General features: G+C 42.6%; 2 protein-coding genes and 2 pseudogenes across 12 annotated transcripts; 2 read left to right on the top strand and 2 right to left on the bottom strand.

The window, feature by feature from the left end:
* Positions 1 to 7,385: 7,385 nt before the first annotated feature.
* LOC147423900 (uncharacterized) lies at positions 7,386 to 7,979 on the bottom strand (annotated as a pseudogene).
* Positions 7,980 to 56,501: 48,522 nt separating this feature from the next.
* LOC147423898 (uncharacterized) lies at positions 56,502 to 124,181 on the top strand. Of its 11 annotated transcripts, none has more exons than XM_086501197.1 (8): positions 56,504 to 56,642; positions 92,139 to 92,305; positions 92,475 to 92,558; positions 122,089 to 122,157; positions 122,258 to 122,365; positions 122,432 to 122,494; positions 122,582 to 122,656; positions 122,795 to 124,181. In XM_086501197.1, the coding sequence occupies exons 2-8, from the start codon at positions 92,174 to 92,176 to the stop codon at positions 123,857 to 123,859; spliced, it is 1,596 nt and encodes a 531-aa protein (XP_086357323.1). In that variant the 5' UTR covers positions 56,504 to 56,642; positions 92,139 to 92,173; the 3' UTR covers positions 123,860 to 124,181. The 11 variants fall into 11 exon arrangements, with proteins under 11 accessions (XP_086357325.1, XP_086357323.1, XP_086357320.1 ...); XM_086501194.1 differs by lacking the exon at positions 122,089 to 122,157 and adding an exon at positions 93,088 to 93,154 and having other exon boundaries at positions 122,220 to 122,365; XM_086501195.1 differs by lacking the exon at positions 122,089 to 122,157 and adding an exon at positions 93,088 to 93,154 and having other exon boundaries at positions 56,526 to 56,642; positions 92,131 to 92,305; positions 122,220 to 122,365.
* Positions 110,335 to 111,333, top strand: LOC147423899 (uncharacterized; annotated as a pseudogene).
* A 967-nt stretch (positions 124,182 to 125,148) lies between the features above and the next one.
* CYP703A2 (cytochrome P450, family 703, subfamily A, polypeptide 2) lies at positions 125,149 to 127,665 on the bottom strand. The gene is made up of 4 exons (XM_086501205.1): positions 127,529 to 127,665; positions 126,880 to 127,429; positions 126,201 to 126,635; positions 125,149 to 126,057 (listed from the first exon to the last, which is right to left on the bottom strand). Exons 2-4 carry the CDS (start codon positions 127,405 to 127,407, stop codon positions 125,428 to 125,430), a joined length of 1,593 nt encoding a protein of 530 aa, XP_086357331.1. The 5' UTR covers positions 127,408 to 127,429; positions 127,529 to 127,665; the 3' UTR covers positions 125,149 to 125,427.
* Positions 127,666 to 144,179: the final 16,514 nt, after the last annotated feature.

Below are 144,179 nucleotides of genomic sequence, written 5' to 3'. Positions count from 1 at the left end.
ACCGAGTTATGCTAGCTAACATACCCAGCATTAGGAAGAGAATGGGTCTAGAAGGGCCTCGTTATCTGATAGTTTAAGGAAGTCAAACCTTTAGTATTAAGAAAGTAATCAAAGGAGAGCTTTTGAATTCAAACATGCAAAACAGCTACTTTATTTGAATTCAAAATTTTCCCCCAAAATGGAATTTGAAATCTAGTGAGTAAAACCATATCATGTAGCATATCTATGGAAAGATCTTGACGCATGGATTACAGATCTATGATCTACGCTCAAATCGAAGATCATGTGTGGGAGTTATGGAAGGCCAAAAATCATAAAATTGACCACCTCCTTTCTGGGGGGGGAAAAGTGCATCCTTTGACCACTGTTACACAACACTTACACACCCACCATTCTTGCACACATGGCATATTCATCAAAATTTTAATCACCTCCATAAGCTGATGGAAAATAAAGAGGCCCTACTAGACCCCATCCTCTTCCTAATGGTAGTGCATCCTTTGACCACTCTTACACAACACTTACACACCCACCATTCTTGCACACATGGCATATTCGTCAAAATTTTAATCACCTCCATAAGCTCATGGCAAATAAAGAGGCCCTCCTAGACCCCATCCTCTACCTAATGGTTATGCTTGTTAGCATACATGGTATTGTGTATGCTAATTCACAAAACCAATTATGCTACTTAGCATACATGATACTTCGTATGCTAGTTAGCATACTTGGTTATGTTAGTCATCAGACATGCTTCTATGTATGCTAGTAAGCATACATGATAATTAGGCTATGTATGCTAGTTGGCATAGGGGTTATGGTGGCTAGCATACTGTGTTTATGGTAGTTAGCATACATGGTAATCTGTATGCTAGCTAGCACACCCAGTTCTGCTAGTTAGCATACATGCTACTGTGTATGGTAGTTAGCATAGTCTCTATGCTTGTTAGTATACCCAGTTATGTTGGTTAGCATCTATTCTAATGTGTATGCTAGTCAGCATACATAGCATTCAACATACATGCTTATTATGCTATGTATGCTAGTCAACATAGTGCGTATGCTACAACCTTGCACCAATACATGTGGGATAATTCCACCTTTTCTCTCCTTGAATCTTACTCTAGTACTCTAGGACACATCTCACACTTTACAATCCTCCCTTTGAGGTTTGGACTAGGAAGAAACTGACATCTCTGGCACACTCCAATCCAGGAGCAAAAGAACATCTCCAATCCAGGAGACAAACTATCTCTAATCCAAGAGATACTCAACACTTCCCCTCAAACAAATGTATAAAACTGAGACCAAGCTAGTCCAAGCTATCTCCAAACAAATAAAATTGAAGGGAAAAGACCAAAACAAAAAAAATCTAGAGGATGTTGTCGTAGACTAGAAGGCTAATGCCGCATTCTTCTTCTTCTTCAACTTCATCTTCATCTTTGTCTTCTTCTACCAAATAGACTTTGGGCCTAGATTTTTGTTGGTGCTGTCTCTATCCTTTTAGAAACATTTGGAAGGAAGGTGAACCTTCTTCCTAAAAATACTGCAAGTCTTTGATGCTAGGCAGTCCTTTGCTATGCATCCTTATTTGCCACACTTGAGACAAGTTTTACTACTAGAGCTAACTACAAAATCTCCTCCCCCTAAAGTAGCATTCCTCCGTTGCTTCTTCTCCTTGAACATTAAAGAGTTGATTACATCTTGGAAATCTGGTGTTGGATTCTTCTCCCCAATGATGGTCATTATCTAGTCAAAGCTAGGTGGAAATGCTGCTAGAAGAACAACAATTTTGTTCTCCTCTAGTACTGCACTATTTACATAACCTAGTTGTGTGGTCATGCTTTTGAGGATATTGACCAAGCTTGCAATATCTTTGTTATGTTACATTTGTAATTTGTAAAGATCCTTCTTTAATCTCACTTTACTCTTCTTTTTTCTAGCTCCAAAGTTTTTTTCTAGTGCTTCCCATGCAGCTAATGAGGTTTCACAATAATCACTAAAGTGTATATAATTGTCATGTAGTGTAGTGATTATGATTCCTAATACTTTCTCGTCCTTGGCTTGATTTTGTGTGCTCATAGCTCGTGTCTGTACGTGTGATCCATCAATGGATGACGGATCTGTGATTGTTCTCTTGACTACTCCCCACAAGTATTTTTTAATTAAGTAGCCTTACAACTTGGTTTTCTAAGTGTGAAATCCCTCACCATTAAATTTCCTAAGCCCTTTCTCTTCCATTGTGCTAATAGAGGGGTCTTAGCTTAGGAGACTCTCCCAGCCAGTGTCTACCTCTTTACACCAGCACAACTAAAAAGTCATCCACATAAATGTAGATAATGATATTCATTACATATGGAGTTTAATTGCAGGAGAGAGAGAGAGAGAGAGAGAGAGAATTTCTTTCAAACTTTGTGAATCTCCTCTTCACAAAGAGTTAGTTCTCTCTTCTTTAACGAAGTCATTGATGGTCAAGAGACCCGAAGAAAATTTTGCTATAAATGCTTGTTGAAAAAAGCTTAATGACTTGCCTTTGAATGCCTTGGTGAAACCATGAGACACTTTGAATGCTTGGTAAGAGTATGAGCTTGAAAGTCTTAGTCCAATAAAAAATACTTGATCTCGAGGCCCTTTTAAACTCGGAAGGTATGATAGGCCAAAAATATGCAATAGGTGGGAACACCCTCAAAGCTTGAGAGATTTACCCTGTGTGATTGGCTGCCTGGAGATCTCGTGGAAACTAGTCCTAACAGACTTGAAACAAGCTTTTAAACTTTGAGGTAGCACTTTGCGTGAAGATTGTCCCTTATGGACCCGCCAGTTGTATAGGGCGCTTGTGAATTAGAACCTTGCATCTGTTCAACGGGTGATGACTAGCTTGCAGACCCAAAAGCAGCTTCTCAACCCGTTTGAATGGCTCTTAGGCTCCACCCAATTTGCTACCTAAAAGCAGGGTGAGGATTTGACCTTCAACCTCTCAAGGCACTCAATTATAGCGTGTTTTCCTTAGACCACACCACCAAAAGTCGGCTCCTTGTTGAGGGAGGAAGAGCTTGTAAATGTTAAGCTTTCTATAGCAGTTCGGTCAAAAGCAAGGCTGATAAAAAAGTATCCCAAAATGATCATGGGTTGGCTCATTTGACAGCTATTCTTGAGGGGCTCAACACACACACACACTAGTGGCAAAGAGTTAGGGCTACGAGGACCTCAAATATGAAGTATAAAGCAAGGTTCAAATCTCTCTCTCTCTCTCTCTCTCTCTCTCTCTCTCTCTCTCTCTCTCTCTCTCTCTCTCTCTCTCTCTCTCTCTCTCTCTCTCTCTCTCTCTCTCTCTCTCTCTCTCTCTCTCTCTCTCTCTCTCACACACACACACACACACACACATGCATGCATGCACACAGACACACATTTCGTCATAGCATATAATGTTTGATAGCATCTGGAGGGGTTTTTATTATGCCTTGCAAGAATCACTGTATCTGGCTAGAAAATATGACATCCAACCATTTACACTCAAACTAGGTTTGAGGTGTTGGCTTATGGGAGTTGTTGAGGTGTTGTACCTTATGCTTTACATAATGATCACTGCTATAGTTTGCTATGGAGAACACAATGGCTAAGGAAGCTATCCACTATACTGGCTTGATAGCATGGTACCTCTAAAAAACTAACCCTATGGGAATAGTCCCTTGTGGAAATAACCCTCCTCTATATGGCGTCTGTATGGTGTCTCCTAGCTTAAACCACTGCAATGTATTCTATGCAGTATCACCACCGATCCCATTCCCCTTCTGATGATGATTGGCGGCCCGACGTGGCTTGTAGCTCTGCCTTTTTCATAAAATCTCCTCCTCTTCAAGGCCCGCTCACGATCCCGAGGAGGATTGCGCATTGTGAATGGCTTGCAGGGTGTGGCCTTACCTAGCATGCTGCGACAACTACTGTCATGCTCCGATGACTACTGTCATGCTTCTTTGACCTCTATATTAAGGTGAGGGGCTCTTCCCTTCAATTAGACTTGGTCTCCCTAGGCGCTTTGGAGAGAATCTAGGGATTACTTCTGCTCATAGGTTATCTAATTTTGTACTCACAGCCTCAATGCTTAAATAAACCCTTGCTCTATTGGGTGATTATAACTGGTTTTTTTTACCTTGAGAATATTGAAAGAACTGTACATTTGGATTTTTCTTTAGCTAAGGAATATGGTATGATAACCTTGGTACTGATATTTGCACATCAATAGAGCGTTTTTTGTTTCTTGCCTAGTACTGATTACATGCATACTTACTCTAGTTTTTGCTACTGTGCTAAAAAGTGGCATCAATTCTGACAGAACTATGGTTACCAATGGGGTTTTTTTACTACTTGAATGTGTTATAGTATGGTGATATGGGGGAAAATGTTCTGACTGTGCTGATCACTTGTTGATGTTCTGGAATGTTATGTGATGGTTCATATTCCTTCAGTAAGTATGCTGGTGGGTTATGAGGTGGTTCATAATCCGATAGCAAGTTACATTGAGATTTTTTTGAGAAATTTTTTTGGATCACAAGTTTTTACAAAACCATAAGAATTGTTCTATTGAGGGAATCTAAGCTTGGAAATTGCAGGTTCTTAACTAGTTATGATACATACACTTTGCAAAAAAACCATGATTATCTATTGTTGTCTGGCTTAATCTCTCTACTGAGGAGGATATGCTTGTTTGCTTTGACTTACTTACATCCTGGTGCTGATTATGTTGGCCTTTTCAGATCTTGGATATTAGCTTAGTCCTAATTTTTTTTCCAACTACAACTAGCTGTTGGAGGGTACTACCATAAATTTTATGTAAACTTATACATACATGCATATTCTAGGTTTGATTCTTGGCATAAAATCTATGGATACTGATATGATTTTTGGTGCTTTACTACCTAAATATGTCCTGGTCTCTGGATTAGATCTTACTCTCGTAAACTGGCTATATTTGGGTATGGTTGGAGATGGCTGGATCTGGCTATTACATCTTTTGCTCTAGATCTGGCTCTTGCTCTGGCTATTACATCTTTTGCTCTGGCTATTACATCTTTTTCTCTGGCTATTACTTCTCTGGGTTGTTTTTAGCAAGATCTTTTTTTCTTTGCTGACATTGCTGGACTTTGTCATGCTGACCTTGACTTGCAAAAAATCTGACATACAACATGCTGCTAAGAACTAGGATTAAGGTTTAGCTTTTGGCTCTTGGATAAAAATGTGGTCCAAATTTGAAATCTATACTTCAAAAACAGATGTCTTCTGGATATGGCTAGTCATCTCTAGACTCGATCCAACTCACACAATGGATATATCTAGGAATGGTTTGAGATGGCCTGTTTTATGGTCGGTTTGGCTCTAGCTAACACTTCTCTGACCCTGCAAAATACTTCTCTGGGCTAATTCAGCTAGTACTCTGAATTCAATCCTTTATGGTGTAATGCTGATGAGTGTGCTTACCTATTGCAAAGTATTGGAAAATTTAGAGACTTTTGGCCTTTATCTGGCCTTTATCTGGTCTCGTGATATTCCTAGTTGATTTGGCTTTTGATCACTATCTTGCTTACCCAGTAGGATTTTTTACTTCAAGGATCTCATCCGATAAAACTTCTGGTCTCTTTTTTAGTTGCTAAAACCAAAAGTATCTTCTGCTCTGATGGTTAAAACTTTGGATTTTGTATAATTTCCTGACATAGGATGGAAAAATGGATCATCTTTTGATAGATCTTGTATAGGACTAACATAACCTGATTAAAGTATTTTAAGAGCTTGCTTTTGTATTAAGAGAATTTGGGTACAAAGGAATTTCTAGCCATTATGTTTTACTATGGGTAGTTGGTTTGTTCAATGTGAAAGACTCGACCTCGGAGCATATTTTAAAACGAAGTTACAAGACTTTACATTGCATGCAAGTGTTGTTCCATACATTTTAAGCAGTACATAGAATAGTATGGATTAGTCAACATTTGTTACACTAAATGGTTATTTGAAAACCAAATGGTGCAACTTGGCAAGAATATGATGTTAAAAATCCTTGAGATTTTAATATGTAGGACAATAGCTAGTCTAATAATTTTTAAGTTTGACATGGATAACAATTGATAGGTTCTTTGAAGCCTACCATACGTAGCCAATTCTAACATATTTGTTGTCTTGACTATATGGATGCAGGTGACAATTCAATCTTGGCTCAAAAAGGTTTAGCTTGCTGCAGTTCGACTTTGAAAACACTTGATGATTCAACTGGGATAGTTTTGATACCTTTGTATAAACTCATTTGGAATAATACTTCATTCTTATTATGTTGTACAGTTATGAATCAAAGACTGAGTTGTTTCTGTACTAATCTTTGCCTAGAAATCTTTAGCCAGTTGTCTTTTGAACGTCTTTTTCCTTGGTGTGTATTTATTAAAATTAAAACAGCTACACACACACACACACACACTCACACCTATTTTAGGAAAATAAATTGGATGAGCCCAAATGATGACTTGTACAAGGAGTAGTTGGAGAATTAAAACATGTAAATCTTACCCAATTAATTTAGCATTGAAATGATGCACACTAAATGGAAAATCGCACACACAACCAAAGCTAAATGTAAATTCCACCTCACTTAATCACCAAAGGGTAGTGGAGCATGCTCTTGCCCAAGTGGTGATTAGTGATAGGGGTTATTAAGATAATGAAAATAGGGATTAGAGAATGTCAATTGAAAAATGCTAATTACTAACACACAAAAGCATAACAACAAACCTAGCTAGCATAACCTAATGCTTTGACACCACTTGATGGGAAGGGTGGATGAAAGAAAAACATCATGCACACAAGTGCTAGTGTGTGTATGCTAGATTATCACTCAAGCAAATTAGGTTACAAGATCAATTTACTTGGACTCATAAACACAATCTTGAGTAGTTAATAAGCCATCACAAGCTCACCATAAACAAGAGAGAGGTGTAATGTAAAATGGAATGGATTTGTTTGTTCATGAAATGAGCTTTAAGTAGATCTACAACCTTGCACCAATACATGTGGGATAATTTCACCTTTTCCCTTTTTCAGTCATACTCTGGTACTCTAGGAGAAAGCTCACACTTTACAATTAACATACCCAATTATTCTAGTTAGCATACTTAGTTATGGTAGTTAGCATACCCAGTAATGCTAGTTAGCATACCAATTTATTTGTTGTTAGAACACCAAAGCCATGTATACATAGTGCACACAAGATTAAAAAAACCAACTTTATGATAAAATTGCATTATTTGGAGTAAGAAGTATATTGAAAATACAATGGTTACAACTTAATAGCTGAAGGGCATGCAATTATGGATTGCTTCATGGATTTCTAGGGTGATTGTGTACACCTAACTTCTCCTTGGAATGTGCTCCATAGGCATTTTGATACATCGTACTAGATGAGAAAGTAGGCGGACAATGGGCTACTTGTGAACTAGCTTGACGGTGTATCATCCAATTTATTGCAATTTAGTCCTTGCAAAACATATGAGATGTTGTCAATTACATTTCTACATTCATCAATGTACCCCTTCTCCACCTTCTCCTTTGTTGCTCCAACACACTTGACCAGGTAGAAATCCACATCCTAGGCATTGGTTTAAGCATCTCAATTTACAACAAAAGTGTCACCAAAACATAAAGTGCTACTCAACACATCATGATGACCTTTGTATGTGAAGTCATCATAGCCAACAACTTCCTCTGTCGTAACTTCATCTGTTGGCTCAAAATTTGCAACAACCTCATCAGGTAATGGCAACAGAATATGATAATCCCAAGCCTGCACGCAACAACCTCGTCAGGTAATGGCAACAGAATATGATAATCCCAAGCCTACATGCAAGCTTTATTGATGTAGCGATTCCACCTTCCATGCTTGCATGCATCATAGAATCATGCCAAGTTTCTTGTTACAAGGGCAGCTGGATCATGCAGATTGTGACCAGGAAAAGCATGCAGAGAGAGAGAGATTTTTCCATAGTAGCACAATTCCACTTGACTTGCCTATTCACATTCCCCTATTTAATCTCCCAAAACATATGGACACACTCCCTTTATTTTGAAGGATGTGATGTAGGTGCTCCCTATGACAGGTTGGGTTGCCAAAATGCAACCATACCTGCTGCACACCGCAAAATAGCTCCATGTCAGTTTAGCTGTTCATGGTTCAAGGTTCTTTTCACAACTGCTCTAGAAACATCATGCTTGCCCTTGCCATGTCCTCATCCAAAGAAGAACGAGCTCATCTTAATACCTGTGAGTCCACCATATCTTGCAACAAAATAGAAAGGCCTGGCTCCCTTGAACTACAAGGCCGCACCATCAGAACACACCCAATGTTGCTTAGGAGTGACACCCTCTTGTTTTAACCAATCACGGTGTAGCATGAAGGAATGTTTCACAAAAAATGTGTCATGCACCTTGTCATCTGATATTTAGAAGTGGATTGTTTTGACTACCTCTCCTACCTTACGGTAGTATGTTATGTGTACAAAAATGGTTACCTAACTAGAGTGCCAATGAATTGAAGAAGTGGATTGTTTTTACTATCTCCCTTTCCTTATGGTATTAAGTTATGTGTACAAAAATGGTTACCTGACTAGAGTGCCAATGCATTGATTGAATCTCATTTTGCTCCTTCAAGGCATAATTCTTGGCAAAATCAACAATTGAGACAACGACATCATCAAGGAAAACCAAAGTAGACAATCCTTGAATTGTTGTCCTTGCCATCAAGGTACATATTTATGAGTGATAAAGAGCTTCAACTTGGTATTCAAGAGTTGAAAAAGCTCCCAACACTGCATTTATTTATTTAAAAGATCTTTTCATTTTTTATTGTTTCCTGGCTTTGCTGTCTCCAAGTAGCATAATTCTAACCTCTTGACTCCACATATCTTACAATGTCCCATCAGACATTCTCTTCTATGGAAAACTGCAGTTGCTGGGGGTCTGATGGCTTTGGATAGAGAACAGACTCCCACATTCGTGTGACACATTTAAATGTGTACATGGAAATTTTCAACCCACATCATGCAGCGAAAAGGCACGAGAGTGCATGTGGTTCAATGTGTCCTAAAAGGACACCTTCACATGGTATTCGCAACAACATGTGTGTCTATCCTTCAGCTACCCACAAAAGAAATGCGTCAACATCTCAAACATTCTCATGCCAATCTTGCAATTTGGATGTTTTTCTTTGAATCTATAAAAGAGCTCAACCTGCAATATTCAGATTTGATCAGTATGTTTACTAGGATAAATGAATCCAAACAAGATTATACAAATTGTTACCTAGAACATCTGCATGTCCATAAAAACAAATCGGAGTGTTAAATAGAACATCCAACATCCTAACATGCATGTATTAGGGTGTGTTGACTACCATATATAGTGTTTTCATTAGCATAATAGGTATGCTAACTAGCGTACTCAGTGTGCCAACAAGCATATGTGAATAGCATAGCATGTGTGCTAACTAGCATACATGGCTTGCTAGCTAGCATGTAAGGTATGCTAACTAGATCCTTAGGTATGCTAACCAGCATAGCATGTATGCTAAATAGCACGAAAAATGTAGCATACATGGCTTTCTAGCTAGCATGTAAGGTATGCTAACTAGCTCCTTAGGTATGCTAACCAGCATAGCATGTATGCTAACTAGCACGAAAAATGTTTTGATCAGCATACCCAAGATGCTAACTAGCATACTAGCTATGCTAACAAGCATAATTAGTGTGTAGTTTAGCATATGAGGTATGCTAAACTATATAGAATGTGTGCTAAAAAGAATAGAAGGTATTCTAACTAGCATGTATTAGGTTCTAATAAACATACCCTGAATGCTAACAACAATAATAGGTGTGCTAATTAGCATACCAGTATGGTAATTAACATACTAGGTATGCTAACAAACATAGAAAGTGCTAACAAGCATACCCATTATGCTAGTTAGCATACTAGGAAAGGAAGCTAGCTTACTCATTATGTCAAACAGCATACTTAGCATGCTAGTTTTCATGCTAGGAACACTAACTAGCATAAACATTGTGCTAAATATCATATGCAACATGCTGATGAGCATCCTATGTATGTTAACTACCATAAATAGTGTCAATTAGCATACATATTGTGTTAACTAGCATACTTTGTATGCTAGATAGATTACTAGGCATGCTAACTAGCATACTCATTTATTTAAACAACGTACCCAACATACTAGGAATGCTAACTAGCATAAACCTTGTGCTAAACAACATACTCAACATGCTAGTGAGTATACTAGGTACACTAACTAGCATAAAGGGTGTTAACTAGCATACATATTGTGTTAGCTAGCATACTTTAGATGTTAGGTATGCTAACTAGCATACTCATTATGCTAAACACCATATCCAGCCTACTAGGAATGCTAACTAGCATAAACCTTGTGTTAAATAGCATACTAAGCATGCTAGTGAGCATACTATGTATGCTATCTAGAATAAAGGGTGTTAATTAGCATACATATCTTGTTAACCAACATACTCTATAAGATTACTAGGCATCCTAACTAGCATACTCATTATGCTAAACAACACACCCAACATACTAGGAATGCTAACTAGCATTAACCTTGTGTTGAACAACATAATAAGAATTCTACTGAGCATACTAGGTATATTAACTAGCATAAAGGGTGTTAATTGGCATACATATTGTGCTAACTAGCATACTCTGTATGCTAGGTGGATTACTAGGCATGCTAACAATCATACTCATTATGTTAAACAACATAGCCAACATACTAGGAATGCCAACTAGTATAAATATTGTGTTTGATCATGGATTACTCAAGCAAGTGGATGTTGACCGACAAGATTCAATGTTTCCCACTTTTCTTTTGTACTAAAACCTTTAGTCCTACTCTTGAAACTTCTCACAATCCCAGAGCAGATTTTCTTTTTCTCCTCATTGTCGATGGCATGATGTCTGCTCAACTTTCCTCTGTTTGTGCTCCCACTGTTTACTCTTTCTTTCTCTCTCATATTTCCTAATAAGTGAAAGAGATGGATCCTGGGAGTTGTAATTCATTTCTTGTAATGGTTCCCTTCTTCTTTCTACTGGGGACTATAAACGTGCATAATATACTTTAAATCACTTAAACGAATAGCTGTCAACACTTGATGCTATTCCAAACATGCAATGATGTGACCAACTAAACCAATGACTTTATTTGAAGTGAGTGGGCTACCCACAAGATTTTCTTACCATCATATTTCAACATGCCTCCATTTCTAGCATTGGAGCTTGTGGAAATAATGTTGTCTACAAGCTCTCCATACTGGCGGTCTGTGTCGGAGCAAGGGAGAGAGCTCAACTTTGACAACTTAATTTTAAAGTAAAATTTCCAACACAAGGAAAGAGAGAGAGAGAGAGACTCCAATACCTCACATCGTCTTCAATAATTGAAAAACCAAGCCACACCCCAAATGGGAGGGAATGAAGAATATTTTTTATGGACATTTTAAATTCAAACTTCACTTGCTCTTTGGTTTTCAATATATTTGTCACAAGTACAAGTAACTAGCATTGTTCGGGACAACATTTTCAATGACATGTTAACATGCTTATACCTTAATATATGGATTGGATTTTATTTTCTATCTTGGTGTTTCTAAAAACCACACTCTTTTTAGTTTCCTTCAATTATAAAATTTGTTTTGGAATATTTTGTGTACCCACACATAGATGGTAGCTCAATATTTTGTGTGCCCGGCACACATAGATGGTAGATTGCTTGGCTTTGTTACATCGCCTTGATGAGGTAGGATGATGTTGTTGCAAATGCCACACAACACTCTTTGGTCAAAACACGTTATGAGAGGAACTAGGAGTTCACATAGAGATATGATGGGAGCTACAAGGTTGTCAACATATTGAATTGCATGTGCTCTAAGAAGAAACATGAAAATTTCAAAGATTAAGAATTTGTTTTTTAGTTTTCATTTTATTGTAGGATTATGGCTTTTAGATCTACACGTAAATGCCTTCAATGAAAAGAAAATGGGAAATGGAACATAGATTCATGTGTCGATATATTTTTGGCTTTATTTATATTAATTATGAGGTCCCCAACCCCGGAAGATTGAGGCCACTAGCAAAGATATGAGCAACAAAAGAGAGAAAGTCCTTTATCCATCATGATCGTGGTTGTAAGGGTCATACGCCACAAGCCAGGTCAACGATCAAGGGATTTCAATGGGAGGTAACTCCTATATCACAACGATAAAATCCCATTGACATATTTAGAATCTATAACAAAGTCTTTTTCCCCACCCTTGGAGCTTTGAGTCACTGGCTTTGGAGCCATCGTATTGAGATAGAGAAGAGGGAAGGCTTCGATGTGAAAAGTAGAGTTATGGCTTCCTTGCTTGCCGAGAAGATGGTAAGAGAGAAAGAAAGAAAACTCAACAATTTGAGGGACAACACGAGTTGGAGATGGAGATGGAGATGTGTTGAGAGGTTGAGGGAGAGAAGGTAACTCCCGGCGTCAAGGCAAGAGAGATTTCGCTTCTGAGTGTGTTGTGCAAGAACACCATCTCCTTTCCCAAGCTTGAGAAGTGAAGAGCCTACACCAACAACTCTTGGCTATGGAATACAAATCCAACCAAGAGCGATGATCCAAAGTGCATGCTTGCCATCTCCTTCATCTCCATTAATATGCTATTATGCTATGCTAAGCAACAAGAGTAATATCAAGTGAGTAGTCTATGTATTTCTCGTATGTTACTTCTTCTTCCTCTTCCTACCCTCATTCCTTGATAGCTCTGTCCACCTTTGAAGGTGTTTAAGGTCTTGGGACTGAGGCCGGGGACAAGTTAAAGCTTTGGTAAGATAGTTAAGGGCATAATCTTGGTGCGTGAAGCTTTCCATGCACCAACGAGGTCTCAAGAAACACAAGTCTTGTATTGTACCAAGTCTTGCTAATGGGAGAATCTATAAAACAAAAGACTTTTGGAGGGGGGACCGGATCCAAGTAAATTTGGTCCTCAACTGTTGTCAATTTCTCTAATCCTTTCTCTCTTTATTTTACAAGTATTGTTCATGCGAAGCTTATTAGGTGTAATGTTCATTCTGTTACTTTTAATTAAGTACTCTTTTTATGCTCATTAAGGAACCCTCTTAAATGAAATTTTCACTATGGTTATTCAAATTCCGCTACTATCCATGTCATAGTCATATTCCATTACAGTGGCATCGGAGCTATTGGTTTCTCTTTTCTTGCTTAAGAAGAGAGGTACTTAAGTTGTCCATGAAAGGTTGGACCTGTTCATTACAAGAGGGTAAGTGGGACATGGATCTACTAAGTTGGTTGAAAAGGACTTAGTTCGAGTACATCGTTGGGAACTATAGACTTAATAATGGAGTCTCTCGGGTCTTGCATTTGTCTTAACCATTATTGAGCTACTAGCAAGCTCAACATGAACCATAATCAATTGGGCAATGTTAGACCCTCTCCACTACTCTTTGCAATCAACAATCTCTAAAGCACAAGTGTGAGAGAGATATTTTCAAAGTTAAAGAAGAGTAGCAACTAAGGTTTTTGAGGGTACCAAAGCACAAAGTACCATATACATAAGTTTAGTTAGCATGGATGACAATAATAAAGAGAGTAGAATGGATATTGACAACCTTGATTTTGCACATGTAGGTGCTACTGATGATGCCCCAATGTTTGTGAACTATCTTATTACTAGGTTGCAACAAGCTATGGGCAACCCTGCCTTGCAAGCCAAAATTACCACCAAAAACTTTGTGCTCATGGGATTTCCCTACCTCTCCAAGAAGAGAGAGATCTTAGGAAGCCTCTTGTTAAGACTTTCAAAAGAAGATGCTCTTCAATAAGAGAAGAGGAGGAATCCAATGAACGAGAAAGAAATGAATCTCCGAATTCCTTTGAAGATGTGGCTCCACAAAGACGGTGATCTCAACGATCCCCAACTCCTCCCAAGAGGAAAAGATCATCCTATAGTCCTTCTCCTCATCACTCCAAAAGGGAAGAGAGAAAACAAAGGAAGAAAAAGGTCACCCTCTTCTCCTTATTCTTCATCTTCCACCTCTTTTGACAAAATCAGTGGCTATTCCCCTAGAGAATACAAGAGGAGAGGACATCACAAATCCTACCCTGCTTGAAAAAGGTCCCAAAAGCTTAAAAAGTTCAAAGAGGGAGGAAAAAGTATCTCTTTTCTCACCTATGATGGCACCTTTGCAGCTACTGACAAAGTATTGACCTTATCTAGCATCTCGATGTAGCCTTTGGAGACGAGGGCTTCATAGAGTCGTCCAAGTTACACTGCCAATGTCTCCATAGGAATGGCAAAGCCCCAAGGACATGGAAAACTCTACGAGTTTCCATAATGAAGCAATTCCTTGCAACAAGCGATGCCAAGGACAAAGTGCTTGCTGAATGGAGAAGCTTGAAGCTACTCTCCCACGAGTCTATCCACAAATATGTAGACAAGTTTTTGGATTTACATCTCAAAGCTACAGTCTTTCCAAAGATAGAGACTTTGCCAAGAAAAATCAACAATCTTGTGCGGGATTACCTGAAGAAGTGGCCAAGTATGTCAACTCAAAATGGCTTGGTTCTATCATCGAAGTCATCCACCACACTATGGTAAATGCTCTAGCCACGTTCAACCACCTAATGGAGAAAATATTTAGACCCTATTGCAAGTTCACTAAAGTGTTGTTTGAAGACATTATCAACTACTCCAAATCTTTGGAGGAGCATAAACAACATCTCTAGGTAGTTTTTCAAGCTATGAGGGAGAATAAACTTTTCATTAACAAAAAGAAGACTGAATTTTTCCTCCAAGAGATTCAATACTTAGGTCATATTATCTCTCAAGAGGGTATCTGTATGGATCTAGCCAAGCTTGAGGTAATAAAAGGATGGCAGGTTCCTGACAAAGAAAGAAGATTGAAATATGAGAAAGCACTCCATGCACTTAAAGACCACCTCGCCGGCTGTCAACCCAAAGATAACTTCAGCCCATAAAGTTGTGTAAAGGGACGACACGCGCGAGGAGGGGGGGAATGTTAGCAGCAAGCTAACTTGGATACCATTTTTCGGAGCTTTCATTGTTAAAACATTTATTATTTTGATGAATCGGGAATATTGTAACTCCTATTTTTTTGGATAAACTTTGTACTCGATGAGCCGGGGCTACAAGCTTCCAGATTGTATCAACCTGTCTTTAGTTAGAGCTCCCAAATTATTAGTTTTAACCACCAAAAACCTTGGCTAAGGTATAAAAGCCATTTTTGTAAATTTTTCATAAGTTTTGGATAATAGAAACACAGCGTGAGCAAACAGTGCTCACTTCTCTCCCTCCCTAGTTGTCACATTGCAGTCGCGTCTGTTGCGTTGCAACCGCAGGTAAGAGCTCTACGCATTGATGTAAGCATTTCATGATAATTCGTAGCTTTTGGCATCGCTGACCCACGGTCTAATTTCAACCTAAGTAGTAATATACACTTCAAAATCAAAAACTAAGTATAGGGGGTATCGGGGCATCATTACTAAGCATTTAGGTGCATTCCTGGTTGAAAACGACTACGTCAAAAACTCATTGCTGTTAATAATCGTGATTTTTGCACTTGACTTAAAGTGAGATTTGAGACCATAAGCATGTGTGCTTAGGTCTTATAAACATTTCCTAGAAGTTTCATTACATTTGGATGTCGTTTGATGCTATAATGGATGTGATTTGTTTGCCGAGGAGTGATTGGCTTTTGGTGATTTCTGCCATATGAGTGTAGCGTGAGTTAGATGCAAGTTGTTTGTTGTTTTCCAAGAGATTGACAACCTCTTGTAGCCTCTATGCACTAGTCGAGTCAATTTCATCCCATGGATTGACAATTTATTCGTGGTTCTCGCTATGTCTGCAAAATAAGATAGGAGTGAGGTTAGACGCCCATCCCTTAGTATCCTTTCACTAGTTCAACAATAGTTGGTCTCATTACTATTTGTTTCAAAGTTGTCATGATGCCAAAATCCATGGTGGTTCGACATCAATGTGGCGTGTACAAAAGTGTTGACCCTTTGACCACATAAAGTTAAAGGAAAGACACTATAGAATAGAAAAAAAGTATACAATCAATTTCAAAGATAAAATCAAGTAAAATTATACAATATGGATTATGCATATGAGTACTCTATCTTTGGTATGCAACCTTGTACATACTACCATTCTTTGGTACAGAACCTCGTGCATACTCCCATTTTTTGTCAGTGATGTCCTCTTCATGTGCCTTTGCTTTTGTCATTCTCTCATGGATCCACTTGGAACTAATGAGATCTAGAAATCATGCAAGTTGTTGAGAAATTGGGGGTGCCCTCCTACCTCCATGGGCCTGCTTCCATGATTCCCTCTCTTGTAAATGCATTGTCTTTGCCATTCTCCACAAGTCCACCCACTTGATCATAATGTAACATTTAATGGCCTAAAAACTTGTGTGTAGCGGAAATTAGCATGAACATAGTGGGCATTTCATTAGAATAGATTCCTAATGAGAATTACAAGAGTGCTTGGGTGGAGAGAGCAACAAAAATCATAACACCTAGTTAGATAGCATGAACAATACTTTCAAAAGAGAGAGAAATTAAGCTATTGACAACAGTTGAGGACCGGATTTGCATGGAGCCAGTCAGCCCTCCAAAAGGCTTTGTATTATGGTTTCTCCCATCAAGAGAGACATTGTACAATACAATTCTTTGTGTTCCTTCAAGACTAGCTAGTGCAATGAATATGAAAGCTTCATGCACTAAGCAAAAAACTTAACAAACACAACATCAATTATCCCCGGTCTCAGACCCAAGACCTCACACACCTTCAAAGATGGTGAGAGCTAGCAGGGTATGAGAGTAGATTGAGAGGAAGAAGGAGTATCTTACGAGAAAGATGTAAATCTCCTCACATAATCACTCATATTAGCATAGCTTAGCTTAGTAATTAGCATGGTAGAGGAGATGAGCATGCATTGAAGCTTGGCTCTTGGTTGGATTTGCATCCACATGCCAAGAGTGTGTCGATGTAGGCTTCTATCTCACAAGCTTGGAGTAGGTGATGAGCTCTCCATTAAAGCTTGGGAAGAGATAGTCTTTTTCTTGCTTCTCACATAGACTGTGTGAGAGTGTGTGTGTGTGACAATTCCTTGAAAAATCAGCCCCCTCTCTCTCTTGGGCGAGCCCTCTTGCTAATTGCTCTTGCTATCCTCCCATTGGACCTCCCCCGGGCTAGCCAATGACTATTAAGCAGCATAAGTGATAGCCTTCTGACATGTGTCCCCCTTTCCCCTTTTGTGAGAGCTTTAGGTATTTTAATAATTCAACTAAACTCTCATTGGACCCCTTTGCCTCTTGGCCAATAGGAATCAGGCAAGCCATCGGGCTGCTGAATGCTCATTGGACCCCTTGGGAGACTGTCCAATAGTCATCTAGGAGAATTATTTTTCATTGGTTCTTTTTATTAAGTGTTTTTAAATTAATTAAACTAGATTTACTCTAGCCTAATTCTCATTGGTCCACCTCCAAAGCCATCCAATAGGAATTGGGTACACCTTGTGGGCATCTGGGCTAGGGAGCTGACATGTGTCCCTCATTCCCTTTGTGTAAAGGGAGCTTGTGTGTGTGTGTGTGGCTTTCTCTCTCATCCCCTACATGCAAGGCTCGTCCCCTCCCAAGTAGGGATTGCAAAGACTTTTTTGTAGTCACACAAAGCATCCAATTCCCTTGAGGTTGACCTTTGGACACAATCTTTGAATTTTGGAACCTTACCATTTTGGAAGTCTTAATGGGCTAAACCTTAGGGTCTTTTTAGCCCATTGTTTCACATGGCTCTTTTGCAAATGGGCCCCCCTTTGGATCCCTATTTTCCCTCCTTTGGATCCCTACTGTAGCCGGTCTGCTAGCTTAACCAATATTCTAGCTTTTTCTCCCCTGGCACTTCCCCATATTAAATGATCAGTTTAACATGAGAAAATCATTTAGGAGAATTAGATATTGATTATTATGACATTACCTCTCTCTTGAAATCATAGTCGTCCTCAACTATGGTGTAGAGAAGATAAAGCATATTCATGAGTCCTTTTCTTAGCGGGTAGAGGATCCCTATGTTACCCTACGACATCATTCCACAATGGATGACTAGTCCATTTGGCACTTGAGAGCCTGAGGCTGCCGCAAGCATGTCTGCACATTAGTCCTATCAATCTTCCACAGTAGAGTGACAAGCTCTACTTGGTGTTTGGGAGATGTCGTCTCCGCAAACTTGATCTAAGCATGCATACTACTTCATTTTTGTGCACAATAAAGAAAAAGAGAGTCTTATAAGACAAAAACTTTGTTCATTTTTAACATTTTGTACATTTGCTTACTCTTGAGAAGCATTGTAAGCATTGACAAGGTTTAGGTTATCCTTTAATTGCATGCCTTGCATCCATCTAGCATCTTCAAAAGGATAATTCTTAAACTTAATAAGATATCGTCGGATAGTCTTACCGCCTCTTAGTACCTTGTCTTCATGTCGGAGAATGGACTCAGGCTGCAGCACCTCCTCTTGGTCCTTGATCTCCGGTGGGTCTTCAGTAGTTGGTTCTTGAGGTGGCTCTCCTTTGTAAGGCTTTAATAGGCTCACATGGAAAGCATTGTGTATGAGCCAATGATTGGGCAACTTGAGTTGATAGGCCATCTCATTGATTGGCCTAAGAATCTGGAAGGGACCATAGTACCTTTTTGCTAGTTTAGCATAGTACTTTTGGTGGCCCGTAGGATTCTTGCCCGTCGTGTGCCTTAATCGAGCCTTGGGAAACTTTCATAAGACCCAATCATTTTCTTTAAAGGCTTGGGCTCTTCTGTGCTTGTCAACAACAGTAGCCTTTTGCCTTTGCTGTGAGATAGCGATAGCATCTTTAATATTTTGAAAAGATTCTTGTAGGTCTCGGCTATACTCATCTGCAGCGGAGACCTTCCCATGTACCTTAAGTAGAAAGGGACTTTTTTATCTTCCCTCAATTACCTCGAAAGGTGCTTTTCCGGTGGAAGTATGTACAGCGTTATTGTAAGCATACTCCACTAAGGGTAAGTACTTCTCCCATTGGGATCTTTGATCTACTTCCGTTACATAGGCTTTTAGTAGATCGAGAATGGTTAGGTTAGCTATTTCACTTTGGCCATCCGTTTGTGGATGATAGGCCGAAGAGAATTTTAGCCTTGTCCCTAAATTCTCAAAGAGACCCTTCCAGAAATTACTGGTCATTCTAGGATCTCTATCAGACACTATGGACATTGGCAAGCCATGGTACTTGAAAATTTGTGAAATGAAGAGGGTTGCCATTTGATGGGCTTTGATAGTTTTTTTGGCAGGTATAAAATGAGCTTGTTTACTGAGCCTGTCTACTATCATCCATATTCCCGTATTCCCATGGATAGACTTAGGCAATGCAAAGATAAAATCCATGGATATGCTCTCCCATGGTGAATTAGGGATTGGCAAGGGTTGAAGCAATCCAAGTTGCTTCCCTCTATCAAATTTTGTCTTTTGGCATACCACACATTTAGAAACATACTCTTGTATGTTCACTTTCATGGTAGGCCAATAGAAATATGTTTCAATTCCCTTTAAGGTAGACTGAATCCCCCTATGCCCCGCATAAGGTGGAGCATGAGATTCATACATTACTTTCTCACGTAGTGAGTTAGTAACACATAGTCTATTGCCGTAGAGAAGATAACGATGTTGTAAAGTAAATGGTTCTTGTTTCTTCCCTACTGCAAGGGCTGAAATCACATCTCTAGAATCAGGATCAATAGCGTACTCATCTATCATTGAAGATAGATCATTGTGAGTTGCTATGGAAACCGCATTCACTCTCGGTCGTCTTGAGAGTGCATCAGCTACTTGATTATGCTTTCCAGCAATGTGAGCAATATGAAAATGAAATTGCGAAAGGAAATTTGCCCACCTCATTTGTTTGTCGGAGAGCTTGGTCTGCGTCATGAAGTACTTAAGACTTTGGTGATCCGTTCGCAGAATGAAAGGAGTCCCCAATAAATAGTGTTTCCATGAGTCTAAGGCATGTAGAACTGCAAGGAGTTGTTTTTCATATATGCCTAGAGCTTGCTCAACAGGGTCGAGCCTTCGACTCTCATAGCCTATGGTGTGCCCTTCTTGAAGCAAAACAGCTCCAAGGCAATCACCACAAGCATCACATTGGACCTCAAATGGTTTTGAGAGGTCCGGTAGTGTAAGCACAGGTTGAGAGATAAGCTTTTCTTTAAGCTTTTCGAAAGCATTGTTCTCCTTAGTAGACCATGTATACCTAACTCTTTTCTTTGTTAGGTCATGTAATGGTCCTGCAATTTTTGAGAACTTTTCTATGAAGCGTCTATAGTATGCACACATACCTATAAAATTCACTTTTCTTTAGATTAACATAAAGTTTATTCTCTCTTAAAACTTGAAATATTACCTGGAGGTGTTTCTTGTGTTTGTCTAATGAATTAGAGTAGATGATAATATCATCAAAGAACACTCCAGTGAAGGTTCGATGAAGTCAGAACAGCTTCTCCATCAAGCGGTTGAATGTGGCTAGTGCATTGGTCAAGCCAAAAGGCATGACAATGTATTCGTAAAGACCAAATGTGGTGCAAAATGCGGTCTTTACAATGTCTTGATCAACTATCCTTATTTGATGATAGCCACTTTTTAGGTCAATCCTAGTGAAGTAGGTCGATCCTTGTAGCTTATCAAATAGGTCTTCTACCCGTGGAACGGGAAACCTATTCTTGATAGTGATCCTATTTAGTGCTCTATAGTCGACACACATACGATATGTGCCGTCTTTCTTTTGCACTAATGGCACAGGTGAGAAAAATGGAGATGAGCTAGGCCTAACCATGCCCTTCTCAACTAACTCATGCACTTGTCGCATAATCTCCTCTTGTTGAGCTTGAGAAACTCTACAAGGAGGTTTGTTAGGCGGTGAACTTCCTGGAAGAAGTTCAATTGCATGGTCATCATTACCTCGTTTAGGAGGTAGCTCACAAGGGATGTCGTCAATAAAAACATCTTGAAACCCCTTGAGAAAATTGGATAACTCTAATTCCTTTTGGTTGCTTTTATTTTCTTTTGCTAAAGCATTAGGTTCATTTTGAGAATCTTTAACAAAAATCATGTACACGGAAATAGAACTCTTTATTGACTTGTTGAAAGCTGGTGTATGTACAATGGGGATAGTGTTACCCATTTCCTTAGCATCTATATACATGTCTTTTTCCCTGAACTTAAAGGAGATTCTCCTTTCAGGAAATTGAACATTGGCAGCCATGCAGTCAAACCATGGTGCCCCTAGGATTACATCCTCATGCTTGAGAGGAGAGATAAAGAAGTCCTCTTTGTCCACATAGCCTTGGACATGAAGCCTCAATTTCTCGATTAATAGAGTGACTGAAGCCTCTTGCCCCTTGAAGGCACTGTCTGCGGGTAGGACATCTCCCATCTCGTAAGCTTGTATGCCTAGCTTGGTGCCCAACTCTATAGATATAAAATTGTGAGTAGAACCAGGGTCAAAGAGAATAAAAGCATTGTGTTCTCTTACCTTTCCCCAAGCATGGCATAGAGGAGATCCTTTGTGATGAGTTTGGTGAGTCTCCTCCTCTTGGATTTCAACCAAGGAAGCTCTAGGAGGATCTTGGCAGTTGTTCTTTTGGGGACAAGCGCGGTACGCATGCCCTTGTTCGCCGCACTTGAAACACTGGTTATCCTTGCAATAACGCTCAAGCTCTTCAGGAGAGAGTTTGTTTTTACCTTTGTAAACTCCCTTCTCTTTAGCTTTGTTGGAGTTGCCCTTAGGAGACTTTTGGACATTGTCCTTCCCCTTAGGCTCGTTGGAACCCTTGTTTGCCGTGGGCTTATTATTTCTTTTAGCCCCCGTTTGGAAATTGATTCGAGAGGCCACCATAGTATGGTGTATTACCGCCGATATGGTACATAGCCTTTGGGAGTTGACATACTCCGCCATTTCTTCGGCGGTTAAGCCCGCACAAAATTGTTTCTTTTGCTCTCCAAAATCCAACTTTTTGAAGACAGTGGCTTTGAGTTGTAGGTCCCAAAACTTGTCTACATATTTGTGGATGGATTCATAGGGAGAGAGCTTTAAGCTTCGCCATTCGGTGAGTACTTTGTCTTTGGCATCGGTGGCCAAAAACTGCTTCATAATGGAAGCTCTTAAAGCTTTCCATGTTCGTCGAGCTTCATCGTTGGCTCGTAGGCTAGACCACCATTGCCTGGCGGACTTTTGAAAGTGCATAGCTACATGGCGTAGCTTAGAGGACTCCATGAAGCCCTCATCTCCAAACGCCACATCAAATTGCTGGATAAAGGCCAAGACTTTGTCCGTAGCACCAAAGGTTCCATCATAGGTAAGGAAAGAGATGCTCTTCCCTCCCTCTTTGAACTTCTTCACCTTGGACAACCTCTTCCATGCGGCATAGGATTTCCTATGGCCTCTTCTTTTTTATGGTTCAAAAGTTGCACCATCACTTTCTTCAGAAGGTGAAGAATTTGAAGAAGGTGGAGAAGAGGGTGACCTCTTTCTTGCCTTTTTCTTGTCTTGATCTTTGTCATCTTCGCCATCACTTTCATAAGAGGAAGAGGATGAAGAAGATGGAGAAGAGGGTGTCCTCTTTCTCGCCTTTTTCTTCTCTTTCTTTTTATCATCCCTCTTTGAATTATGGTGTGGAGAAAAGTGTGATGGTCTTCTCCACTTTGGTGGTGATGGAGAGCGTTTAGCCTGCCGTCTTCGTGGAGCCATCTCCACCGAGGTGGCAGGAGACTCACTTCTTTCTCGTTCCTTCGGTAGAGGCTCTTGAGTTCTCCTTTGGGAAGGAGATGCATCATCAAGAAGTAAATTCTCGAGCCCTTCGTATGGATTCTCTTCTTCTTCCCGAATCGGAGAGAGACCTCTTTTGGAAGTCTCACAAGGAGGCTTCCTAGGTGTTCTCTCGTCATGGAGGTGATCTTGGAGAATCCCATGAGCACGGAGCTGTCATTGCACTTCACTTTGGAGAGATGGATTGCCCATGGCTTGTTGAAGCCTAGAAACAAGATAGTTAACAAGCATCGGAGCATCATTAGTAGCTTGCTCATTAGCAAAATCAAAGTTATCAACATTGATTTCACTCTCTTTACTATTGTCAGCCATTCTTACAACTTTTAGGTGTAAAATTTTTAGGTGTACTTTGGCACTTCAAGCCCTAGTTGCTACTCCTCTTTACCCCTTTAGAAAAAGCACTCATGCTACTATACCCATGGCTCGAATACCATTAATTGCAAGGAATAGAAGAGAGGGTCTTTCAACACCAAAATAGCACCGGCTCCTGTCAAGCTTCTAATAGCTCAATAGTGGTTAAGCCGTAGGCAAGCCCCGTAGGACTCCACTATTAAGACCATAGCTCTCGACGGTGATTCCCCGTTAACTTCACGAAGGCACGTGCACTGCAAGGCTGAAAAATCCCTATTCTACTGACTCACATGCAATTAATAATACCAACCATTTATAGCTAGCTTGAGGACCACCCTTCTTGACCAAGAAAAGAGAAACCTTGTGCTCTGATACCAATGTAACATTTAATGTCCTAAAAACTTGTGTGTAGCGGAAAGTAGCATGAACATAGTGGGCATTTCATTCGAATAGATTCCTAATGAGAATTACAAGAGTGCTTGGGTGGAGAGAGCAACAAAAAGCATAACACCTAGTTAGATAGCATGAACAATACTTTCAAAAGAGAGAGAAATTAAGCTATTGACAACAGTTGAGGACCGGATTTGCATGGAGCCGGTCCCTCCTCCAAAAGGCATTGTATTATGGTTTCTCCCATCAAGAGAGACATTGTACAATACAATTCTTTGTGTTCCTTCAAGACTAGCTAGTGCAATGAAGATGAAAGCTTCATGCACTAAGCAAAACACTTAACAAACACAACATCAATTATCCCAGGTCTCAGACCCAAGACCTCACACACCTTCAAAGATGGTGAGAGCTAGCAGGGTATGAGAGTAGATTGAGAGGAAGAAGGAGTATCTTACGAGAAAGATGTACATCTCCTCACATAATCACTCATATTAGCATAGCTTAGCTTAGTAATTAGCATGGTAGAGGAGATGAGCATGCATTGAAGCTTGGTTCTTGGTTGGATTTGCATCCACATGCCAAGAGTGTGTCGATGTAGGCTTCTATCTCACAAGCTTGGAGTAGGTGATGAGCTCTGCATTAAAGCTTGGGAAGAGATAGTCTTTTTCTTGCTTCTCACATAGACTGTGTGAGAGTGTGTGTGTGATAATGCCTTGCAAAAATCAGCCCCCTCTCTCTCTTGGGTGAGCCCTCTTGCTAATTGCTCTTGTTATCCTCCCATTGGACCTCCCCCGAGCTAGCCAATGACTATTAAGCAGCATAAGTGATAGCCTTCTGACATGTGTCCCCCTTTTCCCTTTTGTGAGAGCTTTAGGTATTTTAATAATTCAACTAAACTCTCATTGGACCCCTTTGCCTCCTGGCCAATAGGAATCAGGCAAGCCATTGGGCTGTTGAATGCTCATTGGACCCCTTGGGAGACTGTCCAATAGTCATCTAGGAGACTTAATTTTCATTGGTTCTTTTTATTAAGTGTTTTTAAATTAATTAAACTAGATTTACTCTATCCTAATTCTCATTGGTCCACTTCCAAGGCCATCCAATAGGAATTGGGTACACCTTGTGGGCATCTGGGCTAGGGAGCTGACATGTGTCCCTCATTCCCTTTGTGTAAAGGGAGCTTGTGTGTGTGTGTTTGTGGCTTTCTCTCTCATCCCCTACATGTAAAGCTCGCCCCCTCCCAAGTAGGGATTGCAAAGACTTTTTTGTAGTCACACAAAGCATCCAATTCCCTTAAGGTTGACCTTTGGACACAATCTTTGAATTTTGGAAGTATTAATGGGCTGAACCTTAGGGTATTTTTAGCCCATTGTTTCACATGGCTCTTTTGCAGATGGCCCCCCCTTTGGATCCCTATTTTCCCTCCTTTGGATCCCGATTGTGGTCGGTCTGCTAGCTTAACCAATATTCTAGCTTTTTCTCCCCTGGCACTTCCCCATATTAAATGATCAGTTTAACATGAGAAAATCATTTAGGAGAATTAGATATTGATTATTATGACACATAACCTTTGCATTGTGGATGCAGAAGTTATTGGCCACTTGGCATAGATCCATATCCATATTAATAAATTTTCCTTTCAGTTGACAAGAGCAAATTTATCCTTGCATCCCCATCATCTAACCACATGCTAGGCATAGAGTGATCAATGGAAGCAAAATTCTCTGAAATATATACAAATTCCTCCTGCACGATATATCTTTTGGCCATGCATGCCTTTGACTGAGCTCATAGTCGCACAAATCTTTGAGAGTCTTTAAAAACCTTTCTAAAAGGAACATCCATCATGCACGCACTACTCCACATATAGATATATCCTCAACCACATGAACCAGGAGGTGGACTTGACTAAAAATAATAGATGGAGGAAATGTATCATCAATGGCACACACTATTTCCACAACAAGCATTTGAGTAGCAAGATGGCATTTATTTTAATTCTTTAGAGCTTACAAATCTACAAGATAACATGCAAGAGTACACAAAGTGCATGTTGATGATTTAATCTAAATAGAAAAGTTTAGTGGAATAGAGATATGATATGCCTTACTAACTTTTCGAGTTTGAAAATACCTTCCCTCACTTTCTTGTCCCCGTATGTGCACATACTCATGGGAAAAATGAACTAAAATGTCAAAAGAAGATTAAAACAATATATTTTTAAAGTCATACATAGAATTCAATATCTAAACTAAATGAGTGTCCACATAAAAAATGAATAATCACAAGTAACATCTTGTGTCAAGCATGAGACTTCAACCCATATGATTGAACGATTCCACATTTCTTTGCCTTTGTGAAGGCTCCCTTTAGTGATCTCATGTATCCTCTTGGTGTGTGAATAGAGGCAATGGAACCCTTCATGCAATCAAGCTCATCTTTGGTTAGAATTCATGGGGTTTTAGGAAGCACAATCTTTCCATTGGGGCCTCAACGTAGAATGGTGGATGGGGGGAGACGTTTCAAGGCCCTCAAATCCTCTCTCACCCCCAATGAATCACTTTTTCCTATAATGTGGTCCCGAAGGGTGTGAGAAACATTCTTGAATATGTGCAATTGGATTCAAGAGGTGTATTTTTAAGTCCTTCTAGTATGAAATCCTTAAAAATATGGAGTACCTATACATACCTTTTGGTGGAGTAGTCGAGGGTGGATCACTATTGTAGTGCTCTTTCTAAATGCTTGCCAAATCTAACATTGTGCACTTTAGAGGAGTCTTCCCATTTGTTAGAGTCTTGTATTTGCTTTGACTTTGAGATAGGAAATGATGGTTTTTTGGATCGATTACCTTGTACAAGGCATCTGGCCGCTCCGTCAACAATGATGGCTCGCAAGTAGGATAGGCATTGTGGCTTGATGTGGACAACCCTGCACTCATATTATTAGAGAAAATCTTGAATATTTAAATAAATAAAGAGCAAGAAGAATGAACATAATATTCCAAAAATTTCTCCAAGTCCTGGATAGTCGTGCATAGTCCACATAAGGATACCCCTCACAATAGCCTCTCTCCTCGCCTTTAAAAGTGAAACATTGACAATAGAGATACCCTTCTAAATCAATATTTACCACTTTGTACTTCCCTATCACAAGCAAAGAAAGAAGCATATTGTGCTTTCTTAGTTGTTTCCCATGGTGGAATATTGTAGCTGATGATCACCACCACTGGCCAAGTGCTCCATGATGTAGACTTGGTACCAGAGGATTGACACCATCACTTGCCAACCATAGCCTAAGTGTTGAGGGTCTAGAATAAACTGTAGATACTGAGTCTTGATTTGTCTCCATGTAGGTGAATTGGCAGAGACATGCATCATTTCATCATTTGAGTGGTGGTTGGCATGCCATTAGAGAAGCTCCTCCGTATACTTGCTTTTAAACATGTTTGAATCCAAGAGATAAGTGGAAAATACCTCAATACCTTATGAGGTAAGTGAAACTTGGTCATGTAGATCTTGTAGCGCTTTTCTAAATACAAGATAGTAGGTGGTATGTGCATGTTGATTGTGGTAAGGTATGCAATCATTGGCGCATGCATGGATGCGCTCATAGTCCATGCCAAGTGTAGTGACATATGATCTCGCCTGTCAATGATTCGAAGGCATGTGGTGATCTGTAGGAAGCATTTTTCCCAACAATATACAATCAAATAGATAATCAATACAAATCTATGGAGTAGCCAAGAAGAAATTGAGAAAAAAAAAAGTGGAAATAGAATTTACTTGAGGAGTGCATCTACTAGATCATTGCTCCAACCAATTTTTTCTTTCAAGTTGAGGACTTCAGTGATCGGAGCATCAAGTATTGTGCACCATTATAAAGAAGTGTTTAAAAATTTGATAACAACCTCTCCTCCATTGCTTGTGCCCATTTAGTGTATGGCTTACAATCCTCTTTGTACATGTTGGCTTCATCTGCAAACATCTCATCAACCATATCAAGCATGTGCTCATGCTCAAATTCAAATTGTCCTTGAGAGGTGTGTGGAGGAGATGTCGAAGAAGATCTTGTGCCACAATCACTAAGCACCATGCCTTTGCTCACCCACTCTTGCCATTGTCTTTCAATATTGCATGCCCTCCCATCTCCATCAATAACAAACCAATACGGAGCATCTCTAGGCAAGGGAGGGATGGTGCTCTCATCAACTCGAGTGCTTTTTTAAGGGATCAAATCCTCTCCTTCTCTACATGCTCCAAGGCAATGCACCACAAACAAAGAATGGTTCCTTTGCACTCGGTGCAAGGGCAACAGAATTTGTCCTTGAGCCATCTGTTGTGCTGTGGGAGATTTGAAGAGCCACAATCATCCCGATTGCCAAGCAAACATGTGAAAGACAGTTATGTTAATTCAAAAATCTATGAAAATCCACATGTGTCCTACAAAATGGATAGTTAGTAGATAAGACTAAAGCTACATTTTGAATACTGCAAGAAAAGAAAAGACTAAAGAAATAATTTGCAAAATATAATAAGTACGAAAAGAGAGAAAAATAAAAAAAAATTAGTACTAAAGTTCGTGTGTATTAGAGAGGTGGTTGAAATGTCCATAGCCCTACAACCACGAATTCTTTTTTGAACATTTTTAAAATTCAACACGTGATAATACTAGCGATAGCATGCGTGGCAATATCTGTGGTAATGTCTAGTGCTCTTAGAAAAGAAACATATCAAGGTATGCCATGGTTTTTGGCATCCTTGCCAAAAACCATCTCCTTGCCATCGCCTTCCCAAATCCGAGCCCTCTCCCATCTCTCCCTCTCAAGCCCCCCCCCCCCCCCCCCCCCCCCCTCCCCCCTCTCCCCTTCAAATTCACATGCACACACATATACAAACACAAGTTTGGAGGAGAACCATAAATCAACATTCATTGGAGCTCGGTCGCAAAGAAGCAAAGAGGCTCTACCATAGTGGAAGCTCAAAGGCTTGAGAAAAGGAAGCAAAGAGGTAAGCTTTTTCACACCCCTCTTGCTTACCCATTGTTTTAAATACACACACACACACACACACACACACACAAGATAGAAGCAGAGATTTTTTACCTCTTACATGATTATTCCTCTCTTGCTTGCTTGCAAGTTGTTTGCTTTCTTGCTTGCTTGCTTGCTTGCTTCTGATCCATGTGTATGAGTGTATATTAATGTGTTTGTGTGTGTGTGTGTGTGTGTGTGTGAAATAGAGAGAGAGAGAGAGAGAGAGAGAGAGGAAAAGAGAGGGACGAAAAGATTGCTTGATTAATCTAGATTAATGTTTAATGATAACTTGATTAATATAAATTAATGTTTAATTGAGTGAAAAACTACATTAAAAATGTTAATGTTAAGTATAAAAATAACTAAATGAGTAGAAAAATAGACAAAGTGTAAAATTATCATGCATCAAACATTAAAAAGAAAAAAAAATAAAGAAAGAATGGATTAAAAAAAGGGGATTTTTGAGTTGATTAAAAAGGGGAAAGATAGAGTGGAAAAGTGTTAATTAGAGAGAGAAATGAGAGGAAAAGTGTTAATTAGAGAGAGGAAATGAGAGGAAAAGTGTAGGTTACATTAAAAAGAGAAAATGAGATAAAGAGGGTAGAGAGAGATAATACAGAGAGAGATTATTATAGAGATTTAGGTTTATGTGTAGTTAGTCAAAGGCGAGATTGAGTGTAGCTATGTTTTTGTTATTGTTATGCATGGCTCTCTCATGATTATGGTGGGGTTGGTCCATCTACTCAGGTTTCTTAGCTAGTGGTAGATTCGGGCTTACAGTGCACATTTGCTTTATGGTCAAAGCTATATAAAGAACAAAATTGTTTGCACCATTGTAAATTGGCATATGAGCAAGAGTTCACATCATCTCACCTTCCTCATCATCGCTCATGTCGTCGACATGGATGAGATGATTGGGGTTGAGAGGTAGTGTTGTTTTGAATGTTTTCTACACCTTGGTTTTACAATGTGAGAGTGCAAAAAGCCCTAACGAGAGGAGCAAAACCTACAAAAACAACAAACAAACACTTTGTTATGCACACACACAAACATACTTTAGTCTAGCATAAACTAAAAAAACACATACCTTTCTTCTCCAAGAGCATGAGTGATCGTCAATAGAAGGTTGTATGAAGCCAACTCTATCATATATGCAAGTATGGAGCCAGTGGGATTCGGTGCGAGAGAAGCGTAGAAGGAAGAAATGAGAGGCAAAACATGGGAATGAGCACGCAAATTATGATTTATAGCAAGGCCTTGGTATGGGCATCGATAGATGCATCAATATAGGCATCGGTATTGCCATCAAAATTTAAAATTTTGATTTTTATTCAAATTGATACTCCCTCCAATCTCACCAAAGTGTATATACCAACATTCGCTAGCGACATCAGTAATTTGGCATCGGTAATTAATTGATCTCCTATAGTAATGATTCTCCTTTTTTTTTGCAAACTCACAATTGTGAGTGGATGTATTATATTTACCCAGAAATAATTGTGTAATAATCCTCAAGGATGTTAGGTGCTTTGAGGGATCACAACATACACTTCGGAGCACAAAACCCCAAACTGCTATAAGCCACTTCTTCAATAGTTACATTTTGTGTTGCAAACTACTTGCTTCCATTTCCATTATGGATATAATTTCTTATTTCCATGCCCTAGAATTCTTGAAGTTTCCAATAGATATGATCACTTTTGTACTTTCTTGGATAATTTCTTTGAAGCTGACCATTAAGAGGAAATTTTCAAAAACTTGTAGGTTCCTAGACTTCCAGACTTGCCTGAAGTAGCAAAAAGCAGACAATTTGCACGCAGATTAGGAGAGCTTAATTCTTCAAAATCTTTCCTCCCAAGAGTAGATTTTTCTTGAAGAACAAGATCTTTTAGGTCTTTTGTATCCATTTGCAAATTTTTCCTATAAGGCCTCTCATAGCTAGATAGTCCTTGAATAAGTGAAGGAAATCTTCACTTACTACTTTGCACCATGAGCATGTATCTGAGCCTATCTCTTTGGTTAGTATCTTAACTTTGGTTGAAATAGCCCTGCATAACTTAGAAATGATGCTTCTCCTTCATCAGATGCTGAGAAATTTGAGATGGCCAAGATTTTGTATTCATCAATTATGGGTGGTCTCACATATGCTATGGTGGCTACGAGGCCAGACATTGCATTTGCAATGGGAGTGGTGAGTCGTGACATGGCTAAACCTAGGAACAAACAGTGGGATGGAGTGAAGCATATCCTCGGATATTTGAAAGGTACAACAAGTAGGTGCCTATACCTTCCTTGTATGGTCATCAATGAAGCTCACATTGTACCTACATCCACCCATAGATATAGTCTTTATCAGACCCCATACATTTGTATATGTACTGATTCCAATGCAATCCAGCTTACATGCTTGTCATGAGGAAATGATGACTTTGCTTGCTTCCCAAACTAACAAGCTTCACAAATTCTTTCATTTAAAAGATGACAAACATGTAACCATCTCTTTAGTTTGCATAATCTTCAACCTATGCAGATTTACATGACCAATACATTTGTGCTAGATCTCAATATTCAACAACTCATACACCTTGTGTAAACATGGAAGCATTTACCTCGGGCACATTTACATCCATTTTGACCATTTTGTTTCCCTATGCAAACAACCTTCCATTCTTCTAATGCTCTCCCACAAAGAGACCATCCGAATTAAACCGCACATGCATCTGTCCAACAAAAACCAAGTTCTTTGTAATGTTTGGTATATGCAATACGTCAGACAAATACTTTACTTTTCCATCTACTATGACAATGGTACATTTCTTGGATGCATAATGGGATATCCAGTATCATCCTCAGTCTCTACATAACCAAGTATCTTTAAAGTTAGCATTTCCTCATACCACTCGCCATGACTGATCATGAGATTTGATGCACCTAAATCCACATATTACAGAGACATTTGCAGACATGTATCTAATATGTGTTACACCACAAATAGCCTCTCATGCTCATCTTCTTGCTAGTGGTTGCATAATTATTTTTATGTCTCCTATCTAGAAAGTCACATTCAAAGTTACCATTTCTCCCACAACTCCACCATACACCGTTCCCATGTTGACCTATATTGTATAGTCACTGATACACAAGTTTTTCTTCTACACTATATTCAACTCGGTCTTCAATTGCAGCTTTCTTGCTATTATGTTGATCACCTCCAACAATAGTAGGGTGTCTCAAGATTCCTTAAAGGTGTGAGAATCATGGATGTGCTTAATCATAGTATCTTGCACACTCACAAAAATCCAATACATGACATTTTGAGCTCCCTAGTTTCAATCTATAAAGTCTTTTATCTACTTCAAGGTTGCACCTTGCTCTAGTAATGTTGGTGTTCTCTCATGCTCTCATCAATGTACTCCCAATAACCTTTACCCATAAGGAAATTGGTCATTCTAAGTTTCCAAGCATGGAAGTTGTTCTTTTCCAGCTTCTTGCTAAAAATTTGGTAGTCCCCATCATTGCTTGATGACATACTTACAAAATGCTAGCACTCATCCCTATCTTTGGGTAACCTACTAAAAATAGTAGGTTACTGCTTGTAACCATAGTATGCATACTTAAACCTATTCTATAGTACTAAACAATATACGTGAGCAATGTAGCCAAAATACAACTTTATGCATCACCAAATTCCTGATCTATAGATCCCGAACCTTAGCATTTCTCAAGGCAAACACACTCTAACTCCAAAATGGGATCAAAATGCTTCCAAAATGGAAACCTGGCTACAAAATTTCAGTCCAAAGGACTCTACTTAAACCTATAATGGAAAATCTCCAAAAAGAAACATCTCGATTGGAGATGGCTCCTGAGAATCCCAAGATCGCTTCTCCTATTGCTCCTACTTGCTGCTCCAAGCTTCTTAGACACAACCATGATATGATACTAACTTAAGAGATAGATAGGGAGAGAGCTTGAGCTCTTGCAAGTGCGTGCACATACACACACACACACACACACACACACACACATAGATGGAGACAAAACCTTCTTCTTCTTTCTTCTTCATTAACTCAAGATAAGAAGTCTACAATGCATAAAAGAGAAAGTACAACATAAAGGGAAACCAATACAATGGTCTAGTGTGAATCATTAGTGAGTGAGCTAGATGGATGAGTGTGAATCATTAGTGAGTGAGCTAGATGGATGAGTGTGCCATCACTTTGGTAGGTAGAACAAATCAATGTAGTCCAATTGTAGTATCACTGGTGAAGATATGTGTATCCACCAAGGCATGCTAGTGATGATGGCTATCGATGATAGTCATCCAAGAGTAGTACACGTATGAGCTTGACATCTCAACATATCAATCTGTTAAATTGTAGTGAGTTAATTGACCTTGGGTTTTGTTTTCATTATGAATCTCTCAGTGTGTAGTGTGTTGTATAGCAATAACATAAGATGAGTACCATCTCAAAAGTGTTGATGCTACCCTCATATCTCCATATCAATCACTTGAGGTCTATAAGCTTTCAATTAGCCTCGCCCTTAACCCACCACCTCACCCTCTACCTCTCTCTCTCTCTATGTGTTTCTTCAAGTTGAACCTTAGCTACTCTCTCTCTATGAAAAGTAACCCCACCACATTTGTTTTTGCATGTCCCCCTTGGCTATTGACTTTAGTGTAAGTTGACCTCCACCTACACTTGCACCTTACCATGAGACTACAACTTGCCCTCAACCTTGGCATGTAGCTCATACACCACTTGCAGTTGTTGCTCGCTTTTCCCACTACAAGTTGACCTCCAACTGCAATTTTCCATGTTGCAGATGGCTCTCACCCTTCCTACTATGCAATTTTTCTTGGTTCTATAGATCTTCTTTAACCTCTACAAGTTGACCAAGCCCTCCGCAAGTCACCCTCTCTTGCTCTCTACAAGTTTTTGATAGTAAATTTTTAATGTGATGTGGCTCCATGAGCCACTATGTCATTTTTATGTGAGCGAAGCATTAAAATTTTCCCATCGACTAAACCTTTTAGCTTTTTTAAAAAATCTACTTAGCAAACACAGAACTAAAAAGATACTCAATGCAAGCAAGTGTAGAGAGGAAGCTCATAGCTCGACCTACTCTCCTCCCATCTACCGTGCGTATGGCTCTCGGTCTCCCTCCCACACAATGCCCTCTCACCAAGAAATCCTCGCCCTTTGCAGAGTCTTAATCATACGCAAAGCATGTATATGCATTATTGGAGTGTATCTCAATCGTGGGTTGACATGTATGGTAACTGTGAACTTGAATATTGCAGTGCTTATGCTGGTTCAAAATTAGATATGTGCATGTGGACAGTAAATTTTATGGCATAGACTACACTCCTTGTTGTGAATTTTGGTTTGCCCCATAGTTCTAAGAGCTCATTTACACACCTCACCCTAAACATCAAACACATAATGGTTCATACTCAAAACCTTGAGCACGTAGAACATGAGCCCTCATAGCACATTGAGGCTGGAGAAGACAGCATACACTTTAAGTATGCCCCATATAGTAGCTACTCAATTGTTGAACCCAATTCTTCTTCAGAAGAAAATTATACACACTATGGCAATAAAACGACAACGACAGACACGGTACCTCAACCTATAGGCACAATCAATCAAGCACCTTTTCCAGTGATCTTTCATTTACAATTTCCCAAAACTTCTTTGAAGAATGTCTTCACTACACCACCAGTATTACACATGGGACATCAAAATCTTGCATAGGTGGATATCTTAAAGCAGGTTTCTTGGTCGAAAATGGTGGATCTCATTGTCACTTTCCCCATTTTAAATGATAAAAACTTAGTGTGGATGATTTAGGCGGAGTGATGGGAATGAAGAGTTTCCCACCCACCCCTTTGGTGGACACTAAAACCTTTTCAAATTTGACCCCCACTACTAAAAGGAGTGCTTGTTGGGATTTGTTGATGCCTTCACATTTGTCTTTTCAAAACCATTCATAGGTTTACTTTGTTATACAGTATTACTTTTTTATAGAGGCTACTACATAGGTAGCCATCCCTACAACACCAACCATCTATGATGCAATTTTTTATATGTGTAACTACATGTCCTATCCGTTTCATCACCTCTTATTTAAGTCCATTCAAGGCATGATGAAATGGTTTTGAACACAGTGGAAAGCTAAATTTTAAACATTCAATTGCTTGTAGTGCCCATCTTGTAGTGAATTGTGGACTTAATGTAGTCACAAAAGGATGTTATATGACAGAATAATGATGCCCCATTGCAGTCCAAAAGAGCAGATGGTCCAAGCTCACAAGGTAAAAGCAAAGAGAGTAGTAAGAGAGCTTGTGTCATATGAGACAACCCAAAGGCCTTGGGCACTTTACCCTTCTCCAAGAAGTCCTCCCCCACTTCCATGGCCACCAAGGATTTCATTCACATTCACGTGACGTGTGAAGTGGTAATAACTCATGTTATTAACACTCCATGGGATTGTTAATAATTTCAAATTCACAATAAATGGGTGCAACTAGGCATTCTTGTAAGCCCACTAGGCATCTCTCCTGGCCCGTCAGGCCCCATCAAGCATCACGTTTGGCCCGACCAACTTGACTATTTTCTCATCATAGCTCCATATTTGGAGGTGTCTATATAAAAAGTGTCCACTCCTCCAAGCCCTCCATTTTGGCACACTGTAAAGCTTTCACTAACAATTTTTTGAGGTTTATTCATTTGGCTTTAGTTCAGGTAACTTTGATCCATTTATTTTCTAAAATCTACAAATAGTTACCTCCCTTGGGTGTCTATCTACCTGGAAACAGGTTTGAGTAGGGAGCATCCTCATGGAGGGTTTACGTGGTGCAAGTGCATGAGCTCATTTCTATAGTTGGAATGGAGTGCTCCTCATGATTGCACCGACGTACCTGTTTGTTATGTTTTTTCACCTCCCGTGGGTGTCTATTGGGGCCGCGACTAGAAACAGGTTTGGGTAGGGAGCATCCTTGTGGAGGTTTACGTGGTGCAAGTGCCTGAGCTCATTTCTATAGCTGGAATAGAGTGCTCCTCATGATTGCACCGTCGTACTTGTTTGTTATGTTTTTTTACCTCCCCTGAGTGTCTATCCGTCTGGATATAGATTTGGATAAGGAGCATCCTCGTGGAGGGTTTAGGTGGTGCAAGTGCATGGGGCTCATTTTTGCTGTTGGAATGGAGCATTCCTCATCACTACACTAGCGTACTTGTTTACTACATTTAACTACATCCCCTGGGTGTCTATTTGCCTACAAATAGGTTGGTTAGAGAGCATTCTCATGGAGGGTTTAGATGGTACAAATTTTTGGGGATTATTTCTATTGTTGTAATGGAGTGCTCCTTATCACTTCACTGGTGTACTTGTCAATTACATTTAGTTACCTCCCTTGGGTGTCTATCCACTTGGAAACAGGTTGGATAGGGAGAATTTTGGAGGGTTTAGGTGGTGCAAGTGCCTAGGGCTCGTTTCTATTCTCTCTCTATTGTTGGAATGGAGCGCTCCTCATCACTCCACCGGTGTACTTGTCTGTTACATACAGTTACCTCCCTTAGGTGTATATCCGCTTGGAAACGGGTTAAATAGGGAGAATTCTCGTGGATGGTTTAGGTGGTGCAAGTTCTTGGGGCTCATTGCTATTCTCTTTCTATTGTTGGAATGGAGTGCTCCTCATTATTTCATCATTATATTTGCCTGTTACATTTAGTTACCTCCCTTGGGTGTCTATCGACGCTTGGAAACAGGTTTGGATAGTGAGCATCCTCGTGGAGGATTTAGGTGGTGTAAGTGCTTGGGGCTCTTTTCTATTATTGGAATGGAGCACTCCTCATCACTACACCAATTTCATGATATATTTTTTTATTATATATGTATATTATTGTACTTTATTGTCCAAATATTCAATGAAATTCAATAGGGGGCTTGTGAACTTATCATGGATGCTAATACTTGCTCCCACAAAATCAATGCAGCTGCTTCTAGTTGCCCATCAAGTGGTGTTGAAGGATCAAATAGTGAATCTTCCAATAAAGGAAAGCACAAGGCTGATGGCAAGGTGTCAGGGCACGAGTGGCAATTTTCAAAGAACATTAGATCATATTATGTGGCAAAGAAAAATCAAGAGGTGCACCTTGCATTAGGGAGCACTTCCTTGGATCAGGGAATGGAACATCTAATAGGGTGAATGGAGGTAGATGTAATGGGTTAGGTCATGAGAATTCCAAAAAACACTTGAGAGAGTTATTAGGAGGTGTAGCCAATGTGAAGCGACCTAGAATACCGACTCCAAGTTGGTTGATCTCAGAGGCTAATGCAATGTTGCCTCAACACAAGGCAAACAAAATATTGGTTCACCCTCCATGAGGGCCACTACACACACACAAAGAGCTAATACTCAAAATGGGTTGCCTGAGTACCAATTTGGAATACATAGAATGAGGCAAGTAAGTCTTGATTAGAACTTTTGACCAACCGTCCTTGAAGATGCACAGTCTACTCTTGCACAAGCTATCTATTTTACAAGTTGTTCTATGTTGATGGTCACACAAGAGCCATGGAAGCATACATGGAATAAGATTGATAAGTATGGCATTGGTTTTAACCCTCCATCATGCACACAATGTTCTTGGGGACACCCAATTTCCAAAAGAAAGTTGATAGATTGATCTGGAAATCAATCAATCAAATAGAATGCACTATAGTCGGTGATGGATGGTCGTTAATGTGATGCTATTTATTCCTCAAGGGGAGTGCTTCATTAAAGCAATGGATAGCTTGGGTGAGATTCAGCCAAGGAGCTATATAAATGATATCATAACGGGACAATTTATCAAATAGGTGTCCCCAATGTAGTACAGGTGCCATCATGGACAATGCAAAAAATTGCAAAGCCATTGGTTGTCACTTGGAGGAGAGCTTTCCTATCTTGCATAAAAACGCACATATCTTGAATATTGTGTTGCAGAATTGGTATTAAAAAATGACACTAATTGGTTCAAAAGAATTGACAAAGCAAGGAAGGTGGTGAAGGTTATTTTGAAGAGACAGTGTGTTCTCGACATGCATCAGCAATGTATGTCCACAATGTTGAAGCTACCATGTGAAACAAGATCTTGCACTAACTTCTACACTGTGAAAATTTTGTTGCAAAATAAAAATGATATTTTAAAGCCATTTGTTTGTGCTAGTTTCTATAAGCGGGAAGTTGAGCAACCAGAAAGAGTAAAAACAAAGGTGAGATCCTTGAAAGGTTTTATTGATGATATACACTTTTGGTCTAACGTTGGTGACACATACTTGGTGATGAGGCCTCTGATGATATTTTTGTGATAGTTTGATCTTAAGTTACCCAATATAGGGAAGGTGTATATGTACATGCTCAGTGGGTCAGTGTGCATAGTCCACTATATAATGCTGCTTTTTTGCTTAATCCAGAGTATTGAAACCTTCACTGTGATGAATTTTATGAAGAGGTGATTGAAGACTTCTAGACATGGTCAATAATTTATATAGCAATCCAGGTGATCAAGCCCAAGCCGTCTCTGACCTGACAAAGTATAGGTTAAAGGATGGCCTTTTAGTTTTGAGTTTGTTTAGAGCCTTGCATCAAAATAGCCATCATGGAGATGGTGGCTCATGAATGGTTCTTGATTACCTACGCTACACAAATTGGTTGTTAGGGTGCTTGCACAGTGTGATGCCAGCTCAAGTTCTGAGAAAAATTGGAGCACCTACAACTATGTGCACTTGACCATTCGTAATCGGCTTCTAAGCGATCGAGCCAAAAAATTGGTATATGTGTATTGCAATAATAGTCTTCTCAGCAATGTCCAAACAAAAAAGAATAAAGCAGACAGACTGTGGATAACAATGAAGATGACCAAGAGCAAGGGGAAGAGGTGACTGCCAAAGAAATAGAATTCCGTGAGCTTGGTGGATGCACTTTGTTTTGAATTGGATGCAAACCTTGAGGTGGATGATTGTCCTACTACTCTACAAAGAAGGCTACTGTGGAGCAATGATTTAAACATAGATAGCATTGTCAGTTGACAATTTGGTGGGGTGCAGAACAAGTTTAAGTCTTTTGACAAGGACAATTGACAAGCTATGTAAACTATTTATTTGTAAGCTCTGAACCATGTGAATTACTGCTTTATCAACACTAGAGTTTAAGTAGAGCCATTTATGACTTTAAAAAATTCGCCTTCTTGAATCAATAAATGACTTTAAACACTTTGCATTTGAAAGGTTAAGTCACAAGTCTTTTTTTCCACCGTTGCCTATCAACACTATTAAATATTGCTTTTATGTCTACACTAAGCGGACTTAATACATCAAGGATGCCAATATTAGAACCACCATGTTGCATATACACCAAGTAGGACTTTTAAAACATCCACATCTCACTTTATCCACTTTCTCAATTTGCAAGACACATTATGCACATTGACAAGAGTATCATATTCATAGAATGCAAAAAAATCACTGCAAGTTTTACAAGGCATCAGCTTTCATTGCAAGGATATCATGTACAATGATTCAAAAAGTCATTGTAATTCACTCCAAATTATAATGTTTATAAATATAAATTTAGGTTGTCCAAAATAGAGTCTCTCTCTCTTGAAATGGCTATCACCAAGCGTTGATAGTCTTTCTCCATTCTACACATAGAATAAACAAGCTTGTCAATGGGAGCCTTTCATATATGGCACTCCTTTTTATTCATCATGTTATGAATGAGACATGGCAAATGATACATATGGTAGGGCACAATATGTATGGTTTAGTGTACTCCCTGTGCATGCAAGGTATATGGCCTTAGCGTGCATGCGAATTTCTGTCACAATTCATTTGTCCAACTTCTATCTTCCCTTGCAGATGGAGAACTTAGACATAGCCAACCATGCTTCCTTGACCATCTTTGTGGTGACATCTCTATTGATTTCTTTCCATTGCTTGCCATTGGTTGGTGCCCAGTCACTAGCCTGCGCAACAACTCTGGTTTGGTCGTTTGGGCTAGTTGCATCTGCAAGTGCGTATAGGTGATCATATGCTTTTTAAGACTTCTCGCATACATCCATACATGGCAGACACACATTTACAATGTCTTCAATGAGCGGTAAAAACTTAAGTTTCAACAACAAAAATTGCAGTTCCATTTGTGAATCTCATGTCTATAAATCATTTTAAATTTTCACAAGACACAACATACTGTGTTGAATCACTTTGCACCATGGGCCATCACTATACAAAAATGTTCCATTTGTGATTCTTGTGTGTAGAAATTGCTTTTAAGTTTTTTGCAACAACAAACCACATACTGTATTGAATCACTTTTCACCATGGTATTTCAATATAAAATTTGTACAACAAACTACATATTTTATTGCTTGGACTTTGCACTATGGTCCATCACTATACAAAAAATATAATCTATTAGTAATGAGAGGGAGTGTACAAGCGAAATAAAATTTAAATCCATAGACTGTACTATACAAAAAAATTCATTTACAAGTCCGATGTCTACAATTTTTGATCGGATAATTGGTATGAGCAAAAAATACAAGACCGTTGTCTACAAATGTGAATAGAATAAACAAGAATCTAAGCATCATCCCACTAAGCGGTCGCAAACACATTTTGAGTTGAGCTCTAACATATCCAAATGGTCACTCATATTTTGCAAAGTCTTTCTTTGCATGGGTGGTTGCTTCAAATATTTTTGGCGCATTATATTGACAATCATGCAACAATCAAATTGCTTTCACCTTTGCCAAGGCACATTGTAATGCTCTAAAAATTCTTTGCACCAATCACATAGTTGCTTGATGCAGAAAGCAATTGCATAGTTGCCAGTGGCTTTAGAGCAAGCAAAACAAGATTTTGGGTTACAAAGCTTGGGGCCCTCCATGGGTGTAGGGCATGCTCCATTGAGTATGCAATGTTGGTTGCTCGCTTCTCAATGCCCACTCGTAGTGCTAATCCTCAATCAATGGAATCGACATGGGGCACACCCTCCTTTGTGATATCAGTCATGATGTTCCATGGGTGCAGGTCAGAGTGTATAATTCCTTTTTTGTGTGCATGTGCCATGGTCTTCACCAGAGCATCCATAAAAGAAGGCACCCAATCAAGAATATGATTTCACATCTCCATCTCTTGCTCTATGGGAGGGCGTCTAGGAGCTTCCTTTTGAGCCGCCAATATGTTGGAAAAGTTTTCTTTAGGTGGTGGAATGCACTCTAACATGTCGCCTAGATCCATTCCATTAAAGCGAGGAAAAATGAGGGACCGTGGCTCTTCGTGTGTTTGTGCAATGCACCTTACAAAACCCTTGTGAAACAACTGCACAGTTGCCTCTAGAGCGAAAGCTTGGTGCCTCTCTGCTTCATCTCCTTTGAATTACTTCACCACATATTGCACATTGGGTGGCAACTGCACACTTGCCTCTAGAGCGAAAGATTGGTGCCTCTTTGCTTCATCTCTCTTGAAGTCCTTCACCACGTAGTGCACTTTGGGTGGCAACCAAGTGACTCCTTCAATAGTGCACTCTGACATAACTCCGTAGCTTCCTTTGTCTAGCTTTCTACCATGCTTTGATGGCCTCGAGTATGAGAAAAACACCGATGGCGCACTGGGATATAAAGTGGGTGCACACTAAATGATCGCGGTCCATCCCAGATTGTGCATCAGACCTTCCCACTACTACATCTTGAGACAAGGCTGCAGAAAAGAAGATGGTTCTAGCCTTGTGACTGTGGACATCTTGCACATCAACATTGCACGCTCTTTTAGCTTTGCTAGATTCACATATGCCGATGCATCGGCACCCAAGTATCTTAAGCACCATGTCATATTGCCCACTACACTATCCATCAACCTACTGATAGCCTTTGCATTCTAAGCAAAGAAGTGTGTCCAAACTGCTTCAATTATGTTCTCAAAGAACTACTCTCTGTGTGTCTCACTCTCGAATGTAGAGGTGATCTCCTTCGTGGCCAAGGCATAGATATATGTGACCTTGAGAGTTCTGATCTTTCTTTTTAACTCCTTTGTTTCCACAAGTTCCATCTATGTTACGAAGATAACATGTTTCCTAGTTTTTAAAGACAACAAAACTTGAAATTTTATGATAGATATGAATTTCATTCAATGAAACTAACAACAAATTTTGCAACCATAGAACTATCTTAAAGAGTAGGGCATCGTTCAATGGGACTAATGCAACTCTAGCCCAATAGTAGAGTTGATGTCGAGAGCAACACTAAAATGTCCTAAAAAGAAGGGCAACATTCAATGGCACTAACAACAACTCCAGCCCAATAGCAGAGCAGATGCCAAGAGAAACATTGAACTAGCCTAAAAAATAGGGCATCATTGAATGAGACTGACGACAACTCCAGTCCAATAGTAGAGCTAATGCCGAAAGCAACACTAAAATAGCCTAAAAAATAAAGTATCATTCAACTAGCCTAAAAAATGGTGTATCATTCAATGAGACTAATGACAACTCCAGTCCAATAGTAGAGTTGATGCCGAAAGAAACACTGAACTAGCCTAAAAGCACATATACATAAATCACACACAAGACATAGAAAGAAGCCTATTAGCTGATGCTAAAAGAAACACCGAACTAGCCTAAGAGCACATGTACATAAATCACACACAAGACATAGAAAGCACCGTATTAGCTTGTACAACAACATTCCCAATCTAATAATAGAACTGATGCCGACGACAAGAGTAATAGAACTACCCTTAAGTCAAACGTAACCAACCATGTTCAACAATGACACTTTTGATCCAAAATAAGATAGATGCTGAAGTGAAAATAGCGGCCATGTTGTAAAACAAAGTAGTTTCATCAATTTGCACGACGACACTGAATGGTCCCAATGTAGAACCGATGTTGAAAACAAATTGATTAACCACTTATAACTCACGAGTGACTGTTGGTCTAACGTTTGACAATGACACTTTCAGTTCAATAATAGGATAGATGCCAACATGAAAGGCTAGGTCAACACACTTTAAAAATTAAAAAAAAATTATAAAGACATTAGAACAAAAATTTAAACCAAATTTTTCACACAAGAAAACACATGAAATCAAGCGAAGGATTATACCGTTAATTTTTGTCAGGCTTGTGACGTCTTGGCAAAGCTTGGAAGTAGGCTTGGAAGCTTGGAAATTGTAAATAGATTGGGGGCCCCTAGGGCCCCCTTATGTAGTGTCGTATCGAGCCCGATGGGCTACGCAATTACCTCGGTAGGCTAGGGCACTGTAATGACAGGCAAATCCAACCAGCCTACCAAGTTCCCTTTAGGTCACATTGTCATTTTTTGTGAATATGAAGAGTTGAGTTGTGAATTGAGAATTTTGTTAAATAACACTATGATCACAAAAAAAACCCTATGATTACGTGAATATGAAATCCCTAATTGGCCACTTGGTGCACTTCCAGTCCACTATTATTACTACACCTCTCCCACCATACCATCAATCTCACCCAGTTTTCGCTACCCCTACCCTATCATCACTTCATCCACCACAAATCCCACTTTTGACTCTTTGACGTACTTCAGTACTCCATTTGTCCACACACCTTCCTCCGTACCTCAAGCCCAAGAACTCAAGAGAGGAGAACCCTATGGTTACATTATGTGGACTTACCATGCACTCAATATTGAGAATCAAGCTCTCATGCAAATGCGGTGCATGTGCGGAGAGAGAGAGAGAGAGAGAGAGAGAGAGAGAGAACAAAGTGGGTAGAGCTACCTCGCAACAACAGTATATGAGATTGCTCCTTGTTCCTTGTATATGAACAATAAATAAGGAGAAGAGTGGGTGGTTGGATACACTATCTAGCCCAAGGTAAAGGTATATCCACCTTTAACCCTAGCAATCTCCCACTTATAAGTGAATGTGTCGATAAGTGAATGCTACTAGCTAAACTACTAATGTGTACAAGAAATAGGTGAGAGATTATCTCAACCTATGTCCACTAGCTCGATCACTCGATCTACATGTAGTTGTATCGTCTCTAGTGATATGTGGGCATGCAAACCCACATTAGAGCCTGCATAGAAATCCCATGGACATCTATGTATGGTCAACATAACTCCACAATGCATCATGCTAGTGTCAATCATTTAACAACTGACAATCCTTGCTACAAATGCTCTCACTAGATCGGGCCTTGATACCAATAAACGTAAGTGAGATGCCCAAAATCTACACCAGCTTGGTTGTAGTAGCCTCCTCAATGATATCTGCATATCAGCAAAACTATGTGCCATGGCATCAACTCATCAGCCTCTAGCATGAGCATATCAAATAACTCCATGATTGTCATCTCTACTTGTATCTTTAGTGAGCAAACCCGCTCTATCTCTGTTTGCACAGACTCTACCAACACTTGTTGTGTCTCACTGGAGTAGTCCCACTCTAGCTCAACCTTTACAAAGTGCACTTGCATGTTCTACATAGCTACATGCTCTATCTCATGAGCATGGTGGAGCTCACTCACGAAGGAGGCACATCTCATCACATGCCATCACCAAAATCAAGACTATGCCATCTCATACCTTAGATACATACATAGGGTTGACCAAGCCACTCCAAGCTCCTTGCACAATCACTAGCGATTTGCAATGCATCTGAAAAGACTATTGTCTAAGAAGTACCTACCACCCATAGTCTGCTAACTATCTCACTGAGATCAAAGTCTATCTCAATTGAGGAACATAACCTACATGACGAAGTTTATATGATGCACCACTAGGAAATGACATACATATCTCTTGCTCCAACAATGTCAAACGTCAAACCATCAACCAAGTAGACACAACCAAAGCTACCACTAGAGAAAGTGTTAAACCAAACACGATGTGGTGTGATGTGGAAAATTGCACCCTCATCTAGCATCCACTTGGAAGAAGGTTTTGTATGCGAATGATGGTAATTTTACATTCACCTCTAGTGTTCATGTTGCTTACATATCTTTGAGAGCATGTGTCGAAACCACATCTGCATCTTGCATACATCAATATCACTGCCTCATACATTGAAAGCAATGATGTGAAGGAAGGCAAGAGAAATCATGGAGGATCCCATGTGTGGATGGATGCTCTCTCTCTCTCTCTCTCTCTCTCTCTCTCTCTCTCTCTCTCTCTCTCTCTCTCTACACATTGATGTAAAGACAGAAATTTTTAGAGTTATGGAAGGCGTTTTTGTAACAGCATTTCCGAAGTGGACAGGTTCAAGAAAGTTGATTCTCATCTCTTATTTTACATACAATGTCTTCTGGCACTCGCAAGGGTTCTTCTTCTTCAACAAGGTCCACAACCATTGTGGAAAATGATCCAAGATCTCCTAAGTATGGAGATATCAACACAACCACCCAGCTAACGTCGGAAACCATGATCATGGCATACTTCGTATCATTGCAAGAGATCGTAAACAAACAAGGCGAAGACTTACGAGCACTTGCAATGGAGAATGGCACAATAAGGGTACTTGTGATTGAGAATGAGAATCTCAAGAGGACACTTGAGATGCAAACAATACGTTTGATGCAACTTGAAGAGGAAATCAAGGAATGTAAACGCTCTCTTGTGGACTGGAATGCTTTGAAGGAGCGGATGAGCAAAGTAGAGCATGACCATGTATTGAAAGAGGAGAAATTTGACACCATGAGTCGGGATGTATGTGACATGAAAAATGTATGCACAAACAAGCCTTGGGCTGATGTATGTGGTAGAAATGTGGTTGCTAATTCCTCACTCATGCCAGATATGGCTCAAACAAAGAATGTTGAGAATGTGGATGTGGAGGAGTTGAAGGAACGGGAGCGACATTCCAAGAACATTGTTATTCGTGGAATTCTACAAGAGAAGCTAGAGACACCTCCTTCTCTTGCCATTGTTATTGAAGATTTCTTCAAAACCCACTTTGGCATGTCCAGAGTTATGGTCTATGGAGCACATAGAGTGGGGAAGCAAGGAGCTCCTCGCTCGGGAGAACGGCCAATTGTATGCACCATGCTGGATGAGACCAAGCAAAAGATTATCCTTGATAATAGTTGGATCTATTTGAGGGATACAAAATGTTTTGTATGTGAAGATTGCACTATTAAGCAAAAAAATATGCATCGCAAGGCATATGAGGAAAAGAATAAGAAAAACAAGGAGATCTCTCATGAAGAAAATCTGCCCAAGGAGGGGGCAAGTCCCTCAAGCAAATATGGATGCGTGACCTATGAGATCAAGTTAAAATTGAAAATATGATTTTGGAATTGTAATGGGTACTCATGGAATGCGGGGGTTGGCATTGATGAACTAACAAGCAAAGCCGATGTTGTACTTCTTGTTGAAACTTGGGAGCATGATACACAAAGGATTACCGGCTTGGAGAATTACAATGTACATTCATTGATGTGGTCAAAGAATCTTAAGCAACGAAGAGGACAAGGAGGGGTAGCATGTATGGTTAAGAAAGGATTGGAAGATTTTGTATCAATTGTGAAAGATGACAAGTATAAACGTTATGTATGGCTGAAAATTATGACACCAAAAAGAGTACCCATTTTTGTAGCCGGTTGCTACATTCCTCATCATGATTCTCCCTTTTATGCTTGCATGGATAGAGATCAGCCATTTTTTGATTTAGAAGAGGACATTTCTTATTTCAAAGGTGAAGGTGATGTTATTGTATTGGGGGATATGAATGCTCACACAAAGACATTGCAACATGATACTCAACAATTTGATATGCCATACATTTCAAGGGAGTTGGAGGAAGTTCACTTGTATGATCGTTCTTCAATGGATGAGAAAGAGCCGGATCACTATGGAAAGTTACTTTTACACATGTGTAATAGCACGAGTATGCTCATTTCCAATGGTGTATCTTTGTGGACTGGAACCTCTCATAATAATCAATATCTAATTCTCCTAAATGATTTTCTCATATTAAACTGATCATTTAATGTGGGGAAGTGCCAGGGCAGAAAAAGCTAGAATATTGGTTAAGCTAGCAGACCGGCCACAGTAGGGATCCAAAGGAGGGAAAATAGGGATCCAAAGGGGGGGCCATCTGCAAAAGAGCCATGTGCAACAATGGGCTAAAAAGACCCTAAGGTTCAGCCCATTAAGACTTCCAAAATGCTAAGGTTCCAAAATTCAAAGGTTTGTGTGACCAAAAAGCCTTTTCAAATCCCTACATAGAAGGGGGCGAGCCTTGGGAGTAGGGGATGAGAGAGAAAGTCACACACACACAGAGGCTCCCTTTACACAAAGGGAATTAGGGACACATGTCAGCTCCCTAGCCCAGATGCCCACAAGGTGTGCCCAATTCGTATTGGATGGCCTGGGAGGTGGACCAATGAGATTTAGGCTAGAGTAAATCTAGTTTAATTAATTTAAAAACACTTAATAAAAGAACCAATGAGAATTAAGTTCTCTAGAAGACTATTGGACAGTCTCCCAAGGGGTCCAATGAGCATTCATCAGCCCAATGGCTTGCCTGATTCCTATTGGCCAGGAGGCAAAGGGGTCCAATGAGAGTTTAGTTTAATTATTAAATTACCTAAAGCTCTCACAAAAGGGGAAAGGGGGACACATGTCAGAAGTCTATCACTTATGCTGCTTAATTGTGATAGGCTAGCCCTGGGGAGGTCCAATGGGGAGCCTGCAAGAGCAAATCGCAAGAGGGCTCGCCCGAGAGAGAGAGAGAGAGAGAGAGAGAGAGAGAGAGAGAGAGAGAGAGAGAGAGGAGAGAGAGAGAGGGGGGGGGGGGGGGGGGGGGGGGGGGGGGGGCTGATTTTTGCAAGGCATTATCACACACACACTCACACAATCTCATGTGTGAAGAAAGAGAAGACTATCTCTTCCCAAGCTTTAATGGAGAGCTCATCACCTACTCCAAGCTTGTGAGATAGAAGCCTACATCGACATACTCTTGGCATGTGGATGCAATTCCAACCAAGAGCCAAGCTTCAATGCATGCTCATCTCCTCTACCATGCTAATTACTAAGCTAAGCTATGCTACACCTTTTTCTTCCTCTTAGCTCTCACAACTTGCGCCCCATTTGGATTGTTTACTTTGTAATGTCAAAGGTATAATATGAAGTTACATACATGCAAGCGAGTGTATGTCAAGTTGACGATGGGAGATTCAAGGTAAATCCAAGGCAAATACACACCCTATGTACATGCAAAAGAAACATGAGTCACATATGTACTGCACAAAGAGGCAATACTTAATTGATATTAAGTTTAACATCAGGCTAGAGCAAACAACCTTGATCGCCCCATGGACAAGTCAGTCAAGAGGTCTCATAGGTAGCAAAGATGAGATGGATAGTACATGCATTGTTAATAATTGTGGCAATAGACAACGACAATCAAACTTCAAGGCATTGTAGCCTCCTACCCACCCTAGCCCCTCGTACCCTTGGTGCCCTTCTATCCCTCTTGTTGTACATAGCCATTGTCATAAAATCTAATATCTAACCAACCAAAATGATTTTCTCATATTAAACTGATCATTTCATGTGGGAGAATAAACGGGAACAAGGGCTAGAATATAGACATGTGCTTATGGATCTATCTCAACACGGGGCCAGAGTCAAAGGGTCCAAACGAGAGATGGTCTATCAAAGAGCAATGATAGAATGGAGCTTAAATACCTTAGGGTTAGTGTCATTAAAGACTTCCAAAGGTTAGCGTTAAAAATCCTTTGACCTTAGGCAAGCTAGGGTTGTGCTTGAGGTGGGAACCTAGCCCAAGCTTGAGGTGCTTGTCGTGCTTGCTGACTAAGGTGCTTGAGGTGATTAATGACTAAGGTGCTAACGTGCTCCATGACTAAGGTGCTTGAGGGGCTTCAGGTGTTCCAAAAGTCAACAAGGATCCCTACACATGGGGGGGTGAGCCCTACTTGTAGGAGCATGAGAGAGAACACACACACCCTCACACAAGGCAAGTCTAGTCTAAAGAGGCAGCAAGGACACATGTCAAGCTCCTCTCCATGTTGTCCTAATAATGTGCCTAAAGCCTATTGGTTGGCCTCTAAAGGGGTCCAATAATATTTTAGCTAATTAAATTAAGTCTTTAAGCATTTATCAAGTCCTCTCTCTCAAAGGGGAAAGGAGGACACTTGTCCAAAGACTACCCCTACTACTTGAATGGCCCAGGCTTATGATTGGCTAGGCTTGAGAGAGCCGATGAGCTTCAGGAATGAGCTAGAAGAGGGGGTCGACCCAAGCAAGGAGGGGGCTTGCTTGCAAGGTATACTCTCTCCCACACACACACACATACACATACTCTCATTGTGTGAAGTGCCAAGTGCAAGAACTCAGTGTACTTCTCCAAGCTTGTTGAGAAGTTGAGAGCCTACACCAACACTCTTGGGTATGGAATGCAAATCCAACCAAGAGCCATGCTTCAATGCTAAAGCTTGCCATCTTCTTTATTCATTATTAGGCTATTATGCTATGCTATGCAAAAGGAGTGAGGATAAGTGAGAAACTACTTCTTTTTCCTATGAATGTTTCTTCTTCCTCTTCCCTGCCCTCATTCCCCGCTAGCTCTCTCCACCTTTGAAGGTGTTTGAGGCCTTGGGATTGAGGCTGACGATGGTTAATGTTTTTACAAAGTTTATGTTATGCTTGTGATGCATGAAGCGTTCCATCTTCATTGCATCACTTAGGTCGCAAGGAACACAAAGATTGTATTGTACCAAGTCTCTCTTTATGGGAGAATCTATAATACAAAAGTCTATTGGAGGGGGTACCTGCTCCACATAAATCCGGTCCTCAACTATTGTCATGTTCTCTAATTCTCTCTCTCTTGCAAAAGTATTGTTCATGCCAAGTTAATTAAATGTTCATAAAAACACTCACTCTTAATTCCGTTATTCTCAATGTTCATAAGCCATTTCCATTATAGCCATGCCCTTCTTAGATTTATCTATTATTAAGCTCTACAACTTTGATTTTCTCACCTTAAAACCCGGCTATTTGGGAGGAATAAACCTATGTAGAGCCCTCTTCTTTTTGAAATGGATCTTATCTTTAACTTGCTTGATAAGCAAAATCAATAAATATAATGTGTATCTTATAGTAGTGGTGTTGTGGATAGATGCACAAAGATCTAAGTGGCAAGTACAAAGCCCTCCCAAGAGAGCAATGATCATGGAAAGATAGAGGATATTAGTGGGCAATGACACAATTGAATGGACCTTACTTTGTATGATCTAGCACAAACATGGGACACTATTTGTATCATGAAGTTGTGTTCCAAGAGTTTGTGGTGATCAGTGGATAAATAATTTAGTAGTTAGGATATAGGCCTATATCCACACATTTGTGGTTGTTTCTAGCCTTGATCCTCATAGAACTTCGTCTTTAGTGTATCACTAGCTCTACCAACACAACTCAACATGCTAATGGTTTTTAAATTAGTCAAAAGCTCCAAGAGTAAGGTCTTTATGGGATTTCTTGACTTCCACCTCTCTTTTCATGGATGCACAACATACTTGCTATCCTCCGCATCCATTCATGTAGTATTGGGTGGAGATAGTAGGTAGCAAGGACAACTATCCGTGACCATGAGAAAACAATTTCATAATGAGATGGTCAATCAGAGGCTCTTCAAAGAAATCATTGTGCTTGAAAATACTTTGGATGACATGTACATTGTTTTGCCATGGCATATAACACAATGTGAAAAGAAGTTTTTTACCTCATTTTCTATGCATTTTGATGTATGGAAGTTAATGTACAATGTACATAGTGTGATAAGTGTAAAAGTGATTGCCTTCTTGAACATAACTTATCAAGGCGTCATGGCCCTAAACATGGCACCATTCAATGTTTTCTCACTTTCAAAATGCCCATTTTGAACTTAGAATGTGAATTTATCAAGTTTATCAGTGGCACACTCGTCTTGCCTAGAAAGTTCAATGCAAATGGTCACTATCCAAAAAATAGCAATCGACATGCATGGCCTTCAAAGATGTGTTTAGAGGTCATGACAAGTGGAAAAATGATGTTCATCATGATAATCGAGCTCAGGAAAATTTCCACAAATTTAACGAGTTTTCTTAGCTCATTTGAGCTTTTTATACTCGAAAGGGCCATTTTTAGATGAAAAATGGCCAAAAAAGATAGTAAATGCCAAAAATTGTCCATTTTGAGTATTAAATGGCTTAAATGTCCATTTTGAGTGCTTTGATTGTAGGCAAGATGGGTGCTTTCTTATAACTAATTATCAGCACTTTCTCCTCTGCAATAGTCAATAGCGTGGTGTCTTGCAAAACACTTGAAACCTACATATAAAAAGGCAAAAGCATTCACACATACCTCAAGAGTCGAGTTTGGCATAGCATCCATGGGGAAATATGTGTGTGTGTGTGTGTGTGTGTGTGTGTGTGTGAGAGAGAGAGAGAGAGAGAGAGAGAGAGAGAGAGAGAAGGGGGGGGGGGGGGGGGGGGGGGGGGGGGGGGGGGGGGACATGCACACCTCCACAACCGGAGTGCTATGCCAATAGAGATATAATTTCTATATTAGTAATTGGTGGATGGGTGGATGCCATTTGCTTACATGATCTAGACACGAAAACATTGCCAATGTGTCATGCACCTGACCACTTAGTCATTTGCTAAACAAGATCATCATACCATGCACTCATAATAACCATATCAATCCTCAATGAAAATTTAGATTATAAACAGTATATAAATGTCAAAGTATTCATTTTCATTGCAGTTTCTCCCTCTTTGAAGGTGCATACACAAGCCTCTTCTACAATACACTATTACAATTTTACCTTGTTTCTATCTTGTATTTGATTGTGTGCGGGTTTCAATTACAACTTTCTCTCTTCAAATAAGTGTGTGGGCTTGTCTATTGAATGGCCTAAGCTTCCATGAAATCGCCTTGACAAAGATCTGAGGGACAAAGGTACGGTTTTCTACAAGGCAAATGAGCACTATATTTGTACAATTGGGGTTGAAACTACATGAAATTATCAAACACACATGAGTTTTGAGTTGTTGGCTTGTGTATGAGTAATACTTCAATAGTTGAATCAAAGATGTTCTTTGTTTTTCTCTCTTAAATAATTGAAGTTTGTCTTCAATTAAGCCACAAACTCTCATGCCAAAGGATTGACTCATTCCCAATTGTACCACAAACTTCTCGACAACGGCAAATGCATATTGGTGTTTTCTATATCCAGTCGTGGTCCTTTGAATGCACTTATATTAGGATATGCCTTAGAAAGCTTGGAAGAAGTCTGTGGACTTTTTTCAATGGACATAATCACAGGGCCTTGTTGAAGATGAAATAACTTTTATTTACTGTGCTCCATGCATGTACTCACTCAAGTCTTCATACTAAGAGAGAAAAACATACTTTGATCATGTGAGGGAGAAGCATCACACACTACACTTGCATAATTGATCTTTTTGTGGTCCCAGATGGTATAACTTGGAATGCACTTTTTGCAGGCCCGACATGAGCATCACAAAATAAGATTTGAGGTGTTAATAGAGGATGTGGAGCAAGGGCCTTTTTCTCCAAATGGAATAACCTATGCTTGCGTCTTGAAGGCACATGGCATTGTGAGGTTGACATGGGTAAAAATAGATCCAAGAGCTTGATAGCAAGAACATTAATACATTGCATGCTTCGGTCGATATGTACAAAAAATGTGGTGTATTCTTGTAAACACAAGCTCTTGATGATCTACGAACTATTCAGCTTTGAGTAAATTAATTTCCTTGCTATCATAGGTTGTCCACTGTGCGGGAGTCCCGTTCGTAGCAAGTGAGTCTAAGAGAGCTTTTGCTTTTTATTTTTGTAGTATATTTGTTAGATATAATCAACTACCTAGGATGTATCATATGGGTGCACTATTTAAAAAGAGCAAGATTTCTTCTATGTGCCTTCTGCTTGGGTTTTCAAAGGAAAAAAGAATAAATTAAATCATACCCAATATTTTGCCTCCCCAATCTTGGAAAATTAAAAAGCCTTTCAAAACATCAAACGATGGGTCTCACTCGCATCCTATCAATGGGAAAATCCTAAACAGTTTCTCAAACTGTCTCATAAGCACATAGTGAAACACTCTCACTATACCTTGTTCGTGTTTCTATTCTCACTTTTGAATGTCTCTATTTAAGAATGTAAGTATGTATGTGTGTATAAATATGTATATACATGTGTATGTGTGTGCCTCTATCTTTAAACATCTCCCCATGTATATATATGTGTGTGTGTGTGTGTGTGTGTGTGTATGTATATGTATGTGTGTGCCTCTATCTTTATACACATCCCCATGATACACATCACATTCTATCTATCTCTCCATTCTTGTCACCCCTACCCATATAAGGACCGCTATCATGAAAAGAGTGTTTCCATTCCTTGGAAAAGCTTTCAAAGGAACCTTATTAGCTCTCTCCTTCCTTCAAGCATGGTAGATGTAGCCAATGATTAGCTAGACATTTCTTTCATGGTCACTACCGCCTCTAGTTGATCACAAACCCTCAATGTGACTTTGAAACCTCCACCAACACCTCAATATAATACTGCTATATCAAGAAGAGGTGGTGAATATTAGACCGGCCTACCCGCTAATCTATCATACATTGCCTTCAACAATAGTTTAGAAGAGAGCAAGATTGGGAGGTAGAGAAAATGCATCGTCACACAAAATGTTCACAAATAACATCAAAAAGCCAAGTTAAAGAGGGCTAGAAATTGATAGACGATACTTTAAGTGCATCATTTGCATAGGAGGATATTTCAATTCAACCATGTACGTGCACATTTTAGAAGGAGAGAGAGTAATGCTAAGGCCATAGCAAGCATTGATCCAAAACCAACAACTCAATATTTTCTACATTTGGTCTACCATAAATAGGTGAAATTGAGAAAGAACTCTAAGTAACTCTAAAGGACACCATCTTTATGGAATGTATATGTAGAAGATTGAGGAGTCAGATTTCAACCAAAATGATTGAGGCGTCAAAAACCTCTTAGGCTAGATGGCTACTGATTCAATGTCATAGTCAAGAACTTCAATCCTCTACTTGACTTTGGGCAGAGTTGAGCATGCTCAACTTATCAATGATGCATCCACAAGTAGAGGATGACTCAATGCAGATGACGATGTGACGTGGAGCCTAGGATACCAGGGGTATATCGACAACACTAAATAGAAAGCAGAGGAGCTGGCGCCTAGAGCCCCTGACTAGTAAGGTTGGGCCAGCTAGTGAGGTTGACAACAACACACATCAGTGGGGGCTTCCAAGCGGTACTTTAGCAAGTCGTATCCCCATTTTACACCACAAAACCAGGCAGGGCACTTATAAGGCTTGTCGATTGATATACATAACAAAAATGACAAGGTGCTAACAAAAATGACAGCCATGAGTAAATGTCCTGAGTCACCACCTGCATGCTCTCATCCTCAGAAAAAGTCTTATCCACAAAGAACAATCCTTGGGGAAATGCTCTAGTCAACTACACATATACTAAGTGAAGCACCAAAACATACAATGAAGAGTTGTTTAATCAACTTCTGGTCCATAGTATAATCACATGGAATGCAACACTCATTTTTGAATACTCCATCCATTGGCTTTCCCACATTCCAAACTTGTAGTTAAAACTCTTTCTCTTTGGGCCATGGCCTTGCTCCTCTTCCTCTACCTATGTTGTGGCACAAAGGAGTGCCACGTTTGTGTCTCTATCTTCCCCATTGCCACTATCTATTTGCTATTGTAAGCAAGGAGTTTTTGGCTACGGTGCCTTCCCGACCCCTCTGTATTTCCATGTACCTACCAATTGGAGACCCTTGTGCTTTTAAGGACCACATAGGCTAGCGCAGGTGACAATGTTCATCATCCTCGTGCAGGTGAAAGCATTCATCATCGTCGTCATTGCCAACATATCCATTGTATCTATCCTTGCGATCATCCTTCTCTTTGTGAGTCCTTTGATCACCATCAATGTGGCTACAATGCCTCCTCCATGCATCCTCTCTGTCATGGACTCTTCGTGCAACCAAGCAGTGAGTAGGGCTTTGTGACCTTCTACGATGGCAACAACGAGAGAGAGAGAGAGAGAGAGAGAGAGAGAGAGAGAGAGAGAGAGAGAGAGAGAGAGAGAGAGAGAGAGAGAGAGAGATCATAGCTCATCAAGTTTCCAATTGTAGCTCGGCATGCTAACCAATCCAAAACAAAGAGACACGTCATAGCTCATCAAATTTCCAATTGCAGCTCACCCCACAAAGAGAGCAATCGTCAACTGCAGCTCGTCACATCTTATTGATGTTGTAACTGAAGCTGGACACTGCATCTGGTACTCGGGCAAGCATGCCCCCCCCCCCCCCCCCCCCCCCCCCCCCCCCCCCCCCCCCCCCCCCCCCCCCCCCCCCCCCCCTTCTCTCTCTCTCTCTCTCTCTCTCTCTAGCCTCTTTGACTGCCACTCTCAACTTGCCTATTTGCTTCCCATCCCCGACACCTGTTCACCTCCCTCCATCCCCCTAGGTCGTAGATGGCTTCTTGGCACTCTACCACTCCACCATCTCTTGTGCCATGTGGAACCACATGAAAAGGCTTGTCTATAATAGAGTTGGCAGATAAAGACGATAAATCTTAGATTCCACTCCTACAATATCTCAATGAAAGCTCTTATTTTGGAAAACCAATAAACTTGCTCATACTTGAAAATCACCTAGAAATGTGCCACGTCATAAGCTTCCAAGAAGGCAGTGAGTCATGGAAACACTTTAGATAAACTATGCGAAATAGTATAGCCAATTCTAAAAATAGCTGTCTAGCATCAACTTCGGGTAAGCTTGTTCTCCTTGATCACATCCGGTGATGCTCAAGTTGTAGCAGTTGGTGTACTGCCAGTAATATGTGTTGAACCACAAAATTACAAAGAAAGCAATGCAGCCCCATAAGAGATTAGCAAACCCATCTTTGCCAGAGTAGGGAACGCTAGATCCTTGACATATGTAGGCCCAAAAATTTTCTCCAACACACACTCTCTCTCTCTCTCTCTCTCTCTCTCTCTCCATGAGCGTGTTCACCTCCCCTCATGTGAACTAATTCATTAGGAGTAGTGTGGTTGGTATTGAAGAGGGGAATGATTTCGTGCACGTGAAAGGACGTATGGCGATAGTCTGCAATTTATAGGTGCTAGTATGCAGTTTATTGGAGTGAACAAATGGTTGGAAGCATGTGTGTGCGTGTGGGGAGGGAGTTGACGCTTGGGCTGGCCTAGCTATTCAGCTTCCGCATTGCCCATCTCTTCAACTCCTGCACTCGTCGGCTCCCTCACCTTTAGCCGGTCCATGTCTCGTTTCTTCCCGCATGTGCCATTCCCCACAATGTAGTCCGACTTCAATCCTTTCCGTAGCTCGTGGAACCTGGCAGCCTGAATCTTTTCTCCAATAATAGAATACATAGATACAAAGATGGTCGAGTGCACATTACTACATATGAAGACAAGCAGGGCCACGGGTACGATAGGTAGTCAATTGAACGGGGACAGAAGATAAATATTTTTTTATATATTAAGGGCGCGGCCTCATCAACTCGTTACACGACTTTGCTGGGTAGTGGCTAGAGTTCAAATTCTAGGTTGTGTCATAATTTTGCTTCATCTAGGTAGAGGAATAGGCAGCATGTGAGAAATTAATCGATTTTGTTTGAGAGCGCACACAAATGTGCCACCTGATCAATTCTTCTTTTGAACGTTGGAGTCACGTCGCGCGGTACTGACTTCGTCGTCGCCGTGGGTGGTGCAGGGGCTCTCCTGCCATGCCTTCTTTTGTTAAGGTCTTCTCTTACCCCCCCTCCGCCCCCTCCAAACAAAATAAATCCAAAGCAAAAGGCACGCACGCGCGCGCGCGCACACATACACAATCCGCCACCAGTCAGATCGAGGTAAACTCCTCCATAGCAAGTGCAAGTCTTCTCTTTGATAACTTGTATGTCGGGAAGACCATTCACCATGATAACCATTCTCCTTGAAAACATGGGGCACACGAATGCTTGTATTTTGACATCTTGGCAAAGGTCAGTAGCGACTGATAACCTCCATGCCGTACAAACCATTGTCTCATGACTTAGAAAATGAGAATGTCTTTATAAGTGTGCCTTGAGGAGCCGATCAATGTATGGTTACACATTGCAGAGTGAGCTCCTCTGGCAGTTGTACTGTGTGATAGCAATACAAGAAGAAGTACCCAAAGGGGTGCTGGCTTTGGGGCTAGTGCATTTGGAAATGGCCGCTTCGTCTTCTCTCGTATTTTGCAATTTAAGTGTTAAAATTCTTTTGAGTTTTGTTCGGCTCTTGTTGAAGAGTTTCGTCTTTGGTATCTCAGCCGGTTCAAGTGGTATCAAAGCTTTTGTTGATTCTTCTTCTATGGAGGATACTGTGTGACTTTTTGCAGTACACATGGGTTCAAGGAGCAAATCCGATAGAGACGAACAAAGTTCTTCTACTATTGTTTTATCCCAACTCCAATGGGAATGCAGACAAGACCAATGAAGGCTCTAACAACAACAAGGTATCTTTTGAAGATTCAAAAGATGATCAGGGCAAGCTTGCGGTAGAAATTCTTGACAGAGCAAAGTTCAAGCGACAATTGCAAGTGGACACTTGTGCTAGGTGACTTCTTAGGTGTTCAAAGGATCCAAAATATGGTATCTACAGAATCATTAAATTTTTGAGTTTTATGACATATGGCAACAGGACGTCAAAACACCACTCAAGTCGGCATTGAAGATCAAGGCCACGCCAAGTGCATAAAAGCAAAAACTCTACCCAAAAGAAGAGTTTGATCGAGAGCTTGAGCTCAAGATCAACGAGTTCATGAAATTCAAGAAGCATTCCTGGAAGGGGCCTAAGTCTAAGGATTATGCCATATGTTTGGGTCAGAAATCTAGATGTTTGGGTCAGAAATCTAGTTGTTTGGGTCAGAAATCTAGCTGTTTGGGTCGCAAATCTACTTTTGACGATCTTGCAGCCATAGTTTTGCCATACGGCAACCATACGTTAAACTTGAATAGGTGCCGATCTGACCCCTCGAGGATTCCATATTGCATGGCTCTCCATGCTGATAACAATCTGCTCATACAAGTGACCAAGGGTGGTCTGGCATAGAACTGTCATGCCAACTGGATAGACCCAAGGTGCATTAGTACTTGTCCTGTTTACCATCCAACCACTACCCCTGAAAGACGTCTGGGAAGTACAATGCTATCTGTTGAAAGTAAATCCAGCTCTATCATGAATCTTCTTACTCAACCGACTCACAAGTCGTGCAACTAGCATTTGCAGAAGGATACTGCTATTGACCACTCCAAGAGAATGCATCAATAATGAGGGTAAAGGCATAAACTACTGGTATCCGGATCATTTCCCAACTCTGAAGTACTCCACCCTCGAGGAAAGAGTCGGAAATTTGCATCTCCGGTCATATACCATATGCCTGAATCTCCAAGCTCTAAAGTACTCCACCCTCGAGGAAAGAGTCGGAAATTTGCACCTCCGGTCATATACCACATGCTAGAATTCCAAGCTACTACGGGAAGTCCAAAGAATGGGACAACCGAGGCTACTGAGGAATGAACTGTTCGATGAAGACGGAGAACCAAAAAACTGCACCAACCATCAAATGATGAAGTGCAAACTGTATGTGAAGGAACAAGAACTGCACCAATCATGATGAAGTGCAAACTGTATCCGAAGGAACTCTATCTGAATTGAAAGTGAAACTGCTATTAATCTTCATCTGTCTAGAACACATCCGAGAGAATATCACCCCACTATCCGAGTGAATCGGGAACTAACATCCAGCGAAAGGAAAACACATCAATACAGAGACTGCAGCTAACACGACAAGATCAAGAGACCCGACACCCAAGCTCTGCAAGAAAAGGACAAGATGCTATAGAAAGCCACCAACTAGACTGTCAATCCTGTCCGCTGCACATGGAACCGTAAGAACTCTTAAGGAAGTAGTCCGTAGAAATTGATTCCCAAGATGGCTCCACATCCCCCTCTGAAGGGAGAACACCGGACCATGGATAACTGTCATAACTCTCCAACAGTCTCTACCTGTGTAACTCGATTACCTAGGATAGGTGAATCCGAAAGAAAAATATACGTGTGGAACCTGGAATCATATTTGGGAGAACCTGAAAGATTGTCTCCCCACTATGAAGAATGCTCGAGCTAACTGTAACTGGCTCCTAGTCCAAGAAGGACCACTATCCACCGGTACGAAACATCACGCCAGTCTATGGACAAAGGAAGTAGGTGTGTCTTGAATGGTACAGTCTCCAGAGATCAATCTGGAAGACAAGGCATAGGAAATACTGCTCGGATGCACTAGGAAGAGCAACCGTTACACCACAAATCCGAAAGACAAAGCAACCACTGGAATGGCTAAAGAAGAACATCCGCCAAGATACTAACTGCACTGTGGGTTGAAGCACACCATTCAAAGCCGCAAGAATGGGCAAGGAAACCAAGGACTAGAAGATACCCTGCAGGGTACTGCGCTGAATGGAGCACTGGTAGTTGACTGAAGATAATAACTTGGAAGCCCCCTCTGAAAGAGAAGTATCCTCAAAAGTATGCTCTAAGGTAACAACTGACTCAACCCAACGTTGGAGTAGAGCAAACATTGTCACTCAAAGCACTAGAGCTAAAGAGAGCCCCCCTCCTACTCAATCCTGGAAAAAGAGAATAAGTACCACCAGAAAGAAATCAGAGACAACCTGGAGTTTATCTGCTTCCTTTGTAACTGAATAGCAAAACCTAAATCTCATGGAGCTCGAGACTTAAAGAGAATCACACCATCGGTAAACTCGGACTGCGAAGAATAGAAAGACTTGAAGTTGAGGATCATGTTTGTCAAAGAAGTCGTCGGGGTCCATACAAAAACCTAGCTATTCAAGCAAACTCCCTGAGATCAAACCAAATGTCCGCCACTTCTCTGCATCTGCCAAGATCAGACCTGTAGATAGAATCCAATACAATATGCCAAATTGCATACAGACTTGGAAGGGCACATATACTCCCACTGTTGTAACTTGCTTCCTTAAAATCTTCATTGCTCTCGAACATCAAGACTACCGCCCATAGAAGGTTGCAAACTTGTCTCAAAACTGGTACAAGCTCACAAGAGATCGTAAACTATCCCACAACTAGTATTGACAAGCTCACAAGAGGGCAAAGAAGTGACCAAATCTATAGGGCCACACTACCATCGGGGAAGGAGAGAACATGGAGAAGGAGAAGTCCACACTCCAACAAAACCTCCTCAAATTGTTGTCATTGTTGGCTAAGGGTTTGGCACCACATGCTCCACCTCTAAACCTCATCCAAGCAAGTCGGATGATCAAACAAGAAGTGGTTCTGGAGATAGAAGTATCCCCCTCTGCGTGTCAAAGCCAACTCCAACACATGCACTGGAACATGCACCTGAACTACTGCATATCGGATGAGCAAGAGTCACCTGAGGCCGGAACTAGAATTTCCATCCTTAGATGGACAAGGGAAAAACAAAGAACATCCTTTGCTTCTAGAAGGAAAGAGATCCCCCTCTGTCATCCATGGTCATAATTTGGTACAAAAGTGCAACCGAATCATCAACTTGCTACCCATCGGATAGGTAGCTCTGTCGACATTTCCAAGAGAGAGGTGCATTTGCAAAAGGCACAGCAAATGCCAATCCATCTCCTCAAAGAAAACACAGCCAAGAAGATCCTAGTGCTGTCCAGACACTTCTCTCTGAAGAAGAAGCTGGAAATGAATAGCTCCCTCTTTAGATCCAACAACCGCATGCTTGCTCCCTCTGCGGGAAGGCACGACAACATGACTCCATCTTGGAAAACCAAGGCAATCCAGCACTGCTACACACCCTGAAGCCTCCATCGGGTTCCCCTCGGTGAAGAGAGCTTGGGGTAATCAAGGGTAAAGATGAGGAATTCGTAGACGAGCTCCACATACCCAAAACAGCCCCAAACTGGAGAAAAACAGGAAAAAACAGCAAGCTTCTTCTCTCTCACTCATGTCGAAAACAGTACCAGATCAAACAAATCCGAGCATCCAAGGTGGTTGTATCACCATAGGGCTTTGATACCATGTCAAAGGTGGCAACGGAAGATGCAATGAAGACAAGAACTGGCTCGTGATCCGGTGGACGCCTCAACTCCGATCTAGAACACCTGCAATGCCAAACACATGAACAAGGCACACCTATGGAGAAGAGAGATCACTAAGGTAGAATGAGACAAGAATCCGAGAGAGAGAGAGAGAGAGAGAGAGAGAGAGAGAGAGAGAGAGAGAGAGAGAGAGAGAGAGAGATCTGGGAAGGCTCTCCATGCTGATAACAATCTGCTCATACAAGTGACCATGGGTGGTCCGGCATAGAACTGTCATACCAACTGGATAGACCCGAGGTGCGACTGCTACTGACACTGCCAATTGCTCCTGCACATGAGACCGTTGACACGGTCTCACGAGTCACATAGGATCCCAACCCTAAAGTGCTCCTCCTCTTGACGCCAACCCAGATCTGGAGAGAGATCGGCGTCCCTCAAGGCTGGCCATTGCACGGCTGCCCTCTAGATGGCTGACTATCTCTGCTCTCCTAGGCCCACACCGTCGTGGAGATGCTCTACCTAAGTGTGAGATCGGACACACGAGGGTATCCTGAGGAGGAAACGAAAGGCTACCAATGCCCGCATGCTGCCCTCTGCATGGGCCAGAGAACGCCAGGGCTGCCAGCCAAAAATGCTGGCATGGCTGGCTGCCGGCTGCCCAAAAACGCTGGGCTGCCCCCCCTCTTGTCGTCTGGCAATCGGCAAGGAACTGCTCCCTAGGGTTCCTATGGGAGGGTGCCCCAGACTGGGGCTGATCTGCACACCTAGAGGTAAACAACCCTAACAAGACAAAGGCAGGACTTGTTCGAGATTTCATGGGGATGACCTTTGAGCATGGGGATCGGGATTCGGAGTATCGAGTTTTGCAGAGCATGGGGCAAGGTACGGGATCAAGAAGCCCTAATTTTTTTTGATAGCGAAGCCGAGGCCAATTTTATTTTACCGGTTATGGCGGCTCAACTTGGCATTATCCCTCTTGTATCGGCTTCAGCCATTTCAAAATTAAAGTTTGTTTGTTCACTCGATTTTTTTTTGGAGGAACATAAAGGTTCAAATATGTCAGATAAAGAATCAAAACGCCAAGATTTTCTGCAAGCTCAAGCCAATTGCTTCTTTGAGGGCTTTCCTTGAGAGCTAGTTGATACAAGGGTAGAAGTCGCATAAGAGATGATGATTGATACGATCATGGAGAGCGAGGTAGACATAATTGGCATGGAAGAAGCTACTATAAACGAATAGACCATGACAGAAAAGGATGAATATAGAGGGGACCCTAGCCACAGGGATGCGGTAGGACACACAAAGAGCGTGATGATTGCAGGGATAGATACAATGGATATGCTTGTAGTGACGATGATGATGGACGTAGAGATCGGAGCAAGAGGGATCATGTTGGGTGCAATGGAAGGTTTAAGGATTTTAACTCGGATCTAGTACTTTGCACAAACACAAGGTTACTTCACTTCACTTGAGAGAACACAATATAAGAGAGAGACAGAGAGAGAGAAGAGAGACGAGACTGCATGTCGGATCCCAACCTCTCTCAAGGGCCCCCTTGCTCTTTTGTTACAGGCTTGGGACACTTCAAGCGAGAAATCGATAGCAACACACGAACAAATTCTGCATGTAACTGAACTTGGAGAGAGAGAGAGAGAGAGAGAGAGAGAGAGAGAGAGAGAGAGAGAGAGAGAGAGAGAGAGAGAGAGAGTCGACATGGAACGGTGGAGTTCTGTCCCCAGATGCACTGGCCCCAAAGACCGGTGCCCCCTTCGGCATTTCTTTATTATTACTTCACAAAGTTACAACTCCTCAAAGGTCAAACTCTTTCCGAGACTCTACGTCCAGATGCTCCCTAAGGAGTGGCCCTTTGGGCACTTATAAACTTACAAGGGATGCCCAAAAGGAGAGCCTCAAAAGCATTTGATTTAAAAGCATTCACACCCAAAAGCATCTGCTCTCAAAAACCCATGCGAAAGTCTACCGAAATGTGCCAACACGAAACGAGGAAATATGTACGGCCTGACACATTAGTAAGACAACGCAGTTTACAGAAATTAGGGGCAGAGTTCAAGCTTTTGAGTTTTTGGGTTTAAGTCCCTCGACCGGTGCTCCATAAGTTGATAGGGGGTTAGGATTTTTAATCCCTAACCCCTTAGGCCCCTTGGCCCATGTTTTGGGCTCAAATTCCTTGTCCTCTCGGCCATTTCCTTCCAGCTGAGCACGCCGCATCATCACTTTGTGACATACCCCCTTCTTAAAAGAATTGTAATTGCCCTCCTCGATTACACTTGCAAAACAATCAAAGGACATAAATGTTCTTTAGTAAACACCGACTCTATGTACCCATGCCTTAGACTCCACAAATCGAGTACTTCAACAAAGACATTAGTTGGCGATCAATCGCACTTTTGTCAAGGGTCTCAGATACAAGTTATGATCCCTATTTAGCAATCACATAACCACGTTTCACGGATGTCTTGATTTACTAAATCTTGTTACTATCATATTTATCTCCTTTCCTTTCTCATTTCAAGCAAACCATGCCCATGACCATCCCCACAGGACTGTACATTCACATAGCATGCAGTTGACAAAGTCACACATTCAACTCACACCGAACACTGTGGTCAATCAAAAAATCTAGCCATCTCATCCCATCCAGAACTCTTGATGCACCTAGATCCTTGTGCAGCTATCCCATCCTTCCGGAACTCTTAATGCACTCACAACAGTATCCAGTCATCTCATCCAGATAGAAATATCGATGCACTAGAATATTTCACATTCATTTCGCCATCACATCCAGATCTCGCTGATCTCTAACAGATGTCTAAATGCACTAAGTTCCAATGACAAAATGCGGCTGACATTTTATCTTTCTCCACATTCTCTAACAATACACACATGAAAGAGCACATGTCATCGGTTCAATGAAAAAAATTTCCAATTCAATGTATACATTTTCACAAAGTCATTCTGCAAAATACTATCAGCCTGTCAGTATCCCTAAAATCTCAAAAAGAAATTAGTGACTTTATTCCATCTAGGCAATTTGTGACAAAGGAGTAGAGTGGCTCTCCTCTTGTGCAGTCTGTACCGCACCAGATTCAACTTGCCGATTCATCGGTAACTTTTGACACAGATACTGTTAATAATCTAAAAGCTTCATGGTACATCTGAAAATTGAAGAGAATTTGCGACGTTCTCCTCCATCCACTTTGCATCGAGGACCAAAAAGTGTCCTTGACCAAATTATCCGGTGAACCTAGCTTACCTTTCTGTTCTTTTCTTGTGTCCTGTGACCTGTTGGTAGCCTTGTGTGCGCTCCTTGCCGCACTGTTGAAGCAAGGGACTTGCCAATACACCGTATGCGAGCCACAAACGGCTCCAAGCACACAACAAGCCTAAACTAGCAAGCTCAAGAAAACAAAGGGTGTGTCACTCACCGCTCTACGCTCGCCTTCGTGGTGGATTCCTCGCCGCGATGAAGAAGAAGCTGCAGTCGTGCCGCGCTCAACCGCTTCGCCGCCGTCGTGCCTTCGTAATGCTCGATCGCACACACACTCTCCCTCTCTCTCTCTCTCACACACACACACACAAGGAGGTGAAGAAGAAGAAGATGGAGATGGAGCAAGAGCACTCTTCAATTGCACAAATGAGAGAATGAGTAAAAATTAGGTTTAGTTGGCTTTTATAGGAGCTCACCCCATTCACACTTGGGCGCCCATGCTTAACCAACTAATCCCTTGAATGTCCAAGTTAAAGTGCGCCTCTCATCGGCGATCACTCTACCTTTCCCTATTGGTCCGACAAGCCCGGTACCTGACTCTACCAAATACATAATACGCGTCCATCGTAGGTGATGGGTGTCCGTGAGCCGTGAGGGTTAACATGCCCCCCTTCCTGATGTAGATTCCGTCCTCGGAAGCTATTGAGTTGAAGCTGGATCGTCGAGGTGGAAGAGCATTTGAGATGAATGTCCTTAGCCTTCTTCAATCACTGCAAAATCAAACAACATTGGCACAGTAATTGCATTCTCTTAAAAAGCATATGCAGTTTTAGGTAGACACATTGATTGGTCAAAGAATTTCAAACAATTTGTTAGCAATGAACATTAAATTGCAATGTAATCAAATGCATAAACAGATGTAAAGGCAAAAAATTAAACAAGTCTGGGGTCGTTAATTTGACGGTCAAAAAGCACTAGAGATCGAATATTAATACCATGGGTAAGCTTCTTAATTTTCTGTGGTCAATTAAGTTGTTTAATCGCGAGAGCCAAGTATTCATGTTCGAGGGCTGACTAGAGGCTATACCTAGAAGACTTTGTAGTTAAGCTACCATAAAAGGAATTTCTCATGAAATCATCGCCTGACTGATTACTTTTTCTTTGACCCCCCAAAGTCTTTTCACAGTGATTCAATTATGATGTGTGTGCTTATTTTGTATGCCGTGGGTTTTTTGCTTTTCAAGGAAAAGCGCCCACACTGGGAACCTCTAGGGCTCTAGTACCATAGGCAATACATGTGAGTGAAGTACCAAATTAAGCTGAGATTTCTCTTCCAGCTTAAAATTTTACATTGTGGCACTTTGATTTTTTGCTTGTTCATTTTCATCATTTTAATTTTGTAACTTTGGGGGGTCATATAACACTGTTACCCTCCCCAGGCTCATCACATTAGTAAACTCCCTTTATAATACTTACGCTAAAGGTCAATAGGGTTAAGCCCACTAGAAAGCCCTAGTACATTTCACACAATGCTGCCTAAATCGGATTAAGAACCTAAGTAACCATTGTTTATTAGGAAGGCATTCCCCATGGTATTAAGAGAAGATCTCTAACACCTAACTTGGTCAAACTAGCTTAGTCGGACTGCTTGATTTTTAAACCTAGACAAGTGACTATGACAAAAGATTGCATTGAATTAAATGTTTGATACTAAGCCAATGCGCTGAATATTATGCTATCAATCACAATCAAAGCAGACAAACATAGATGCAAAAAAGATAAGGGCAATGCTAATGGATAAGAAACACCTGTTTGTGTTGATGGTCGCGCTTGATTTGAAGTGTGAACGAGAGAAAGGTTCCATGAAGGTCCAAACCCTATCAATAGCAACACGTTCCTGTACACACTAGGAAACAAAAGGAATACCTCCAGGAGGCACATTAGTGGGAAAAGAGAACTTTGCTAATCACTCAACTCTAAAACAGAAACACTCCTATCGTACTAATCTTACCTACCCTCCATCACTCAAGTGATGAGGATCAAAGGTGTTTTATGGCATAGGTTTCTGTTTCACTGTACCAAATGTGACATGTGTAGGTCTGAGTCAATGTTTTGACTTTAATGTGCATACTCGTTTGCTAATTGCTCTTGCTCTTTTTTTTGTTTTTTGTGAGTATAAAGCTTTATATGTACATTCCCTAAGATCGGAGATTGAGAGGTCAGGGAAAAAGGTTGAGAGGGAAACAAATGAATGATGACTGTCAGCAAACACTCCCCCCTTCCTTGGGTAGATCATACCGTTTGAAATGAGCTTGTCACCCTTTGAAACCAATTGTTCCAGTTGGTAATAGGTGAGGATTTTTGCCAGTAGTTTTCTATTACCCTAGGTGCCTCGTCAAGTTGCAAGGGTGGTAAGGTACTCTCCCAGGATCGAACTTGAAGTGGTTCATTAGGTGATTCTTGAACACTGGGAGGTGTAGATTCTTTTGTAGCTTCATGGAGGTCCACTACTATAGATGGAGGCGGTGTAGAAGCTTTTACCTCTATGGATGTATTACATGATGAGCTAGAATCTTCATGGGACTCCCCCCTTCCTGAGCTAGGTGGAACAAATCGTTCTTTCTTTGGTACCCAAACTAGCTCTGGAGCGGGTGTGTAGCATTTTGTGATCTTTTTCTTTGCACGATCATTGATTCGTTTTGGAGATACGGGATTGGGCTCACTTGGGTCAGGTGATAGGTAAGAGTACAATCTACGTTTTGGCACCCAGATTTGATTATTTCCTTGATAGTAGCCTTGGGCTTCCAATAGTCGTTTAGGGATCCATCGCAACATTTTCTTACTTTTATTGGAGCGAGTGGTACGTTTCTTACAAGGCTTCTGTTTTTTAGCACTAGATATGGTCACTAAAGAAGCTTTAGGGACCCACTTGTATGTTTTCTTCGTTACCTTAGGATGAGTCTTGTCAGAAGCGATATGCATTGCTTGTAGCATATTTAAGGGTACAGGAATTTCATCCCCCTCAGGTGTTACCCAGGTCATCCCCCTATTTCCCCAAGTGTCTATGGTTGATGCTAGGTGGACCCAATCCACATTGTCTGATTCCGTCATACCAGGTAGGATATCCATATAAGGAGAATCTTGGCCAATGTCTGTATCCTTCTTACAAGTGTAACAATATTGTAGTGGGGCCGAGTGAACTGTGGTGTCAGAGCGATGATCAATAATGGTTTTACTCCCTAAGGGGTGTACCTTACCAGTCACCAAATCCACTCTAAGGACAGAGTCTTGGAATTGCAAATAGACATGATTTTTAGACCAATCATGAACCATTTGTGCTTCCCTCATGAATGGTCGTCCTAAAATCATTTCATATGACATAAGGTGTTTAGAGAAATCCATTACAATGAACGTATGTCGTACCTTGTGTCCTAGAACTTTGATCTTAAGATCCTTGAGCATCCCCATAGGTTTGGCTATGGTACCATTTGCCATCTTTACCACAATGTTAGTAACACTGAGGCGGGGTTTTCCCATGGATTCCCAGCAATCTTTTGTAACGATGCTAACTCCCGCACCACCATCAAGAATTCCCTTTATAGTTAATCCCTTGGTAGTGATGGGTAGGGTCGCATTAGACTCGTCGCCTTCAAAATACTGGCCTAATTCGTTAATGGGTACCTCGATCACAGACTCGTGTCCATCTAAGTCAAGTGATTGCACATGATTTTCCTCATCAATCATAATCGAGTCAGGCCTATTTGGTTGCGCAAACTGCGGTAATCCCGTTCGTAGCTCTCCGTTAAGGAATGCTCGAAGTGCAAGGAATAACTCAGGATCTCCATACAGCTTTGCTATGATCGTGGTTCGGACCTCAGAAGACATGAAGTCCACTAGTTTGGCAACATTCATTGGCGTTTTGCAGGGTGTAGGTCCTTGACTAGGAACTGGTGAGGATGGAATCTCATATTCCTCAATGGGATCAGGTATTGCTTCGTTAAACATCCTTTCCAACAAGAAGGGTGTATGCTCACTTTCTGATGTCCTGTCCTCACTCCCTTCTTGGATGATACTAGATATGGCTAACGGTCTATGGTTCATGTGGGGTGGATGAACTTGCGTGGGAAACACTGTGTCATGAATTTTTACATGCATGGGTTCTGGTTCTAGTTTCCTTTGAGTCTCCTCCACTAAACCTCTTAGATGTTTCACCTGCTTAATCTCGTCTACAGGGTTTGGGTACGTCCCAATCTTCTTTTTACGATTTTTCCCTTTTTGCCCCTGCGGTTTATCTTGGGGGTCTTGGATTGGATTTGGAAACACTTGTGGTGTTTTCAGAGGCTCTTTATGGTTTTCTCTCATTCGGTTTTCATTTGGTTCCATGTTACGGTTTTCTTTGTCGGTCTTTCCCTTTGTGGTATTGGTTCTAGTCTCCATTGTCTCGACTGAATCTGAATCATCCTCGAGGTCATTCATATACACGGGGTCATCTCCTGTTCCTATGTTTGTTTTGGAACTTGGCTTTGAATTTTCCGTATTCTGCGACTTCTTCCTTCGTGTCTTCTTTTTCTTTGCTTGGATAACTAACGCGGTATCTCTCTCTTCGAGGATATGTCCTGGCCCTTGAAGCATGGACCGTGTAATCGCATAAGCGGGTGCGACGGGTGGTATTGGTGATGTCACAGTAGCAATTTCGACCAAATTCAGGGGTGTGATTTTAGGCGCATTTGGGTTATAGGGGCATTGGGCAATCAAGTGATCTATGCCACAACGATTACATGTGAGTATTGACATTGCAGACGTGCTCCCTTGATTCATTTGCATCTGTGCAGCATTCTTTTGCATCCTAATAGGGCACTCCGCTACTCGATGTGGTCCACCACACTCGTAGCATTGAAGAGGTGGCCTCCTAGCCTGGGTGTTGATATTTTGACCTCTGGATGCGAGAGCAGCAGCTTGATAAACCGGCTTGATTTGTCCCCAACAATCTTCCATGTAGTATATAGGACACTCTTCCAATGTATCAAGTCCGTAGGCAATACTAGTGTCTATTTCCTCCTCACAACCATCTGCATAAGCATTAGATGGCTCGCAACCCACTTGGTTCATAGGGGCGACTCTTGGATGCGGGGGCTGCGGTCCTAGCACGGGAGGTGGTAACGGTGTAGCTTGTACAACATTTTGAGATCTAGGGACCATGTGTTGCGGTAGTTGCTCAACAGGTGGAGTAGGCATCAATACAGGAGCTCGAGGCGTATCCGTCCAGGCTACAGGTGGTCTATTTGCCATCATACGTTTGATCATTAAACAATCCTTAGCTTGGTGACCATACCTACCACATGCGTTGCAAGTTCCATTAAATTTTACTCTAAACGTAGGGCATTCACTAGTGCTATGTGGACCTAAGCAAATGGAACACCATTGTTGCTCCCTTCTTGGATACATGTGACTATTTTGAGGGGGTCGATTATCCTTAAGAGACTCTTGGATTGCCTTGGTGAGGTCTGTCAAGAATGTCTCAATTACCTTTGGCTCATTGGCAATGGGCTTTGCAGTCATGGGTTCATACTCAATGGCTTGTGAGCTAGTGGATCTCGTGTCGGTAGACACCCTCATGCCTGCTATCATCAAGTTGTCCTCTAATTGGATTGCATTGGCAGTGACATCTTCCCAGGTTGTGATACCTCTAATCACTAGTCCATTATAGATTCCTTCATTCCTCAACCCTCGAATGAATCGATCAAGCAGTTGGTTATTGTTGAAGCGCTCATTTACAGGACAGCGAGAGTTTAAGTGCTTTAGACGACTAATGAAGTCCCTTACTGACTCTCCTTCCTTACGTTCGGCCTTCTGTAGCTGAGATGCTACACCCCAAAGCACACCTTCTCGTATGTACTCCTTTAGAAACAACCTTCGAAGGGTAGGGTAGATTGTTTTCTCGTCCACCCTTAGGGTTCTATACCAATCTCCAGCCTTCCCACTTAATGTCAAGCTTAAGGCATTGCACTTATGTAGTTCGTTGCGTTCCCCTAAGGAATCACATACTTGTTCAAACACTTCAATGTGTTTCCTAGCATCTTCGTCCCCATTGAATTTTTGCGTGAGTTTGGCAATTTGTACTGCCTTACTTCTAGGCTCTCTATCAGATGCGTGACGCATATTTTCTGCGATAGATCGATCTATGGTTTCAGCAAACGCTGCCAAGTCACCTATGTGAGGAGGCAGGGCCGGTGGAGGTACTCTTGGAATCATATGTGGGAGAGGGACGGGTGCCGGTCTTGGCATATGTGTGGATGATGCAGGATATGGAACATAACCGGGCATAGGTCCACTCGGATAAGGGCTAGGGAGCGGCACTCGAGGAGCATAAGCAAGTGGTACAATTGGAGGTGTGGGGGCCATGTGTGCATAAGGGGCTAGAGGCACATATGGTCGAGGCCCCATATTAGGTACTACAACACTAGGTAGTGGCACTGCGCTAACCGTAGATGTCATCGGTACATTCTCTGTTAGGCTTATCCCTAGAGTGAGCACTGTGTTTTTCTTAATAGAGGGTTGAGCCAAGTTAGGGAAGCTAAAGTTTTCGCTCGGAGGCTCAGATTGCATAGAGACCCCAGGTGAAATGACATAAGATGGGTCCATGGAGCTCATTAGAGGAGTCTCCATTTGTGATAGAGTAGGTTGTTGAGCCTTGCTCGTATCCAGAAATCTCATGGGGCCAGTTGAGAGTATATTTACCCCTCGGTTTTGCCTTTCTGATTGAATAATGCCATGGATAACATTACAGATCATTTTCTGTTGATCTTCGATGCTCGTGGCACTAGAGGTGGATTGTACAATCTCTATCCATCCTACATGGTAGGCGTGGCCAGAGTGTAGATCCGTCAACACCTCAGTGTGGAGGTCATATGTCCAATGATCATTAATGAACAATCCTTCTAGAGTCGACGTGTTAATGGTTTCTTGTGAGGTAGAAGCAATGTTGCTCCCCGTGGTTTTACTTGTCACCAACGGTACTCTAGAGGGAACTTCTGAAGGAGGCAGCTCAACAGGGCCTTCTTGGTAAGAAGTTGGTAGGATATCCACATGGACACTCTTTGGGGGTGTGGGGTCCACGTGCGATGTGAAAGGAGAGTCCACTTCCCCACCCCCTTCGTGTGCTTCATTTGCATCAGGTTCCGAGCGAGTAGCTCTACCTAATGTTTCCATGAAACGGCTAAACATACTAGTACTAGGCTGTGGAGCTTCGGGAGGTGCATGGCCTTCTCTCTCAGTGTTTTGGGTAGGGTAAGCTTCCATGATTTCTGAGTCGGAGGAGGAATCACTAGCGGCTATTTTAGGGTCTTGGGTGGTGCTACCTTGTGTCCCCGCTGAGGGTCTAGAGCTTATCGTGGATGGGTAATGGGTGTCCGTATGAACAGAGGCACTACCAATGTGATCGTGCTCTAACACTCGTCCAGAGCGTAAGTGCATGTGCTTTTGATACCCTAAGGTGTCAAAAAGCTGCTCTAGGAGGCCTTGTGACTAGTTTTTAGCGTGTTTTTTGTTTGTTTTTTTGCTAGATTTTTTAGAGCGTGTCGTGGAATGGGCCGTGTGATAGCTCGAAACAAGCGTATCGGTCAGAGGGTCGTGCCGTGCTTTACAGCCCTCCGTTTGGTCACTCTATGCCCTCGGAATCCCTAAAACTGTCAATTTCCAGTAGGGAACTAGGCCCAAACTAGAAAGTCTAAGGGTGCAAGTGGGAAGAGAAAGGAGGAGAGTGGAGGACTTGTCCCACATGCTCTCATTCTCTCTTGAGAGAGTAGGGTATATATATAAGAGTGAGTCTAGTATATATCATAAGACTGAGGACTGAGGCCTGGGCCTGGGCTTGGGCTTGGGCTTGGGAAAATGATCCCGATCCCGATCTATCTTTTATACAAACCAACTCGTCCGTTTTAAGAGTCGCGTTTTTTATTTTCAAAAAATTTAGCCGCCCGCTCGCTCGCGTTTTTAATTTCCGATTTTTTTTTGAAAATTTTTTTTGGAGAAAAAATAAAAAACTTTTTTTTTTTTTTTTTGCTGCAGAAAATACAGAAATTGAAAACGCAGATATGCAAAAAATGCAGAAAACGCAGATATGCAGAAATTGCAGAAAAAACGCAGAAATTGCAGAAAATGCAGAAATTGAAAACGCCGAACTTGAAAATGCAGAAATTACGGAAATTGAAAAAACGCAGACAATAGCAGAAATTGAAACTTGACAGCAAATGTAGAAAACGCAAAAAACAGAAATCTCCACACACTCCTTCCCTGTCTTTCCTATGATAGAAATTGCACCACAAGGAAGCGTAAAGTGCTAACCGAGCTTAGTGTAGGGCATATCCCCGGCAGCGGCGCCAAAAATGTGCGCTCCTTGCCGCACTGTCGAAGCAAGGGACTTGCCAATACACCGTATGCGAGCCACAAACGGCTCCAAGCACACAACAAGCCTAAACTAGCAAGCTCAAGAAAACAAAGGGTGTGTCACTCACCGCTCTACGCTCGCTTTCGTGGTGGATTCCTCGCCGCGATGAAGAAGAAGCTGCAGTCGTGCCGCGCTCAACCGCTTCGCCGCCGTCGTGCCTTCGTAATGCTCGATCGCACACACACTCTCCCTCTCTCTCTCTCTCTCTCACACACACACACAAGGAGGTGAAGAAGAAGAAGATGGAGATGGAGCAAGAGCACTCTTCAATTGCACAAATGAGAGAATGAGTAAAAATTAGGTTTAGTTGGCTTTTATAGGAGCTCACCCCATTCACACTTGGGCGCCCATGCTTAACCAACTAATCCCTTGAATGTCCAAGTTAAAGTGCGCCTCTCATCGGCGATCACTCTACCTTTCCCTATTGGTCCGACAAGCCCGGTACCTGACTCTACCAAATACATAATACGCGTCCATCGTAAGTGATGGGTGTCCGTGAGCCGTGAGGGTTAACACCTTGCTGGCCTCCCAAACGAGGACACTGACAAACAGGTATCCCAAAACCTTTGGCAATAGTCATTCAAAGTGTCTTCCTTATTCATTCTCATATGATGCCAAGCCATGATGACATCTTCATATTCTTCCGTTATCTAGGCAGATTTGAAAATTCTCTTGAATTTAACCCACTTCTTAGGTGCTCCTCTACTCAACAACAGAGTAGACCACCATGTCTGTGCATTTCCTTTCATATAAGATGCTACCCTTTGCACCTTGGAGCGTTCCGAGAAACGATCTCCCGAGAAGGAGACGTCAAACTAGTGTATGAATTCAAGGGCTCGATGGGTGTCTTGGTAGCTTGAAACGTGTCAAACTTGACTACTTGACCCCCATCCATGAACTCCTTGGTCTTCTTGTTCTTTTGCTCATTGCCTGAACTATCAGCAAAGGATGAAATCTCCTCGTTTGAACTTTGATTGCTAGATCGTTCCCTGTGCCTCCTAAACTTTTTCAAATATCTGCTTTTCTTGCTTTTTCTCCGCTTCTTCTTCTTTTTCTCATCCTCTCTAGAACTAGAGGATGAAAAACTGTTGGAACTCTCTGAAGACGAAGAAAATTTTGGGTCATCTTGAGATCAACACGCTTCTTGGATCTTCTTACCATCTCGAAAGTTGACCTCCGACCCAAATAACCGGAAAATCTGCTGATTTCCTTTTCTTCCGAGAATGCTTTAAGCTTCTCGCCATCTTGAATGAATCTCATTAATCGGGTAATTCTTCAGGTGATTCACATGTTTTGGATCTTTGGAGCACTTGATAAATCACTTCACACACGCCAACCTTCTGTTGATGTAATCGGGACGGCATCACGTGCCAATAGAAAAGAACATACTGAACAAACTTTTAGCACTTCAATAACAACTAAACTGAAAGAGAGAGAGAGAGAGAGAGAGAGAGAGAGAGAGAGAGAGAGAGAGAGAGAGAGAGAGCACATGCGACACGAAGTGGCAGAATTCCACCCCAGAGAGTACTGGCCCAAAACCGTGGTGCCCCTTTCGGTATTTATTTATATTTCTCAAACAAGGTACACTCTGAGGCTCTTGCTCTACAGCTTCCCGTGGTAGAATGCCAGAGTGAGAGCCCACAGCTTATATTTGAAGGCCCTTGGCCATTCAATTATATGAAAAGCTTCAAAATCTAAAAGCATTTGCTATCCTAAAGTTGCCAGCCCACAAAACGTGGAAATCTGTACAGGCTACCACGTAGCAACTGTCAGCACAAATTGTGAAAATCTGGCACGTCAGCAAGTCAACGCAAATTGCGGAAATCCGTACTGCTCTGCTACGTCATCAATTGATTAAGCTGTGTGTGTGTGTGTGTGTGTGTGTTAGGTCCCTTGGGAGGTTGCATCTATGGATAGCCAAACTATCCGACAAGGTCAACCCATCGAAAGGGGTCCCATAAGTTGGTAGGACTTCTTCTTTAAAAATAGGCCACTCGACAAGACTTTGTAAGTTTCTTTTGCTGCTTCTGCTTCCTCTTAGGGTTTAGGGCCTAGGCCCCTCGGTCGGGATCTGCAAGTTGGCTTTGCTCTTCAGTGGCTTGACACGTCAGCAATTTGTGACATGCCCCCTTCTTGAAAGAAATTAAGCGTCCACGATTATAGCATATCTGCAAAACAACTCAAGTTAGCTCAAAAAAATTTCCGAGGGTCATTTTGAGGGACAATCAGTTTTCTCAATCTAGATTGGAGCTCTTGATATCCTGGTCGTTGATTTCCCATAAGTATCTCATCCAATAAGGAGTCTCATTCCAGATCGGAGCTCTTGATATCCTGGATCGTTGGTTTCCCAGAAGTATCTCATCCAAGAAGGAGTCTCATTATAGATCGGAGCTCTTGATATTGTCACGTGACACATCCAACCCTATGTGTCCGTGGACAAGGTACAGCATGAACAGGGTTCAGTCAGTCAAGTCAAGTCTAGAATAGGAAGTGTTTTGGTCACTTCTGTGAGTTTGTTCGCAGACCGTGCATGCCCAGGCACTTAGTGTAGATGCATATCCTCCGGTTGCACACAACATGATCATAAGCATTCCCATCAGAATCCTTCACGGGAATTTTCCAGTGCATTTAACCTATTCTCCCTATTTATGACATTTTTCACTTATTAATTTAAGTGACTTTTGCTGGAAAGTAGGTAGGGCAAATTGAGTAAGTTTGTATATAAGCAAACCTAGGCTAGCACTAATTGGCAGAAGAGCAAGGAGAACACAGGCCACAAGCAGCAGGTTCCCCCTCTCTCTCTCAGCAAGACTTCCCCCTTGGTGGCGTTTCTCCTCCAAGCAAGAACCTCGGCATCTAGCATTTTTGATCAAGGTCATTATCGCCCAAGACCTCCCAGCATCCAGCGTTTTCCATCAAGGTATTCATCGCCACAGATGCCAGTGCCTGGCGTTTTCAGTAATAGCATCATCGCCGCAGATCCAGCACCCTAACATTTTCAGCTTCAGCCTCATCGCTAGCACCCTAGCGTTTTCAGCAGTCAGCCATCATCGCCACAGATTTAGCATGCTAGCGTTTTTCAGCCTGCATATTCAGCCCGAAATCAACGTTTTGTACAGCCATTTTCAGCCTAAAACCAGCGTTTTTGGGACAACAGATTTCAGTCTTTTGACGTTTTTGGACAGTAGAGCAAGCACGCACATTTTCAGCCATTAAGTCGGTCTCGTCATCTCCGTCGTCGACATCGACATAGCCCTAGACTTGCATCAATTCTCATTCATCCACTTTGTAGTAGTTTGTGCAATCAATAGTAGATCACTCTCGCCAACGAGAGTGGGGCCTTCGGAGGAGGGTTTTACAACGTCTCTGGTGTTGTATTCTCTTCTCTCTCTATCTCTCAGTCTCATACACCTTCATGCATAGTGTTCATTCACTTTTGTTTTGTTCATTACACTCTCTCATTAAGAACGGAAGGCGCTCCCTTCCATAAGAACAAAAGGAACCTTGAGCACAGTTCGGAGCACTCATCTTGAGCAAAGTTCAAACATTCATTCTGCTGCACCTTACATTGGTATCAGAGCTTTGGCAGTGTTCTGTATCACTCAAGGAAAGAACCACAAGAATCACAAGAATTTTTTTTTTGCTTGTTGCGGTGGCACGAACCCAAGTTCACTTAGGCGTGTCGATTCCTAATCGTGTTTTTGAAGAGTGACAAGAATCCCAGGAAAGACGGGCTTGTCCAGCCTCCCCTTGTGCCTCTTTTCACTCATTGAGAGTGGACCGTGCACTTAGCGGCCGGCCAATCGACGTGAGGTGGGAAAAAGCAACCTTGGTGTGAGCACAAGGCCGCCAAGGGGTGCGCCCGCAGAAAAGAGCAAAACTCGGGTGAAGAGAAGGTCCTTCTCAAACACAGATTGCAAGCAAAAGAAGACCCTCAAGAACCTCAAGACCTCAAGCCCCTCAAGAACCCAAGAACCCAAGAACCCAAGACCCGCAAGAACCCAAGTTCCTCGTGAACTTAAGAACCAAAGATCATAGTGCATGGTCATCACCCGAAGCGGAATGGATACTACGCATATAGGTGATGAGTATGAGAGAGGCGATGAAGAATTTTTCCCACCAGGAGGTTTTTCCGACCCTCCCCTTCTCCAACTACGCCACGAGTTGTACCAAATGCTATGGAGGCGATGGTCAAGTCGATGTTGGACATGATGGCACAACAACAAGAAGCGAATCGAGTTGCGTTGACACAACAACAAGAAGCGACTTGCGTTGCGTTGGCTCAACAAGAAGCGAATCACGTTGCGCTGGCACAACAAGAAGCGACTCGCATTGCTTTGGAATGCGAGCGCGATGCACGAAAAGAAAGAAAAGCACAAAGAAAGGAGGAAGCCGAAGCAAGACGAGCGGTCTTGGAAGCCGATCGGGAGGTCCATAGAGACCTCCGTACTCAAGAATTGGTTCTACAAGTTCTTGCCTCGAAGTCTGAACCAACCAAAGAGGTTGGTAGTTCCTCAAGTGGCGCAAGCCGGGATGCGGACTCCAACAACCCAATCACAGAGAAGTTGACTTTCAGTAAGTATGATGGTAAGATGGATGCTACGGTTATTCATTCTTAGTTGTATCAATTTAATGCTTATTTTGCGACAACTAAGAAGACAGGGAATAGCAAGGTTTTGACAGCAGCTATGTACCTTGCCGGTGATGCCATCAATTGGTACCACGCATGGCAAGAGGCACAGTTAGCCGCGCACCTAGAGGAAGCTGACGAATTCACGTCCCTTTCCTTAATTGGGCTGATTTCCAAGACAAGCACAAGGCGTGGTTTATGCCACCTCGGTACCTCGCACGATTAAAGGACGATTGGCGGGCTCTCAAGAAAAATGGTATGCTGGTTATGTCTTTTTCTAATCGTCTTTTGCAGCTCGGCACTCAATTACGCAAGTCGGATGATGAGCGCAAAGAGGCATTCTTTTATGGATTGGACGAGTATATCAAGTACGATGTCGAGGTGCTCGATCCAATCGATCTCAACAAGGTGGTAGCGATTGCTCTCGTACAGGAGATGAAGCACAACAAGGGAAAGCCCAAGGAGAACAAGACTTCCACAAGTACCTCACAGACTTCTCATAACCCTCAGAATGGTAAGAACGGTAAGAATGATAAGAACGATAACTCTTCTAACCAATCTTCCAACAGTCTCTCACAAAAGAACTCTCACAATGAACCTAAGGGTAAGGCTAACACCATTGCTAAACCTAAGCTTACTCCAGATGAAAAGGTAGCACAAGGAATTTTAGGAGGATACATCACGTCGGAAGAGCAAATCACTTATTCTAAGGAAGGTCGTTGTTTTCATTGTCACATTAAGGGTCACATAAAAAGAACATGTCCTAAGCTTGACTCTAATGAATCTAAAGAATCCACAGAACCCACTTCCTCTGTCAATGCAATCAATGACAACACGAGTGTGCCCCAAGTTTCTCCTGACCCTCCTATTGATGAGTCTCTCATTAAAAGTTATGGTCATATGACGTGGCAGCGTTTTGTCATATTGTTTGACCCAGGCAGTATGCATGATGTGATCAGTCCCTCTGTTGTTGAGAGAGTCCGCCTAGAGGTTAGTTAGAAATCTCCTCTCGAGGTCTCTAGCTTCGCTCTCGGTATGGACTCTCTCATCACGAAAGAATGCCTTGATGTGTTGTTTACAGTTCAACAAGCTGCTTTCCATAGAAATTTTTTTGTCTCTCCTTTCTCAAGATGTGATATAATTTTGGACATTCGATGGTTTCGTGAGCATAACCCTCTCATTGATTGGGCGGAAAATACGTTCACTTTCAATGCCAAAGTGACTCTCCCATTGTCATTCGTGGAGAGCAAGTTGTTCATTCTCCCTCTCTCATTGCGAATGTGCAGGCAAAGAGTGAACGGATTCAAGAGAAGGAGACTCTCTCAATCTCTTCTTCTCCAAAGCATGACACACATGCTTTGCATGATGATTTGAATGATAATGATGAGCATAATGATTTGGATGATAATGACAAGCATGATGATTTGCATGATTAAGATGTGATTTCTCACAAGCATGATGATTTGCATGAAGATGACGAAATTGTTCACAAGGATGATGAATTAGTTGATGCTGTTTCTGGCGAAGCTAACCTCGTTGCAGATTTGATCAATCACGAAGGATAGATCTTGGCTCTCGAGCCTAGTTCCAAAGCACCCCTTCAGGAAGAACCGATTTTGGCTCTCGAGCCTCGGTCCAAAGAACCCTCACAGGAGTATTATGTGTTCACATGATTAGTACGCACGCATTGTACGAGTGTTTCATTCATGATCGTTTCCTGTATCTTAGTTGGCGTCTCTATGTGATCCCTTTTCCTAGGTATGACATATTGTATGTTGAGCACGTTTCACTCATGGATGAGCACGAATGTATGCGGATTCTTCATGAAAAGCTTAAAAGTATGCATTCAAGGAAGTCACATTCCATGTCTCTTCTTTGGCATGACTTATTTGTAGAAAGAACACAAGAAAGTATGAGCACCAAGTATGGGCATTTCCGTTGTGAATTACCAGAGTTGATTGATTTGGATCAGAAAGACAAGATTCAATCTCATTGTTTGCGCGTGTGTGGTGAATGGTTTGGCACTCCGTCTATTTGTTCATCTACATTGCATGCACAGTCTTTTAGGAAGACTAAGATTTTTTCCACTCACTTTACATGGAATGGGTATGTTCATGTTTTTGTGTTGGAAGTGGTTTCAGGAATTTTTAGTCGTGGAGATTCTTGAAGATGGAAGAAGCATGACTCTAGACGAAGTTGAAGCATCGAAGGAGCCACATAAGACTTTGTGTCGCTTTCGGCGTGGCCCAAAGAAGCAAGCATTGCAGAACTTTATGAAGTTCAAGTACCGCACGACCCACACATCAGAGTGGACCGACGAAGAGTCCCTTCTAGGATTCTGGATGCTATTGGCGATCTCCCTCGACACCATACAGTTCGGTACTAGTACCTCACTTTGAAAAGGAGGGGATGTCATGTGACACATCCAACCCTATGTGTCCGTGGACAAGCTACAACATGACCAGGGTTCAGTCAGTCAAGTCAAGTCTAGAATAGGAAGTGTTCTGGCACTTTTGTGAGTCTATTCGCAGACCGTGCATGCCCAGGCACTTAGTGTAGATGCATATCCTCCGGTTGTACACAGCATGATCATAAGCATTCCCATCAGAATCCTTCAAGGGGATTTTCCAGTGCATTTAACCTATTTCCCCTATTTATGACATTTTTCACTTATTAATTTAATTGACTTTTATTGGAAAGTAGGTAGGGCAAATTGAGTAAGTTTGTATATAAGCAAACCTAGGCTAGCACTAATTGGTAAGAGCAAGGAGAACACAAGCCACAGGTAGCAGGTTCCCCCTCTCTCTCTCTCTACTAGACTTCCCCCTTGGTGGCGTTTCTCCTCCAAGCAAGAACCTCAGCATCTAGCGTTTTTAATCAAGGTCATCATCGCCCAAGACCTCCCAGCATCCAGCGTTTTCCATCAAGGTATTCATCGCCACAAATGCCACTGCCTAGCGTTTTTAGCATTAGCATCATGGCCACAGATCCAACACCCTAGCGTTTTCAGCATCAGCTTCATCGCTAGCACCCTAGCGTTTTCAGCAATCAGCCATCATCGCCACAAATTCAGCATGCTAGCGTTTTTCAGCCTGCATATTCAACCCTAAATCAGCGTTTTGTACAACCATTTTCAGCTTAAAACCAGCGTTTTTGGGACAACAGATTTCAGCCTTCTGGCGTTTTTGGACAGCAGATCAAGCACGCAGATTTTCAGCCATCAAGTCGGTCTCTTCATCTCCATCGTCGACATCGACATAGCCCTAGACTTGCATCAATTCTCATTCATCCACTTTGTACCAGTTTGTGCAATCAATAGTAGACCACTCTCGCCAACGAGAGTGGGGCCTTCGGAGGAGGGTTTTGCAACGTCTCTGGTGTCGTAAACTCTTCTCTCTCTATCTCTCATTCTCATACACCTTCACGCATAGTGTTCATTCACTTTTGTTGTGCTCATTGCACTCTCTCATTAAGAACGGAAGGCTCTCCCTTCCATAAGAACAAAAGGAACCTTGAGCACAGTTCGGAGCACTCATCTTGAGCAAAGTGCAAACATTCATTCCGCTGCACCTTACAGATATCCTGGGTCAAGTTTCCCAGAAGTATCTCATCGAATAAGGAGTCTCATTCTAGATCGGAGGTCTTGGTATTCCTGGGTCGTTGGTTTCCCAGAAGTATCTCATCCAATAAGGAATATTCAGTGGTTGGTACATCACTATGCAACACAAATGCTCACATATGCATGTTACAAGACACAACGAAGAGTACCACTGGCACTCCTTCGAGACAGACGGTCTACGGTATGAAGCTCCGCAACGACTACCTTGTCACTCCCCCCACAAATAACCTAAAAAGGTATGGGCCATGAGTTACCCACTTCCGTCATCTGGTCATTGTGTATTGGTCCTTCTGCTCATTGTAGTCATGGGGGGCTGATCGCCCCCTCTTCACCTTTTTGCAATTGGAGCGAGATCTGCCAGCGTTTTTACATCAGCCAGGCAAGCGCAGAAACGCGAGCCATTTTTGTCGCGGAGGACCTCACCTCAACCTGCGTTTTTTGCAAGAAACATCGGATCTGTTGATTTCCGTGCTAGCATACCATTTTTGGACATCTTTGTCACGGAAAACCCCTCCAGATCCATTTGCGTATTTGACCTTCATCTGCGTGTTTGGATTTTCAGCCCATTTTTGGCGGTTTTATTGGTCACTTTGTGTCGTTGACACCTTCCACAAGTTGCTGGGCACCTGTCACAAATGGGAGCGCATAACAATATAAAATACATTCGGATAAATAGGATTTATCACTTATTACTAAAGCCAGAGGATATAGAGAGAAATAAATAGAGAGAGATAGAGAGTGAGAAGATCGACACAGTTCTGGGGACCAGAAGATGGCCTGGTCCCCCCCCGTAATAGTATCTTTATTACTGAGGAGAAGTCTATACAAGCACTTGAACCGAACGTATACCACGTTCGTTCTAGAATAAGACTTGATGGTTCCCAGAAGCCTCAGCTTCCGATTCCTAGGGCAAAACTCTATTCCAAGGAACTTCCGTTCCTTATTCCAATTCCTCGAGAATCAAGGTTCTCGCCTCTGGATCTCACCTTCCAGACTCAGGCCATGGCATCACTGCAACTCTTTTCCAACTCTCTTTCCAGAGTCCTCTTCCCGCAGAACAACTCTGCTTTCCCGGCCACGAAGTCCTTACTTGGGAATCCCAACTTCCGGATCGCAACTTGAGAGACTACCTCTCTCCGATCCGTGGATCTTCTTTCCAAACTCGGGTACGAAACCCTTGGGCTGATCTGGCTCTAGTTCCTCAGAGCGCTTTTCTCCTGCAGAGGCTCATGCCTTCCTCTACTCCTACTCCCTCACGAAGAGGAAGTACCCCTGCAATCAAATACTCAAAGATCATAACATGAAAAACGTTACCTTCAAAGTCTCGACGCTCGAAACGCAACTCCGTTCTCGAAAAGCAATTCCTCGGAAGAGATCTCTCCATAGAAAATCCTCTCTTCCAATCCTACACACAAAAGAGGTGTGTTCTCGGGTTCCTTCTCGTAAATCAGCCCCGTCTACGACGTTTATGGGCTGAAAACAGAGAAAAACAGCAACTTGTCGTGATGGAAACACGCTTCGTAGGCACTTCTTCGCGAGGGAACTCGCGCATTGGGTCTTGGCGACATCTGGTACACTTGGGGCAGCCATGGGCATCACCGGCAACGTCTTCTTTATGGCTGAAATCTGCAGCAGCATCTCCTCCTTGCAAAGATTGGTCCTCCTTGCAAAGATTGGTCCTCCCCTCTGAGTGAGGGCATGTGATGCTTTTATAGCTCCTAGCCACGGGCACGAATAGCTGCTCGCGTAGAGATCGCGGCCGGTTTTTTTTTTTTTTTTTTTTTAATAATTTTTTTTTCAATTTTTTTTTGTGTTCTGCCAGAAAAAGAGAGAGAGAAAACGCTGGCTGATCTGTTGCCTTATTTATCAAATGGCTGCCCACTTATTAAGTGGGTGGCCGACGTATTTTAAAAATAGTCTGAACTTGCCCAAAAACTCAATAAAACCTTATAAGTTAAAAACAATGCTTTCACAGCACTTCCCAGGCGTCCCTGGATGCAATCACATGCACAGTTGCAATGCAGACATAGACTTCCTCGCGGGAAAGCATCTGCTTTCTCGAAAAGCAATCCCGCTTTCTCAGAAAGCATCTGTTCTTCCTCAAAGTTTCCTCTGAACCCATCTTCATTCAAGTGCTTGCTTTTTCCTTGTGCACAATTCTAACACAGTTCAGAATTTCCTCTTGACTATGGATATCCCCTTTCCGATGCACCCGTCACCCACCTTGTGACGCATCAGGAATACCCATCACCTAGTCCTTTCCTACCGAACTTACGGTACAATCTCCTTTGCGATGCTCTATGTCACCCATCCTATGACGCATCAGAGATGTCCGTTCCCGGATGGTCGAATACTTCTTCTCGATGCTCCCCGTCACCCATCCGATGTGACGCATCAGAAGTACCCGTTCCTGGTGGCCTTATAGATATTCCCATTCTTAGTGCTCCCGTCATTACTTTGACTGACGCACTAGGAATACGCTGTACTCGGATGTCTCTAGTGAGAAAAGCCCTCTCACTTAAAATTCCAATAATTCATTTAGAATTATTTTTCCTTGGTGTTCCAAGTGAGAAAACCCTCTCACTTACAAATCCAATAATTCATTTAGAATTATTTTTCTGTAAGATAAAGCCAATTTAGCAACATCCCTCTCACTTAGAAACAGTTGTCCTCAACTGTAGAGATCCAACTGAACTGCCGGGGAGAAACCGGAAAGATTCCAAATCTTGCTCAATGGTGAGTTGAGCTAGTCCTTTCTCAAAAGAGAACTTAAAAATTAAATTAAACAAAAATTCAATAATTCAATACTTACCTTACCGGTTCATGTGCTTCCTCTAGTACCTCGAGTATGTCCTTCACCTTTCATTAAAGTTACGAGCCATGTAAGAACTCGTCATTCGCGTCTTTCCGACAGATTGGAAGTTTCCTCATCCGAGAATCTGTTAACTCGATTCCACCTTCTCAATTTCGAGAAGAATAATCCTCCTAGAAATCAATCTAGGTCTATGTCCTTGCGCATAACCTTGCGCTATTAGTCCTGAGGATATTAAACCTCTTGTGTCCTCCTGCATAGGGCATGTCGAGAGCATTAAGCTCATGCGAATCTTCCTGTGGCAGACAAAGTGTGCCACCTTACCAAAGTAAGTTCTTATTCCGGGCCTTTGCTTTGGGTAGGCCAATTGTTCTGATCCAAAGTTTCGTTATCCGAGACTCTGTTAACTTGATTCCGTCTTCTCAAATTCGAGAAGAATAATCTTCCTAGAAATCAATCTAGGTATCTGTCCTTGCGCATAATCCTGCGCTGTTAGCCTAGAGGGTATTAAACCTCTTGTGTCCTCCCACATAGGGAATGCCCAAGTCATAGAGCATTAAGCTCGATGTCTTTCTTTCACAAACAGAGTTTGCGATAACATTAAAGAAGGTTTTTGTTTCGGGCTGTCGCTCAACGTAGGCGGACGATTCCAATCCGAAGATTCCTTGTGCACGGCGGCACTTCCTTCCAATCTTTTCCTCCTGCGAGTTATTACCACCAACAGTGTTTTCCAGACGCCCATTAGAGTCTCTTCCTTACAATATCATAAAAAATGATTCACCTTGCGAGCATCAATGACGCCTTGCAAAATCTCAGGCAGATAGGATTCTAGCCATAGCATTTTTTGAACGTACGTTCAAACCTCGTTCACAATAGAGCGAACCCTCTTTGATTCTCAGGGATGTTCTCTCATATGTAATTCTTACCATTTTGAAACGGTTGGTGAACTATATTCTTACGAACATAATAGTTGGAATTTATTTCAGCAGCATGTAAATGCTACTTGACCTGCTCATGGAGAAACATATATTGCAACCAAAAGTTGCTACTGTAATGGTAAAGGCACATAGCGTACTCAATGATCAACGACCATCATAAAATCTCTTCTCCGTAGAGAAACTCAAATTCCTTCTACCAAACACATCTCAAATAGAGATTCTCGTGTCGGAATATCCTTGTGCGCAAAACGGCGCTCAAGAGAGTATAACAAACTCGTCGAGCTCCTTGGCATAGGTTTGCATCTTTGTGTGTTTTCCATGTACTCAAAAGTGTACATAATACTTAAGCTGTGTTAAAAGTTTTGGTGAACCTGGGAAATTGCTTTCCCTTCGTAAGATCCTTAGAGCGAAGACGCTCAACCTGACGATCCCTTGGCTCAATCTTAGAGCAAAACCCGCTCATAAATAATCTAGGATTTTAATCCTTGGATTCCTCAAGCACATGCCGTAGTCGTCGCTTGTTCCTTTCCTCGTAAAGAGAGTTCATTCACTTGTGTGAAAAGCACTACCATATCTTCCCTTACCGGGTGGGGGATGTGGGCTTAAAGAGTATTCAAGCTTAATGAAAGCTTTTCTTTGCTTGAAAGCTCAGAATGGTTTCTTCATAATTTCCTACCCGCAGTAGCAGGTAATCTGTTCGAGAATTACCAAATACCAGATCAATAGTTGACCTTCCGACTAGTTAAGCAGACCAATTCATCTTAGAAAACAATGTTTCAATTTGATCGTGCTCTCATAAAGACTCGAGAGTGAGTAGTCCCAGTTAGACATAACCATATCTCGTGCAAAAGAGCAAACAAGCCAATGCACTTTATGATTTCTGCAAAGATGTAACTTTGATCGAGAACCTGCCCTCTCACTTAAAGTTCGAGGGTCTTTTATTCAAGAAAACAGGAGTTAGATTGAATTCCCTTACTCCAAACTTTCTATGTTCAATGGTTCCCGTCCCACTACAGGGATTTGATTCTATGTACACTAAGGTGTACACTCTCAGCTTTTATTGCTGACTCTACCATCTGCTGCAAAGTATTTTGCAGATGCGTCTACAAAATTCGGGCAAAAATCCTTTGTTGAATTTCTTCATCTTTCCTTCCTCAGAGAGGATCGAGAGTGGAGCTACCTTGGCAAGAGTGAACCACTACTTGCTTTGACTCACTCGTGTTCCTATTGGGCAAACCCATCCCAATCTTCTTGGATGCCTTCCTCAAAGTGTAGAGGAAAAAAATTTGTCGAAAAATTCAGCCTTGAATTGAATCCAAGTCTTGTTGTAAGTTCCTTGCAGAGCTTTGGTATACCACCAAGTACTTGCAATCCCCTTGAGGTGTTTAATCACATGCCTCATCTTCGACGCTTTTTCAGAAATTGCCGTTTGCAAAGGCAACTTCAAACTTGTCGAATCAAAGCGGTAGCTTTCGGGGCATCTTCCCTTCCGTCAAAAGTATCAAACTTGATTGGAAGTGTTCCTAGGTCTAGAGACCTTCTTCATATCCTTCCCGGAACGATGGGATTTCATGGCTATAGTTTTGGATTGATGTTCATGGATATTTTCTAGATTTTGAAGGATCTTGAGCATTCCGCTCCTTGGATTCTCTAGGATCTTGAACATCATGCTCTCATCGCCTTCTAAGAGAATCCCAAGTCTTGTGTCCACTTCTTGCAGAGAGAAAAAAAAAAAATCCAACTCTGCGAGCTTTTCCTTGCAGGACTTAGGATTCCGCCTGCTTACTTCTCTCTTGGCTTGTCATGGCTTCTTCCCGTATCTTTCCAGAGTCGTCCTCCTTTACAGAGAAAGAGAGGAGACCATGCTCTGATACCACTATCACAAACGGGAGCGCATAACAATATAAAATACATTCGGATAAATAGGATTTATCACTTATTACTGAAGCCAGAGGATATAGAGAGAAATAAATATAGAGAGAGATAGAGAGTGAGAAGATCGACACAATACTGGGGACCAGAAGATGGGCTGGTCCCCCCCCGTAATAGTATCTTTATTACTGAGGAGAAGTCTATACAAGCACTTGAACCGAACGTATTACCACGTTCGTTCTAGAATAAGACTTGATGGTTCCGAGAAGCCTCAGCTTCTGATTCCCAGGGCAAAACCCTATTCCAAGGAACTTCCGTTCCTTATTCCAATTCCTCGAGAATCAAGGTTCTCGCCTCTGGATCTCACCTTCCAGACTCAGGGCATGGCATCCCTGCAACTCTTTTCCAACTCTCTTTCCAGAGTCCTCTTCCCGCAGAACAACTCTGCTTTCCCGGCCACGAAGTCCTTACTTGGGAATCCCAACTTCCGGATCGCAACTTGAGAGACTACCTCTCTCCGATCCGTGGATCTTCTTCCCAAACTCGGGTACGAAACCCTTGGGCTGATCTGGCTCTAGTTCCTCAGAGCGCTTTTCTCCTGCAGAGGCTCATGCCTTCCTCTGCTCCTACTCCCTCACGAAGAGGAAGTACCCCTGCAATCAAATACTCAAAGATCATAACATGAAAAACGTTACCTTCAAAGTCTCGACGCTCGAAACGCAACTCCGTTCTTGAAAAGCAATTCCTCGGAAGAGATCTCTCCATAGAAAATCCTCTCTTCCAATCCTACACACAAAAGAGGTGTGTTCTCGGGTTCCTTCTCGTAAATCAGCCCCGTCTACGACGTTTATGGGCTGAAAACAGAGAAAAACAGCAACTTGTCGCGATGGAAACACGCTTCGTAGGCACTTCTTCGCGAGGGAACTCGCGCACTGGGTCTTGGCGACATCTGGTACACTTGGGGCAGCCATGGGCATCACCGGCAACGTCTTCTTTACGGCTGAAATCTGTAGCAGCATCTCCTCCTTGCAAAGATTGGTCCTCCCCTCTGAGTGAGGGCATGTGATGCTTTTATAGCTCCTAGCCACGGGCACGAATAGCTGCTCGCATAGAGATCGTGGCCGGTTTTTTTTTTTTTTTTTCAATTTTTTTTTCTGTTCTGCCAGAAAAAGAGAGAGAAAACGCTGGCTGATCTGTTGCCTTATTTATCAGATGGCTGCCCACTTATTAAGTGGGCGGCCAGCGTATTTTTAAAATAGTCTGAACCTGCCCAACAACTCAATAAAACCTTATAAGTTAAAAACAATGCTTTCACAACACTTCCCAGGCGTCCCTGGATGCAATCACATGCACAGTTGCAATGCAGACATAGACTTCCTCGCGGGAAAGCATCTGCTTTCCCGAAAAGCAATCCCGCTTTCTCAGAAAGCATCTGTTTTTCCTCAAAGTTTTCTCTGAACCCATCTTCATTCAAGTGCTTGCTTTTTCCTTGTGCACAATTCTAACACAGTTCGGAATTTCCTCTTGACTATGGATATCTCCTTTCCGATGCACCCGTCACCCACCTTGTGACGCATCAGGAATACCCATCACCTAGTCCTTTCCTACCGAACTTACGGTACAATCTCCTTCGCGATGCTCTATGTCACCCATCCTATGACACATCAGAGATGTCCGTTCCCGGATGGTCGAATACTTCTTCTCGATGCTCCCCGTCACCCATCCGATGTGACGCATCAAAAGTACCAGTTCTTGGTGGCCTTACAGATATTCCCGTTCTTAGTGCTCCCGTCATTACTTTGACTGACGCACTAGGAATACGCCGTACTCGGATGTCTCTAGTGAGAAAAGCCCTCTCACTTAAAATTCCAATAATTCATTTAGAATTATTTTTCCTTGGTGTTCCAAGTGAGAAAACCCTCTCACTTACAAATCCAATAATTCATTTAGAATTATTTTTCTGTAAGATAAAGCCAATTTAGCAACAGCACCTAGGGTACCCATCAAGCTTGTTTTTTCAACAAACAGAAGTTTTTTGGTGCCAACAAGTGCAGCAAAAGTGGACTGCAAATTGACCTGCGTTTTTGCAGCAGGAGGGTAGCACTCAGCTTCTGAACCCCGGATCTCGCCACCACCTAGCCGGCTTTGCATCTGGTGCATTGTCGGCGAGTATCCTCTCCGTATTCATTAGATTTCAGCCTCTACCAGTGCTGTTTTCTCTGTTTTCAGCGTTCGAAGGATGTGCACACAGAGAGAAATCTTCTCTACACCCTCTACACCGCTCCAGACCTTGCCGGGAGCGTACGAGCACCCTGAAAATCGCTGGACAGCAGCGTTTTCATCACCTCGCAGTTGCGTTTTTGGGTGGACAGCAGACACATGGTTTGTGTTTTTATAGAGGATGAAGTAACCTCCTGCCAGGACACCATCCGATGGTGGTCCGTGCAGTCTCTCAGTGACTACTGCAGTACACGGTATCTTCGTCATTGGCTTGATCATCTACGGGTGTACGATCCTTGGGAGATCCATTCATTTCAGCCATCATTCGGCGGTTGCGCACTCCAGAGGGGGTGATGACTTGTGGTTTGTAATGGACACGCCTATGCACTCATTAGAGGAATTCACACGAGATATGGCCATGCTCATGGCATATGGGATTTCGACATTCCCAGAGAGAACGCCACCATCTTGGGTGGACAGACACTTACCACTTGACCTCGACACGTCAGATCACTTGCTTACACAGGAGCATCTACATGGACTTCAGGGAGAGGATCTTAGATCTTTTCTTGGACAGGTTCATTGCTTGGATCTATAGACTGGAGCGGGACTTCAATGCCGTGGACTCTCTTGGAGAGTTTACCTACAAGATGTGGGAGATCAAGCATCACTACGCGACTACATCCAGACTCACCCGGAGCTTGGCTTGGATGGTAGTGCAATTGTTCTTCTACACTCTTGATCATTTGGATTGCTACTTTCAGAGTTGCTTACACTCACTCTCGGTTACCTTACATCAGACTCATCCCCCGACCTGGACAGTAGGCCACTCCCAGCTCATTCACATTGAGAGCCACACTGACTTGCAGTTTAGTGGCGTTGTTGGCGCGGATTCTGTTTTGGTTGACACCGGCGGATTGTAGGCATGAGATACAAGCAAGACGGCGCAGACAAATTGCTCTGGCCTTTCCTCTTCTTTGAGGATCTTCATAGTGCAGACTTCTTAGTCTGGCTTTCCTCTCATCTTGGATTACCCTACCTATTGACAGGACACCATCCAGTGGTGGTCCGTGCGGTCTCTCAGTGACTGCTGCAGCTTACGGGCAGTGCAGACTGTTTAGTGTGGCTTTCCTTGTGTTAGAGGAGTTTACGATGCAAATTACTACATCTGGCCTTCCTGGAGTTTTACACAGCTTAGCCACTTGGCTACATTGGGTTGCAGGTTCATGCATTGACATGCTTCCGTGCATTCTCATGATGGTTCTTGGGCTTCTCCATTTTCTCCAAATGGTTTGACTAGAGACACCACAAATCCTATTGGGCAGGATACTTGAAGGTCTATTGGCACTTCTTTCACGACAAGGAACTTTTCACACTCAGTTCGGGACTGTCATGCAGTACCTCACACTGTATCGGCGGAGTATAGCAGTTTGCTACACTGCTCGTGACCGCACTTTACCACGGAGATTTCTTGGCGGTCGGGACACCCCAGACTGCTGCTACACTCATGAAGTATTGTCCTTCGATGGACATTGCTGCAGACATCTTCATCATTTGCCTCACATCTTTGGCTTCATGCAGTTTGTTCAGCATCAAGTGCTGAGAGGGGGTGTTAGACTTACACCATTCTGCTGCTTCACAGGTCTAGGGCATACTTGTACGGCTAGTATGTCTCCGGGCTGGCCACCCATAGTCTAGGTTGTACCTGGTCCGGCCGCCCGAGTTTGGGGCCGGCCGCCCAATTTTGTTCGGGCACCCACATATATTTCCATATATCATTTTTCTATTGGGTTGTGGGGATTTTTATTAGGCCTTGCCCTACCTCCCCTGGGCACCTATTTATAGGGCCAGGGATGTACCCACTTCCATCATCTGGTCATTGTGTATTGGGTCTTCTGCTCATGGTAGTCATGGGGGGACTGATCGCCCCCTCTTCACCATCTCTGGCATTTGTGGTCTACTGTCTCTCTCTCTCCCCCCTCTCATGCTTCCGTACGAGCGCACTCTCACAAAATCGGCACCAAGACAGGTATAAAACAGATACATCCATTTCAAACAAATTTCAAACAATACTTGCTCAAACAGAGTTAAAAAGTATCTAACTACAAAACAACTAGAAAATTCAGACAGCTGAACTTTGAGGACGACTTGCTTGTCCTTCTGCATCAAGGTAATGGTTCGGTTCCGGATGTGGAGAGTCGCATCATTCTTGTCATGCCAAGCATGCCCAAGAGAACCTCGCAATTGCCCAACTTCATAATGTGGAAATCGGGATAGTTCACTGGAAGAGCACCAATGAGCGGTACCACTTTCTAAGTTTGCCCCGTGGCTAGCTCGGCTTCAATTTCTCCACCCTCTACATCATAATTAAAGTGCATCTGCTTCAAGAATTCTGGATGGTTGAAGTTCTCTGTAGCTCCAGGGTCAAAAAAGATAAGGGCTTTCAAGCCGTTGACTTTGCCATATGATTGACACAATTCATTTGTACTTTCAAGGTGTATGCCATAGATATCAGGGACTAGTCCAATAGCGGGTCTAGCTCTCTTAGCTGGAGGTGGCCTTGCGGATCTTTCTGTCGTGGGGGCAGAAGGTTGCTCTAAAGACATCGAGGCCCGCTCAGGACATGTAGTGAAAGTATGCCGTGTTTGAAAACATTTGAAACATCGGCCTTCTTGTAAAAGGGTTTCTCGTTGACGCTGTGTCAGACGAGGCCTTTGAGCTTGGGGTTTACGAGAATCCCGAGAATTTGTTCATTGTTGCCGAGAGTTTTGATTGGTGGCCGGAGTTGGTTCTGTGGTAAACTCCAACTTTCCCTTCATCAGTTTGTAGCCGACCGCAGCATGGTCCATAAGTTCTTGCATGGTTGAGACTTGCTTGGATAGACAATATTCCTGCGACGGTGATGGTAGTCCAATGGTGTATCGCTCGCACTGGTCCTCCAAGGAAAGGACACCGGAAGGAAACCGTCGAGTAACCTATAGTTGTTGATAGTTGACGTTTGTACTCCGCTCTATCAAGATTCCCTGCTGGAAAATTGCAAAAATCTCCGTTGGTCTCTTCTGTTCCCACGTTGGGACTCAACTTTTCTTCATCTCTCTCCAAACCAAAGGTCTTCAAGAAATCTACTCCTTTTGGTTCAAACCAATGGGCATTGTTTTTCTTTGACTATTTCTAGTCGTTAGATTGTGTTTGTGTTGAAGGCTGACCTTTGCCTTCAAAACCGCCAGAGAAATGCGAAGTGTCAAACCGGGTAACTCATTAGTGCCTGTTAGCTTGAAAAGATCATTGATTTGGAGTTCCAAACTCTACCAATGTGTATTGTTTCTATTTTCTTCTTACATGCAATCATTATACTTGACAACTGATTTAGGCTTTGACCAGCTTTACAGATGATGGTTGATGAGCATATTGGCTGATCTGTGAAATGATGCTGTCAAGATTTGGAATTCCCCACTTAAGCTATGCTCAACTTTTCACCTTTCAAGTGCTTTACAGCAATAATGCAGACAGTCGAGGTTATGCAAATGCAGGGACCTTCGGTCTCTTGGGAAGAAAGGTGAAATATGGAATCCCATGCTTAAGCTATACTCATCTTTTCTCCTTTCAAGTGCTTTATAGCAATAATGTAGACAGTGAAGGTCATGCAAATGGAGGGACCTTTGGTCTCCTGGGAAGAAAGGTAACTGGATTGAGGCAATGATTGATCTCATTGTTGTTTTCAACAGAAAGGTGAATGGAAACGGGCACTTTTGGAAGTCGATTATACTATGGGGACCTTATTTTTACAAGATAAGGACAGAATTATAATGGTATCGATTAGTACATGCATCTTTCTGCTTTTTTTACGCTTGCACATGCACCTTGACATGTGAGTTGTGATCTTCTTTACTTGCTGGTGGCTTTGATTTGTATTCTTAGCGATTCGTACTTACAATTAGTGGTAACTATTGTTTGCATTAGTCAAGGTATGTAGTGATACAATCGCCTGTGACATTTCCTCTTTAGTCAGAAACCTTTGAAGAATATAAAAGGTTCAAAGCACAGGAGTCGTCTTTGGATGACATGCTTGTGTCCGTTCGATTCAAGTAAAGGTTCTCTTGATCAAACACTCAAAATGATGTCATATTGTTTGGATCGATGAGTGTTTAGAGGACAAATAATTCTATACTAATTGCTTGCATGCATTCATTAATAGGCTTGGGGTTGTGAGTTACCATAAAGACTTGGATTTGTAACTTATTTTTACTGTTCCAAGAGTGTCTGAAGCCCCAAGTCATTTTGAACTCTTTTTTGAAGTTAAACGAGTAATATGACTTACATAGATACTAACATGAGCAGATCTGGCCAATGGGAGATCATGGCGCAGAATGCTGTAGAGAAAGACACACTTCAACATCTTCTTCAGGTATTTTACGCATAGCTAATCAGAGAACTTAATAAGGAAGTCGAGATTTTGGCTCTCTCTCTCTCTCTCAGGATGCCTGTGCGCTGCTCCCCCAGCCCCCACAGCGCTGCTTTTGCTGCTCCTGCTGCAGCCCCACTGCAGCCCCACCCGCCTGTAGCTGCTGCACTAGTGATCGGCCTGCAACCAGGTGCTGCCCCCGCCCCCATCCCCCCTTGCTGCTGCCACCCCTACACACACACACACACACATTGCACATTGCACTTTCACATTGCACATTGCACCCCTCTCGTCTATTGCACAACCCCCCCCCCCCCCCCCCCCCCCCCCCCCGCCCCCCGCCCCCCGTGCCCCACCCGCAGGTACAGCAGCAGCAGACAATCCGCCAAAAATAAAAAATCAGAAATCGCAGGACTTCAGACAATTGCAGAATTCAGGGAATTTACAGGAAATTCAGTAACTGTAGAAATTCAAAATTGTAGAATTGACAGGAAATTGCAGAAATTACATAAAACGGGGTTTTTTGTCGCTTGGTTGTATTTTGCAGAAATTGCAGGAAATGCGCCATGTATGCTTAGTGTGGAACATGTACGCATAATGTGGAAGCACTTGTGCGTGTAGGCCCATTTTTTTCCTTGTTTCTGACACCGATCAAATATGAGGAAGCAAAGTGATAACGACGACCCCTCAGAAGACGCAGTTTCAAAGTACAAAGAAGAAATGGTCGAAACCATTAACAATATCAACCGCCAACTATTAGGGACAATAAGAATGCTCGAGGATTGCGTTTCGGCCCAAGAAAGCAAAATCGCGGCAATGGGAGATCGGATGACAGCCCAATACGGAGAGATTGCATCACTTAAGAAGGAGCTCGTTGAGACACGCTCACAAATCACGCTTGAAGAAGGAGAATTGCAACCTTCAGTAATAGAAGAGCTCAACACGATCAAAGAACAAGTGCGAGCGATCAAAGAGGGGGAAGAGCAACACAAAGAAATGATGACCTCTTGGGTGGACATTATCACAAAGACTCAACAGAAGGCAGATGAGGCGGAGAAATGGATTGAGGTTGCCAAGAAGGGAAATTCAAGGAAACAACAACGTCCACACCCACCATAATTAACCTAACACTAGAAGAGGAGCAAAGAAGGCGTGTGCGCTCTCTACATGTGAGAATTTGCAGCCTTAAAGACAAAGATAATGTGGACGAAGAGGTAAAAGAACTCATGGCTTTGATGGGGGATTCATGAGCCGATGCACTCAAGAGCATGGAGAGTGGGCAACAAGAAAAATCGGAGCAAGGAGGAAACCTCGAAAGAAAGGGCACTCATCCTTGGAAGCGAAGGACTTTTTGAAGAAGAGACCAACTCTTAAGAAAACGGGCATCTTTCTCAGGGATGATCTTACCCTCTCACAGATCGCTCATATGCAGGAGGTAATGCTAGAGATTAGAGCGGCAAGGGAAAAAGGTAAGATCGCTTTTTATCGAGATGGAAGAGTGGTGGTATTGGAGCCACGCTCCACATGACAGTGTGAGACCTATGTGACCACACTCAAAGTTGCTACCTGGAATTGTAATGGATCTATGCGTCTTGATGTGGGTGCTTTTGAGGAGAGTTTTACTGGGAGAGCACCACCCAGAGGACAATCCCCCTTCTCTATTTTGGATGATGACATATGGGAATTCTCTAGAGATGGCGACATTATCATTCTAGGGGACTTCAATGCTAGGACTGCCCATCATCAGACGGTATTTTATGATACTTCAAAGGAGATGCTGAGAGAGCTGGATATTGCTGAGACGGGCCTATCCAGAATATCATAGGATGGGGAACATACTGAGTATGGACGACACTTGATAGACATGGGGACTGCACATGGATTGGCCATCTTGAATGGCCTACAGAGATTTCCCGATGCGGGAGGCTTCACATGCTTTCCACACAGACATACAGCCAGCACGGTAGATTATGTCATGGCACAGCTGAGTCTCATATCTAGTATAAAGGATCTCACAGTTGGTCGTAGACCTGTTGGGGTGGCAGTGGATCATGCTATTGTGTCGCTGACCATCTCTTTCCAATTCAATGTAGCACACATTCCACGGGTAGCAGCCCCTACTCGCTACACCTTCACGCGGGAGACGGATTCTGTATACATAGACGGGATTTACAGGCGCCTATCCATTGAGGAGCCGGGGCGACCTCTGGAGGAGCTTAATACCATACTGACACAAACATTACATAATGCAGCAGCAGAGGCATACCCACACACACAGCCTGAGCGGAGACGTCATTCTGGGAGCATGCCTCAGAACAGTTGGTATGATGAGGAATGCCGTCAGACTAGAGCTAGACTTCAGAGGGAAGTGCTTTTGGGGGACATCACACACAGACAGTCATAGATTGACTTCTGACGCCTAGTGCGGCGGAAGAAGAGGGTATTTTTGGCTCGACTAGAGTAGGATCTATACCAGCTATTCTTGAGTTAGGACTCGTGTAAGGCATGGAGGCTCTTTCTGGGGTCAGTACGCATCATCTTTGTACACAGTTTCTAAACAGCAGCCCCTTCCCGACCCCCCTGATCCATGCCCACACACATGTGCCTTTTTCACTGGTGAGATGGTGAAGAAGGCCATTGACAGGATGAGGACTTGGAGAGCATATGATCATGATGGCTTAGTGGTTGAGCATTTCATGCATGCCGGAGATCTACTAGCAGAGCTTCTAGCAGTTATGTTTAACCGTGCTATGTGTGAGGGCTTGCCTGATACTTGGAGCCTTTCTACGATCGTACCTATCTTCAAGTCAGGAGACCCTATGGAGCCTGGAAATTATCGCACTATCATGATTGGACACACATTGGCACGGTCGTATGCATCCATTCTTGAGCAGCAGCTGAGTAGATGGGCAGAGAGGGAGGGAATGCGTGCTGTTGGGCAGGCAGGGTTCAAGAGAGGTTTTTCTACTCTTGACCATATTTTGACACTCAAGCCCATCATCGAGGAAGGCAGATCCCGTGGGAGACGGATCTATTGTAGCTTTGTGGACTTCCGCAAAGCATTTGACACAGTACCCAGAGCTAGATTGATGCGCAGATTACAGGAGATGGGAGTATCCCCACATAGCTCATTTGGGGGATCATGGCACTGTACAGATCAGTAGTAGGGCATGTACGCACCTCAAAGGGTCTATCTACATCGGTTCACTCCACTATTGGGGTGAAGCAGGGATGCCCGCTCTCTCCTACTCTATTTGGTATGTATGTGGATGAGGTTTCTGACTACATTGAGAGAGATGGTGATAGAGGTGCACCGCTAGCAGGGACATGGATTCCGCTATTGTTATATGTTGATGATATTGTGTTGATCTCCGACTCTCCGGAGGGGATGCAAAACTTGGATGCTTTGCATAGGTTTGCCCATGAGAGTGGCTTGTCTGTCAACCTTGGTAAAACCAAGGTCATGTTATTTAATACCACCCCACAGTGGATCAGGAGGTCAGCGCCCGCATTCACATATGGCCAGGACACATTGGAATATACAGATGCTTACACTTACCTTGGAGTGGTTTTTAGTGGACCAACATTTTCTTTGAGGAGAGCAGCAGAGACTAGATTGACCAGAGCCCATTCGGCATTGGTGAAACTGGAGAGGATGTGTTCACAGGTTCAATTTCAGGAGCCTCGGACGAAGCTCTGGCTCCTTGACACTTTGGTGGCTTCTGTATTGCTCTATGGAGCTGAGATATGGGGGCCTTCATTGGATCATCACGGGAGAACAGGTCGTCCTGATGGATGGGGGGACATGGAGATCTCGCGGCTCATTAGAGCCAAGGCTTCAGTACCACGTGCCATTATCCGAGCAGAGCTAGCTACCCCCCCACTAGTAGTTGAGGCGCTCACCAGATCTGTTTCCTTCCTACACCGCTTGTGGGAACTTCCCAGAGACAGATACGCCCACATTGCACTTGAGTCCTCTCGACAGTTAGCCAGGCAGGGAGACATAGCATGTTGGTATGGGGAGATGACGTCATGGTTCCAGGCACATGGATTCAGTATAGACAGATTGCCCCCCTTCCAGTACTCACTGGATGCACCCTCTCTAACTCTTACACAGTCCGAGACCACCAGGCTCATCCGCCAGACCTTTCTCAGCTAGACACCAGGAGGACATGGGTACAGCCAGCATAGGAGCTGGGCACGAAGATGGCTTTCTACAGAGAGCATCTTCTCCAGCTTACGGCGGATGGTTTTGTGACGAGGCCCAGATACATGGACACCCACCTGTCTCATGGGATACGGTGTGCCATTGGCCAGATATGCACATCCTCACACCAGCTGCGGATCGAGACTGGGAGATACAGGGGAGTGCCAATAGAGGCCAGGACATGCACCCTGTGTGACATGGAGCTTGAGACAAAGTTACACTACACATGCGACTGCCCCGTCTACTACGAGATTCGAGGCCGCTTCACTGCTTGTTCAGAGAGGGCTTTGGACCACTCTCCAGAGTCATGAGGTACGAGGATCAGAGATGCCTGGGTTTGTTTCTTTAGAGCAGACATTGGACACCTAGAGGAGCTACTACCACAGCAGATCTTGTCGCCCAACACCAGAGGCATATTGATCAATCGAGCGACTGAGCTGGGGAGATCCAGACGCCCACGACTGCGGAGGACTACATAGCATCGACGGAGGCTACATCAGAGGATTCGAATCACTTTGGCCCGACATGCACGATGCCCGGTCAGACTACTTCCATGGAGGAGATTGATGAGATCCACCAACGACCGATACTGGATTTCTTGTGACTTGTGATTTAGCTATCCCAGCTAGCTGCTTAGTTCACACCTACCAAGTTTAGGATCCCATAGTACTTTTATTTTATCATTTTATTATTTTGTCATTTCATTTTTTTACTCTGACTTTGTATCAGATTCAGCACATTGTAACGCTTTGGTCTCATAGGTCATTTAGGCCTTTTGAAGACGTTAATATAACATTTCATTTCATCTCTCTCTCTCTCTCTCTCTCTCTCTCTCTCTCTCTCTCTCTCTCTCTCTCTCTCTCTCTCTCTCTCTCTCTCGCGCGCGCGCGCTCTCGCGTTACAGAGTTGAATTACTGAGTACAAGTAGATCCCTTGTATGCCAAGTATCTTGTCACCTGGGAACAGTAAAAAGTCTGTGAAGCCACCAAAAGGCATGTGCATCAAGGCGGTATGTGAGAAGAGTGCACATGAATCACTGGAGGGGAGCATGGTGCCAGCCTCCATGTAATCATCCCGTGCTTGAGGAGGGAGAGTTTTGAAGTGTGAGACCAACACCTTTGACTCTTTCACTGCTCTGAAAGAGCCGGCTGATGAATCTCATCGACTCTGCTGCGTATGAATATTGTCTGACTGGATAGTAAAGAGGCTGTGAGCAGTAGTGGATGGCTCTGCATTAAGAATATGTAATCGTCTAAGGTCTGGGATTCCACACAACCAAGAGTGTGATATTGCATCGAGTGGTTGAACTGACTACCGTGAGTCTATGCCTTGCACTTTCCTTTAACGGTGAATCTGGATATAAGAACAGGTTCCTGAGCTGCCCCCTCATGAAACAAGCGAGAACCTGGAAACTGCAAAAGCAAGGAGACTGAACCCTAAGTCTGAAAGCCGTGATGGAGGCCCATGCGCTTGTCACCAGCGTGTGACTACTATCTATCCTTTTTGTTGATTTCTTTCTTATTATCTATTTACTTTCACTTTTTGGAAACACCCCTCGGGAAATCTAACTGCCCTGCATTGCATAGCTAGTGTGGAACTGTTCAGAGGGAGTCCAGGCCTGAGGGCAAGAGAGCACTAAGGTTGGACAAGGACTATGGTTAGCCAAGTGGGGTCATTGACTAGCCAAAGTGGAATCCTTTGCTACAGAGGCTACATTTCAGTTTTGGATGTGGCCGCAGTGTACAAAGAGGGTCGGATGACCTAGAAAGATACAATGGCAATATCTCCTAAAATTTAGGGAACTGCTATTTTGGGACCTGAAAATGTGTTGGCGTCATTACCTCCGGAATGACAAAGGGAACATTTTCTTACTCTGCCGTGAAGTCAACTCGGCAACCGGTTGGGATATTTTTAGGCGGCAACCCCGAAACGGGAAAATGCTTGTAAATGTGCCAAGTGGCACATTCTGGTGCACTTGCCTCATGCAACAAGAAGTGGCGCTGAATTTGAAGAGGGGAGAGCCTCATTTTCAGTTTTTGTCACAGGTTAAGAGCTATGGAGTGCTTGCTTTCCCTCTTATGCACAGTGCGGTGCCAGGAGTGATGCCCTGTACGCTACGCACTGCCCTCTCTCTCCCATTTGGCAGTATGTTATGCCCCTCTAGTGGGCTCTTCATTTGACCAATGTACAGTTGTGTGGGTTCATGCGCGATTGCCGAGGCAAGAGCCTCTTGCACAGGTACTGGATTAGCTAGCGGCTAATCCCCCCCGCAGGTACAGGTGAATTCGGAGAGGTTTCACGCCAGAAATCTCGTCCGATTCAAAGGGCAAGTAGCCCTACAGGTGCGGGAGCTCGAGGACTTGCTAAGGATGCAACCGGCACGCGAAACGGAGCCCGAAACAGTGAATTACAGCCTGCTGTGTATTTTTGCAGGTTTAGGGTTTTGGCCCTAAACGGACCCTAATACCCCCAGGAGGTTCGGGGACGCAGTGGGACCGCTGTACAGGTGATCTGGCGCATTTTCAGGGCTGAAAACAGAGAATTCAGCGTGCTGCAGATTCTCGCCAGGTTTTGCAAAGTGTCCGTATGCGTCGGGAAAGTCATTTAATGCATGGGAATACTGACTGTGAAGGGTTCTAGTACAGTTATGCTACCGAAATCGGGCCGGAACAGTTGAAATTCAGCCAAGTTTGTGCGGGGCAGCTTGTAGGGATCCACAGCATTTATTCCCTCTTTTAAAGAATAAAGAAATACCGAAAGGGGCGCCTAAGTTAGGGGCCAATCTGGTGTCCGTCTTATCATACAGGTGCATTCTAGCATCTGTATCCCATTCCCCTCTCTTGTGTCACTATAGCGCAGGTAAAATAGACGACTAATAATGGGTGAAAGCTAAATCAAGGTTTGAAGTAAAGTCTACCGCCCTTTTTGGATTGAACAGGCCGGTTTCAGCGCTCCTCATGAGGACACGAACTGCTCATCAAACCATATGAGCATGGGGGCAGACCCATAAGCAAAGCTGGAGATTCTCAGGAGGCTGGAGGGAACACGACCGCACCTGGGATCATGACCCACACTATGAATCCATGTGTCCATTGGTAATTTTGCATCTGCCAGACATCATATGACGAAGATGATCTGATGGCTGATATGAAGTGTCCTTATGAAAGCCCAAAACTAAGAGAAAGCAATGCAGAATCTTTGGTCTAACCAATAATCAGGGTGAAGGTGCAGTAGTATACCTCAACCAAGATCGACTATGCACTCAAAAGATGAGACCAAGAACCTCCAGGAATCTGACAAAGTCCAACACCACTCTTTTGGGTCCTATGAGGCTGAGCTAATGGAAGTCCCTCCCATAACCATAGTCACCAACTTCAAACATTCTCCGAGGGGAATGTGGGATCCACACAATAGCGTTTGCCCAAAGTACTATTTGCCTGAGGACCCTACCACCTGAATAGGCTCCGGCTCCCAAGCATCTACTAAGGGCTCTGAGTCACCAAATTTAGCTGAGAGAGGCCTCTGTTTGGAGCGTCATGAAAAACATGTGGCCATAACGAGCTTGCAGTAGACTGCATGAACAGTTAAAAACCACCATCCCTCATGAAGTGGCATCTGGATTCTGCACATCACTTATGATGGCACCAAACATGTGCAATAGCATTGTCAATCTCTGCAATGCACGTGAGTGTGCCCTGGAAAATGCTGTATTAATCAGAAAGAAAATCTACATCTAGGTGTTTGGACTCTGAGTAGGCCGGAGTGATGAGGTAGCTCCGCCCTCCGAAAACACAATTAATGTGGGACCTCTCTCCTAACTGTTTGCCCTCCTAATCTCAAATATGGAGATCAGAGTTTGATGCTCAAGCTCCTTAGTTGGATCTTTGAGCGTGTGTAATTACCCACCTGTCAGATGATGCACTCGAAGATGAAAACAGTAACCGAAAGACAGCAATTTACCAGAACAAATTACACTTGCACTTTGTAAATAACACAAGAGAGGCATAGTTCCCCTCAGAAAGTATTGGCCCTCCAGTTGATTTTCCCTGGTGGTATTTCTTAGTATATTAAAATCTTGATTTTAACGAGTGTTCGTCCTATCTTGCACTTCTCTATACATCCTTACGATGGCACACTACCTTGTAATTTATAGGCTCTGTCACAAAGTGATGACATGGTGCTGGAAAGAAATGGCTGAGAGGACAAGAGAAACTGAACCCGAAGAACAGAGGAAGTCTGAACCCAAAAAGAATGGCCGAGGTGCCAAATTTGTTAAATCCTCGTTCCCACCCAACTTATCGAGCACCGGCCGAGGGGCCTAAAACCCTAAAACTCAAAAGCTCTAAGGCTGATTGCAGATTTTTGCAAATTGCATTGATATGCCACGTGGCACTATTGTACGGATTTTTGCAATTTATGTTGGCAGCTTTTGGTAGTTTTTGGCGCTAGCTTTTGGTAGCAAATGCTTTTGGGTGAAGGGCTTTTGGGGCTCTACTTTTGGCCATCCCTTGTAAGTTTATAAGGACCCTTGGGCCTCTTAACTCTATAGAGTATCTGGGCGCAGAGTCTGAGAGCAGAAGACCCTCGGGAGTTGTACTGTTGCGACTCAATAATAAAGAAATACTGGAAGGAGCGCCAGTCTTTGGGGCCAATGCATCTTGGCTCAGAACTCCGTCGTGCCGTGTCGACTCTCTCTCTCTCTCTCTCTCTCTCTCTCTCTCTCTCTCTCAAAGTTCAATGATTTTGGAGTTTTTGTTCGTGTGTTGCTCTTGATTTCTCGCTTGGAGTGTCTAAGCTTGTAACAATGGCATCAGAGCTCGGAAAGATTCTTTTCCTACAGAGGATCCGATCCCTTCTGCAGCACACATGGGTTCTCGCGGATCTGATATAGACAACACCCCTCTACTAGGAGGTGAAGAAAAGTTGAAACTTAGTGCGGGAACTAAAGAAACCAACGAAGATTTAGGTGAATTTCCGATGGGGAATTTTGCCATAGCAGAGTACAAACGTCAACTATAGGTTGAGACGTGTCTAAAAAGATTGATGAGTACTCCCAGAATCCGAAATATGTGAGGCATCTGAAGAATCACCCAATTGATAAGATTCACTCAAGATGGCAAGAGGCCATTGATTCTCCTCTCAAGACTATAAGGAAGCTGAAAAAAAGCGAAGTGCAAAAAAGAGGAAACTGTATTCGCAGAAAGAGCTGGACAGAGCTCTTGAAAAGAAGATGAACCAATTAATGAAAGGCTTGAAGCACTCTCAGAAGAAGAGGAAATTGGTGGATTTCCCCAATTATGCCGGAAATCGACTCTCGAGGTGGCAAGCAGATCCAACAAGCGTGTTCGTTTCGAGGGTGACTCAGATTTTTCTTCGTCTTCAGAGAGTTCCAAGACGTCCGTCCTGCTGCCACGATAGCAGTACGTACAGTTTCTGCTACGTCAGCACTGTCCGTACAGTTTTTGCCGTGTCAGTTGTCCGTATGTGTGTCTGGGTGGCACTGCCGCGTCATCAATTTGTGACATACCCCCCTCTTTTTAGCAACACTGACTCTTAAGTACCGACGCACTGACACGATACATCCAACACTTGTACAAAGATGACAATCACATCACTGCACATGACATCACAAAATATCACATGACAAATCAATCACATAAAAATTCATTTCAAATCTCAGACCATGACTGCCAGCACGTATTAGTAACCGCATCTAGATCCATCGTGGACCTCACTAATGCCGGATTAACCAATCCTTATTGCGACCATGTCTATAGAGATTTATGAGACCGAAATGCTGCAGTCATTTCGTCTTTCAGTTCCTGCACTCAAACAAGTCAGATGAGAGAGTACAAATCATTCATGTTCAATTTCGAGAATTCCATTTCATAAAGTCATTCAACAGAATACTGTCAGCCCAACAGTATCCCTGAAACCCAAAGGGGACATCAGTGACCTTATTCAGCAATCTGTTGACAAAGGAGCAGAGTGACTCCCCTCTTGTGCAATCCCTCTGCACCAGATTCAACCTTGTTGATATCGGGGATCTATCGGAGTAGACGATGCTCAACCGAATGCTTCAAGGTAAAGTAAATATGAGGAGTATCTGCTAGGTCCTGCTCCTCCATCCACTTCACATCTAATGCCGGATAGTTCTTGAATTTAACCAAGAACCGCCGAATCACTTTACTTTTCATCTTTCTTTCCTTGTGTGCCAAAATCTGTTCAGGAATGAGTATCTTCTCGCTCTCTTCCACTTTGGGTTGCTCATCAAGCTCCCCATCAACTAGCATCTCACCTTTGAAAGGTTTCAAGAGACTCACATGGAATGCATTGTGAATCTTCCAAGTATTGGGTAGCTTGAGTCGAAAGGAGACATTTATCTTTTCTTTAATCTGGAAAGGGCCATAATACGGCATGCTGAGCTTTGGAAAAGGCCGCTCCTTTCCCTTTCGTTTCCTTAGGCATGCCTTCTCAAAACATAAGAGCACCCAATTGTCTTCCTTTAATCGTGGTGACCCGTAAATGGTGGATAGTGGCACTCTGTCAAAACCTTTTCCCTCAATGGTGTGTAACACACAACATTGTTTTCTTCATCAAGTAGCCATCCCATATGGAATATCCTGGCACTATCTTCCCATTCTGTATCCGAGTAAAAACATCGGAAAAATCCGGATCGGTGGCGTACTGATCAACCATATCCTTGAAGCTTCTATGATGGATGGCGGAAATAGCCAAGACTAGGGGTTTTCAAGACAATGCATCTGCCACTTAAGTTTTTATGTCCCTGGACATGGACAATCTGGAAGTGAAACTGTGACAAGATGTTAGTCCATTGCATCTGCTTTTCCGAAAGCTGCTTTTGTGACAAGAAGTAGCGTAAACTTGATGATCAGTAAAGACCATGAAATCGGCTCCGAGTAGATAAAGTCGCCACTGTGTAAAGAGCGTGGATCACTGCCAATAGCTCTTTCTCATAAATCTGTGCTACCAATTCTGGCCTTGAAAACATTTTGAATTTATAAGCAATCACATGGGCTTCTTGCACCAAGACCGCTCCCAGACTACGACCACAAGCATCACAATAAACTTTGGTTTAGTAGTCAGTTTTTCCTTAAGTGTCTGAAAGGCAGTCACCTCTATCAGTCCCTACGAGAAAGGGACTTCTATCTGAATCAATAAGTGCAAAGGGGAAGCTACCTTTGCAAACTTCTGAATGAACTGCCGGTAGTAAGAACAGAAGCCCAAAAAGCTTCTAATTTCATGAACATTCTTGAGGTCTGGCCAGTCGCGAATAGTCTCAATCTTGGCCGGGTCCATTTGTACTCCTGTTGTTGAGACGATGTGTGCCAGGAAGTGTATCTCCGGCAAGAAAAACTCGCTCTTTTTGGTATTGATAACTAATTCATGATCACGCAATTCCTGAAAGACCTGTAGCAGATGGTGTCGATGCTCTACTTCATCCTTGGAGAAAACTATAATATCATCAAAGAAAGTGCCCACGAAAGATCGACGCTCTTGAAAACTCCTATCCATCATTCAGTTGAAAGTTACTGGAGCATTGGTGAGTCCAAAAGGCATCACCAAAATTCATATAAACCAAAGCTTGTCCGAAAGGCTGTCTTGTAGATATCTCCTGGAGCGATTCGGATATGATGATATCCGCTTTTCAAATCAATCCTGCTGAAACAAGAGGATCCTTGAAGTCGATCAAGAATATCATCGATCCTTGGAATCAGAAATCTGTTCTTGATAGTGATTTTATTGAGAGCTCTATAGTCAATGCACATCCTCCAAGATCCGTCTTTCTTTAGTATTAGTAAAACCGGAGAACAATAGGGTGAAGTACTCGGCTAGAGGAGACACTTTTCAAGAAGGTCTTTCACTTGGTTCATGATTTCTTCATTTTGGGCGGCTAACATGGTAAGGTGGCCGGTTCGGTGGTGTACTACCAGGAATCAATTATGTGATCTTCAGGGCGTATAGGAGGCTACTCGCTTGGTACGCCTTCAGAGAAACAATCAACCTCTATTGCAGAAAATCTTGTCGTTCCTTTTCAGGGTCAAACATATTCGACCTTCAATCATCATTCAATTCTTTCAAGAAAATCAAGTAAAGAAAACTGGATTTCATTAAGTACAATCTCTTTGCCCTTCATTTGTCAAAGTCGCTTTCTTAGCCCGATAGTCAACCTCGGCATTGTTCTTGTGGTACCAAGGGATTCCTCGGAGGACATCACACCCTTCCAAAGGCATGATATAAAAAGTCCTTGTGCCCTAAACCCCTGGCATTGCAAACGAAGTTTGCCAATGATCGGTGTAATGGCAACATTCCGTCCGGGTGCCGCTAGAACTGCCTCCGCTTGTGGCCTCAGCCTATCGGGCGTAATTCCAAGTCAAGCTGCCAATTCAAGTGAAAAGAAGTTGGCCTTGGCTCCTCCATCAAAGAAAAATGAGGGCTTCTTGATCTTTCACTTTGCCCCATTGCGGCAAAGTTTTTTACTTTCGTTCATTTGATTCGGGTGGGTCCCCATGCAATGTGGTACCAATTCTGCTTTCATCTTTCCTTTTCTTCCGCACTCGGCTGCTGCTCTGTGACTCTCAAAGTTTATCTTCTGGTGATCCTTTGGTTCATAGAGTTCTTGTCCATCTCTTTCTGCGAGTATAGATTCCGCTTTTCTGCACTCGTCTGTCCTTTCGGCTTTCCTCCCGACCTGAGAGGTGAAGCAATGGCCACGCGCCATCTCGAGTAAATCTTATCAATCAAGTAATCCTTCATGTGTTTCGCCAATCTCGGGTCCCTAGAGTACTTAATCAATCTGTTCACACATACACCAATCTGCAGTTGACGTTTGTACGCTGTTCCGGCAAACTTTTCCGTCGAAAAATTTTTGCCAAAATCTTCATTCTTTTCTTCAGTTCGCGCACCAGATTTTCAACTTTTCTTTGCCTTCCCATTGACAGGTGTTATCTCTGTCAGATTCTCCACGAGAACCCATGTGTAATCTAGGATTCTTTATGGCTTTATGCCCTGATAGACAGAGCGATGAAGACGGGAGCGTGCCTGATGAGCGATGTACGAAGGGTGGAAGTGCCTAATAAGTCCGGGGTTGGGGCACGAAGATTCTTTCACAAAGAAAGCTTGCGTGTGCTGCAAAAAGGATCAGACCCTCCGTGGAAGAAGAAGCTTTCTGAGCTCTGATACCACTGAAACCGGCTTGGACACTCCAAGCGAGAAATCAATAGCAACACATGAACAAAAGCTTAATAATCACTGAACTTTAATAGAGAGAGAGAGAGTCAACACGGCCTGGCAGAATTTCGTGCCCAGAGGTATTGGCCCCATAGTCTGGCGCCCCTTTCGGTATTTCTTTTTCATTAATAATTGCAAAGTACACTCCCGAGGGACCTCTGCTCTCAGACTCTGCATCGAGATGCTCTGTAGAGTGAGGCCCCAAGGGCTCCTTATAAACATTACAAGGGATGCCAAAATCAGAGTCCCAAAAGCTTCAAACTCATAAGCAATAATCCTTAAAAGCAACTAGCTCAAAATCTGCCAGTAAAATCAGCCAATGCAAAAAGCGAAATTCCATACACGTCAGCACTGTCAACACAAAAGGCGGACGTCCGTACTATTGCCATGATAGCAATCTGTACAATATTTGCAACGCAGCTGCCCGTACAGTTTCTGCCATGTCAGCAATGTCCGTACAATTTCTTCCACGTCAGCTGTCCGTATGTGTGTGTCCGAGTGGCACTGCCACGTCATCAGTTTGTGACAAAATTTTCATGTCAACTTGGATATCAAGAAGATGTCATCACGGCTTGGCATCATCTGAGAATGACTAAGAAAGACACAGTGGATGAGTAATGCCAAAGGTTTTGGGATACCTCTTTGCCAATGTCCTCGTGTCAGAGGATTGCTTTGAGAGACCAGATTGAACGGTTTTGCTATGTTTGCCAAAAGAGATTCGACAGTATTGTCTGCAACAAAATTCTTACTCTATTGAGAGACTTATGAGACATGCTAAGCAAGGTTTTGGAATGCATGCCAGCTCATTGACTTATCCTACAGAGAGGTTAGTGTCCACCTCAACAAGGCAAGAGTCTTCTAGTCACGAGAATGAATTAGGGAACCGGATGAAAGTACATCAAAGGATTCCAGAGAGGAAAGGGAATCAGATGATAGTGCATCCGAGGGTTCTGACGAACCTAGGGAACCAATAATGCGAGTTCACCAGAGGATTCTGGAGAAGAAAGAGAATCAAATGATAGCGCACTTGAGAGTTCCGATGGAGCACGGGAATCAATTAAAGGTTCCTCAAAGAATTCAAACAATTGAGATCGAAGTGCCAGCAGATAGGGGACGCCAACGAGGCTGCCAACATGTTGAGGGCACAAGCAAAGAACATAGAGGGCATTAGCTGATCGATCAGAGAATTCCAAAGATCCCACATTGAGGTGCCAAGGACAGGGGAGGCTGGCAGGGCTACCAGCAGGTCGCAGGGCACAAGAAAAGAAGAAAAAGGTAAGCTAGGTCCATCGGATGGAAGAGGAGAACATCACAAATTCTCTTTAGAGACAGTTGTACCTTGAAGCTTTTGGGTCATTAGCAGTGTCTGCCAAAAGTTACTGATGAATCAGTAGGTTGAATTTGGTGCGGTGCGAACTGCACACGAGGGGAGCCACTCCATTCCTTTGTCACAAATTGCCTAGATTGAATAAAGTCACTAATTTCTCTTTGAGATTTTCGAAGTACTGACAAGCTGACAATATTTTGTGGAATGACTTTATGAACAGATGTGCACTGAATTGGAAATTTCCTTAATTGAACTGAAAATATTTTCTCTTTCATGTGTGTACTGTAAGAGACATGTAGAGAAAGATGAAATGTCTGCAGTACTTTGTGTGATGAATGATTTGAACTTGGTGCATCTAGACATTTGTTGGAGATCAACAAGATCTGGATGTGATGGCTAAGTAAATGAGAACTGAATGAGATTCTAGTGCATCACGATGTTTATCTAGATGAGATGATTGGATACCGTTGTGAGTGCATCAAGAGTCCCGAAAGGATGAGATGGTTGCACAGTGATTTGGGTGCATGAAGAGTTCTGGACGAATGAGATGTCTAGATCGACCTAGAAACACGATGTTCAGTGTGAACGACGTGTGTGACTTTGTGAACTGCATGCTATGTGGATGTACTGTCTGGCGGGAATGGTTATGGGCATGTTTGATTGATTGAAATGTGAAAAGAAAGGATATGAATCTGATAGTAACAAGATTTAGTAGATCAAGACACCCGTGAAAAGATCAACGTGGTCTGGATGTGATTGCTGAATGGTTACAATGATCATGATTTATATCGGAGACCCTCGACAGAAATGTGATTGATCAGTGACTAATGTCTTTGCAGAAGTGTTGGGTTGGTGGAGTCTGGTGCATGAGTACATAGAGTCGGTGTCTACTGAAGAAAGTTTTTGTCCTATGGCTATCTTTCACGCGTAATCGAGGGCGATCACAATTCTGTCAAGAGGGGGGAATGTCACAAAGTGATGACGTGGCATGCCCAACTGGAAGAGAAATGGCCGAGTAGACAAAAGAAATTGACAGAGGAAGTCTGAACCTAGAAAGAATGACCAAGGGGGCTAAAATTGAAAAGAATAATGGATTTTTAAATCTTAGTTCCCACCCAACGTATGGAGCACTGGCGGAGGGGCCTAAAACCCTAAAACTCAAAAGCGCAGGGTTGACTACAGATTTTCACGAATTGTGTTGACATGCCACATAGCACTGTTGTATGGATTTCCGCAATTTAGCTGGCAGCTTTTGACAATTTCTGGCACTAGCTTATGAGAGCCTTGTAAGTTTATAAGGACCCTTGGGCCTCTAACTCTATAGAGCATTTGGACGTAGAGTCTGAGGGCAAAGGATCCTTGGGAGTTGTATTGTTGCCACTCAATAATAAAGAGATACCGAAAGGGGCGTCAGTCTTGGGGCCAGTGCATCTTAGCTCAGAACTCTTTGGGCTCTACATTGATGAGATAGTGGATTTTATTCAGCATAGAGGAGGTGATGGGGTGGAGATGGGTGGCACCACAGTCCATATACTATTATATGCCGATGATATTGTACTCATATGAGAGTGAGCAGAGGAGCTGCGTCAGCATCTACTTGGGCTCGATGACTTTTGTGCGCAGCGAGGGCTCTCAATGAACCTTGGGAAAACCAAGGTTCTCATCTTTCATACATCAGCACGGATCAGACGAGAGAGCTCTTTCACAAAAGCAGGGGCAGTATCAAGGTTGTAGGCTCATATCTCTACTTGGGGGTGACTTTTACCGCGGCATCAGGGGCCTTTTCCATGACACAGGCAGCTAGAGATAGACTGATCAGGGGGTACTCCCACTCGCACGGATAGAGAGACAGTGCCACCAGGCACACTTTCACGAGCCCCGTACGAAGGGGTGGTTTTTTGACACTTTGGTTACACCGGCTCTTATGTATGGGGCAGCCATATGGGGACCTGGCTTGGCAGACTCGATCTGGCCTTTGATAGAGCGCCCACAGGCACTGATGATCTCCAGGATGATCCGCAACAAGCCGTCAGTTCCACATGATATAGTCAGAGCAGAGCTAGCAGTCCCACCTATGCTAGTAGAGGCACCGTTTCAGACGGTTTGCTTGTTACATAGATTACAGAGTATGGATATGGACCGCATTGCCTATCGAGCACTACAGGCATCACAGTCTATGGGACTGGCGGGAGATGCCTCTTCTTGGTATGCACAGATCAGCGAGTGGTTCACTAGACATGGGCTTGATATAGATCGACTACCACCCCTCCAGTATGACATCCATGCACCTACTTATACTCTCACTCATCAGGAGAGGAATAGGATCATCAGGCAGGAGATTTCGCATATTTACATTGAGAGGACATGGATCAGCCCCAGGCAGCCACTACCGAGAAAATGCTCCACTACCATGAGCATTTTCTCCAGATATCAGATCAGGGCTTCATAGACACCCCTCAGTATATGCAGCAGTACATGCCACATCACCTACGGGTAGCCATCGGCCAGCTCCGAGTCTCATCACACCAGCTTGAGATTGAGCGGGGCAGAGCCAGAGGCATACCACGAGAGAACCGGACTTGCCCAGTGTGTCAGACAGAGGTGGAGACGGAGGAGCACTTCATGCTACGATGCCCAGCTTACTCAGAGCTTAGACAGAGATTTGGGATTGAGGGCACTCTCCAGACATGCATGAGGAGGAGAGACCAGACTCATGTGGGCCATTTCATCACAGGAGCACTCCACATACGTGAGGAGTCTACACGACCACAACCACATGACACTGGAGGTGTTCAGCAGACGATCACTCAGTTTTTCTAGAGAATGACTTCAGGGGATCCCACACCGCCGACGACGACTGGGCTGACACTCGAGCAGGCAGAGGCACAGCGAGCACGACGCCGACCCCGGGAGTCAGGATACCGACGGCCCCGTCTATACCAGCAAGATATATTGAGGATCCGTACACTTCATGAGCAACAGCTGGAGAGGGCCCGCTCCACCACACATTGGAGCACCCACTTACATTGGGTTTTTCAGCCCCTCCCCCCCATGTACCACTTTTTATACCCATCACCCATTACACACTACTAGCGAGCTCTGATACGGGTATGCCCTCACACTTTTACTTTCACTCAGCACGAGGTAGTCATTTTCTGTTGTGACAGAGCTACATCCACAGCCATATATTCATATGATCAGTATCTGCGGTGCCAGAGCCATATATACCCATACCACCACACATTACCATCATACCACCACACTGCACATCCCGGTTCTAGATTAGCTTTCATTTCAGCATTTTATTTTCAGTATTTTCTTTTCCAGACACCCGGACTACCACTAGATGTACATTGATTTGTCTCATAGGCCGACTTCGGCCTTTAGAAGACGTAAATAAAGCTTTCTTTCTGTCTTCCTTTCTTTCTTCTCTCTCTCTCTCTCTCTCTCTCTCTCTCTCTCTCTCTCTCTCTCTCTCTCTCTCTCTCTCTCTCTCTCTCTCTCTCAAAGTTCAGTGATTTTGCAGTTTCTGTTCTTGTGTTGCTATTGATTTCTCGCTTGGAGTGTCCAAGCGTGTAATAGGCTCTAGGCCTTTTTAAAGCAATTTAAAAGTCACCTTTTTAAAACTAAATGCCTAAAAGAACTACTTTCAATAAGTGAGTCCTAGAAAGCACTCCAACGTAAAAGTCAGTCCACGTCAGCTTTTGCCATACGTTGCTATGTGGCACCTTGTCTTTGTAGTGCAAATCACTACGTGTTTTTTGGAAATTCAGCGTTGAGAGATGACTTCGTTTTGTGGTCCAACTTGGCATGTGAGAGTGTGTGTGTGTGTGTATTTGGAGTCCTTGACTTCCATTGGTAGATTGCATGGCTTAACATTACCATATGGGCAACGCTTTATCGGCCAAGCCTATGCGGATGACTCTTGATTTATGCCTCTCCACATCACTATGATGATGTGGAGCAAATCATGCATATTTTTCACTTGTTTGGATTGGCGGTAGACCTCAAAGTTAATTTTCGTAAATCCAAGTTATTAACTCTGAATGAGTATGATTGGCATAAGCTATTATGCCCAGGGGAGATTGTTCCTCGACACATCATAGTTCGCCATTTGGGCTATTGGCTTGGTTGGGATGTATCAGCTGTGTAAAAACTGGATTGGATACTACTTTAAATTATTGAAAATTGTCCACTTGGCCACTACATGTGCGTCTCAGGATTTCCCAGTGCATTCTCATGGCTTATGTGCAGTTTTACGTGCCTTTGTTATCCTGGTCTTAGTTGCACTTGCAGTCCCTTGTCTAGTATTTTGGAGCATTTTTGGCGCACCTCGTCTCACACAAAGGGACTCCGGCTTTTATCTATGGACAAGTTATGTTCTCCCAAGGGCCTTGGAGGGCTGAATATTTTGGATTTGCAATGTCATGTTCCTGGCTCGGAAAGCTATGCTATTGCCAATTTTGGTGGAACAACAACAACCTTGGACACTTATGGTATCACATTTGTGTGTGCATATTGTCACGCCATCTTTTGGTCATTGACATATTGGGACGTCATTTTTGGGAAGCTTGAAGGACACATTCCAGGATGTCCCTTTACTTCTTCTCTCATTGTCGATTGGAAGGCTACCACCTCGCATTTGGAATGGCATGGTCAACAATCCTCTCTAGGCAATTACCGTTGATTAGAGAGTCTGCATTGGAGCAGGGCATTCTCTTCAAATATGGTCCAACGGTTTCCTCGCCAGGCGTATTTTATTTCTCAAAATTGAATATGCCAAGTACATCAGGTGATGGATGATACGGGTCATGTTCTTTCGTTCCTTGATGCGGTGTCTCGTTTTCGGTTGGGAGTCCATTATTTTCCACTTTGGCAAGAGATATAGAGGATGTTTGTTGATCTCTCACAAATACCTCCTTCGAATGTGGACTCCCGCTTTTCTGATTGGAATCTTGCCACTGCTAGACTAGAATGCTGCATTTCAGCTGGCATTGTTTATGCTCTCTTGCAATCTGATACATGGATTGTGCATCATGGTAATCAACTATGGTCACTTTCCAAGTTGTCCTTGTGGTGGCAACGAGCATTGTCTCGCATTTGGCAAAGTCATCTACTTCTGAAAAAACATGTTTTCTTGTGGCGTTTCTTGGTGGGAGCTCTACCTGTTGGTAGCCTATTGCATGCACAACATATTGCGCCTTCTTGTTTTCTCAGATGCCATGAAGCCGAGGAGACCGTGCCACACTTATTGTGGGGTTGTCGCTGCTCCAGATCCTTTATTCGAAACGTGCCAGCTTCTCTTCGGCTTCGTTTCTATTCCGGTACTTTTTACATACGGTTTTGGCTTTTTGGGGTGCTCAAGTCTCCACAGTCTCAGTTTTCGGTCTTTTTTAGTTGGGTTAGATTTTGGGTTCTGTGGGCCATTTGGCACCACCATTGTCGTGTCGTGGCATATGCATAATGTGAAACTAAAATATCTACCTCACTCTTAATGCTTTTGATATGTGGGATCAAATGTTACAATGTACATAGTGTCATATCCCTAAAAACAATTGCCACGGTTGTAATTATGTACATACCTTACGGGGAGGTGACGCCCTGAACGTGGCAATATGGCGTATTTTCTCTGAATAGAATATGCCTAATTTGTTTTAGAAATGTTCAACTGTCAAGTGTTTCGAAGTGGCACGGTTGTTTTGCCTAGAAAGTTCAATGCGGACGATATCAACCAAAAATAGCAGGTTTTGTGCGTGGCCGTAAAAGATGTGTCCAAAGTGCTTGCCAAGGGGGAAAATGAGGTTCAACATGAACTTTGAGCTCAACGGGATCTTTCCGCAATTTCAAGGATTTTTCCCAGCTCGTTTGGGCATTTTTGGGCAAAAAGGGCCATAAAATGGTAAAAAATAGCTCAAAATGCCACATCAACGATGGTAGTGTCCTTGCTCAAGAGTTTATAGAGCCAAAAAGAAGCTCTTTTGGACATCCAAGAAAGGAGATGTTGCAGTTCCCATTCAGTGTGCTAGTGCAGTCCCGTGCTGTTTCCACCAATCAGGGTCATAGATTTAGGGTTTTTATCAGGGTGAAAGACCACCGTATCTGTGCATTTGGCAACGAGGTTACAACAAATCATCACACACACGAGTTTTGAGTTGATACTGGTTGTTTTCTAGATTGATGATTTCATGGTGGGAGTTTTCATCTTTTTGAGTGTCTTTAGCTTCAAAGATTCTACGATTCACTTGATTTTGCTTCGAACCCTCATTGTTAGAGGCCTGCCGCTTTCCTGGCCGCACTGCACACTTCTTGATACATTTTTGATTGGAGGTCCCGCCGAGTTCACTTTGCTTCAAACCCTCATAGTTAGAGGCCCGACGTTTTCCTAGCCACACTGCGCACTTCTTGACACATTTTTAAGGAGTTACAGTGTCAAGAAGTGCGCAATGCGCAGTGCGGCTAGGAAAGCGTTGGGCCACTGACTGTAAGGGTTGGAAGCTTTCTTAGCCGCACTGGGCACTTCTTGACACCGTAACTCCTTAATGTTTCAAGGCACTGATGTTGACCCGTTTCCCAATTTCAAATTGTCGATTTGTCAAGTGCTGCGTTTCGCTTATGATGCTGGGGACATCACTCTGGATGCCGATAGGATTTACTTTGACTGCTTCTAGCCCTCGGAGCATCATGGTTCCCCCTTCTCTTCCCTCTGCCCACGACATATTTTCACACTAAGCTAGCTCCTCCCCCTTCTCTCACCTCCATTGCAACATGAAACAAGATCCTCCTCCTCCTCGTCCTACTTTCATTCACACACTACATGCAAACCTCTACCCTCGAAGGCGGCAAAAGGATGGGGTGGTCAAAGAACTTGTACGCTTTACTTTTTGTATCTCTTATTTTTCATGGGTTTTCCTCTTTTCCCACATGTAAATTACATCAACAATGGTTTACAAAAAAAAAAAGTGTGTATATAGCCATGTCATCAGGCCGTCACATACCCCTCTCTTGTAGACGAATAATTGTTCAGGATTACACTTGCATATAGAAAAACTGAAACAATATCACTAACAGGTATCGCCTCATGGGGACAAATTCACCGTTGGACACATTACTAGATTTGGAGAGAATGCAGGACGCATTTGTCTGAGAATACAAAGACTTGCATCACATAAACCATAAAACAAAGAACAACGGTTTGATACATTAATCCAATGATAGCTTGTATCAGGTGAATTGGTGCTCGATGCAAACACTCCAGTGTGCCTTGTTGACAGATTACTCTAGTGTTGTCAAAGACCATGTTTGACAACGCCACACATGGCTTCATAGTATGTCTTGTGAAACATATGTTAGATTTACACCACTCTGCTGCTTCACATAGGTCTAGGGCATACTTGTACGGCTAGTATGTTTCCGGGCTGGCCACCCATAGTCTAGGTTGTACCTGGTCCGCGGTTTCCCGAGTTTGGGGCCGACCGCCCACCTTGTTCGGGCACCCCCATATATATTTCTTTTCTTGTTGCATCGTAGGGGATTTGATCAGGCATTGCCCTACCTCCCCTTGGGCACCTATTTATGGGGCCAAGGGGGTATTCACTTCCATTATCTGATCATTGTACGGGTCTTCTTGTTCTGGTAGTCATTGGGGGACTGATCGCCCCCTCTTCCCCACATCTAGCAATTGTGTTCTCTCTCTCTCTCTCTCTCTCTCTCTCTCTCTCTCTCTCTCTCTCTCTCTCTCTCTCTCTCTCTCTCCGCTTCCGCACACTCGCACTCTCACATGGTATCAGAGCAGAAGACATTGCAATACAACCCCCCCCCCCCCCTCTCTCTCTCTCTCCCCCCCCCCCCCCCCCCCCCCCCCCCCACGCTTCCGCACACGCGCATTTTCACATGGTATCAGTCTCCAATTGAGTCCACGGCACTTCTTCCGCATCAGGTTTTCCTCCCAAGAAGCAAAATCAGCCAGCGTTTCTACAAAAATCTGTGAGCGTTTTACACCCAAAGGGGGACACCATCAGTTGGAGGGCATCCATCGCGAAGACTATAGCGTGGATAGTGTCTCGTGCTCTCTACAGTGGGTGTGACATCTCACTCAAAACAGAATGAAAACACAGGAAACAACAGATAACAGAAAATCAACACAGAGACACAGCAGCAGACCAGACATACGGACTCGACTATCTCAAAGGAACCCATACAGACTCTGGCGTGGCAGCACATTCAACTCCAACCTATAACTCATAGGTACAATGGGGGTGTCGAGGCTCAGATGTGCAGGGATGGTGTAGACGTGCTGTGTATATAGACTCACTACTCTAGACGACGACGCTGGACCGTATATGAAGAAGATGATAATGATGACCCAACAGCTACTACTCATATGTACAACCATAAAGAGCCACCAACGACTCATAAATGTCAGCCATCTAAGTCTATCTTCAAACTGAGTGGTGGTGGTGACCTGGCCACGATGCCCACTAGACTACCGTCCGTATCCCTACCACGTGTCACTGCCCAACCCAAAGAGTCTGTCCAGTGTGAACCAGACCAGACCAACAGTACTAACTATGTGTCCTGTGAAAGTGACATTGTAGCGTGCTACAGGTTTCCCGCCACAAGACCGCTCACCGTCTCGGTGAGAGGAATATTGAAAAACTATGAAAGAAAATCACTAGGTACTACATCTGTACAATGGTGAGCTCCTGATTGTGTCATCCAAGAGATAGAGTGGTGGCCACTGCTGCACCCGAAGTATCATATTTTGGAGGTGGAGCCATGAGATCGATGCGAAAACTCTGGACTCTATGAGTGCTCTCCACAAACTGACTCTCAGCGAAAGGAGCAGCTACTTGCTGCTCGACGGATGGGAGCACCTGGCCTGAAGTGTATTGAGGTTGCCGACTCGCACACCCATGTCGATGTGCGCCTGCGAAGCCGTCGCAAGGAGCCGTCTGTGAAGATGACATGTGTGGTAAGGAGCCAAAGGTGCCAGGCTGTTGAAATCCCTGAGGGTAGTAGTCAAACTGCTGCTGTGATGGAGCACCTCCCCAAAACTGTCGATGACTGTGCTCTCCATATCCCATGGGCGTCTGTATTGATCTAGCGAGACAAGCCCACCCATATCCCATAGTAGCTTGAGGTTGCTGCTGAAACCCCATGTCCCCCTAGACTAGCATGTCCCAAAATCCTTGCATTGGAGCTTTGAGGTCATCAATTATCTGGGACTTCACATGCAAAGCCTAACGCAGGGCGAAATGATAGCATCTCTATTAGCAATGGCACTCTCTGCAACTCGCAAGCAGCCTTCCATGGCTACATATGTGGCCGAGTGCTTTTGGTGGATAGCTGCTAATTTTTCGGCACCAAGTTCAATCATTGCAATAGCATTTCTTGACTCCTGTAGGTTCTCTTCAGAGATTCTGAACAACGAGGTAGAGTCTGTTTCATTGGAAGAAGTAACAGTAGCACCTGGAGGTGTAGGGTGCCCAAGAGGCACTTCAGTCGAGGTCGGGGTGACAGGAGTAGGGTGCCCAAGAGGCACTGCAGTGGATGTCAGGGTGATAGTGGTAGCAGGTTCAATGGGTGAGCTGGAGATGGGAGAGAATCACGAGGGTACCACAGGTGGTGAGAAGGGTGTGGTAATAGTGGCAAGAGTATAGAAGGGAGCAGTAGGGAGAGGTACTTGTGAGAGAGAGACCGCCTCAGTAACAGGAGTGGGCGTACCAAGAACAGCGGAGCTCCCGACGGCCTCAGGCACTGTAGAGACGGGGACGGAGATAGAAGGACGTCATGGAGGATGCGTCGCCCGAGTCTGGCTCTCTGAAAATGGAAGAGGTCGTAGTGTCTCTGTTGTATCTTTTACCACTTTGACTTTTTTCTTTTGTTTCCTCTTTTGATCATCTGTGCCAAGAGACTTTCTTTTTGCTTGCGATGGCAATGCTGCATCCTCATCCACTTCAAGAGGGTTGATGTGGATGTTTATCACCCAAGCCAACAGTGGCGCGACAAAACATTGGAAGCTAGATTGAGGTGACTGCACTTGTGCTCTAAACCTTTTCGCCCTGGTCTGCAATGATGTAAAAAGGATCTGATGAAACCCACAAGGTATGTTCTTGATTAAACAGTAAAGACCGTCACATTGTGGAATGTTGTAGGTACTTCACATTCCCCTTTGGTCCTTGAGCATCTCTCACTAAAAAATAGTATCTGAATACTGCTAAGAGAGCTTTGTGATGCTGCAGATTTGGATGATCCGGTTTGAACAATGCCTTGCATGCCTGTATGATATCAGCTTTGGAGAGCTTTGAATATGACCTAGTACTTGGCTGTAAGGAGGGAAAGTTGGTCATCCCCATTGCATGTCCTAAACGCGCCGCTGTTAAAGGTGTCCTCTGACTTGGGGAAAATTTTTCAGCATTTCATGAATCGTGCCGACAGGTATGTCATCAGGAAGGACAACTTCAGCTAGCGATGTTACACCCAAATTATCCAATTGGTCATGTGAGAGAAAATCTGTAAGAGATGGCTTGGGCTGCTGCATGTGAAAATTGAGGGAAAATTTTGTTTTGTGTTTTGTTTTATTAGGCCTTGCAATTTCACTGATCAGGTAACTCATTACTTTGCTTTTCCCTTTTGGATCCTTCTCCTGTGCACTTAAGCTACCACTGTCTGAGCCGCTACCATTGTCTGAGCCTGAGTTGGAATCTGCATCTGATGCCGAGGCCTTGTAACTTTTGTCAGATGGAGCACTGGACGTCATAACCGTGACCCATGGCTGCTAGGATTTGATTTTGCTTCAGTTTCATAATTAGCCTGCCTGTGTGGTTGAGGCCTTTTCCTCAACAATAGTTTTTTGCCTCCTGCCATAGCCTCTTGATTGACGACTATCTGTGAACACTGTAGCAGTATTTTTTCAAAAACCCCAAAAGCTTATAGCAGCGAGCTCACTGCAGACTAGATTCTGTTAGGCCCACAAGAGCATACATAGAAAACATCCCCAGGATCATACATACATCAGTACATCACCGTATGCCCCATGCAATAATCGCAATTCTGTATATAGCATAATCCCGATTTCTGTGCTGCTGAAAGCTGGTATCTTAAAAATCTGACTGAGAGCAGGTGAATTTCGATGGCGAGTACGCGAACACAGTATGGACGGATTGCGTGCAGAGAGGTGCAGAGAGCCGAGTTGATCGTGCCAAGCATTGCAAGCAGGGCCGAGGATGTAGATTGATTTGCAGGCGACAACAGAGAAAGAGAAAGTCAGACATCCAATCCAGTGCCCCTTTAGACTCGTAAATATCTGATTGCTACAACTGTGCAGACAGTGCACATAGGCCTGCAGAGACAAGACACCAAGAACAACATCATCGTGTCGTGGTTGGATAGGGTGAGAGGTGAGAGACGAAGGTGGGTAGGGGCCGAAGGGAGGGGCGAGAAGTAGATAGGCGAGGGCTGGGTATAGGGGACGATGGGCAAGGGGTGAGAGGGCTGGAGGTAGATAGGGGGCGAGGGGTAGATAGGGCGGGCAGGGGCGAGGGCTGGTGAGGGGGGGGCGAGGGGAGGGACTAGGGGTGAGGGGTGGGTGGGGGGGGCGAGTTTGGTTAGGGGGGCGAGAGGTGGGTAGGGGGGCAATAGGTAAGAGAGAGGGGCGAGGCAGTAGGTAGGGGCCAGGGATGGAAAAAAATCAAACCCAAGATTTGGGTGCTCTATTTCAGCTAGAATTCGTCCCTTGCCCTCTGCGTATATAACTAATAACCAGGTGGCCCAGATTTGTAGAGCTGCCCGCCATTCTAAGAGAAGGGTCTAGACTTCAGTAAAAGTCTTCTTTTTTGCAAGGGAGAAGCATTCTCGGGATATAGGCGAGTAGAGAGCAAATGTAACATATCTCCATACTATTCCGGGGTCGTGTCGACCTTAAAGAGATGACTATCCGAAAAGTCATCATCAACCCCAGTATCTCACCTGTGTGTATGCGAGAGAGGTGGTCGGCCATGACGTGCCGCTTGCCTGGACGAAGAACTACGTTGAAATCAAATTCTTGGAATATCAGTAGCCACCTCCAGACTCTTCCTGCAACTTGGGGTTTATTCAGAAGATAGCGCAGCGCGTGATGATAGTGAAGTGAACCCCTAACAAGTAATGACGAAACTTTTGTAAAGAATACACCATAGCCAAACCTTCCCTTTCTGCTGTGGTGTAGTTGCGCTCAGCCTTTGTGAGCAAGCGACTGGCATATTGGGCTGGACGGTCTAGGTTGAACTCCTTGCTAGGCTGAGTCAAGACCGCACCAACCGCAAATTGACTAGCATCAGTATGGACATGAAAAGGAGTGGACCAATCAGGAGCAACTAAAATAGGTGCCTCAGTTAGGTACTTTTTGAGATAGTCAAAAGCTTCTTAATGATGTGGTACTTGACAACGACGATGTGGATGATGATAATGATGTCGATAATGATGATGACGGTGACGACGATGACGACAGTGTCGGCGAGTGGTCGAGGCTAAGGGCTGAATCTATTGAAAACTGATGCACGCTACATGTGAATGCGAATGGAGAAGAGGTTTAGGGATCCGGTCTCCAACTCCTTCCATATCCGCATAAGAGGCAAGAAGATCTTGGTACTCAAGATCTTCTTGGTACTCAAGATCTGGGTGGTTGTGTATGCGACGTCGATCTTCCTTCAAAGACAAGGCAATGAAGATGGGAGCTAATGAGTCCATGATCGGGACTCAAAGATTCTTTCAAGAAAAAAAATCCGGGAGAGGTTCTTTGGGTTCTTCATTCTGCTTGGGTTCTTGATGGTTCTTGGGGTTCTTGGTTCTTGATGGTTCTTTAGGTTCTTCCCTTGAGTTCGGGAAGCCGAACACGCACAGAGCTCTGATACCAATGTCAGGTGCAGCGGAAGTGAATGATGGTGTAAGCTCAGGATGAGTGAACAATGAGTGCTCAAGGTTCCTTTTACTTGGTGGAAGGGAGAGCCTTCCTTACTTAGTGAGAGAATGTGCAATGACCAAAACAAAAAGTGAGTGGAAATTGTGAATGAGTAGTGCTGAGAGTGCTAGAGAGAGAGAAGAGACGACACAAGATGGGGTCCCAAACCCCCCTCCAAGGGCCCCCCTCTCTATTGCTAGAGAGGTATTTTCTTTAGATTGCACAAGTCCGGTACAATGGTTCTAAATGCTGTGGTACTTGACGACACCGATGTCCACGACGATGATGTTGACGACGATGGCATTGGCGATGTGGTCGAGGCTAAGGGCTGAATCTGCTGAAAACTCAAAACGCTAGGGATGTTAATGGATTTTGGGTCATGTGGCGAAGCTAGGGGTTGATCTGTCGTCGGTGGCGACGACGATGGCTGAAAACTGAAAAACACTGGCTGATCCGAGGGCTGAAAGCTGAAAACGCTGTCCGTGTCGTGATGGAGAGATCGACCGCGATGAGGGAAACGCTGATCTGCAAGGGTGCTGCGGCGGTATGCCGTGGTAAGCAAAAATGCTGCTGGCTGAAAATCACTGAAGCCAAAAACGCTGATGCTCATGGGAAAAACGCTGATGGTGCTGATGGTCATGGGAAAAACGCTGATGGTGCTGATGATCCCAGGTACTTGGTACTGCTTGGTTCTTGAGAGGCTCCTTCACTACTCCTCTCCCTTCTACTGATGCCCAAAGGATTTCTTTTATAGGTGCTTTAGCCATTTGCCCTACCTACATTCCAACAAGGGTAAATGAAAAGTTACTTATTAAAAGATTGCCTGCTAATAGGTGTTTCACGCGGCAAATTGCCTACATGCTGAAATGTTGTCCTGTGCAAGAGAGGGTATGCAACTATGACCGGCCTTGACATGCACGACTTGCTAGAGGCTCACAAAGGTGCCAGGCTAGGTCCTAAGCTAAGACTCACGGGAAGATTCGAGAGCCAAGCGAGCATGTGTGTGTCTGGGAAGGTCCCATAAACTGTGCATGAAGGAGACTGATCTAGTGAGTGCCTCGAGCATGAGTGGAGATGCAGCCAGCTGTGTGTGTGTGTGTGTGTGTGTGTGTGTGAGAGAGAGAGAGAGAGAGAGAGAGAGAGAGAGAGAGAGAGAGAGAGGCTATTGTTTCCTTGCCAAGGCTCTGACTCCTGCCTTTATTTTGCTTCCTTAGTGCATTGTTCATGATCTGGGTCCACAAGAGGCTGCAGAATTAGGAGTTGAAAAGGGGCTTGTTGGTGTGGTAAATAATATGTTTAACTTCTCTTTTGTATCCTTGATTGATATAGATCATGGGTTGTACAGACGCTTGTATAAAAGAGAAATTATTGTTACATCAACAGAACAAAGAGGTTATGAAGTATGGGTTAGTGCAAAGGAGGGCCAAAACGGCTTACAAGAAAGACGAACGTTTTCTTCTCATAGTTCCTGGAAAGCTCCTACTCTTTAAGGTAATAAATGCTTGTTATTCCATATCAATTCAATAGAATTTTTTGGTGATAGTCAATCTTTTACAGGGCATGGACATAGCTGGGAAGCATGTACGATTTGTTACATCACTCTTTGGAGCTGCTACGCGCGTAAGTTAGAAGTGAATGTTTGTATTCCTGAGACTCACATGGTATGAAAACAATAGTGGAAGTTAGTCAAGTGTTTTTTCTTGGCAGTTGGTCTATGGGCAGCTTGAGTTCGAAGTAAATGTACCTGATTCAAAAGCCTTAAATTTGATCACCCCTACAGCAGTAAGGCCCATCGTGAAAAAATTCTTCTTGTGACAACTTCACTGTCAGTTTTTTGACAAATTGGCTACATAAGGTCAAGTTTACTCCCCTACAAATGTTTTGTCACATTTCTAATGTGCTTCTAAGCATTACTGTTAGGAAGAGCTGACTGGATGGATTGGAGCCATCGAGAAATCTGCTCTTTTTGCTAATGGAGGCTTTGTGGAACCTGGAGGGAAAAAGTTGCGAGAGGCTGGAGCAGACAGGAGAAGAGACCCTGCAAATACAAGTCAAGAAAACGCAGGAGTTGTAGGAAGAAGAAAGAGTGCCCCTTCGCCCAGGAATATGAGGAAAGACAATAGTGGTGGCGGGCCAAGGAAAGAAGCAGTCTATACAAACAGGTCTAATGACTATGAAGGTGAAAATTATCAAAGAAGTGGCAACTGGCAGGTGGTAGAAAGAGAGAGAGACCAGAGAAGTCAAGTTCGTGACGCTAATATGGAGAACCCCGTGGAATTGAGGGGACTCAGAGGCGATTGCATACAAAGTAATGATAGGAATATGATGATGAACTCTGCTTATTCTCGAATGGAGCGGTCTAGTCGATCGAACTTCCAGCCTCCAAGTTTAGAACATAGCAGGGATACAGATCAGGAGAAAGCTTTTGATAGGGAAAGGCAAAACAATCAAAGGCTTAATACTGCCTGTAGTATTCAAGAGGTACGGGGTATTGCAAGTCAGTCTGCAAAACCGGCGCAAACTTCAACGAGAGATTTTCCAGACCAGAGAATGGTGGATGAGTTTGTAGATTCTACAGATGTAAGAAGACGAGAGGGTCGTGATTTCGATGAGGTGGAGAGCCAAGCTTTGTTTGCGAGGCAGGGAGGGACAGTGATGAGTCGAGGGCAAGGATTTATTTCTCAAAATCAAGCTGAATCTAGTGGAGCAATTGCTGACTACTCACCAGGAAGTACAAGAGCTTGGGAAGGCGATCGTGGCGCATTTGAAGATTGGAGCACGAGTAAAGGGCAGTCGGGTTTGCATAGGACATTGGTCCATCATCCTCAGCTTAGCCAAGAGTTGCCTTCACAAGCAAGCTCAAGCAGCCCCACTGAACTTCCACCCAAAAGCAAGCAGCGGTCCGTGAAGGAGTTTGAAAAATTGATTTTTTATTTGACTTTGTACAGGAAAGGCCTGGTAGACTCAACAGCACAAACTGATTAAGTGCCTCTTGCTTTTACACTAGAATGGGATCAGACTGGAGAAGTTTATTCATGAAAATTTCTACATCCCTAAAAGTCAAGATAGAGTGGATGCAGCTTCAAGGAAATGTACAAGTTATGGATTTTCTGTAGTCATCCACATCATTCCATCATACATAATATTGGTAAAATGTATATTGCATCCCCGCTAAAATTGTTGAGCACAATCATCCACAAGATAATGTAACCATCTAGATATTCCATCCTGCATAGTATAACCAAATACAGTATGACAGTACTGTGAAAAATTCAACATGATCAGATCAAAAAATGCCAATTCTAGATTTCCATGGTTTTTTACTTGTCTACTCGTTAGCAAATTAGAATTAGTGACATCCAGATTTGCATGATGAAGACTTGATGAATGAGAATTTCCAAGTTTTAGCTGTATCCAAGTGTTGCATAGGTGTTACGACCAATGCCTTCCAATCATTCCCATTTCTCATACTTCATTGGACATTGACATATGCCCTTTTTGTGTCCGGCTGTACATGGGCTCTAAAACTCACTACCTCTCTTGAAAGGCAATGTCGATAAAATTTGATGAATCATAACACACTGAGTTCTGAAAGTGGAGGCTATCCATTTTGTCCTATTGCATTTCTTGGGTGCTCCTTCGATTATTTGAGGTTGGCTTTAAGCGTTCCAATCTCCCCTTGCATTTGTAGGCCACTTCACAATAATATTGGAATTTCCATTTTACAAACATGGTGCTCTTTCTTGTCTAACATTACTTTATGCAAGGAAAAAAGAGAACTGAAACAGTTTAGTTTTTGTTTGTGAACAGCCCGAAAAGATGAGACCAAAAGACCCCATCATTGTCATATGATCCACTCTTGATGCAAATGACTAAGGAGGCATGGGCCATTGCATCATGGCATCATTATCCTGCCCTATAAAGAACCTCGCATGAGCTTCTCTATGCCTCCAAGGTAAATATATCATTGATGCAATATATAGTGACGTGTTGTGCCGCTCTACTGAGGGGTGCTCCTCCGCAGGAAACCTATCACCTTCGTTTGAATTGAAGCTCTACTAGAGCATGTTGAACTCCGTAAAGCATGTCTATGTCTGCATAACTCCACGAAGAAAAGCCAAGGCATGTCTACTCGATGTAATCGATCACCATAGGCCCAGACACAGCCCTCTAGCAAAAGCACAAATGAACAAATTCTCCAAGCCAAACTAAGAGATCAATTACCATCAAATGCCTGCACAAGTCCCATTTGAGCTTCAATGATGTTTCAAGAATCTATAATATTTTCGTAGTGATTCCATTGCTAAAAGTAAAGAACATAATTGCGCTTGTGGCTAGCTGCCTACAAAATTTTATTATACAAGTTTCATCTTTGGCAGAAGGGTGATGGTCAGTGGCATTAAATTATGTCTACCTTGACCACTACAGAACTAATGTATTAAATACTTTTGGGTGGTGGTGGGGGGTTTTGGGGGATTGGGGAGTACTCTTGATGAAAGTTTGTGGGGGGGTATTGTATTTCTAGATTTTAAAGGAGTACTCTTGATGCAAGTTCATTGATAGATATGCAACGGTAGGCGAGGCTTGGCCATTGCAACAAGGGGTTCAGCACGTGGTAATGTCAATCCAAAGGCTTCCTTCATATTGAGATCTTGAGGTTTCAAGGGAGGAGGAAGGGACCAATCAAAGCTATGGATGAGGGTAGCCAAGGCTAGTAATACCATACATTGGCCGAGGGGTGCCCCGGGGCATCGTCTCCGGCCAGCACTAAATGGAAGGATTCTGAACTTTTCATCTCTTATCTCAACCTTGTCCTCCATCCATCTATCCGGCCAAAACTGTTCCACCTTCTCAGTCCATAAATTAGGGCTCCTACCCAATGCATAGGTGTTAACAAAGAGTTGAGTCTTTTTGGGTATGTGGTAGCCAGCCACTTCTGTATCTTTTAGCGTCTCATGTATTATGAGGAACGGTCCGGGAGGATGAAGTCGAAATGTCTCTTTTACAATGGATCTCAAGTAGCTTAGGTGGACCAAGTCGGCTTCCTCCACATTCCGTTGTCGCCCGACCACTCTATCCACTTCTTCTTGGGCTCTCTTCAAAATGTCAGGATTCTTGACCATTTCGGACATGGCCCACTCACTTGTCACTGATGAAGTATCAATAGCTGCTGCAATCATGTCCTGCATGCATGCAAGGTTGCTGTTAATAAAGAGTGCCAGGGAAAGAGTTGAGGTACTGGTTTCTACATTGTCAAAGCAAAGGAACGGGTAATACAGAACAAAGAAACAATGCCAGAAGTACCAACTACTAGATCATAAATAACCTGAATTAAAGCTTTCATCTCAATATCATCAAGATGGTCTTCTCCATTATGACCGGGAAGCGTAAGGAGGATATCGACAAAGTCATCGGGCCTATCACGCGGCTGATCACCACGACCCTCATGTTCCAAGCGATGCTCATGAAGGATTGTAGAATGGAACGCATCCATGCGTTTCTCCACTTGCCGCATCAGTCTCTCATAGCCTTGCAAGTCGAACCACCGCAAGAAAGGAAGGTAGTCTGCAATGTTGAATAAGCCAAGCAGCCAGAACACTTGGTGTGTTATGTGCAGAAATTCTGCCGATTGCTCTGGACCCGCATCCTTTCTGCCGAAGAAGCGCTTGCTTAATAGCATCTGTGTCATTACATTCATCGAGAAGCCCCCTAACACATCTCTCACCATCACTGCCTTTCCATCCGTTGCACTCGCCATGACCTGCCACATTTACTGTTACACAAATAATCACTGACATTTTTAATATAACATGTACCTAAGTATGTCATGTGATTGTTGGTACATATCAATTTGCTTTGCCTGGCATGTTGTCATGATGTTAGTTATCCCTCTCCTTCAGTTTCGTGGCATTCTGAGCGATTTATGTTTGATGAACAGAAGCAACACCAAGAGTTGTGCTCAATTTTCATTGCATGTGCACACACAGAGTAAGAAAGAAATGCACCTGATGCACCATGAACTTGGCCTCCTCAGCGCGATGCTTTTGGTAAGATTCAAGGCGGCGCGTGGTGAGAAGATACTCCATGCAAATGCGGCGCATATTCTTCCAATGAGGCCCATACGGAGCAAGAGCGATGTCGCGGCCATCATATGCCAGGTGCTGAACCCCTATCGTTTGCGGGCGGTTTGCAAATGTCTCATCCTGGTTGCATATCATCTCCTTGATGAGCTCAGGAGTGAATGTGGTGATAATGTTGACAGAGCCGAGCTTGAGCTTGACGAGGGGGCCATATTTGTGATGCAGGTTCATGAAATCCTTGTATGGTTCAGGACCGAGTTGAAACAAGTTGCCCACAATGGGCCAGCCCCAAGGCCCTGGAGGTTGGTGCTTCTTCGTTTTCTTCATCATCGTCAGCGTGAGCTCTCTGCTCAGAAATTTCTTCACCATCATGATTCCACATATGAAGCACAGCCCACAAGTGATCATCATGCTCAGCTGTGAAAATCTTTCTTTTCCTGCATCTGCCTCCATGCTAGCGTCCTCTTCCCTTTCTCTGATACATGCCAAAATCATACACTAAGTGTCTCAAATAGTAGAAACTTTAAATCCAACAAAGAGTATTAGTTGCAACTTTGAATCACTTCATACTTACCAAACTAACTTGTAAAGCATGAATGACATTGAAAAACTCCCTTTTCCTCCCTCTAGCTTTAAAGTGCTAGCAAACTCCATTGAATCCTTGTAGTGCCCTATTCTCATGATCTTTAACACTTGTAAAAGTCAATGTGCTATAGTGATCACAAAATCCGCATGTATCATTAGAAAATCGGTGTATATTCCAATGCTTTCCGAAGACCTTTGATTGCTTGTGTTACTGTGCTCCTTGCATGATCATGGCTAGTCACACAAGATTGTGAGTAGGCAATAAAAAATTCATTGCCTACTCACAATCTTAACTTGAAGAGGTTTCTTTGCATGAGCCTTCTCGCACTTTGATCTCCCCTAAAGACTCCTCTTTGCAAGAGCCTACTAACCTATGTCTGTTTTGCACTATAATATCCTCTTCCCTCAAAACCAATTTAAAGGCACATGTATTTTTTCTCTGACACTTTGACCTTGTTTAGTTCTTAACTATGCTTATTGATATTTTTGCTTGTATTATCTTTGACATGAACATACCAAAAAAAGAATTCATGGGGTTGTTATTCCTTTTCATTTTATTTTCCATGAAAACCCAAGGGAATTGGATCAGCTTTCGTGACCAAAACGCCAATTTCAATAGAAACTAAAATGGCCTTCCTTTTCTTTACTTCTTGAAAATACATATATAAAGAGATAAAGAAAATTAAAATATAAAATATAAAAAATTAATGAAAAAGTAAAGTTATCTACTTCAACATTAATTGGACCTTTCAATATTTGGTATGTACAAAAAAAGTAAAAAAGGAAGAATCAATCTCTCTCTCTCTCTCTCTCTCTCTCTCTCTCTCACACACACACACACACACACACACACACACAGTCTGATGTCTCTCTCTCTCTCTCTCTCTCTCTCTCTCACACACACACACACACACACACACACACACAGTCTGATGTCACTCTCTCTCTCTCTCTCTCTCTCTCTCTCTCTCTCTCTCTCAGTGCAGCCGTTTTTTGACCTAGTAGACAGCAGTCCACTCTTTTGATCATAACTTCTTCATCCGAACTCCGATTTGGGTGATCTATAGCCTCAATCGAAGAGCACGAAGTCCTCTACGCATTGATGTAAAGACAGAAATTTTCAGAGTTATGGAAGGCGTTTCTGTAGCAGCATTTTCGAAGTGAACAGGTTCAACAAAATTGATTCTCATCTCCTATTTTACATACAATGTCTTCCGGCACTCGCAAGGGTTCTTCTTCTTCAACAAGGTCCACAACCATTGTGGAAAATGATCCAAAATCTCCTAAGTGTGGAGATAGCAACACAACCACCCAACCAACGACATCGGAAACCATGATCATGGCGTACTTGGTATCATTGCAAGAGACCGTAAACAAACAAGGCGAAGACTTACGAGCACTTGCAATGGAGAATGGCACACTAAGGATACTTGTGGTTGAGAATGAGAATCTCAAGAGGACACTTGAGATGCAAACAACACGTTTGATGCAACTTGAAGAGGAAGTCAAGGAATGTAAACGCTCTCTTGTGGACTTGAATGCTTTGAAGGAGCGGATGAGCAAAGTAGAGCATGACCATGTATTGAAAGAGGAGAAATTTGACACTATGAGCCGGGATGTATGCGACATGAAAAATGTATGCACAAACAAGTCTTGGGCTGATGTATGTGGTAGCAATGTGGTTTCTAATTCCTCACTCATGCAAGCTATGGTTCAAACAAAGAATGTTGAGAATGTAGATGTGGAGGAGTTGAAGGAACGGGAGCGACGTTCCAAGAACATTGTTATTCGTGGGATTCTCGAAGAGAAGTTAGAGACACCTCCTTCTCTTGCCATTGTTATTGAAGATTTCTTCAAAACCCACTTTGGCATGTCCGGTGTTATGGTCTATGGAGCACATAGAGTGGGGAAGCAAGGAGCTCTTCGCTCGGGAGAACGGCCAATTGTATGCACCATGCCGGATGAGACCAAGCGAAAGATTATCCTTGATAATAGTTGGATCTATTTGAGGAATGCAAAATGTTTTGTATGTGAAGATCGCACTATTAAGCAACAAAATATGCGTCGCAAGGCATATGAGGAAAAGAATAATAAAAACAAGGAAATCTCTCATGAAGAAAATGTGCCCAAGGAGGAGGCAAGTCTCTCAAGCAAATAGGGATGCGTGACCTATGAGACCGAGTTACAATTGAAAATATGCTTTTGGAATTGTAATGGATACCCATGGAATGCGGGGGTTGGCATTGATGAACTAACAAGCAAAGCCGATGTTGTACTTCTTGTTGAAACTTGGGAGCATGATACACAAAGGATTAACGGCTTGGAGGATTACAATGTACATTCATTGATGTAGTCAAAGAATCTCAAGCAACGAAGAGGACAAGGAGGGTTAGCATGTATGGTTAAGAAAGGATTGGAAGATTTTGTATCAATTGTGAAAGATGACAAGTACAAACGTTATGTATGGCTGAAAATTATGACACCAAAAAGAGCACCCATTTTTGTAGCCGGTTGCTACATTCCTCATCATGATTCTCCCTTTTATGCTTGCATGGATAGAGATCAACCATTTTCTGATTTGGAAGAGGAAATTGCTTATTTCAAAGGTGAAGGTGATGTTATTGTATTTGGGGATATGAATGCTCGCACAAAAACATTGCAACATGATACTCAACAATTTGATATGCCATACATTTCAAGGGAGTTGGAGGAAGTTCACTTGTATGATCGTACTTCAATGGATGAGAAAGAGCCGGATCACTATGGAAAGTTACTTTTACACATGTGTAATAGCACGGGTATGCTCATTGCCAATGGTGTATCTTTGTGGAGTGGAACCAATGGATTTACATGTAGAAGACATAATGGGGATAGTGTGATTGACTATATGCTACTCTCTGAAGCCATCATGTATCGCATAAAGAGTTTTATGTTTGGTCAATGGACCCCGGAATCCGACCATCGCACCTTATGTATTGACCTTTCATGTGGAGAAGCAACTAAGCATGATAATCTCAGCCAAAGGAAAGAGAAGTTATCACTATGTATGGATTTCAAACGGGCACCAATGTACATTGAAATGGTTGAGCAAAAATTATGGATGACAAAGCTTCAATGTGATGCACCATTGGAAACTAAATGGGAAGCTTTCAAGAAAGCTATTTGTTCTTGTGCGGAAGAATGCTTTGCCATAAAGCATCTCCATGGTATCAACAAAGATAGATCACACAAAAGGTGGTTTGATAAAGAATGTCAAGATGCTCGAAAGTCCTTGATAAAGCTTGATGCAACTATGGACAAAGACAACTATCAAAGTCATTTGCATACATACAAGGCATTGATTCAAAAGAAGAGAAGAAGATGGGAAGTAAAGCAACAAGAATTTCAAGTCCAAGAAAAGGCACATGCATGTGGAAGATTTTGGAGAAACTTGAGAGGCAAGCGGGTTGAGAATTTTGGTAACTTGAGTCTAGTGGATATGTACACACATTGTAGGCAATTATATGAGCAAGAAAATACTGAAAAAATGCCATTTTATGGTTCACTCCCATGTATGCCGTCTGTTTTTACTATTGAGGATGTATGCGGTGGGCTTGAAAAGTTGGCCACTCGCAAAGCGGGAGATCTTCAAGGTATCAAGCCGGAGATGATCAAATGGACGGGAGATTTTACCCATGAGTGGATGTGTGATATGTTCAACCTTGCACTTCAACATGGTATGCTTTATGATTGGAGTACTAATTGGGTTAAGCCTTTGCATAAAGGAGGGGATGTAAAGAATGTAAGCAACTACCGGACTATAATGATTGGGTCTCTTATGGCAAAGTTATTTGGGTGCATAATGGAGATGAAATTGAGTGATTGGGCTGAAGAGAATGACAAGCGTGCAAAGGGACAAGCGGGTTTTCGTCGATGCCATAGCACCATTGATCATCTTGTTACTCTTCGTGTTCTCATGGAGGAAAGTCGGTTGAAAGGCAAGCGATTGTATTGTTGTTTTGTGGACTTTAAGAAAGCCTTTGATATGATTCCACGTAACAATTTGTGGAGAAGGATGGAAGAACTCCAAGTGCCAAGTGAGTTTATGCTTGCGGTTTCTCGAATCTATGAGAAGGTGATTTGTCAATTGCGCATGGGAAGAGAAATTTCAGAAATTTTTGTAAGCACTATTGGGGTTAAACAAGGATGTCCATTGTCACCAACTCTCTTTGGTCTATGCATCGATCAATTGGAACAAATGGTACTTGACTTTATGCAAGAAGAAGGCATTGAAGAGGTCACTATTTGCAATGCGGTAATCATGCTTTTGTTGTATGCGGATGATGTAGTGCTTCTAGCACACACTTTAGAAGATGCACAAAAGCTTATGGTTGTCCTTGAGAACTTTTGCTTGCATAGTGGGCTGATTGTAAATGAATCCAAAACAAAGGTTATGCTTGTGAAAACCAACCATAAGGAGAAGCCATGCATTGTGTACAACAACGAGACACTTGAAGTTGTTGAGAGCTTTAAGTACCTTGGCCTTGAGGTTCCATCCAATCACAAGTGGCATGAATGTGCTATGCGTCGTTTGGAAGCGGGAAAGAGAGCATATTATGCATTTGAGAACATGTGTAATGCGGGAAACATCAAGTGTTGGGTTCTCAAGAAGTATCTTTTTGATGCATTGGTGACACCGGTTCTTCTTTATGGAGTTGAAGTGTGGGGTGGGAGCATCTCAAAGTCTACTTGGAAAGAGTTTGAGAATGTCCAAAAGCGTTTTCTTACAAACTTTCTCCAAGTTAAGACACAAACACCATATATGCTCCTACTTCTTGAGTCGGGATCTCTTCCAATTGAGGTTATGGGCATGGAAAGGGTTGTGGAGTACATGATAAAGATGCGTCAAAACCCCTCACATCGACTTCCTACAATTGCATGGGAAGCAAGCAAAAAAGTTCAAAAGACGCATAAAAGCAAGATCTTGAGCACGGGATGGATGCAAGACATAAAGAAGTGGTTTGGGAGATGGGATGCATTACACTTGCTACATGATGCTTCAATTGACTCTCAAGTGAATGAAGCTTTTCTACAACGCCAATGTATTACGGCTTGGGAGAAATCCAGTGGGTCACGCTTCATACATTACACCACCTATATTGCCCCCAACTACAAAACCATGTTCTTCGCTGAGAGAGGAAACCGTACTCACACTTACATGCTTGAGCCTATTCCCTTGTCCGCGATACGCACTATCGCAGCAATTCGGCTTAGCTCCCATTTTCTTCGATGCGAGATAGGGCGTTGGGGCAATGGAGAAGAGTCAAATCGATTGTGCACATTATGCTCACTGCAAGTTCGAGAGTCTGAGTACCACACACTACTAGAGTGCTCAACTTTTGATCACATCCGAACTTGCTTCTCTCACATTTTCAGCCATAACTTAGACCTACACACTTTCCTCTCCCAACCAAAGTGTGGGCTCTCCATTGCGACTCTCATCACTACAATTTTGGAGCATCGAGAGTCACTCATCAGCCGTACACATACTACATCACATGTAACTTTGGTCCCATAGGTCATATTTGACCTCCGAGGACGATAATAAAATCTATCTATCTATCTATCTCTCTCTCTCTCTCTCTCTCTCTCTCTCTCTCTCTCTCTCTCTCTCTCTCAATGAGAGAGCATTGTATGTATGGAAGTTTAGGAATTGATAGCTAGAAAAACCCCAATGTCTATAAGTAATTCAATCAAACGATTATGTGTCGAAATAGTGCATGATATTGATTGAAACCCACTCGTGACTCAACCATATTTTCACAAACATAATGAAAGAGAACACCTGGAAGAAATCGTATGATCATTTTTGCCAAAAACAAGAAAGAAGATTCAAGTCACATCGAAATAAAATTATATTTTTCCATACAAATTTGAGTGGAGAAATTAAATTAGTAAAGCATAGAAGTCATTATAAGCTCCTCACTACCACTACGCATGAGCATCCAATCATCCCATAAAAAGAATTACAATGTTTCCAAGGGAAGCCACCAAGGGAACTAGAAGCTACCATAGACAAAAGGTTGTAGAGACTACTTAAGGAGAACATACTACTGCAATATAGGGGGAGCCCAAGTCTCCATCACTATATGGCAGGTGGAGGTGTAGATTCGCTCGGTGATGGTAGGTGGGCCCATAGTGGCACCCTCTCCCTCTTTGACTCGAACTAATCTTTCCCCCCCCCTCCATACTCACAATTGTGAGTGGATGAGTTCTATTAACCCAAAAAGGAATGTACAATAATCCTCAAGATATGATGGGTACCTTGAGGGACCAGATATATGAAATGGGGCTACACAATCCTTGAACCACGAGAGCTACTTTGAGAGTTACATTTTGGCGGTTGGTGGGAGCCAGACTTGAGAGGGAAAAAATTGCTTGACTCGTGTCATCAGAGCTCTTAAGTTTTTCAATGGCAATGATTACCTCCCTAGTTTCTTGGATAATTGTTTTGAAGCTGGTCATCGAGAGGTCTTTATCAAAGACCGTTGGTTTCTAACCTTCCACCTTTGTTTGAAGCGGACAATCTGAGTGTAGATTAGGATAGCTTGGTTCTTCCACACTTTGCCTCCCAAGAGTAGGTCATTCTTGAGGAATGAGATATTCCAAGTCTTTTGTATCCATTCACATAATTCCTCTACTAGGCCTCTCATAGTGGGACAATTTTGGAACAAGTGGAGGGGATTTTCACTAGCCGCTTTGCACCTTGAACATCTATCCAAGCATATCCCTTTGGTTAATACCTTGACCTCGATTGGAATAGCCCCCCACATAGGAATATCTTCATTGCTAGGGGCCACTACAAGTTTCATATAATGCTTCCAACTTGGATTTTGGCTAGTGCTTTGACCATTGTTATTGTGGCTCTACTTTGAACACGAGTTTACAGTAAATTTCCTTAGTTTATGGTTTGGTGAAGCTTTTGTTCTTAGGCTAGTGCTAAGATTCCAATCAAGATCTCTTTCACATATTGGCACATGCATACTGTGGAGGCCCTTGACAACTGTGTTCATCAACAATCATTCTGTTCTGTTGAGATTGAACTGGATGGCTAGCTGATCTACATCTTTCCAGCTAGTGATGGCTCGGTTTGCAGATTGGGTCAAGTGAGTGAGACCTTCATTATTAATATTTTTGGAAACTTCGCTCCATAATGGATTCAACAATCATTCTGTTTGGTTGAGATTGAACTGGATGGCTAGTTGATCTGCATCTTTCTAGCTGGTGATGGCTTGGTATGCAGATTGGGTCAAGTGAGTGAGACCTTCATTATTATTTTTTATGGAAACTTCTCTCAATAATGGATCAACACTTCACTTCCCAATCTGGAGAGCCAGGGGAACCAGTGGTTATGGAATTTTTGAAATACCTGGTTGCTTCTCCCCATTCAAGTGTCTGTGTTGCTTTGGTGCATTTCAAACCACCTCGCATGTGCTCCTGCCAAGATTCAAGTTACCCATTGAGGTGCCAGAATTTTTTCATGGGCTTTGGTCTCTTTCCATGAGCCTCCATGAGAGATAAGCTTCACCTTGTCGATCATGTCCCATGTCATGATCTCATCATGATGGCCCATTCATGGATTTGTTTAGCTATTGCAACTATTAGTTTAGCACATTTGGCTTTGACATGCACTGCAAGGTCGAGGATTTTGACTCCGCCCAATTCCTAGGGTCTAGAAACACATTCCCATTGGACCCATTGCCAGGGTACCGAATGGACCCATAGGAAATTTTTCACGGGTTTCAAGAATTCCTTCCAATTTCACTTTGCATGCTTGAGGAGGGATCCGATGAAAGATATCGGACCATGAATGAGTCTACCACCTTCACCTTGCTATGGAAGGGGAGGAGCACATGCTTCCACCTTTTCATCTTTCTTTGAACTTTGTCCACGGCCCACTAAAATCTTTGCTTGTGAGATATTTCCACCCCTAATGGGGCTCCAAGATGGAGGAAGACCTTTCCTTTTGAGACAATCTCACCAGACCATTTAGAAGGATCAAATGAGTCATTTTTTGACAAAGAGATCAGTCTTGACTTTTCTACGTTGCATTTAGATCCAAAACTTGTAGCAAATGTCTGAACAATCTCCAAAGCCTTCCTTATTACCTCATGGTTGCCTTTTAAGAATAGTAGTGAGTCATCAACAAAAAGCTTTACCGAGAGTTGTTTTTTATTTTGGTAAATCTAGACCCTGAATTTCCCCTCTTGTATCACTCACCTCTAGCATGGTGACCAGGGGATGAGAACCAATTATGAACAGTAGTGGGGCTAGTGGAAAACCTTGTTTGATAGATCTTTCAACTTGAAAGGTGCCCACAATTCTATCATTAGACAATAGCTATGAGTGGCTCCTTGCTCAGCTGAGAGCCAAAGCCCAATGATTTCATGATGTCTTCCATGTAGGACCAAGCAATCTAGGTGTACACATTATCAAGATCAAGTTGTAAGTGGATACACTCTTGGTTGGCAAAGTTTTCATACTCGATGTTGACCATTGATGCTAGAATGTTATCATAGATTGACATTCCATTAATAAATTCATGTTGGTGGGGAGTGATAGTTTTATTCAAGAAAGGAGACAGCATAAGGGCAATTGTTTTGGCGATGATTTTATATAACAATGTCATCACTATATGATGGGTCGCCAATAATTCATGTGAAAGCAGTAGACAAGCTTAGGGATATGTTTGATGAGACCCCTTTTTATGCTATTATCAAGCAGCCCTTCTATAAGAGCTTTGTTTTCCAATCTTGCAATAGGGGTTGATAGGTCTTCCTAGAACTCCTTGAAGAACTCAGTGGTCATGCGGTCCCATCCTAGAGACTTTTCCTTGCCCAAAGAATGTAGTGTAAGCAAGAATTCTTCTTTGGTAAAGTCCTTCTCTGGTAGGTTGGATTCTGAGGGTGATTCTATTATGTTAACAGGGTCGAGAAGTATGGCTCTTGCTTCTTCCACTTCTTTATACCATGATTGTAATTTGTCCTACTATTTGATGCTCAAGTAAATGAGCATCAACTTAGCCATTCCATCAGGGTCTTGCACCACCCTCCCATCTTCATTTGTGAGTGTGTTGATGGTTTCCCAACTGCTTTTAACCTTGAATGCTTTGAAGAAATGTTCTTGATTTTTAGCCTCAGGTTGAAGGCAGATCTCTCTTGATAGGACTCTTGTCTTTCTTACCTCAAGTTCTTGTTCTGTAAGAGATGCTTTTGCTTCAAGCCACCTCTTGTGTTCTACTTCAGAGGACATCCCTTCATTGTTTTTTTTTTGCTCAACATTTTACTTCCTTTTAGCCTGCTTATTGATATTGTCCCAAGCTTTCTTCACCCTTGGGTTTGCTCTTTTAATCACAGTTTGTGTGCTTCAAGCAAAGACGTTCCAATCTTTGGTGTTCTCCAATTCTCTATCTTTATCTAGCTTCTGTAGTGCTATTTTGGCCAAACTTTGGAAGAGAGGTTTTGAGAAGATTAATAAAGGGACCCATTTCCAAGCTAAACAAAGGAGATAAACAAAGTGAAGGTTCACATAGGTATTACAAAACAAAGTGTGAAAGAAGTAAAATGAGGCCCTTTAATGGAGGAACCCATTCTCGAATAAATAAAATGCACACAAAAATTTGTACGTCTTTTGCCCATCTCTTCTAAGGCATGTTTTAGCATGCCACAAATTGCATTAAAAATTTTGCAAGCCTTTCTTCCTTATTCTCTAAGGCATCTTGTAACATTCCAAAAACTTTTAATATAGTCAGTTTACCTCTAAGATCGTCTATCTGTAGATTTGACAAGGTTTTTTTGGAAAACATTATTTTGGTCACATTGAATCAAGGACTGTCAGGACAAGTGTAGGACCAGGGGGGTCGGCCCTACCACGGCTAGATAAGCATGAGCAGTTGAGGGGTCTCCTAAAGGTAGGCTAGGCTTATGAGAGGAGTTGGTTGGGTGGACAATAGCATGCTCAAATCTTGGTCTTCATATGCAAATTAGAACAGGGGAAGTTGTGAAGATCTTGCATGATATTTTGCTTGGTTTTTCATAAGCTCTCTCTCTCTCTCTCTCTCTCTCTCTCTCTCTCTCTCAGCTTCCATGGCAGGTAGGGGAGGGCCGTAAGCCACGTGGGAGCAAGCTCCACCACACACAAAGGAGGTGGGGGTGAGGTGCACGATCAGTGACCGCCATGACATCAAATCACGTCGCCCAAGCATATGGTGAGTATTTTTCGTTTCATAAGCAGCTCCATTAGGAGCCCATATCACAAGAAGTTTTGGACATATTCTCACTATAATTCTCACATTGTGACTTACCTCAACATCATGAGCTTCTGTGAGGGAGGCACCGCATACCTAGCTAGGTACGATTGGGGGAAGGGGACCGCCGGCCGGGTGGGGGGGGGGGGGGGGCGGTGGTCCCCTGCCCCCAATCGTACCTAGCTAGGTATGTGGTGCCTCTCGAGCAGAAGCTCATGATGTTATGCATTGTATGAAAAACACTGCAAAAGACTCCATTTTCCTACATGAGAAAATTTCTAACTCTTCTTGTGTATATATTGAGCGTTGCATTTTTCTCTTCCCTTCCATGCGTTGATGATATCATGGAAGGCATAGATTTTTATCTTTATTTCACATGGTTGGGTGCCCCTTGAGGTTTTTGAGTGGCCAAGAAGTAACAAACACTTCAATGGGCCACTCCCACTAGCAAGAAGAAGGCCAGATTTGGCTTGCTACTTTTTTCAAAACAGTTAGATGCTTCCAAAAACTAGTTAGTACCGAAATTCAAAAGAACAATAGTTTTTGTAGAAAATTTACAACTAAGCCGAGCTTGCCTTCTGTCGAAGTTGATCAATGTGAGAAACAGTCTCACTTCCAAATTCTTAGAACTATGTCAACTCAGTTTTGGGAATGATTTTTGCTTATGCACAGGTATTCACTACATGCTTCCACTACCAATTCTTGATTGAGATTTGGTTTAAGATTTTTTATTGATGGCCATCGAATGTGCTACAAGTTTTTGCAAGGCTTGTGTTCAATCAAAATTTCCTTGCACAATCCAAGGACTTATTTGTGGTGCTTGAATTGATTAGCACTGATTGTTCCAGCATCCTCTTACGAAGCTAAGTTTCATTATTTTGTTCACGGAGCATAATTTTTTACAACCTTTACATCATTGCAGGTCACGATGTTCCACATGATCAGAGGATTGATTTCAAAGATACTCCACAATTGGGGTCAGGTGTATCCATTCAAGAGATGGGAACAATAGAGAATGAGATTTTGCCAATTGAGCACGACAAAGCAACAGCTAGCAACTTCGTTAAGTGATCATCAAATCCCTCGCATTGGTTGTTCACTGCTTACTACCATCAAAGAATGCACTTAAATCCTTTGTGCAAAAGAGAACACATGTAGGAAACCTTGATTAAAAAAACCCTTGAGAAATTGGCTCAATACCCTCCTTGTGCACAACATAGTGTTTTAGACTGCATTCACATCATTAACATGGTAGAGCCAATTCGGGCTATGCATAGAGACAATTTTCTAACCCATGCACAACACTACCTAGGCCACAACCTATCATCCTGGGGGACTCCAACTAGGAGGTGGTGGGACGGGGGGAGGTATTCTAAATTTTGATCCAACTTTTTAAATATTGCTATTGAAAGGGCAATGTTTGAAGAGTCAATCAAGTATTTATAAGATAATGTGTATTTTTTAAAAAAATCAACTTAATATGCCCTTTTAAGTCCAGTGATTAGGGAAAATGAAAATTATTGAGCCCTAGGTGTGTGTGTGTGTGTGTGTATAGTGTAGATATCATAAAAAAGTTAAAAAATCTATATTTTTTTCTTGTTTTATTTGATCGAAAAAGCAATCAAAATGGAGCAATCCAAAGAAAATATGGTCGAGTCTAGTATTTCAGAGTGTTTTGTGATTTCTATTTTTAATATGGAATTTTGATTTTTCTTTAAATTTCTTAATGAAAAGGTAAAAAAATCAAATAGAAAACAAACAAGCTCAGATGGAGAAATGGAAAATAGATTGGTGATCACAAAGATATGATGGCTAAGCATGTCAAATTTTGATCAATTTTGATGATGAAGACGGAAAGCCCAAATTAGGCCACGGTACGTGAGTTTGCAATTTTTTCCAAACACTGTGTGCAAATAGAATCCAAATGACAAGATTTTTGAAAGAAAAGTGAAATTCACAATATACTGGGACTAGCCAGGAGTTATGAGAGAAGTCCAGGTATGTATATTTTAGGTGGACCGAAAGCTCGAGGTCAAAAGTAGTCTCATTGCCACTTGTCACTCCTAGAGAGAGCTCTTGGAGGCCTACTTCTTTGCATTCTCAACCTTTTACGGTAAACCATACTACACAGATTCACACAAAACATGAGGGGTGAGCTCCTAACCTACTAATGACCTTGTTTTATCAATAGATCATCAAGTGGATAGCCCAAAAAAACCCTAGGTCAACAGGGCCTCCCTAGAGCAAAAGGACAAGAAAATGATCGTAGCGACCGACTCAATGGACCAAAGTGGACCAAACTTGAACAAGACCATAGCATGGACTTATAGAACACTCCTATAGGCTCATCTGTCTATTTAGCGAGGGTCAAGGGGGGTTACTAGATAATAATGTTGATTTTTCCAAAGTGTCTAAATGAGGGTTTGATTTCATAGAAGGCTTCTATATAGGGTATATAGACAATGTACCTAAGTGGGACCATGGAAAAACATCAAATGATGCTTATGATGGTAGAAAACATCGCGGAGGTGCGCAAAGCATCATTTTTTACCACGATGACAAATCGACGCCAAATCGATCCAAAATTGACATGGCAGGTGACCTATGGGACAAGCCCATGCACTCCAAAGTGATTAAGGCCATCACTATCAAAACTAGAAATCAACATCGCAACTATCAGAGAGCAAAGTGGGAGAACCAAGTTCAAATAAGAAATATCAAGTTTAGAAATGCTAACGTTTGTGTACTACACCTAGTTGACATGTGTGTAGCTAAAAATTTCAATTTAGATGAAAATTTGTAGAGCTAGATAATAATCGCCATTATTATGTTTGGCTCTAGAAATACATCTTTTGCTCAAAATCTCCTCACGCCTAGCTTATATAAGTTGCATCCATCCCATATGTAAGAAAAATTGCATATTTCCATTTTACATTGGCCTTATCATATTGAAAAAAAACGCACTAAGGCTCTAAAATTCCCAATTTTAACAAAAGGACACATGGAAATTTCACTTTTCACCCAAATCACAATCAGAGCTTCTTCACATTATGTCTAATCAACATGTGGAGCAAAACTTGCAAAAAATGGAAGTAGTTAATAACCATGCTTATTAGCTACCTGGCCAAAATGAACCCATTTCCATAATTTTTTGTTGCCCACATATAAAATATGCCATCGTGAGTCCATACACCAAGTTTGAAAGAATATGGATTCTTGGAGTCCTTCGTTCCTCAATTAGCCCCTCCAAGGACCTTTTGTTAAAAAATTGACATAAAGCTAAAGTCATTTCATCCAAATTTTACCAAAAGGCACATCCATCCACGTATGATGCCTTCCAACCATACGATGTGAAAAATCTCAAATTTCTTGCCAAAATCACTCCCTAGATAATAATTGCTATTATTAAATGGCTTAAAATTTTTTATCCAAAGTTGGTTGTTTTAGGTGCATCATGTTTGAATAGGTTCTAGTAATGGTCTTTAAGAATTAGAAGTGAATTTGGCATTTTCAAGCGCAAATGATAGAGATGCGTGCACTACTTTTTGGACTCTGAATTGCAACTAATTTGGCAAAACCTGTTTACAACCAAACAAACTCCATGCAATTGTTAATTAGTGCCACCCAAACATGGAAGAGTATGAAGTGGAGGCTACAAGAGTCTCCACCCTACTAGCTAGAAGAGGATTCTATCAGAGCATAGCCAAAAAGATGTATGTTGGAGAGACATACCTGGAAGATCATAGTATGGCCAAAGAAGCAATAGAGCTCCAACTGATGCCCAAGGAGATCTATACGATGTGGCCAAGGAATCATGCACAAGGGAGTCTACCAAAGATTGAGACTCTTACCCTTTCTACGAGATAAAGCCATGCGGAGTAGACCTCCAAAGATCTCATGAGATCATGAATGCCATCCAAGAAGATGGCACAACGAGAATCATAGACTCCATAGGGCAAGCAACGGAGGTGAACATCACTAAAGAAATAGTGAACAAATCTCTGGAGTTCCATGCGGACCAAAGAGAAGAAGAGTATTGGAGTCTTCACTAAGAACACAATTGCAGATATGATTCACAAACCCCCAAGAAGATTGAAGAAAATAAGCACCAACAATCCTTACCATTCCCTCTGATAAAGTTTGAGCTATTAACAACAAAAGAAATATTTTAAAAGAGACAGGAAGCAAATTAAGCTCTAGCGCACACCCCACATGGAGGAAGATATGGCTACCAAGATATCCTAGGTATTGGATCCTACACACAAATGCTCCTAAAGAAATAAAAAAGGGTCCAACATAGTGTCCAGTGCCACAAGTTTCAAGCTAGATGAACCATAAAGTCTTACAAAAGAAGCATCCGACGTGGATGAATTACCCATACTCTTACCACCTAAGGATAACAAGCTCTCGAGAAGCTCTCTAATGCTTATATGGTGCATACACTCACATGCCATACAAATGTTCCAAAGAATATCAGATTTGGCACACGTAATGCTTATCAAGATAGCCCACATGATTCTCACATCATTGAGACTTGTCGGGAGAGGCTAACAAAGCCAACACGGCGTGGAAGTCCTTCTTGGAGGAGAACAAAGGGTTGTGTTATGACCTATCCAACCAACCTTGGACAAAGTGCTCTATCAATTCTACGTACAGATAATTTTTTTGCCCTCTTAGTACATGTAAACATTTGAAAAGGCATTTTCCACAAGGTTCTTCAATATCCGCTCAAATATTTTTGACTTTGCTAGTTCCAATATCTGAGCAAGATTTGTTTGCTATTGTGCCATTGAGCAAAAAAACAAAGTGACCATGCAACGTATCACTCTTACAAAGAAAGAGTTCAAAATAGATACTAAAATGAATCAGGGGAACTATAGAAGCACCACAAAGCCCGTCAATCCTCACACTACCTCACCAAGAGGTAGCTATGTCATAGATGACACGGTCAAGGAGGGGGAAATTTTAGCTACACAGCTAGCTTGTGAATACAAAGCCATCATTGTAATTTTTTCTAGTCTTTTCATCAATTGGAACATATAAAAGCCTTAAATTTATTTAATTTTTTAATTTTTTAGTCTATATGTGTAATTATGAGCTAAAAAACATTAAGAAGAGGAGGGCCTCTTTATTTTCCATGAGATTATGGAGGTGATTAACATTTTGATAGATAGGTGCACGCCATGTTTGCAAGAATGGTGGGTGTGTAAGAGAGGTGTAAGAGTGGTCAAAGTATGCACTTGCCCCCAAAAAGGGAGTGCATCATTTTACGATTTTTGATCTTCCATTAACTCCTACATATGATGTCCAATTTGAGCAAAGCTTATAGATCTATGATCTACATACGGAGCTCTTTCCGTAGATATGCTGCATGATATGGTTTTACTTGCTAGATTTTAAAATTCATTTTGGGGAATTTTTTTGAAATCAAATAAACTAGCCATTTTGCTTATTTGAATTCAAAATCTATCCTTCGATTTTTTTCTTGATACTAAAGGTTTGACTCCCTTAAACTACCAAATAAAGAGGCCCTCCTAGATCCCATTCTCTTCCTAATGTAGGGGCTAAGTGCTTCCAAATTGTATGATCCTACTAACTCTAGCCACATGTGGGTAACGAGATCATTTAATTTTGATCACTGATCTTGGGCTAATGTATACAAGTAAATTTTGTAAAAATCCCTTGTATGTTTTGGATAATGCATGGTACATTGGGGTCTCTTAGCATTGTGTACTCCCCCTCTACCTTTTGATTCTTGTATCTCTCTTGTGGATTGTTTATTTGGAGTTTTGTCTATTTCTATGTGTCCATAAGTCTATGCAATAATGTAAACCTCCCATGATGTTCAATGATTTTTTTGTCACTAATTCTCTTGCTAATCAACTCACGACTGATCATTTAGGCTCAAAATTTCATTTTTACCATAGGAGAGGTATTAGGGCATCAAGGCTAAGCTCTCAAGAACAATTTGGATTTTTTTGTAAGTGGTCAATTGTGGATTTGAGACCCTAGGCGCGTGATTCCAAACCATTTCTACTAGTCCTATATGGTTGGTGAGCCTTTTAGGAAGAGCTTTTCATTTATACATGTGCTAGATCCATCATTGCCAGTATTGTGTGATTCTTGATTAATTGCAATACATGGATATTATATAGCTATCGTAGCTGATTTCAAGGCAAGGAAAAAGAATCCCTCATGATTAATTCCATGGCCGCCTACCCATGAGCATATGCTCAATGCAAGGCTTGATGTTGTGCAATTTACCAAAGTAGGGAGACATGTGGGATGGGCTTGATGTGCACTATCATTTTTTGGATTTGATGATTTCTGATTGCGTATGGTTTGGTACCATAGT

Source organism: Adiantum capillus-veneris, chromosome 26 (genome assembly GCF_014529385.1).
Source record: "Adiantum capillus-veneris isolate H3 chromosome 26, ASM1452938v2, whole genome shotgun sequence".
Taxonomy (NCBI): domain Eukaryota; kingdom Viridiplantae; phylum Streptophyta; class Polypodiopsida; order Polypodiales; family Pteridaceae; genus Adiantum; species Adiantum capillus-veneris.
The sequence above is the reverse complement of the archived record's forward strand: the minus strand, read 5'-3'. Positions and strand labels throughout refer to the sequence as shown.

Coding starts and splice junctions, on each gene's coding strand:
- LOC147423898 (XM_086501194.1), top strand. CDS start 92,174: ATGATGCTGTCAAGATTTGGAATTCCCCACTTAAGCTATGCTCAACTT. Junction 92,559..93,087: donor ATAAGGACAGAATTATAATG/GTATCGATTAGT, acceptor TAACATGAGCAG/ATCTGGCCAATGGGAGATCA. Junction 93,155..122,219: donor CACTTCAACATCTTCTTCAG/GTATTTTACGCA, acceptor TGGGTTGTACAG/ACGCTTGTATAAAAGAGAAA.
- CYP703A2 (XM_086501205.1), bottom strand. CDS start 127,407: ATGGAGGCAGATGCAGGAAAAGAAAGATTTTCACAGCTGAGCATGATG. Junction 126,636..126,879: donor CCAAGTTCATGGTGCATCAG/GTGCATTTCTTT, acceptor TAAATGTGGCAG/GTCATGGCGAGTGCAACGGA. Junction 126,058..126,200: donor AGATGAAAGCTTTAATTCAG/GTTATTTATGAT, acceptor GCATGCATGCAG/GACATGATTGCAGCAGCTAT.